This window comes from Melanerpes formicivorus, unplaced genomic scaffold (assembly GCF_026170545.1).
Source record: "Melanerpes formicivorus ecotype bairdi unplaced genomic scaffold, bMelFor1.0.p_v2 SCAF_54, whole genome shotgun sequence".
Taxonomy (NCBI): domain Eukaryota; kingdom Metazoa; phylum Chordata; class Aves; order Piciformes; family Picidae; genus Melanerpes; species Melanerpes formicivorus.
In genome coordinates this window covers 1,323,207-1,467,385 of record NW_027142406.1, presented here as the reverse complement: position 1 = coordinate 1,467,385, position 144,179 = coordinate 1,323,207, and the positions used below count along the sequence as shown (strand labels likewise).

General features: G+C 46.3%; 1 protein-coding gene across 2 annotated transcripts; it reads left to right on the top strand.

Moving 5' to 3' along the window:
- The first annotated feature begins 46,076 nt into the window (after positions 1-46,076).
- NTF3 (neurotrophin 3) lies at positions 46,077-126,760 on the top strand. Of its 2 annotated transcripts, none has more exons than XM_068160863.1 (2): positions 46,077-46,421; positions 125,585-126,760. In XM_068160863.1, the coding sequence occupies exons 1-2, from the start codon at positions 46,404-46,406 to the stop codon at positions 126,377-126,379; spliced, it is 813 nt and encodes a 270-aa protein (XP_068016964.1). In that variant the 5' UTR covers positions 46,077-46,403; the 3' UTR covers positions 126,380-126,760. The 2 variants fall into 2 exon arrangements, with proteins under 2 accessions (XP_068016964.1, XP_068016965.1); XM_068160864.1 differs by lacking the exon at positions 46,077-46,421 and adding an exon at positions 115,020-115,049.
- The last annotated feature ends 17,419 nt before the right edge of the window (positions 126,761-144,179 follow it).

Genomic DNA, 144,179 nt, shown 5'->3' with positions numbered 1-144,179 from the left:
TGTCCAATCCCCTCTTGAACATCTCCAGGGACGGTGACTCCACCACCTCCCTGGGGAGCACATTCCAATGATCAATGAGTCTCTCAGTGATGAACTTTCTCCTCACCTCCAGCCTAAACTTCCCCTGGCACAGATTGAAACTGTGTCCTCTTGTTCTGGTGCTGGTTGCCTGGGAGAAGAGACCAGCCCCTTCCTGGCTACAACCTCCCTTCAGGTAGTTGTAGAGAGCAAGAAGGTCTCCCCTGAGCCTCCTCTTCTCCAGGCTAAACAATCCCAGCTCCCTCAGCCTCTCTTCACAGGGCTGTGTTCAAGGCCTCTCCCCAGCCTTGTTGCCCTTCTCTGGACATGTTCAAGTGTTTCGATGTCCTTCCTAAACTGAGGGGCCCAGAACTGGACACAGGACTCAAGGTGTGACCTAGCCAATGCAGAGTACAGGGCAGAATGACCTCCCTGCTCCTGCTGGCCACACTATTCCTAATGCAGGCCAGGATGCCCTTGGCCTTCTTGGCCACCTGGGCACACTGCTGGCTCATGTTCAGGAAGCTGTCGATCAGCACCCCCAGGTCCCTCTCTGTTTGGCAGCTCTCAGCCACTCCGACCCCAGCCTGTAGCTCTGCATGAGGTTGCTGTGGCCAAAGTGCAGCCCCTGGCACTTGGATTTGTTTAGCATTCAATTAGGCCCCATACACTTAAAATACATAGATATATATAGTTAAAATATTGAAAATTATGATTTTAAACAGTGTGGGGGAAACAAAAATATAAATGGATCACTCACTCCCTAAAGTAATTGAGATAAACAAGGAGGTTGCCATAGACTTCAGGAGGTCACCCAGTCCATTCTCCTACCTCAGGGAGGGCTACGTATAAGCAAACTTCGGTCTCATAACTCACCTGGCGAATGTTAGTCTAAACTGCTCTTTACATCTGCAGTGAAAGCCTCCAAGCTTCCTGAAGCAAGCTAATCCAGCATTTCACTATCTTGCCATTAAAAGGCCTTTTTTCTATTTTTTTTTGTCTCCCTTTTTCATTTTTTTTTTTGCTAATGCCCACCCTAATTCTGTGGAGGCAGTTCAAACACATCATGTCTTGTCCTGTTCCTGGTGGCTATTATCGTGTCTCTCCACATTCCTCCCTTCCCTAGACTAAACAAAGTCAACTCCTTTCAATCTCTTCTCTCAAGCTGTGTTTGCTGGACCTCTAATAATTCTTCCTGTTCACCTCTGGATACTTGCCAGGCTGCACAGACATTTCTCCTAATGTTCTTTGCCCTTAGCTGGACAAAATAACCCAGACAAGGTTGAGAAGTCTTGCTTCCCATACCTCATATAATACACTCTCAGTGATCCTGTAAGAGGATTGCTTGGTGGTTTTTTGCAGCAGAAGGGTAAATCTGCTGACTCACGTTCCGAGTCTCTTTTGTAGCTCCGCCACCTACTCAGTTGTTCCACACCTTGTGTTGATTCCCTCCACTGCTCTTACCGAGGCTCAGCACTTATATTTTTCCCCCTCAATTTTTTTTTCCCCCCTTCTGATTGGGGGCATTTCTTTAGACTCTGGAGCTGAAATAAAGAGCAGTTTCTGAGTTCAAAAGATGAGATGCTCCAAACTCCCCCCCCCCCCCCCCGAAAAAAAAAAAGGGAATTCTGCATAGCTTTCTTCATAGTGATGGGAAGAAAGAGAAAAAAGCCCACCAAAATGGTGCCACGTAAAATTAGATGCAGCTTCACACAATCACAGAATTTCAGGGGATGGAAATGACCTCATCTAGTCCAAGCCCCCTGCCAGAGCAGGAGGTGTTCAGGAGGAGACTTGGTAGGGTGCTTGGTGCCATGGTTTAGTTGATTAGGTGGTGTTGGGTGATAGGTTGGATGCAATGATCTTGAAGGTCTCTTCCAACCTGGTCTATTCTATTCTATTCTATTCTATTCTATTCTATTCTATTCTATTCTACACCAGATTACACAGAAAAGCATCCAGGTGATTTTTGAGTATCTCCAGAGAGGGAGACTCCACAACCCCCCCGGGAAGCTTGTTCCAGTTTCATTGATTCACTAATTTACAGCAGTTTCACTAATCAACACTTAGCACTAACACAGTCTCTAATCTCTTATAATAAATCATAGAATTGTTAGGGTTGGAAGGGACCTCAAGGATCAGCCAGTTCCAACCCCCGTGCCCTGGGTATGGACACCTCACACTAGATCAGGTTGCTCAGAGTCACATCCAGCCTGGCCTTAAAAACACCAAAGGATGAGGCTTCTACGAATAGAATAGAATAGAATAGAATAGAATAGAATAGAATAGAATAGAATAGAATAGAATAGAATAGAATAGAATAGACCAGGTTGGAAGAGACCTTTGAGATCATCGAGCCCAACCTATCATCCAACACCATCTAATCAACTAAACCATGGCACCAAGCACCCCATACAATCTCCTCCTAAACACCTCCAGTGATGGTGACTCCACCACCTCCCTGGGCAGCACATTCCAATGCCCAATCTCTCTTTCTGTGAAGGACTTCCTAACATCCAGCCTAAACCTCCCCTTCTGCAGCCTGAGACTGTGTCCTCTTGTTCTGGTGCTGGTTGCCTGGGAGAAGAGACCGACCCCCACCTGGCTACAACCTCCCTTCAGGTAGTTGTAGAGAGCAAGAAGGTCTCCCCTGAGCCTCCTGTTCTTCAGATTAAACCACCCCCAGCTCCCTCAGCCTCTCCTCACAGGGCTGTGCTCCAAACCTCTCCCCAGGTTTGTTGCCCGTCTCTGGACACTTTCCAGCCACTCAACATCTTTTCTTACCTCCCTGGGCAACCTGTTCCAGTGTCTCACCACCCTCATGGGGAAGAAATTCTTCCTAACATCCAATCTGAATGTACCCATTTCTAGTTTTTGTTCTATTTCCCCTAGTCCTATCCCTACCTGACACCCTGGATGGTGGCAGTAAAGTGATCTCTGGTACAAATGACATCGTTCTGGCAACATTTGAATTTTGAGTTAATAAAAAAGGGTCAAAACCTTCTTACTCATCACTTGCAAATAAAAAGAGAATAAAAAGCATGTGATCATTAAGCACATGAATAAGACTTCAGAGAAAGGTGAATGGCTGTTTGGGATAACCAGTCTTGTCCCAGGTCATCTTCTTTCTCAGGACGAAGAATCACTCTATGATTAGTAGAACATCTGAAGCCTGGCTCCTTGGCAGTCCAGGTTTTGTGAGAGAGCTGCTCTCTCGCACCAAAGCTTATTTCATAAGTACAGCACTAACATTCCCTTGCTGCTATGTTGCCACTCTGGTTTCTGATACGACATTTGAGCTTCCCTCCAGCTTTTCTCCCAGAGAGAACTGCTTGGGATCTTCTGCTTTCCCAACCATCAATGTCTTGACATTTGCATTTCAGTATCTTTGAAGTTCTCTGTCCTATCTAGCTGAAACTGGAAAAGGGTTCCAAGAGCATCAAGAGAGAGGACAGTAACTGGTTGTTAACATCAATCTTAGTTCTATAGGAAATCATGCTAGAAAGCAGACTGCTGTCTGTGCTCTGACAATTTCCCTCCAAAATACAAACTGCTTTCTTCAGGCTTTATAGATATAAATAGGACCAAAAAAGAAGGTAACACTCTAAACCAAACTTTTTGTTGGGGATCTGAATGTGAGATGCCACCAAGGAAAAGGCTCTTGGTGGCCAAAGGGTGTTTGTGTAAAAGTTGTACAAACATTGAGACAAGGGGGAAAAGGAAAACTGAAATTTCATGCTTAATTGCAGCTGGCATCAGTGAAATCCTCTCTCTTAATTCACTCTGCACCAACAGCAAAGACATCATAAAGACACTATCCTTCAAATGGCAGTGATAGTAGTGCAGAACAGTGAGATGTTAGAATTGGATCCTGCCAAAACTTTTCCATTTTGAACAACCTGTACATTTCTGATGCTCTCCCCTCCTCCTTTACATCTGTTGGGAACTCTCAGGTGCCAAAATCAAAGTGTGGAGGAACTATGGAACGTGCTATAAAATGTTATTGGAGACACCAGTCTAGATGTTCTCTATGGTCATGTACATGAAAAGTGAAGCATTCAGCCAGCTTGTCAGTTTTCATTTTTCATGCATTTTCTTTTTCAAAAGGTAAATGAAATCCACTCCTCCTCTCCTCCTTTCCAAACCAAAGAGCTGACAGGGTTGTAACTGCACATATTTCCACCTGAGCATTTATTTCTGGAGGAAAGGATTTTTAGAGGAGAGAGGGAGAGAGAGGAGAGAGGAAATAAAGTAAAAAGAAAAAAGTATCCTTGATCTGCTTTGAACTTGATCATTCAGTTGGCAATTTTTCCTACCTTCTTGCTTTTCCAAGGTCCCTGCTGTCTTCCCTTCGGAAATTCCTTGCATTGTTTCAACAGCAGTTACAAGTTCATTAATTCAGGCTTAGGCATCCAGATCTCTTAAAACGGGGCTCCCTCAATCATTTTCTGGTCATGCAAGTAACTTTCTTCTCAAATAGTGATTTCCCCACTCCCCACCCCCCACCCCCCTTCCTCACAAAAGCAAATCCACCGGTATTATGTTTCCCTATCAGAGAACAAATACATGAATTACAGATTCTTCCTTCTTCTCCCCCCACCCCTACAACAGCCCATTGATTTCATGCACACTTTCCCAGAAAATCCAGCAGCTTCACATTCTCCCTGCCCCCAAATCCATTAGGTTTCCCATTCCCACAGTCTACTCTGGCCCCTCGGAACACATCACGCTTCTTATTCCCAAGGACTCATCGAACAGCCCAGACGTGGGGTGTCTTCTCTGGCAGCTCTTCCATGCAACAGCAGCAGCAGGACAGTGGCAGCAGATGGGCTGCCTTGCAAGCCTCTGCTAACAGCAAGACAAACCAGTCTTCCCGTGGGGCTCACATTTTTGGCTGGTTGGCAGCCTAGGAAGTGGGAGAATCCGACCTCCCCTCGCTCCTGTATGTTACACAGGAAACAAAAGCCTTCCCCTCCCTCACTGATTTCAGAGAGAGACAGGCTTAAACCCTTCCCATTGTGCAAGCAACACAGACCATCCCATCATCCTTTACTGAACTAGAGAAGGTAAATTCTTCCCTCAGCTACACCACCTGCCTTGCCATGCATACTGGAAGGATGACTCCCACTGTATACACCTGCCTCTCTTGCTACCAAACCACAGGAAAAGGGAGAGACTGCTGTTCCTTTGCCTCAGTAATGAGCAAACTATACTCTCTCTGTGTGTGTGCACATGTGTGACAAAGCTCCCCAAACATTTTGGAGATACTCTGTTTGAAAATAAGAGTAACTTGTAGTTACCATTACATGGCACTGTACAAGTATAAGACAGCTGGGAAGGGAATTTTAGGGTGTCAGGGAGTGATAGGCCTAGGGGAAACGGAACAAAACTAGAAATAGGGAGATTCAGATTGGATGTTAGGGAGAAGTTCTTCCCCATGAGGGTGGTGAGCCAGGTTGGATGTGACTTTGGGCACCCTGATGTAGTGTGAGGTGTCCCTGCCCATGGCAGGGGGGTTTGGAACTAGATGATGCTTGAGGTCCCTCCCAACCCTAACAATTCTATGATTCTGTGATTCTGTAGTACCATGAAACCTCCAGCTCACTCTGTAATTTGTGAATTGCCCTGTATTCTATTTCTTTAAGTTGTTTGCTTGTTGGATTTATTTGGTTCAGCCCTCTAAACATTTCTGTTACAAATATTGTTGGATGGAAATCAGCACAGGCAAGTCAAAGAGAACAGGAGATAGGAAATCTGACTGCAAAGATCAAGGGCATTACACTGAAAGAAAAACTTAGCCTTTTACCCACACAGCAGACACAAACCAAAGATCATAATTTGCAGTCTTATTTTTGGGAAACAACTCCCCAAAGCTGCCCTTTAACACACGCTCAAAGTAATTACTTCATATTTAAACATCTAAATATGGCATAGAGAGCTGCACATCAACCCCAGGGTGCTGTGTTGTCTTAATAAGCACAACTTAATCAGCAGTTTCATCAGAGTAGCACTGAGTACTTGCAACACAAGAAATTATTTTACTTAGAGTGATAGAACAGAACAGAACAGAACAGAACAGAACAGAATAGAATAGAATAGAATAGAATAGAATAGAATAGAATAGAATAGAATAGAATAGAATAGAATAGAATAGAATAGAATAGACCAGGTTGGAAAAGACCTTTGAGATCATCAAGTCCAACCTGTCATCCAATACCATCTGATCAACTAAACCATGGCACCAAGCACCCCATCCAGGCTCTTTCTAAACACCTCCAGGGATGGTGACTCCACCACCTCCCTGGGCAGCACATTCCAGTGGCCAATCTCTCTTTCTGGGAAGAACTTCTTTCTAACATCCAGCCTAAACCTCTCCTGGCACAGCTTGAGACTGTGTCCTCTTGTTCTGGTGCTGGTTGCCTGGGAGAAGAGACCAACCCCCACCTGGCCACAACCTCCCTTCAGGGAGTTGTAGAGAGCAAGAAGGTCTCCCCTGAGCCTCCTCTTCTCAAGGCTAAGCAACCCCAGCTCCCTCAGTCTCTCCTCACAGGGCTGTGCTCCAGACCCCTCCCCAGCTTTGTTGCCCTTCTCTGGACACCTTCCAGCAACTCAACATCCTCTGGGAAGCCTGCTCCAGGGCTCTATCACCCTCACAACTAAAAAGTTTTTCCTTATGTCCATGTGGAAGACCTCCAAGATCATCAAGTCCGACCTAACACCACCATAGCCGTTAAACTGTGTCCCAAAGTACCATCTCCAAGAGGCCTACAGAACCGCAGGCCTTGCTCCAAGCATTGTCAAATCAGTAAGGGCTTGCATGGAGGAGGATCAGGCCACTGTTGCAAAGTGGTGCAGAGATGAGGAGCTCATAACCTAAAGATATAATTCAGAAAATATTTACAGCTGTGCTTCATTTTACACGTGTAGGCAGTCTCAAAGAAATCAATGGGATTGTTCATGCACATAAAGCTAAATGCACACATAAATCTCTGGGAAAATGTGCCTCCGGGGTCCAGTTGTGCACTTATCTTCAATATGGATTTTAGCACTGGTGGTAATTTCATCAGTGACTTAAATATCTTCATGCACAGTAGTATCTCAGATTCATGGCTGCGTGTGTCTAGTTGATCAGAGGTAATTTCACTGATGACTTAAATATCCTGGAGCATGTGCCCTGTGAGGAGAGGCTGAGAGACCTGGGGCTGTTCAATCTGGAGAAGAATGAGAAGGGATGTAATAAATGTTTATAAATATCTGAGGGCTGGGGATCAAGAGGGAGAGGACAGGCTCTGCTCAGTTGCACCCTCTGATAGGACAAGGGGCAATGGATATAAACTACAGCACAGGAGGTTCCACCTCAAAATGAGGAGCACTGGAATAGGCTGCCAGAGGGGTTGTGGAGTCTTCTTCTCTGGAGACTTTCCAGACCTATCTGGATGCATTCCTGAGAGACATGTACTAGATTCTATGGTCCTACTCTGGCAGGGGACTTGGACTCAAAGACCTTTGGGGGTCCCTTCAAACCCCTAACATAGCCAGCAGGAGCAGGGAGGTCATTCTGCCCCTGTACTCAGCACTGGTTAGGCCACACCTTGAGTCCTGTGTCCAGTTCTGGGCCCCTCAGTTTAGGAAAGATGTTGAGATGCTGGAACGAGTCCAGAGAAGGGCAACGAAGTTGATGAGGGGTTTGGAGCACAGCCCTGTGAGGAGAGGCTGAGGGAGCTGGGGTTGCTTAGCCTGGAGAAGAGGAGGCTCAGGGGAGACCTTCTTGCTCTCTACAGCTACCTGAAGGGAGGTTGTAGCCAGCTGGGGATTGGTCACTTCTCCCAGGCAACCAGCACCAGAACAAAAGGACACAGTCCCAAGCTGCACCAGGACAGGTTTAGACTGGATGTTAGGAAGAAATTCTACAAAAAGAGTGATTGGCCATTGGAATGTGCTGCCCAGGGAGGTGGTGGAGTCTCCATGACTGGAGGTGTTTAGGAGGAGACTGGATAGGGTGCTTAGTTGCATGGTTTAGTTGATTTGGTGGTGTTGGATGATAGGTTGGACACGATGATCTTGAAGGTCTCTTCCAACCTGGTCTATTCTATTCTATTCTATTCTATTCTATTCTATTCTATTCTATTCTATTCTATTCTATGCTCTTCAGAAACAGTAATATCTCAGATTCATGGCTGCATGTATTTGGTTGATCCTTAGATAATATGTAAAGAGAACTGTTCACCTTTAATATTGCAACCCTAACCAGCTTTAAATATTTCTTTCCTTGCATTCTAATCATGAAATTGTTCCTTGATACTGAATTAATATTTTTCTCCAGCCTTCATCAGGACTTCTAATTGCACCACCCATGGTTCTTAATTTTGTGATTTGCTTATTAGTGATAAATTGGTCTTCACAGGATCAAAGGATCACAGGATGTCAGGGGTTGGAAAGGATCCAAAGAGATCATCAAGTCCAACTCCCCTGCCAGAGTAGGACCATACAATCTAGCTCAGGTCACAGAGGAATGCACCAAGACAGGCCTTGAAAGACTCCAGAGAAGGAGACTCCACAACCTGTCTGGGGAGCTTGCTCCAGTGGTCTGTGACCCTCACAGTGAAGAAGTTCCCCCTTGTGTTAAGGTGGAACCTCCTGTGCTGCAGCTTAAATCCACTGTTTCTTGTCCTATCCCAGGGCACATGTGAGAAGAGCCTGTCCCCTCCCTCCTGACTCCCAGCCCTCAGATATTCTTCCCCTCAGATAGTCTTCCCCTTACCCATCTTTGGGCTAGGTCATATTTGATTCTTTTGTTATGGTGTTAGCTTTCCTGCAGGAATTTCCTTTCCTTTTACCTCTACAAATATGATCAACCCTTATTTAACTGCTTTATTTTCAGCCCTTTCTCACTCACTGGAGTGGTACCCATGCACCTGTTGCTTTTCATTCAGTAGCAGTGAAGGGTTGCTAGACATGACCCTGAATAACCTTCCCTCACAATCCAAGCTCTGTTAAGGTTTTGCAGCTCATTCTTCCCAGCACCATCAGCCCCTTTACACCAAACTCAATGGGTGCAGCATGATTCTGTGTGGGGTTTTAGTAACAACTGATAGCTTCCAGGTTGAAAGGACACAGATGTGGTTCATGGAATGGTTCAGGGATATAACATTGCAGTGCCCTGTCATCAGCAACCCTAATTTGAAGTATTTTACCTGTTAAGTCATGAAATTAGTATGAAAGGACAGAGGGAGGGAGTTCATTTACTTCTCAGGAGAAAAAGCTTCTTAGGAGAAAGGCTGTGGGAAAATCATTAGGGTTCAGGAGAAGACACCAAGATTTAGAAGATAAATATCCGAGGGGTGGGTGTCAAGGGGAGGGGGGGGGCAAGACCATTTTAGTGGTGCACAGTAATGAGACAAGAAACAACAGCTACAAACTTGAACACAGAAGATTTCACCTCAACACCAGGAGAAACTTCTTTACAGTGAGGGTGACAGAGCACTGGAGCAGGCTGCCCAGAAAGGTTGTGGAGTCTCCTTCTCTGGAGACTTTCCAAACCCACCTGGATGCATTCCTGTGTGGACTCCCCTTGATGATCCTGCTTTGGCAGGGGGGTTGGACTTGATGATCTCTGGAGGTCCCTTCCAACCTCTAATGTACTGGAACACTGTGGTACCTTAATGCTTGATTCTGCTGTAGTGTTTCTGTGCTTTGCATCATTTACCTTCATCAAGCCACTTCAGGGTCTCCATGGCCTGTCTCCTGCCTGTTTGTTAGGACTGCTGCTGTAAAAATATCATTTCCATCCCTAAAAAGTCATCCATTGTTCAAAGTGTGTTTCAGAATCTTAGCAAACTTTCAATCTGACAGAATAGAATAGAATAGAATAGGAATAAGAATAAGAATACAATTAACCAGGTTGGAAGAGAACTTTGAGATTGAGTCCAACCTATCACCCAACACCATCTAATCAGCTAAACCATGGCACCACGCACCCCATACAGTCTCTTTCTAATCTCTGAAAACTGTCAAGTAAGGAACAGCCCAAAGTTCCTCTCTGTTAATGCCAGCTGCTCCTTCCCCTAAATAATCAGTAGTATCACATTAAGAACTGCATTCATCTCACACAAGTTCAGATATATGGCTGTGGCATTTGGGGCACACTGGCTGCCAAGACTTGTTTCAATACATTCATAGAATTATTTAGGTTGGAAGGGACCTTCAAGATCATCTATTCTAATGCCACTGCCATGGGCAGGGAGACCTTCCACTAAACCAAGCTGCTCAAGGACTCATCCAGTTTGGCCTTGAACATCTCAATCAATAAGGTTGGAAAAGACCTCAAAGATCATCAAGTCCAACCTGTCACCCAACACCTCATGACTACTAAACCATGGCACCGAGTGCCACATCCAATCCCTTTTGAAACACCTCCAGGGATGGTGACAAATGCTGCATCTTCTTCAATCAGGCTGTCAAAAATGCAGATTTTTGGCCAGTTCTAGCAACAGCCACATGTGTTGGCTCAATAAATATCTGGGTCTTTTCATTCTCAGTGTTTGAATGGTGCCCAGTCCCAATATAGTTGTATCCATGCTATTTTCACCCTCTCTTTCTCTCCAAGCATCTAACAGCATTTAGTGCTCCTCAGTGAGAGGCAAAGTTTACTTCTTAATTTGCCAATAAATCTCAGAAAGTGTCTTCCATTTATCAGGCGAAAGAACAAACAAAGTTCTGTGGCTTTAAAATGCTACTAAATTTTAGGTCATTGCTTCTTTAAGCAACATTTTGGCTGCTGTTATAAGTTGGGGAGGCAGATGCCTAGAAAACTGAGGGGGGGGAAAGAAAAAGCACACATTGTGTGAACTTTTCTGATTCCCTGGCTTATTAGATTTACTGTGGTCTGCTTCTCTCTCTGATGCCAGCTGTATTATGGTTTTAAACAGCCATTTCATAAAACTCTCTAGCACCACTGTCCCATAAAACATGACCAATGTTTTTTGCAAGGCGGCTTTCATCTCCCTCACGTTTTGCTGCAGTGAATTTCCACTTGGTTGCAAGCCACAACTACATCCTTAAGAGTGGAGATACCTACCAACAGAGCTTAGCTTTTGCACTTGTTAACCATTAACTCTTGGTGGGTTCTGACAATATGTTCAGCCAAGTGTAACACAAAACTCAAGACACCCCTTTGACTCAGGGATTAAAACCCAAAGTGTGTCAATTCAGACACAAGTACCTGGGGATTTTATTCAGGTACTGACTCTGTAGGTGACAGGATCCTGCCAGAAGCACAGACAATAAAACCCCTGCAGATCACCACTTCTGTGATAACTTTTTCATAGCTTCATAGCTATAGTGTGGTCACAACAACCCCATGCAGTGCTACAGGATGGGGACAGACTAGTAGGAGAGCAGCCAGGCAGAAAGGGACTTGGGGGTGCTGGTTGACAGTAGGTTGAACATGAGGCAGCAGTGTGCCCACATGGCCAAGAAGGCAAATGGCATCAAAAATAGTGTGGCCAGCAAAAGCCGGGAGGTCCTTCTGCCCCTGTACTCAGCACTGGTTAGGCCACACCTTGAGTCCTGTGTCCAGTTCTGCATCCCTCAATTTAAGCAGGACATTGAGACACTTGAATTGCCCCAGAGAAGGCAATGAGGCTGGGGAGAGATCTGGAGCACAGCTCTGTGAGGAGAGGCTGAGGGAGCTGGGGTTACTTAGCCTGGAGAAGAGGAGGCTCAGGGGAGACCTTCTTGCTGTCTACAACTACCTGAAGGGAGGCTGTAGCCAGGTGGGGATTAGTCTCTTCTCCCAGGCAACCAACACCAGAACAAGAGGACACAGTCTCAAACTGTGCCAGGGGAAGTTTAGGCTGGATGTTAGGAAGAAATTCTTCATAGAAAGAGAGATTGGCCATTGGAATGTGCTGCCCAGGGAGGTGGTGGAGTCACCATCACTGGAGGTGTTTAGAAAGAGCCTGGATGGGGTGCTTGGTTCCATGGTTTAGTTGATGAGATGGTGTTGGGTGATAGGTTGGACTTGATGGTCTCAAAGGTAATTTCCAATCTGGTTTATTCTATTCTATTCTATTCTATTCTATTCTATTCTATTCTATTCTATTCTATTCTATTCTATGCCTCCTCTTCTCCAGGCTAAGCAACCCCAGCTCCCTCCACCTCTCCTCACAGGGCTGTGCTCCAGACCCCTCCCCAGCCTCATTGCCCTTCTCTGGACACCTTCCAGCAACTCAACATCTTTCTTGAATTGAGGATCCCAGAACTGTACACAGGACCCAAAATGTGGCCTAATCAGTGCTGAGTACAGGGCAGAATGACCTCCATGCTCCTTCTGGCTACACTATTCCTGATGCAGGCCAGGATGCCATTGGCCTTCTTGGCCACTTGGGCACACTGCTGGCTCATGTTCAGCCTACTATCAACCAGTACCCCCAGGCTGACAGCTTTATAAACTCAGTTGACTTAAATCAGCACAGCCTTACTGAACTCCAAACAACCAAGTTGATTTATATGAACCGAGGTGCCTGCCTAGAAGACTTTTTAAACGTGCTCACATAACTTCACTCCTTCCCATCTCCAGTTTTTGACTGCCTGTACATGTTAGGTACACAACAGCTTTGCACACCCCCCACCCCCAAATAAAAGTTTACTGAGAGTACCACAGGAAGGTTTATTACCTTGGAGCTTACATTTGAAAATGCTAACCATAGGCTACCCAAACAAAATCAGGGGGAAGTGCATCAATTTAGGGCAGTAAAACATCTGATAAGCACTGACCTTTTTAAATATATATATATAGTTAATTTTGTTTTGGCCATTTGGTCTCTTTGGTTTCTGTTTCTATTTCTTCTATGGAATACACATTCTCTGAGGATTTCACAGAAGAAAGTTCTGTTCTATTCCAGAGGCTGACTCTCTTTTTCCCCCCCCCCTTTCTAGTGTGGTTTTTATTTTGCTGTAATTCAAACTACAAAGCCCAAAGTGCAAAACTTTATGAGGTCTATAACATGTCCTTGGCCTGAAAAGTAATAAGGAATAAAAATAATTAATAATCATCCAATACCCAGCACTTATGCCGTGCCTTTCATCTGAGGAAGTCAAACCACTTTATAAACAGCAATGAATTAATAGAGGAATGTTTTGCCACAGGCAAAAAAGAGAGAGAGAGAAACAAGAAACCATCTCTCTCTTGCCTGCCGTCTCCTGAACTCCACAAAGCAATAATTCTGTGACTGAAAATTATACTTCTTTTTAGTGCTTGTTTCTTAGCTCTTCTGGAAACTTGGATTGTGCCATTCCTCCACACAAAGTCTCTCAGTATGCAAGGGGCCACGTGGTAGGACCAGTTCAAGCGAATGTCAGGCCTCTGCAATTTTGTTTTCCTAGTTTGCCTGCTACGGTGTTGAATACCAGGGGAGGAGACACCGAGCACTGATGCATGGATTTGTCTAGCAGTTTTAGGCTATGCCTTTAAAATTTTGCTACATATTTCAAGCAGAAGAAGTTGGAAAATGTAAATAAATCACCATTGGTTGTGAAAGAGAAAAGAGAGACAATTCTAAACAATTTCGTTGGAGACAGATCTACCATGGGACTGCTTGTACCAAAATACTCTGGTGGTGTGGCTTCGCTTCTCTTCTCTTCTCTTCTCTTCTCTTCTCTTCTCTTCTCTTCTCTTCTCTTCTCTTCTCTTCTCTTCTCTTCTCTTCTCTTCTCTTCTCTTCTCGTCTCGTCTCGTCTCGTCTCGTCTCGTCTCGTCTCGTCTCGTCTCGTCTCTTCTCCTCGAGTCTCCTTTCTTCTCCTCGAGTCTCCTCTCCTTTCTTGTAGGGTAGATCATAGAATCAATAAGATTGGAAAAGACCTTAAACATCATCAAGTCCAACCTGTCACCCAACACCTCATGACTACTATACCATGGCACAAAGTGCCACATCCAATCCCTTTTTAAACACCTCCAGGGATGGTGATTCCACCACCTCCCTGGGCAGCACATGCCAATAGCCAACAGCTCTCTCTGCGAAGACCTTTCCCCTCACCTCAAGGCCAGACTTCCCTCTGCACAGCTTGAGACTGTGTCCTCTTGTTCTGGTGCTGCTTGCCTGGGAGAAGAGACCAACCCCCTCCTGGCTACAACCTCCCTTCAGGGAGCTGTAGAGAGCAAGAAGGTCTCCCCTGAGCCTCCTCTTCTCTAGGCTAAGCAACCCCAGCTCCCTCAGCCTCTCCTCATAAGGCTAAGAGAAAAGTATCACAGAAAGCTGGGGGCTGTAAGGGGCCTCTGGAGATCATCAAGTCCAACCCCCCGCTAGAGCAGGACCATAGAAGCTGTAACACTCTCACTAGATTCCTTACTTTTAAAGCTGCCTTGGCTCTTGCAGAAGAAAATGATGCTGAGCATCACCCACATCGCTTATCAAAGCACAGTGACGCAGAATACAGAATTCCTGTTCAATCTAAACCACAACTATTGGGAGGTGTTTTTTCAAAGATAATTCTATGCGGTTTCTTCTGAACTGCCCTCAGGTCATTCTGTTTTGGACTTAATGATATTTTAAACATAATTTAATGATTTTATCAATGTTACAGGCAGTGAGATAGAGTGCATCAGCAGCAGGTTTGCAGATGACACCAAGCTGAGCAGTGCAGTCGATATGCCAGAGGGACAGGATGGTAGCCAGAAGGACCCAGAGAAACTGGAGACATGAACGCAGTGAACCTCATGAGGTTCAGCACATGAAGGTTTAGGCCCCAACACATGGAGGCAGGCCAGGACCATGTGGCAGGCCCAACCACATGGTCAGCAGCTTGGTGCCATGGTTTAGTTGATTAGATGGTGTTAGGTGATAGGCTGGACTTGATGATCTCAAAGGTCTTTTCCAACCTGGTTGTTTCTATTCCATTCCATTCCATTCCATTCCATTCCATTCCATTCCATTCCATTCCATTCCATTCCATTCTATTCTATTCTATTCTATTCTATTCTATTCTATTCTATTCTATTCTATTCTATACTCAGGCAGGGAGATGAAGAGAAAGACAGAATCACAGAATCACAGAATGCTAGAGGCTGGAAGAGACCTTGAAAGATCATCCAGTCTGACCTCCATGCCAGGAATAGAATAGAATAGAATAGAATAGAATAGAATAGAATAGAATAGAATAGAATAGAATAGAATAGAATAGACCAGGTTGGAAGAGACCTTCAAGATCATTGTGTCCAACCTATCATCCAACACCACCTAATCAACTAAACCATGCAACCAAGCACCCTGTCAAGTCTCCTCCTGAACACCTCCAGTGATGGCGACTCTACCACCTCCCCGGGCAGCCCATTCCAATGGGCAATCACTCTCTCTGTGTAAAACTTCCTCCTAACCTCCAGCCTAAACCTCCCCTGACGCAGCCTGAAACTGTGTCCTCTTGTTCTGGTGCTGGCTGCCTGGGAGAAGAGACCAACCTCTGCCTGTCTACAACCTCCCTTCAGGTAGTTGTAGAGAGCAATAAGGTCATCCCTGAGTCTCCTCCTCTCCAGGCTAAGCAACCCCAGCTCCCTCAGCCTCTCCTCATAGGGCTGTGTTCCAAACCCCTCACCAACTTTGTTGCCCTTCTCTGGACTCGTTCCAGCAAGTCAACCTCCTTCCTAAACTGAGGGGCCCAGAACTGGACACAGGACTCGAGGTGTGGCCTAACCAGTGCAGTGTACAGGGGCAGAATGACCTTCCTGCAGGATCACCTAGAGTAGATCACACAGGAACTCATTCCAATATCTCCAGAGAGGGAGGCTCCACAGCCCTGGCGGGCAGCATTCCTCCCGCTTATATAGAGGGTAGGCAGGAAATTAGGAGGGAATAGTATAACCCAGGGACCCCTCCCCTGGAGGGTCAGGTTTCCCATCCACCTGGGGGTCTGTTTCCCACCCAGCTAGGGGCTTCAGGTTTCCACCTGCCCACCTGCTAGCTCTGAAACCACACCAAGTGATTTTAGGGAAGAGGGGGAAAATTTTATGTAACCATTTGAATCGCAGAATTATTTGGGTTGGAAGGGACCCCCAATGGTCATCCAGTCCAACCCCCAGTTGAGGTGGAGTGCAATAGAATTGAATTGTGTATTCTTCCTCTTTCAGCAAAAGCCCAGGAAATCCTCTCCTTGCACAGGACCATTTATAGAGCATGAAACATCATTTGGAGAAATCACTCAAGGACACCATGATTTGCTTAGGAAGGTTTGTACTTTTGCTATCATGGAAAAGCTGGCATTTGTACACTTGATTCCCTGCAAGTACAGAACATAGCTGTGTGAGTTCATGAAATGCTTAAGAAGAACTTAGTGTCAATCCAGCAACAGCACCCACCACGTGAATAGGGTTAAGCACCCGAACAATCCCAGCGAAGTCAGCAGGATCAAGTGAAACCCTGAGTTTGCTGTCATGCTTCAGTTGTTTGCTGAGTAAGACCCTTCAAGAAGCTTTGGAGAGATGGTAAAATGCCTTTTTATCTTTAGCCAGTTCGGGATCTTGGCTGCCAGGGTGATGTTAAAGCTGTCTTCCTGTGACAGTTTGAGGCAGATCCTCCCTTGCCTCCCACCGGGGCAGAAAAATGAGACTCAGACAAATGGATTGCAGAAGTGATGGAAAGTTTAAATGGGAAAGCAGTGAGTGTTGTACAGACAGCTACAAGCACAGTGACAAAAGAGATCCCAAGGCATACAGAGTCCCTCATAGCATACCCAGAAGCCTCCCAGAATTTCCCTTCTCTCTACCTGAGGGTACACACAAAACTCCAAGGGCTCTTTCTTTCTTCCCCTCCTCCACTGTTACGCTAATCTCAGCTGGCCAGATCTGAGATTGCCCTTCCCCCTTCTCCTCCTGGCATTGGCCTTGAGATAACTCCCCTGCCATTACCAGATAGGGAGCATCTGCCACGGGAGCAGCAAGGGAAGAAAGAGGAAGTGTGAGGCCTTGCAGATGGATTTATAGGGAGCAGGACATTATGGGTATGAAATACACAGCTTCCTGTGTCCTCCCACTGGACTGGAGACCTGGGGCACCAGAGGTGCACCCTGTATGGCAGCAGCAGGAAGCACCCAGCCCAAACTGCCACACTTCCTAAGACAGATATCTTGTACTCGGAGGCTCTCAGTGTTTACCTCTCTCTCTCTCCTTGAGTCTTGTGTCTAGTTCTGGGCCCCTCAGTTTAGGAAAGATGTTGAGGTGCTGGAAGGTGTCCAGAGAAGGGCAACAAAGCTGGGGAGGGGTTTGGAGCACAGCCCTGTGAGGAGAGGCTGAAGGAGCTGGGGTTGCTTAGCCTGGAGAAGAGGAGGCTCAGAGGAGACCTTGCTCTCTACAACTACCTGAAGGGAGATTGTAGCCTCCCTACAGAGAGAGTGATTGACCATTGGGACATGCTGCCCAGGGAGGTGGTGGAGTCACCACCACTGGAGGTGTTTAGGAAGAGACTGGATGGGGTGCTTGGTGCCATGGTTTAATTGATTAGGTGGTGTTGGATGATAGGTTGGACGTGATGATGTTGAAGGTCTCTTCCAACCTGCTCTGCTCTATTCTATGTTATGCTATGCTATGCTATGCTATGCTATGCTATGCTATGCTATGCTATGCTATGCTATGCTATGCTGTGCTATGCTATGCTATGTTATGCTATGCTATGCTCTGCTCTGCTCTGCTATTCTATGCTATTCTATGCTATGTTTCTGCATTGAAGATACTTTGGGTTGCTCCCCATGAATTGCATTTTAAAGAAGAGGTTTTACATGCTTCCAAACAGTAAAATCACTTTGAAAACTGCCATTCTAAGCATAAGCCAGACACCTTTGCTAAGGTATTTGGGGGATTTTAGGCTTAATTTATGTTTTCCTGCTTTTAATTTTGTGGTGTATGATGTTGTCTGAGTTCTTGCTTGACCATGTGCCTTTCAAGGAACAAACTGCTTCCCAAGGTATTGAAGAGTGTGAACTGGTCTGATACACTTGTACCTTGTATCAGAACCAAATCATAGAACCATAGAATCAGCAAGGTTGGAAAAGACCTCAGAGATCATCAAGTCCAACCTATTACCTAATACCTAACACCTCATGACAACTAAACCACGGCTCCAAGTGCCATGTCCAAACCCTTTTTGAGCACCTCCAGGGACTGTGACTCCATCATGGACTCCTATTGACAGACTGGGTCACTCTGCTTGCTGGTGTTGCAGCTCCTGCTGATGGTCAGGAGCAAATACAGCACTGGGCTGCGTAATCCAAGTCAGATATAAATATCAGACACACTCTGAATGTAGTGCCTTGGAAGGGACCTCAAGGATCATCCAGTTCCAATCCCCCTGCCATGGGCAGGGACACCTCACACTACAGCAGGTTGCTCACAGCCACATCCAGCCTGGTCTTAAAAACTTCCAGGGATGAGGCTTCTACCACCTCCCTGGGCACTACTACCTCCCTGTATACTGAGATTCCAGCAACCAACAAAGGAACCTAGCTGTGGCTACATCTCAACCCTGCACAGCTGGAATACTTCAAGAGAAAAAAGAGTGAAAGGAGATTTGCAAGGACTGCTCTAAGGAACGGTATCTTACCTCTCCCATCCAAACACCCAGGGCTTAACTTTACTCCCTAAAGTAATTCCCTCAGACTCCTGAGGATTACATGAATGAGGGAAGATAAATCACTCTGGCTTGGCATGTGTGAAATGGACATATCTGCTCTGTTTAGCATAGTGGGTTTTTACATGGCTTCCATAAACTGAAGGAATAAATGTTAATGGAGGTGGCATTCCAAGAGCCTGGGAAAGAGTTTATAACAGCAGATATATTAAAATCATTTTATTTTCCAGTGACTTCCAATAACATGTTAAGCATGCTACAAAGGGGCATGGTTTAGCTTGAAATCCAAATCTGTTTTGGCTTGGCTTGGTTTGGGGTTCTTGTTTCATTTGTAAGTTTCTTTTTAGAATGGAACAGAATTAACCAGGTTGGAAAAGACCTTTGAGATCTTCGAGTCCAACCTATCATCCAACACCATCTGATCAACTAAACCATGGCACCAAGTGCCTCATCCAGTCTCTTACTAAACACCCCCAGTGATGGTGACTCCACCACCTCCCTGGGCAGCACATTCCAAAGGCCCGACTCTCGTTCTGTGAAGAATTTCTTCCTAACATCCAGCCTAAACCTCCCCTGGCACAGCTTGAGACTGTGTCCTCTTGTTCTGGTGCTGCTTGCCTGGGAGAAGAGACCAACCCCCGCCTGACTACAACCTCCCTTCAGGTAGTTGTAGACAGCAGTAAGGTCTCCCCTGAGCCTCCTCTTCTCCAGGCTAAGCAACCCCAGCTCCCTCAGCCTCTCTTCATAGAGCTTGTATTCTCAGCCTCTCCCCCACCCCCAGGGCTAATTGTGTCTTTAGAGCTCTAGAGGAACTTTTATTGTTGTGTAGTAGGTGGGAAGGTTAAGGGGAAAATCAAATCCTGATACATGCCCAGAGGGTGCAAGAGCAATGCTGGCCAAGAATTTCCTCCAGCTGCAGACAAGCAATCCAAGCCAGCAGGGATTCCTCTCCGTGGCTGAGTGTCAGGATTGAAGCCTTCACAGGTAGCACCTCCCTCAAGGCACCAGCTCCTTGCTACAGCAGTTCCACTATAGCTTTGCAGCATTTCCAGAGCATTTAATTGCTTTCCTGTGCCCTGTTTCTGTTCTGATGTTTGTTTGATTGTTTCTGTTTCCCTCTCTAATGGGGATTTGGGTTACAAAATGGGCTTGAAGCCAAAGATGCAAATGGTGGGCCCAACATATTGCTTCCTGCAAGGTGACATGGAGTAGGGGGAGGAGGAGAACACAGAAGAAGAAGGGAGGAGGGGTAACGTGTGGGGAAAAAAAATGTGTCCTTAAGAATCAGGCTAATTGAACACACGAACAGAAAGAAGATAGATGATCCTCCTGGGCAATTAGCAGACTAAGCAATATTAATAAAAAGAGTCTCTTAGAGGAGACCTTCAACAGAGCTAAAATAGCTCAGATGGAGGAGCTGAAAGAAGGGCTGTGGAGAGCGATGTGGGAGGGAAGTGAGCTGCACAGAGCAGCCATTAAATCAAAAGTGCCTATATTTGCAGCATTAGAGCTAAGTAAAGGGACAGGGGATGCTTGACAGACAGAGTGGCCCTTCTGAGCACTAAATGGATGAAGCCCAGCAGGGTTTAGCCTTCCTAGAGATGAGCAGTGTCCAACACTCTGGGCCAAGATGCAATGATAATGGTAAGTTCAGTTAGAATTGTATCCCTTTACTAAGCTGTTCTTCTGTACCATACATGCCTGCCTGCAGCCTGCTGCCTGATGGCACAAATGACCTGATTGTGGCCTTCCAGTATCTGAAGGGGGCTACAAGAAAGACGAGGAGGGACTTTTTAGGGTGTCAGGGAGTGATAGGACTGGGGGGAATGGAACAAAACTAGAAATGGGTAGATTCAGCTTGGATGTTAGGAAGAAGTTCTTCCCCATGAGGGTGGTGAGAGACTGGCACAGGTTGCCCAGGGAGGTGGTGGAAGCCTCATCCCTGGAGGTTTTGAAGGCCAGGCTGGATGTGGCTGTGAGCAACCTGCTGTAGTGTGAGGAGTCCCTGCCCATGGCAGGGGGTCTGGAACTGGCTGATCCTTGAGGTCCCTTCCAAATCTGACAGTTCTGTGATTCTATACTAAAAAATAAATAAATAGATGGAAAAGGTCAGAGATTGGCAGCTAACCTGTGGGCTAGTTTCTGTCTGGGGTTTGTTGGGTGGTTGCTTTTCTGGCAAGGTCTTGGTTTGGTTTGGTTTGGTTTGGGTTGGGTTGGGTTGAGTTGATTTGGGTTGGGTTGGGTTGGGTTGGGTTTTTGTTTTGTTTTGTCTTGTTTTGATTTCATTTTGGTTTGTCTTGTTTTGTTTTGTTTTTTGTCTTGTTTTGTCTTGTTTTGTTTTGTCTTGTCTTGTTTTGTTGTGTTGTGTTTTGTTTAACTCTGAATTCCCTTTCCATAGGAAAGTGAATAGAAAGGCACTTTCCAGGGCAATCGAGACCCTGCTGCAGTCTCAGGGAACATCATACAGTCTCAGTAACAAAGTCAGGAAGCTTACCTTAAAAACCAGCTTGGATTGTTGCCTCACTTCCCCTGTGCTCCTGCTGAACAGCTGTTGCAAGAACCTGTGTCCTTGAAAACTTAGAACTGCTTATCAAGTTTCCAGCTTAGATGTATTCCTGTCTAGGTTATCCTCATTTGTTCTTGTGCCAATGTTTTCCTTTAGTTTAATCACACTTCTTCCTCCCTGGTGTTTACTTAATTGCTTTTATCTGCTTGATTTAAGAGCTTGTTACGAAGTAGTTTTAACTAGCTTTTAGTTTGTTTCCAACTTGACTGTACAATGCCTCAAGGGGTTTGGCAGGGGCTTTCTGTTGTCATAATTCTGATTGTTCTTAATGCCATGAGCCATTCCTCTATCTGGAAGGGTTCTGAGGTAATTAGTAACAGCACTGTCGTGGTGTCACTGCTTGGACCAGGCTGCTAAGCCGAGAATATTCTGTTAACCAAACTCCAGTACAGTTTCCAGCTGTGAAAATACAGAATACAGAATAAACCAGGTTGGAAAAGGCCTTTGAGATCATCAAGTCCAACCTATCACCCAACACCATCTAATCAACTAAACCATGGCACTAACGGCCTCATCCAGTCTCTTTTTCAACACCTTCAGTGATGGTGACTCCACCACCTCCCTGGGCAGCACATGCCAATGGCCAATGCAGAATGCAGACTCACTGAGGTCTACACGGTGACACTAAAATCATGCCAAGGCATTATTTTTTGCAACTTAGAGCAACTAAACTGCTTTTTGGTCTGAGGAATAAGTAGACACTCTTCAAATGGCTAGGGGTATGCAATCATAGAATCATAGAATCAACCTGCTTGGAAAAGACCTCAGAGATCAAGTCCAACCTAATACCTAAGACCTCAGGACAGCTAAACCATGGCTCCAAGTGCCACATCCAATCCCTTTTTGAACACCTCCAGGGATGGTGACTCTACCACCTCCCTGGGCAGCACATTCTATTCTATTCTATTCTATTCTATTCTATTCTATTCTATTCTATTCTATTCTATTCTATTCTATTCTATTCTATTCTATTCTATTCTATTCTACTCTACTCTACTCTATTCTATTCTATTCTATTCTATTCTATTCTATTCTATTCTATTCTATTCTATAGTGGCCAAGAGGGCCAATGGCATCCTGGAATGCATTAGGAACAGTGTGGCCAGCAGGAGCAGGGAAGTCATTGTGCCCTGTACTCTGCATTGGTTAGGCCACACCTTGAGTCCTGTGTCCAGTTCTGGGCCCCTCAGTTTAGAAAGGACATCGAAACACTTGAATGTGTCCAGAGAAGGGCAACGAGGCTGGGGAGAGGCCTTGAGCACAGCCCTGTGAGGAGAGGCTGAGGGAGCTGGGGTTGCTTAGCCTGGAGAAGAGGAGGCTCAGGGGTGACCTCATTGCCCTCTACAACTACCTGAAAGTTGGTTGTAGCCAGGAGGGGGTTGGTCTCTTCTCCCAGGCAATCAGCACCAGAACAAGAGGACACAGTCTCAAGCTGCACCAGGGGAGGTTTAGGTTGGAGGCGAGGAGAAAGTTCTTCACAGAGACATTCATTCATCATTGGAATGTGCTGCCCGGGGAGGTGGTGGAGTCCCCATCCCTGGAGGTGTTCAAGAGGGGATTGGATGTGGCACTTGGTGCCATGGTCTAGTCATGAGGTCTGTGTTGATAGGTTGGACTTGATGATCTTTGAGGTCTCTTCCAACCTTAGTGATACTGTGATGTTCTATTCTATTCTATTCTATTCTATTCTATTCTATTCTATTCTATTCTATTCTATTCTATTCTGTTCTGTTCCGTTCCGTTCCGTTCCGTTCCGTTACATTATGTTACGTTCCGTTCTGTTCCTTTCCAATGGCAAATTACTCTTTTTGTGAAGAACTTATCATAGCTCAATGTGCACAAGGACCCCCTGCTCTTTACCCTCTCCCATATATTATCATTCCTTTACCAAACAGGTTTTGTACCAGAAAATACTGCCCCTCCTTCTCACCAGTGTTTTTAGATGCAATTCCTACAGCCAGACAGTGATAATTATGTCTTTTATGGTGTGGATGGCTAAACCAACAGCAGTCCAGTGAAAGTGTTTCACATGTAGAAAGCACCACACCAGTGACACATCTGTAAGACTGGTATTTTGCATTGAAATGTTAGAGCAGTTCCCCACACACTAAGTCCCTGGTTGCCTTTCCCTTTGCTGCAGCTTAACTGAGCTTGGCTAGAAAGCACAAGCATGAGAGAGATCACAGGATCACAGGGTGTCAGGGGTTGGAAGGGACCTCTGGAGATCATCCAGTCCAACTTCCCTGCCAGAGCAGAATCCAGCACAGGTCACACAGGAACACATCCAGACAGGGCTGGAAAGTCTTCAGAGAAGGAGACTCCACAACCCCTTTGGGGAACCTCTTCCAGGTCTCTGTCACCCTCACAGTAAAGAAGTTCTTCCTCGTGTTGATGTGGAACCTGCTGTGCTGGAGTTTCCATCCATTGTCCCTTGTCCTATCCCAGGGCACAAGTAAGCAGAGGCTGTCCCTTCCTTCCTGACACCCAGTCCTCATCTGTTTATAGACATTGATTAGATCCCCTCTCAGTCTTCTCCTCTCCAGAGTGAGCAGCCCCAGGTCTCTCAGCCTCTCCTCATCAGGCAGTGCTCCAGTCCCTTCATCACCCTTGCAGCCCTCTGTTGGACTCTCTCCAGTAGATCTCTGTCCCACTTGAACTGGGGAGCCCAGAACTGGATGCAATATTCCAGGTGCAGTCTCACCAGGGGAGATTAGATGGGGAGGAGAACCTCCCTGGATCTGCTGAACACACTCTTCTTAATGCACCCCAGGATCTCACTGGCTTTCTTTGCTACCAGGGCACATTGCTCTCCCATGGATCACTTGTTATCCACCAGGACTTCCAGGTCCTTCTCCACAGGGCTGCTCTCTAGCAGATCACCTCCTAACCTGTACTGGTGCAGTTTATTATTCCTCCCTAGGTTCAAGACTCTGCCCTTATCCCATCTGTGAGCTTCCCATGTATCCATTTTGCTACTTCCAAGCCAGCAAACAGCATATGTATTTCATTTATTAAATGAACAGAAGCTTAATTACAAAGCAGAATAAATCACCAGAGAATGATTTTTATGGGGCACCTGAGATCACCTCACATGGTGACAGGAATTACTGGTGGGAGTTAATGTTGTGGCAGAAGATGTGTACTTGCAGGCTTCCCATGACTCAGGTGGAGAGGGAACAGGACTGAGGTTGTGCCAGCAACAGAAGAAGCTCAGTTGGCAATGGCTTGCAAGCATCTCCTTGAGTCCAGGATGTTATGACAAGTGAAATATGGAGGCTTGGATAAAAAGTCCAGCATGTTCTGACAGCAGCTTGTCCCAGTGTTTGGATATAACATGAACAATTGAGTCATGAGGACCAAAGCTCTACAGTGCATTTTCGTGCCCATTTTTGGCTGTATCTTGAATTACCAAAACTACAATGGCCTTCTTAGAAAGGAAGGCCTTGCCTTTCTACCAGCATGCTTTCACAGTTCTGGAAGGTAGCCAATGTGTCAGCTTGAGTACCCTCTCAAAGTGTGAGGGACTGTGATGGTTCCAAGCCACGATCCCAGCTCAAGCCTTTCAGGAATGTGTGCAATAAAAGAATCACAGAATCACCAAGGTTGGAAGAGACCTCAAAGATCATCAAGTCCAACCTGTCACCACAGACTTCATGACTAAATCATAGCACCAAGTGCCACATCCAATCCCCTCTTGAACACCTCCAGGGATGGTGACTCCACCACCTCCCTGGGCAGAACATTCCAATGGCTAACAACTCTCTCTGGGAAGAACTTTCTCCTCACATCCAGCCTAAACTTGCCCTGGCACAGCTTGAGACTGTGTCCTCTTATTAGAATAAACCTTTATTAGAATAAACCAAACAAGGTTGGAAGAGACCTTCAAGATCATCGTGTCCAACCCATCAACCAATCCAACCCACCCAAACAGCTAACCCATGGCACCATTCTGGTGCTGGTTGCCTGGGAGAAGAGACCAACCCCCTCCTGGCTACAACCTCCCTTCAGGTAGTTGTAGAGAGCAAGAAGGTCTCCCCTGAGCCTCCTCTTCTCCAGGCTAAGCAACCCCAGCTCCCTCAGCCTCTCCTCACAGGTCTGGGCTTGTGGCCTCTCCCCAGCCTCGTTGCCCTTCTCTGGACACATTCAAGTGTCTCAATGTCCTTCCTAAACTGAGGGGCCCAGAACTGGACACAAGACTCAAGGTGTGACCTAACCAATGCAGAGTCCAGGGCCACAATGACTTCCCTGCTCCTGCTGGCCACACTAGTCCTGATGCAGGCCAGGATGCCATTGGCCTTCTTGGCCATCTGGGCACACTGCTGGCTCATGTTTAGGCAGCTGTCAACCAGTACCCCCAGGTCCCTTTCTGCCTGGCTGCTCTCCAGCCACTCTGACCCCAGCCTGTAGCACTGCATGGGGTTGTTGTGGCCAAAGTGCAGCACCTGGCACTTGGACTTGTTACATGTTATCTTGTTGGACTCTGACCATCTGTCTGTCCTCCCTGGACAGGCCCTGACCTCCTTCCCTGGCCTAGGAGTCTCAACTTTAACCATTCTTTCCTGTATTCCATTGCTCAGCCTCATGGAGAAAAATATAATGCCATAGAAACATCCTCTACCCTCCTTGAAGAGATTAATGTGAAGGGAAAATTTCTCATGGCTGGAGGGTGACCAAGAAGGCAGCGAGCACAGAATGACACAGGATAACAAAATGTTACAGCTTAGAGAGGACCTCAAAAGTTCAGCCAGTCCAACCCCCCTGCCAGAGCAGGATCACCTAGAGTAGGACACACAGGAACACATCCAGGTGGTTTTGGAATGACTGCGCAGAAGGAGACTCCACAGCCTCTCTGGGCAGCCTGCTCCAGGGCTCTTGCACCCTCACAGGGAAAAAGTTTTCCCTTCTGTTCCCATGGCACTTCCTCTGCCCTAGCTTGCACCCATTGCCCCTTGTTCTGTCACTGAACATCCCTGAGCAGAGCCTGGTTCTGTTCTCCCAGCACTGCCCTGCACATCTTTATCAACAGGAATGAGGTCACCCCTCAGGCTCCTCTGCTCCAAGCTGAAGAGCCCCAGGTCCCTCAGCCTGTCCTCAGCAGGGAAATGGTCCACTGACTTCAGCAGCTTTGTGGCTCTGCTCTGGACTCTTTCAAGCAGTTCCCTGAGGACCTTCTTGAACTGGGGGGGCCAAAAGTGTCATGATCTAGTTGACTGGATAGGGTTGGGTGATGGGTTGGACTTGATGACCTTGAGATCTCTTCCAACCTGGTTGATCCTGTGAGAACTGGACACATCCTGTGTGGGAAAATTCAATGTCACTTCTTTTATTTTCATAACCTGCATGCTGCTAGATGTAAGCAGACTCTGCTTACAAATGCAGCTTAATTTTTAAGTGTCCAAGGACCCATCCCTGCTGAGGCATTCACAACGATGCAAAGGTCCAGTTTTGGGCTGCCCTGATGGAAAGCAGTAGAAGTTTGGTCTCGCCACAACTTATTGCAGAAAGGCTTTCTGAGACAAGATGTCTCTGTCCACAGCAGCAGCTCCAGGCTTGTGTTACTTCCATTGCTACATCAGGTATTGAGAAATCCAGCTAACCATCATGCACTTGTGCTTTAATATAAGCAAAAGGACAGTCTAATTTAAGGCATAAATGACTGAAAACCAAGCTCTTAGAAGAATGTAATTAGACATATTTAAGGGCAATGAGGCTGATGAGAGGTCTGGAGCATAAGCCCTATGAGGAGAGGCTGAGGGAGCTGGGGTTTCTTAGCCTGGAGAAGAGGAGGCTCAGGGGAGACCTTCTTGCTCTCTCCAACTCCCTGAAGGGAGGTTGTAGCCAGGTGGGGGTTGGTCTCTTCTCCCAGGCAACCAGCACCAGAACAAGAGGACACAGTCTCAAACTGTGCCAGGGGAAGTTTAGGCTGGATGTGAGGAGAAAGTCCTTCCCAGAAAGAGGAATTGGCCATTGGAATGTGCTGCCCAGGGAGGTGGTGGAGTCACTGTCACTGGAGGTGCTCAAAAAAGGATTGTATGTGGCACTTGGAGCCATGGAGCACCAGAACAAGGGGACACAGTCTCAAGCTGTGCCAGGGGAGGTTCAGACTCGAGGTGAGGAGGAAGTCCTTCACCGAGCGAGTCATTCATCATTGGAACGGGTTGCCCAGGGAGGTGGTGGAGTCATCAACCCTGGAGGCGTTCAAGGGGAGATTGGACGTGGCACTTGGTGCCATGGTCTAGTCATGGGGTCTGCGGTGATAGGTTGGACTCGATGATCCTCGAGGTCCTTTCCAACCTAAGTGATACTGTGAAAAAAAAAATACTGTGTCATGGTTTGAGTCATGAGGTTTTTGGTTTTAGGTGATAGGTTGGACTTGATGATCTCTGAGGTCTTTTCCAGCCTGGTTGATTCTATGATTCTATTGTATGATTCTGTATTTCTCACACTGGAACCAAAATGTGTGCTTGTGATAGAACAAAATGAGATAAATCACCAAAGAGGGAGCTCTTTGCAAGTACACAGCAAGGAGATGTTGGACTTATTCTGTAAAAGGGGGGGTGTGTTTTCATTGTATTCTTATTATAGCCTTAAAGATAGCCACCAGGAAAGTGCTTTTTTCACCCTAACATTATGCATTATCAATAAATTACGTGGATAATTCAGGCTGCCATGACCATACCTCACTTTTATGGTTGGAGAAGAACCATTGATCACTTCTCTTAATCTTGGCTTGCCTGGCATTATTTCTTCCCCTTTTTGCAGGGTTTGTTGAAAAACTCTAGTGGCATAATTCTACTGGTCCAAGTTCCTTTTTATCCTAGCGTGAAGAGTCACTATACTCTGCTCTGGTGAGATCTCACCTGGAGTACTGCATCCTTGCATTTCTCTAGGGATGGAGCCACAACTGCCTCCCTGAACAACCTGTTGCAGTGTTCCACCACCTTCATGCTAAAGAATTTGTTCCTAACATCCAATCTAAATCTGCTCATCTCTCATTTCAAACCATTTTCCCTCATCCTGTCACTGCAGACCTTTGCAAACAGTCCCTCTGCAGCCTTCTTGGAGCCCCCTTCAGGTACTGTAAGGCCACTATTAGATTTCCTTGGAGCCTTCTCTTCTCTAGGCTGAACAGTGCCAGCTCCCTCAGCCTGTCCTCCTAGCAGAGCTGTTCCAGCCTCTTAATATCTGTTTGGTTCTGGCTACACTGGGACCTGATCCCTTAAGATGCTGAGTCCTGTTATCTAAATGAAGGAATTAAGGATTTTGACTGTGTTTTCACACATGCCACTTTTTCACTGCCACAAACCAGCTGCTTAAATTTGGCTTGTTGCTGATTTTCAGCCGCAAAGGACTTTTACACAGCCAGAGTGGCAGTCGAATGAAGTGACCTCCACTGAGGACTGGGCCTGTGGTTTGTTTATTAGAAACTGATACAGGGCTGAAAAGCTGGAGTGGAGATTATACAAACCACTCACCAGCTTCAGCTCCATCTCTTGTGCCAACAACAACAGTGTAACACACGGGCTGGAATCAAAAGTGCTTATGAATGCTGGGGATGAAGGGAGACAGCAGTCAATGAGCAGGACTCCTGCCAGCTCCCAGCCAGCATGGCTATTCTATTCCTTCTTAATTCACACAGGATGCACATTACACTTGTCTCTGCCTCTGACTGCAATTCAAGGTGTTGTTGCAAACCAACAGGAATATTTTTGAGAGCTTTGGCACTGTCCTTACTGACAGCAGAAATCATCCACTTGGTCCTCTACTCCGCTCTGGTGAGACCCCACCTGGAGTACTACGTCCAGTTCTGGAGCCCTTGTTACAGGAAGGATCTGGAGGTGCTGGAGCATGTCCAGAGAAGGGCCACGAGGGTGATGAGAGGGCTGGAGCTCCACTCCTATGAGGACAGATTGAGGGAGTTGGGGTTGTTCAATCTGGAGAAGAGAAGGGTCCAGGGAGACCTTTGTGTGGCCTTCCAGTATCTGAAGGGGGCTACAAGAAAGCTGGGGAGGGACATTTTAGGGTGTAAAGGAGTGATATTACTGGGGGGAATGGAACAAAATAGAAATCAGTAGATTTAAATTGGATGTCAGGGAGAAGTTGTTCCCCATGAGGGTGGTGAGACACTGGCACAGGTTGCCCAGGGAGGTGGTGGAAGCCTCATCCCTGAAGGTTTCTAAGGCCAGGCTGGATGTGGCTGTGAGCAACCTGCTGTAGTGTGAGGTGTCCCTGCCCATGGCAGGGGAGTTGACACTGGCTGATCCTTGAGGTCCCTTCCAACCCTGACCATTCTATGATTCTATGATCCTATATCTCCTTCCTTTGTTCATCTCCATGACATTTCCAATTTCCTCCCACATCCTAGTTTAATTTTGTCACTGAGAAACATGCTGCAGCTTACTCAGCCATGTCTCTTAAAATCTTGTCTGCTTTCATTTCCTTACCTATATTGATGAATGAATTGGAGACACAGTTGGTGTTGGGGGAAGATTCAAGAATATAGCAAGTATAGATACAGTTAGACATACCTCAAGCTGTGCCAGGGGAGGTTTAGGCTGGATGTTAAGAAGAAGTTCTTCCCAGAAAGGGAGATTGGCAATTGGAGTGTGCTGTCCAGGGAGGTGGTGGAGTCACCATCCCTGGAGGTGTTTAGAAAGAGACTGGATGGGGTGCTTGGTGCCATGGGTTAGTTGATTAGATGGTGTTGGGTGATAGATTGGACTTGATGATCTCAAATGTCTTTTCCTACCTGGTTAATTCTATCCTATTCTATTCCATTTCATTCCATTCCATTCCATTCCATTCCATTCCATTCCATTCCATTCCATTCCATTCCATTCCATTCCATTTTATAGCTACCTTTAATATTATATATATGTAATATATATATTTGCCTTAATACTGACAAAGATTAGCTGCCTGTAAGTACTGCCCAGAGAGCTGAATGGTTTAAAAGACACAAATGCTTGTCGAGTGTCCATATACCATGGATAGCATGAGAGCTGTGATAAAAATGGAAATGAGCATTTGAAAACTACTGGGTAATTTATATGCTATCCTGCTCCCCACTAAAAGAAGACAGAACTCATTACACTAACAATGAAGAGGAGTTCAGAGGCCAGCATGTTGGCAAAGCAGAGGCGTTAAAAGCCGGATTTTCACCTGCCATAAATCAATACCGCCCTAGGGCTGAGTCAACAGAGCTCCTTTAATTCCATGCTCTTCCCACAAAGTAATTAGATGTTTCTTCCCAGGGTGTTTAGGGAGGAAAAAGGGTAGACAGTTGTAAAGTTAGAAAATGCAAACAAACAGGAAGAAGTGTGAATTTGGATGCTAGAAATTCCACTAGCTCCACTGAAGTAAAACAAACAGCTGCTTACACCTTGTGCTGCTCTCACACATCGTAGCACCTTTCTAAGACATCTTCTAATGTCTCCAAGCACTCACTTGAGGTTTTATCTTTTTGTTTTAATTAGATAAAGAATAAAAACCAACCCAACCCTATCTTTACAATGGTAAAAGGAAAGGCTAGAATAGAATAGAATAGAATAGAATAGAATAGAATAGAATAGAATAGAATAGAATAGAATAGACCAGATCAGACCAGACCAGGTTGGAAGAGACATTCAAGATCATCAAGCCCAACCCATCACCCAACACCATCTAATCAACTAAACCATGGCACCAAGCACCCCATCAAGTTTCCTCCTAAACACATGCAGGGATGGGGACTCAATCATCTCCCTGAGCAGCACATTCCAATGGGCAACCACTTTCTCTATGAAGAACTTTTTCCTAACATCCAGCCTAAACCTCCCCTGGTGCAGCTTGAGACTGTGTCCTCTTGTTCTGGTGCTGAATGCCTGGGAGAAGAGACCAACCCCCACCTGGCTACAACCTCCCTTCAGGGAGTTGTAGACAACAAGAAGGTCTCCCCTGAGCCTCCTCTCTCCAGGCTAAGCAACCCCAGCTCCCTCAGCCTCTCCTCACAGGGCTGTGCTCCAGACCCCTCCCCAGCTTTGTTGCCCTTCTCTGGACACATTCAAGAGTCTCAATATCCTTCTTAAACTGAGGAACTCAGAACTGGACACAGGACCCAAGGAGTGGCCTAACCAGTGCTGAGTTCAGGGGCACAATGACGTCCCTGCTCCTGCTGGCCACACTGTTACTGATGCAGGCCAGGATGCCATTGGCCTTCTTGGCCACCTGGGCACACTGCTGCCTCATGTTCAGCCTTCTATCAACCAGCACCCCCAGGTCCCTCTCTGCCTGGCCTCTCTCCAGCCACTCTGACCCCAGCCTGTAGCACTGCATGGGGTTGTTGTAGCCAATGTGTAGAACCTGGCTCTTAGATGTATTAAATCTCATGCCCTTGGACTCTGCCCATCTGTCCAGCCTGTCGAGGTCCCTCTGCACAGCTCTCCTACCCTCTGACAGATCAACTCCTGCCCTCAGCTTGGTGTCATCTGCAAATTTACTCATGATGGACTCAATCCCCTCATCCAGATCATCAATGAAGATATTAAAGATCATGGGGCCCAACACTGATCCCTGGGGGACACCACTAGTGCCTGGCTGCCAGCTGGATGTGGCACCATTCACCACCAGTATCTGGGCTCAGCCCTCCAGCCAGTTCCTAACCCAGCACAGAGTGCTGCTGTCTAAGTTTCTGAACTGCCTAATACCTGACTGTTTTACCTCTCTTCTGGTCACAATGCAGTTAGAGGATAAGTGTACATACTTACAACGATCACAAAGCTGACAGGCTTTGCTAAGGACCACTAGTGGAAAAGAAGGCCTTTTTCTTCATGTCTTTCATCCAACAACCCAGACTAAGATCAAGGACCATTTCTCAGCAGAACAGGCACCTCCCAGCAAGAGATCACAGTGTTTATCCATGGCCCTGAGGGCTGAAGTGTACTTTTCCACTCTTGTTATGTTAACCCCTCATAGTGAATGTTACTCTAGCCTGTCTTGAGTATGACATTGCCAGGCACAGGGGAGTTAAAAACAAGACAAATATTATTTTGCCTTTTCACATCAAAACAACAAAGACAACCCATTTGTGCATATTTTCAGAAGCTGTGATGTAATCACTGAATACTTTCTGGCTGTGTTGTCTCATTCTTGTGCTTCTACAGCACAGGGGGTCCAGCATGTAATCAGTTTGCCAAGATGTGGGCATTAACATTTGAATGTTAGACACTGGGTGCCCAGGAGCAGAATTGCCATTTCCATTCTGCTCTCTTACAAGGAAGCAAGATCAGGAAAAATCATTGTGTAAGTCAGCAAATTACAGGCTCACAAGATGTTAGGGGTTGGAAGGGACCTCTGGAGACCTTTCAGCCTGAGCCCCTACCAGAGCAGGGCCATACAATCTAGCACAGGTCACACAGGAATGCAGCCAGACAAGGCTTGAATGTCTCCAGAGAAGGAGATGCCACAACTTCTCTTGGGAGCCTGTTCTAGTACTCGGTAACCCGCACAGTAAAGAAGTTTCTCCTCATGCTGAGATAGAACTTCCTATGCTGTAGTTTCCATCCATTGCCCCTTGTCCTATCACAGGGTGCAACTGAGCAGAGGCTTTAACTTCCTTCCTGACACCCAACCCTCATCTGTTTATAGACATGCTTGGTTACATGGGTTAGTTGATTAGGTAGTGTTGGATGATAGGTTGGACGCGATGATCTTGAAGGTGTCTTCCAACCTGGTCTATTCTATTCTATTCTATTCTATTCTATTCTATTCTATTCTATTCTATTCTATTCTATTCTATTCTATTCTATTCCATTCCATTCCATTCCATTCCATTCTATTCTATTCTATTCTATTCCATTCCATTCCATTCCATTCCATTCCATTCCATTCTATTCTATTCTATTCTATTCTATTCTATTCTATTCTATTCTATTCTATTCTATTCTATTCTATTCTATTCTATTCCATTCCATTCTATTCTATTCTATTCTATTCTATTCCATTCCATTCCATTCCATTCCATTCCATTCCATTCCATTCCATTCTATTCTATTCTATTCTATTCTATTCTATTCTATTCTATTCTATTCTATTCTATTCTATTCTATATAATTAAATTCCCTCTCAGTCTTCTCCTCTCCAGACTGAGCAGCCCCAGGTCTCTTAGCCTTTCCTCATCACACAGTGCTCCAGTCCCTTCAACATCCTGGTGGCCCTCCCTTGGACTGTCTCAAGTAGATCCCTGTCCCTCTTGAACTGGGGAGCCCAAAACTGGACACAACATTCCAAGTGAGGTCTCACAAGTGAGGGCAGAGCAGAGGGGGAGGAGAACCTCCTTCACTCTGCTGGACACACTCCTAACTCTGGTAGAAGTCATTAACAAAATATTCAGGCTCAGATTTCCTGCATCATTTCTACTGCACTGTGTCAGGAGAATCATCAGAGAGTGCTACTGTTTTAATGCAAGCTGGGTGGACATCTATTACAAATCTATCAAAATACAATAATATTGGTTTTTGCAATAAATAAATAAATACAAGTTAAGTATTGAAGTGAATGTAATAAAAATGTATAATTTTATATCTTTTATAGTTAATATTTCCTGTCTTCAAGCACCACTGTAACTTACTCGTGTATTCAGAGGTTCAGGTATTTGGTTGTGGGTTTCACACTGCCCATATAAAGATAGTTAAATGATTTAAGCACAGATCTAACAGATCTGATGGATGCCTGGTGGATGTGGGGCAGGCTGTGGATGTGGTCTACCTGGACTTCAGCAGGGCCTCTGACGCTGTCCCCCACAGCAAACTCCTGACCAAGCTGTCAGCCCGTGGCTTGGACAGCAGCACTCTGTGCTGTGCTGTAGACAGCAAGAAGGTCTCCCCTGAGCCTCCTCTTCTGCAGGCTAAGCAACCCCAGCTCCCTCAGCCTCTCCTCACAGGGCTGTGCTCAAGGCCTCTCCCCAGCCTTGTTGCCCTTCTCAGGACACGTTCAAGTCTCTCAATGTCTTTCCTAAACTGAGGGGCCCAGAACTGGACACAGGACTCAAGGTGTGGCCTAACCAGTGCAGAGTCCAGCAGCACAATGACTTCCCTGCTCCTGCTGGCCACACTATTCCTAATGCAGGCCAGGATGCCACTGGCCTTCTTGGTCACCTGGGCACACTGCTGGCTCATGTTTAGGTGGCTGTCAATTAGCACCCCCAGGTCCCTCTGCACAGCACTCTGAGCTGTGTTGCAGACAGCAATAAGGTCTCCTCTGAGCCTTCTCTTCTCCAGGCTCAGCAACCCCAAGAACTATGTTTTCCTCATAGAGCTAGAATCTGGGTACATTTTTTGAGTATAAAGGATAACTATTCAGTTGTAGCTTTTAATAACTGGCCTGAGTAGGTTGTAGTGTGAAATAGCTAAGAAAGTGATTGTGCCTCAGGCCACTGTAAAAGAAGCAAAGTCATGTCTTATCACCTTCCCCTGCCTGTTAACGTGATTTTGTAGGCTCAGTGTGCACAAACAAAGTGTTATCTTTGTTTCAGTACTATTTACTTCTCCAACAAGCAATTCCATTAATTTGTTTGCCTCCCACTTCCTACACAGTATCGCTGCACTTCACTCTTTTTCTCCACAGGAAGTCAGAATCGGTCTCATGAAAGGGTAGGTGACACATTAAGTGCTTGGCCAGGATCACACCATGTGTGTTATGCACACAATCCTACACGGAGAGTCACAGAACCAGAGAATCATAGAAATTGTTTCCTTTGGAAGTCACCTCTAAGGTCATCAAGTCAACTGTCAACCTAACACCACCCTGGCCATCAAACCACGTCCTGAAGTGCCATTTCACCATGCTTTGTGGACTCCACCACCACCCTGGGCAGCCTATTGCAATGCCTGGCCACTCTTTCAGTAAGGACCTTTTCTGTAATGTGAAATCTAAACCTCCCCTGGTGCAATCTGAGGCCATTTCAGACAGCAGGGAGGTCTCATCTCAGTCCCCTCTCAGTGTCCTCAGTCCCCCCTCAGTTCCCTCACAGACCCCTCTCAGTCCCCTCTCAGTCTCTTCTTCTCCAGACCAAAGTTCCCTCAGCCACTCCTCGTAAAACTTGTTATCTAGACCCTTCACCATCTTTGCTGCTCTTCTCTGGACACACTCCAGCACCTCAACACTTTTCTTGTGGCGAGGAGCCCAAAAGTGAACCCAGTACTCAAGGTGTTGTCTCACTTCCCTACTCCTGCTGGCCACACTCTTCCTGATACAGGACAGGATGCTCTTGGCCTTCTTGGCCACCTGAGCACACTGATGGCTCATGTTCAGATATCTCTCAACCAGCACTCCCAGGTCCTTTTCTGATGAGCAGCTTTCCTGCTATGGAAAGTATATGCAGAGCACAAGGAGGTGACATTGTCTATACATAGGAGTCAGTGGTAACAGCCTGCACACTGATGGCATGTACCATACAGGCACCCTAAAAAGACAGACCATTCCATCCCACCAGGCATCTGGGCAGTGAGGAACTCTCTGTTGGCATGCAGTAATACAACTTCTTAACCAATTCACACATAAATGCAAAGCCCAGCCTTTGAACAGTTCTTTTTTCCTGGTCCCTCCCTCCCCCACCCCCCACCCCATAAATCTCTGCATCCCTCACAGCAACACACAAGACTGTGATCCAAGCATGAATTGCTAACCAAGCAAGCTCCACAGCAGTAGGAGGCATTTTAACAGCAGAAGGCATTTATGTGTGAGCAGGGACATGACTACTCCCTTTTAACAAGTAACCCAGGGATAATTCCATAGAAGTTTTGCAAGTTCTTCAGTTTATTAAGCTCTTTCAGAAGATTATCTTGGGAAAAAAACACAGTGAAGCATGGAAATTGCCTGAAAGAACTTGAGATGTGTCTACCAGAGAAGTGACATGTGGCTTTTCTTTCAGTGTAGAGTAAGACACGTTGCATGGTTATTCTTTTTGTCCTTCCAAGGGAAGCAATTACAACTTGCTGCAGGCATCACATCACAGGATGAAAGGCTGTGTGTGAAGGTGGTAGTTAGAAGTGTATTGCATAATAGGAAATGTGTTCATTCCAGCTGGGCATTTTAAGGAGGATTTCCTGAAATGGAATTGGTTCAGTCAGAACCCAGAGCTGTCACTTTCCTAGATACACCACAGCATCCACTCCCTTCCCTGACCTATTTCAGTGAAGAGAAGTCTTGCACAGAAGAAGGGAGAAGGCTACAGAAAGTTAAGTCAAGACACTGTTTCAGTGTCTCCCCACTCTCATGGGGAAGAACTTCTTCCTAACATCCAGTTGAAATCTCCCCTCCTCCAGCTTGGATCCATTCCTCCTAGTCCTACCACTACCTGACACCCTAAAAAGTCCCTTCTCAACTTTCTTGCAGGCCCCCTTCAGATACTGGAAGGCCATAATCAGGTCATTTGTGCCATCAGCCAGCAGGCTGCAGGCAAGCATGTACGGTACAGAAGCACAAGCTTGTGTTTTTAGAGAGAATGTCCATGCAATATACATGCAACAGTTGTAAAGCTCCATAAATGTTCCTCCTGTTGCTTGTGTGGCCCAGCTGCCATGACTCATGCACTAGTCTTTGCCAGTCATGGGCAATCTCGTGACCATGCCCAACTTGCTATAGTAAACACTCTCTATTGTCCTCTACTTAACATGTGATTTCTTCATTTTCCTTCCTTGCAGGGCATTGACCTCACTTGCTGTTCTGGTCCTCATGGTGCTCATCTGCAGAGCTGGGATGAGACAAGTGTCAGACACCAAAATGTGTGTGGAGGAATCTTTTATAAAACCAAAGGCATACAGAGGGACCTTGTCAGGCTGGGTAGATGGGCAGAGTCCCGGGGCATAAGATTTAACAAGTCTAAGTGCTGTTTTCTGCACAGTGGCCACAGCAACCCCATGCAGTACTACAGGCTGGAGACAGAGTGGCTGAGAGCAGCCAGGCAGAAAAGGACCTGGGGGTACTGGTTGACAGTAGGCTGAACATGAGCCAGCAGTGTGCCCAGGTGGCCAAGAAGGCCAAGGGCATCCTGGCATGCACCACAAATAGTGTGGCCAGCAGGAGCAGGGAAGTCATTGTGCCCCTGTACTCAGCACTGGTTAGGCCACACCTTGAGTCCTGTGTCCAGTTCTGGGATCCTCAATTCAAGAAAAATGTTGAGTTGCTGGAAGGTGTCCAGACAAGGGCAATGAAGCTGGGGAGGGGTCTGGAGCACAGCCCTGTGAGGAGAGGCTGAGGGAGCTGGGGTTGCTTAGCCTGGAGAAGAGGAGGCTCAGGGGAGACCTTCTTGCTCTCTCCAACTCCCTGAAGGGAGGTTGTAGCCAGGTGGGGGTTGGTCTCTTCTCCCAGGCAACCAGCACCAGAACAAGAGGACACAGTCTCAAACTGTGCCAGGGGAGGTTTAGGCTGGATGTTAGGAAAAAGTTCTTCCCAGAAAGAGAGATTGGCCATTGGAATGTGCTGCCCAGGGAGGTGGTGGAGTCACCATCACTAGAAGTGTTTAAAATGAGACTGGATGAGGCACTTGGTGCCATGGTTTAGCTGCTTAGATGGTGTTGGGTGATAGGTTGGACTTGCTGATCTCGTGGTTAATTCTGTGCTTCTGTGCAGCGCCATGCTAGACGTTACAACACATGTGCGGGGTTTAGCTGAGGCTGTATCTGCACATGAATATTGACACTGGTAGTTGATAAAACCTGTCTATCCACACATCTTATTCATCCTTCATCAGCCATCTTCATGCTGTATGCAGACCACTAGCATATACTTGCCTGATTTCAATGATGCTTCATGCCTGCAGCCCCTTGCAGCCCTTCTAGGGCATGTCCTAGGAGGCAGTCTGTGGCTCTACTAGAAGCTGCCTTTTCAAGCTTGCTTTCCACACAGATATTCAATTGGAGCTTGTGATCAGGCTCTGTACTGGAGTGTTTCCACTTAAGCCCATGCCACGTGCTCATATGGTCTCTTCTGCCAGGCAGCCAGTACCAGAACAAGAGGACACAGTCTCAGGCTGCGCCAGGGGAAGTTTAGGTTGGATGTTAGGAAGAAGTTCTATACAGAGAGAGTGATTGCCCATTGGAATGGGCTGTCTGGGGAGGTGTTGGAGTCACCATCACTGGAGGTGTTCAGGAGGAGACTTGATGGGGTGCTTGGTGCCATGGTTTAGTTGTTTAGGTGGTGTTGGATTGGTTGATGGGTTGGACGCAATGATCTTGAAGGTCTCTTCCAACCTGATCTATTCTACTATTCTATCTATTTATTCTACTCTACTCTACTCTACTCTACTCTACTCTACTCTACTCTACTCTACTCTACTCTACTCTACTCTACTCTACTCTACTCTACTCTACTCTACTCTACTCTATTCTATTCTATAGAATAGGGACTCTTCCAGCAATGCACCTTTAGGAATTCACAATGGGCTACTGCTTCTGCTGTGCATGGAAGACTGTTTAAATCACTGCTTACTTAGAGTAGAGTAGAGTAGAGTAGAGTAGAGTAGAGTAGAGTAGAGTAGAGTAGAGTAGAGTAGAATTGAATTGAATTGAATTGAATTGAATTGAATTGAATTGAATTGAATTGAATTGAATTGAATTGAATTGAATTGAATTGAATTAACCAGGTTGGAAAAGACCTTTGAGATCATCGAGTCCAACCTATCACCCAACACCATCTAATCAACTAAACCATGGCACCAAACACCCCATCCAGGCTCTTCCTAAACACTTCCAGTCATGGTAACTCCACCACCTCCCTGGGCAGCACATTCCAATGGCCAATCTCTCTTTCTGGGAAGAACTTCTTCCTAACATCCAGCCTAAACTTCCCCTGGTGCAGTCTGAGACTGTGTCCTCTTGTTGTGGTGCTGGTTGCCTGGGAGAAGAGACCAACCCCCACCTGGATACAACCTCCCTTCAGGGAGTTGTAGAGAGCAAGAAGGTCTCCCCTGAGCCTCCTCTTCTCCAGGCTAAACAACCCCAGCTCCCTCAGCCAATGAGCATATGCCATAAGTTTGGGAAATAGCCTATTTTTTAAACCAGATAGGCCAGGACTGACAGAGAGCATAGTTTAGCCCAGAATTGTTTCAAGCCCCTTGCCTGTACATCTGTATTATCTCAAACAGGACCTTCGGCTTGAGGCTGCCTGAAAGCTGATCCACACCACGCTGGCTGTCCTGCCCCTCCTCCAGCAGATGTGATTTCACACTAAGCCTTTAGAGAATTAAAGTGTTCAGGCTCAGCCAAATGGGCATCAGCATCCATCAGATAAAAAACAACAACAAAAATGTTTGAATAAAAATGGTTTGGATGGAATCAGAAGTGCCTTGTGAGGTCAGAGCATATAAATACTAACCAGCATCCAAGCTAGTGCTGAGAAATGTCTCCCTGACTTCACAAACCCATTTTTCCTCTGAAACACGTCTTGTACTTTGAACCATGACTTTTCTTTCTTTCTGTCCTAGCAAACCTAATCTCAGAATAAAAAGAAGAATCTTAACTAAATTAATTCAGGGACAGTGTCACTGCCCAGTTGTGTTCCTGCTGATTGACACCTCAGTTGAATGGACAACAGTCAGCTCCTCCTGTAAGAGAGCCTCTTAGTGACCCAAACCAAGGCACACAAGGTAATCTAAACCAAATTTACTGCCATTGGGGAGTTGTCTTCAAAAGCCAGGTCAGAGCACTAAGTATGTGATGCTCCAGAGAGTATTTGGTTTTAAAGATGATGTAAGCCATGCAGTCACGGGACTGAGGGAGAGACAAGATAGATCTTCCCTTTCCCCAGCCTAGGATCACTCACAGCCTTGTGGGTCCTGACAGGTTTCCTTATCCTGTTTGCATGGACTAGATTTATCTTCCCTTGCCCCAGCATAGGATCAGTCACAGTCTTATGGGTCCTGACAGGTTTCTTACCCTGTTTGTATGGACTGGATAGATCTTCCCTTGCCCCAGCATAGGATCAATCACAGCCTTGTGTGTCCTGACAGGTTTCTTACTCTGGTTTTGTGGACTAGATGGATCTTCCCTTGCCCCAGCATGGGATCAATCACAGTCTTGTGGGTCCTGACAGGTTTCTTTACCCTGTTTGCGTGGACTGGATAGATCTTCCCTTGCCCCAGCATAGGATCAATCACAGCCTTGCGGGTCCTGACAGGTTTCTTTACCCTGTTTGCATGGACTAGATAGATTTTCTCTTGCCCCAGCATAGGATCAGTCACAGCCTTGTGGGTCCTGACAGGTTTTTTCACCCTGTTTGCATGGACTAGACAGATCTTCCCTTGCCCCAGCACAGGATCAATCACAGCCTTGGGGGCCTGACAGGTTTCTTTACCCTGTTGATATGGACCTTCAGTGAGATGTCAGATGTCAGGGACCTGTCTTAGAGCTTGAGCTCTTCACTCTTCTGCATGTCTACCTTGCACCTGTCTGGCTGCAGCTTATCAGTTTTTCTCCCACCCATTCAGGATGTGAGCTGGTCTTTCCTATAGGGAAATTTTGTTCATGGCTTGAAGTATTCAGTCATAACATCTCCCAGGTTCTCTCTTCTTTGGTATATCATTCCAATCTTTCTTCATCTGTTACGTTTAAACAGCTATTATTCCTTCTGTCCTTTTCCAGGTCTTCTCTGACTTAAAGAAGTCCAGTTGGTCAGAAGTGGATCCTACATTCCAGATGACATCTTACCAGAGCACTTTCTGTACCTTACAGGCTAGACACCTCTTATATGTGCCAGTGTGGAATTTAAATTCCTTGCAAATGGACAGTGCTCTGACTCCAAGTGACTTCTGGGCAGTGAGTGGCTTGAGAGCAGCCCTGAAGAAAAGGACTTGGGGGTGCTGGTGGATGAGAAGCTCAACATGAGCCAGCAGTGAGCACTTGCAGCCCAGAAAGCCAATCCCATCCTGGGCTGCATCAAGAGAAGTGTGGCCAGCAGGGCAAGGGAGGTGATTCTCCCCCTCTGCTCCACTCTGGTGAGATCCCATCTGGAGTATTGTGTCCAGTTCTGGAGCCCCTAGTACAAGAAAGATCTGGAGGTGCTGGAACATGTCCTGAGAAGGGCCAGGAGGATGGTCAGAGGGCTGGAGCTCCTCTCCTATGAGGACAGACTGAGAGAGCAGGGGCTCTTCAGTCTGGAGAAGAGAAGGCTCTGAGGAGACCTAATTGTGGACTTCCAGTGTCTGAAGGGGGCTACAAGAAAACTGGGGAGGGACTTTTCAGGATGTCAAGCAATAGGTTGAACTCAATGACACAAGTCATAGGTTGGACTCCATAATCTCAAAAGGTCTCTTCCAACCTGGTTAATTCTATTCTATTCTATTCTATTCTATTCTATTCTATTCTATTCTATTCTATTCTATTCTATTCTATTCTATTCTATTCTATTCTATTCTATTCTATTCTATTCTATTCTATTCTATTCTATTCTATTCTATTCCGTTCCATTCCATTCCATTCCATTCCATGGTAGGGATAGGACTGGGAGGAATGGAACAAAACTAGAAATGGGTAGATTCAGATTGGATGTTAGGAAGAAGTTCTTCCCCATGAGGGTGGTGAGACACTGGCACAGGTTGCCCAGGGAGGTGGTGGAAGCCTCATCCCTGGAGGTTTTGAAGGCCAGGCTGGATGTGGCTGTGAGCAACCTGCTGTAGTGTGAGGTGTCCCTGCCCATGGCAGGGAGATTGGAACTGGCTGATCCTTGAGGTCCCTTCCAACCCTAACAATTCTATGATTCTAATCGGAACAAAAGAGTGGTGGCTAAAAATAACCCTAGGGTTAGAAGGAAGATTGGGTTGTTTTTTTTTTTGCTTTCCTGAAATGTTGCCTATGCTCCACCAACCTCTCTGTGCTGCAACAGCCACCAATTATTTGTGCAATTCAAAGTGTCTCTGACAAAATTCAGACAGCGTCAGACAAAAAAAAAGAGGCAAATATTACCCAAGCCCAAAATCTGTGCTAAAAGGAGAAGTGATGCAACACATCAGGAGAGGAGAGAGGCTTGTAATGATCCACAACCCTATTGCCAAAGCAAAACCATACATTGGCAAGTCCTCTCTTACTTAATATTACTTAATATATTACTTAATATATTGCTTTATTTAGATGCAGGAGTACAGGTCCATTAAAAAGAAAAAAAGAAAAAAGAAAAGGAAGGGAAAAAATAAAAGAGAAACCTTACAATGAAAAATCACTGTGAGACACTTAAAAGCCTTGGCTGGGTGCTGCTGTATTGTGTCTTCCACATTTCACACCAGCAAATGGGAGGAGTTGTAATTAGCAGGTACCAAAAAGTCTGTTGCTTATTGTTTTCATGAATACTATATCTGTAATCTCATTTAATTTCATGTGGCTGACTCTGTCAGGGAAAAAAATGACTCTGCAAAGTGTATTGTGTCCAGTTCTGGGACCCTCAATTTAAGAAGGACATTGAGACTCTTGAACGTGTCCAGAGAAGGGCAACGAGGCTGGGGAGAGGCCTTGAGCACAGCCCTGTGAGGAGAGGCTGAGGGAGCTGGGGTTGTTTAGCCTGGAAACATTCAGAGCTAATCTTCTGCTTCCAGTTCTTCTTCTTCTTCTTTGCCGTTCCTTCAAAACTACTATCTCATAAATGGAAGACTTTATGTCTGGAGCATAACATGATGCAGTTAAAGATGCCCAGGGAGGTGGTGGAGTCATCATCCCTGGAGGTGTTCAAGAGGGGATTGGATGTGGCACTTGCTGCCATGGTTTACTCAAGGGGTCTGTGGTGACAGGTTGGACTTGATGATATCTGAGGCCTCTTCCAACCTTGGTGATTCTGTAATTCTCTGATATTTCCATTGCGGGTAAGTTCTGCTGGTCAAAACAGGTCAAAGCCGCTATGGGAACAGCACAAAGTTGATTGATCACATGTGGCAGCCCTACAGACATTCCTCCTTTCCCTATCTGTTCGGGACTTCAACCACAAAGTGGTGCTGTTGCAAAAGCTAACGGGGAGCACAAGCTCCCTGCTTTGCTTAAATGACTCGAGGCATGCGTTAAGCCCCATAAAAAGGTCCTCAATTTCCATACTTCCATGCAGATCTTCTCCGTAAATATTCAGGGTGAGTTTTTTTTAACATCAAAAGAAGTTACAGTGGTAACTGTTAATATGGAGAGAGAGAGAGAGAAAAAATACACATCTTCAAAGTGTATAGAAATGGTGCACAATTTGAAGTCTGATCAAGTGCCTAATTAATCAGATCAATGCCTAGTAATTATTCCAATTAAATTAAAACAAAATAATGAGGATTTCTACAGCGCTCTGGGAATAATATTTCAGGTTCCTCAAGGCAGAACAGAGGCTTGTTCAAAGTGAGAGGCTTGTAGAGCCATGTCAGGACCTCAGATCCAGCAACACGAATAATTAGGTGACCGTTTGGTAGCTTTATTGTTTCTCATTAAAAACATAATAATCCAGAAACATCTTTTAAGTGTTAAATATATATATATATATAAAAATCCATTTGTGCGCAGGGTTAGCATTAAAAAAACCACCACCTCCCAAACCAACCCCCCCAAAATAATAGATGAAGAGGCAAAAAAAAAGGCCGAGAAAGAAAAGCGGCTTTGAGAACAGCAGAACTGTCTTGGGGGGGGGGGGAAGGATTGCAAGACTGCAAGGACCAAACCTGCCTCCATTTTCCATCGCTGTGAAAAAAACCCACCACCCTGGCTACAATGCTTTTTGCAGTGCACACATATTTGGCAAGATTAAGGTGTCACAGCTCATGTTTCAAGGCGTCTGATTGCCCACAGACCCAGACGCAAGTCTTAGGGCAAACCCCTGGACTTGTGCGAACTGCCCAGCTCTGGGAGGTTTGCCTCCCATCAGAAGCAGGCAAGCCCTCTGCCTAGGACATTCACTTGTAGCCTACTTATTTTCTGCCCCCCCTACACTTCTTTTTTATTCTTTCCTTTCCTTTTCTTTCCTTTTCTTTTCTTTTTTTTTTTTTTTTTCCCTGGGTTAACAACAAATGTGAAATTCCCGGGTTAGGGCTGCCTTCAGATGCTTAACCCTTTGCCTGCCTCTGCAGGAACATTCAGTGAACTACAGAATTGTCAGGGTTGGAAGAGACCTCGAAGATCCTCCAGTTCCAAGCCCCCCTGCCAGGGGCAGGGACACCTCACACACACAGGCTCACAGGATTGATCAGCAACAGCTATTCCTAGCCCTGTTTGTCTACTTCAGGAGAATCGAAGCAGTGTGACATTGTAGGCATTTCTCAGGTCTGACTAGAGTGCTGGGGCTGGGGGAGACTCAGAGGATTTCATTCAGATCCTTTCTTCTTAGCTGTAAAAGATCTCAAAAGGATGGAAACAGCACTCAGCCAAATGGGGGAGATAAAAAGGCTCTAGATTTATCCAAGGTTTGAGCAGTTTTTTTGATTGGCAGAGCAGCAGGTTTTAGTAAGGCATTCTTAGGAGGCAACGATGGAAGATGACTCCTTCTCTGTTGGAGAAGTTAGAGGGAATACAAAGCTCAGGCAGAATTTGTGAGACAGATAGAATTTGGAGAGTTCAGAGTTCTCTAAATAGAATTATTTTATGGTTGAATAAAAAAGAAGAAGAAAAAAAAAATCAGCTAAAGAGCAACCACAACAAACAACACCGATCCTGTTTCGATCCGGAGTGGAAAATGCTGTGCCAACAATCTAGGCAGAATAAAATATCACGGAGTTGAGGGCACAAGGTTTTCATCCTTAAACAGGGAGCGGGAAAGAGGAGGGAGGGGGGAATAAATAACAAAAGGGGAGAAAATAAAAACCACCACCTTCATGAGCTAGCAAAGGAAGTATTCTTTAAGGAACAATCTGGTGACTCTTAAGGTCTGGAGTGCCGTATCCTGTGTCACACGAGCAGCGCTCCCGCGATTCCGACCTGCTCGATTATGCGTGAATCAAACAGAAAAGAAAGATGACTTAAGCATGTAAATTTAGAGGGAGACTTGGAGGCATGCAGCTAAATTTATCAGCCCTCTCTGTGAGCCATCCCTCTAAATAAAAAAAGTTTGGAAACCAGTCGCTGCTGGTCGCTGATGAACTTTCCATGTTTTTGGCGCTCGCCATCCCCCTTCACTTTAATGGACTAATCTGCAAATCAAAACAGGAGGAATAGGCTGGACACGAACCCATCCTAAGGTCTGTTCTTATTTCTCTCAGCACTCCTTGGTTGGGTTTTTTTTGGTTATAGAGGGTGATTTGGTTGGCACAAATGTTAAGCGAAACAAACAGAAAAAAAAAATGGTCTAAGATTTGGAAGTAATTAGGGAAAAAGAAGAGAAAAAGCTATTCAAAAAGAGGAGCCAGAGGGAGAGAGCAGAGGTTGAAGGCTTTCTGGTTCCCTTCCCTGCCTCTATTTCACCTGTTTTACATGTCCTGAAGACGGGTAAGAATAGCAGCACAATGCTGGGGGTTTGACCACAGGGTGTGCGTGTACATGTGTGTGAGCATGCATGTGGGAGACAGAGGGAGTAGGAGGGAAAGGGGGGGGAGGAGGGGGGGCTGGGGAGGGGGTAGTGGATGAACCATTAGAGTGCAAACACAGAGGCATGCCTGCAAGAAAGGACTTTTGCCTTCTGAGAACTGCAGCCCAGAAGAGATGGCTAGGATTTAACAAAAGAATTCTCTGAACCGGTCCCTGGTGCTAAGACTCTTCTTAAGGATATGAAAAGATTTTGCCAGGAAGAGGAATAAATCCCTCAATAGAAGTAAAAAGGGGGGAAAAAAGAAGAAGAAAATAGGCACATGGTGGTTTGTTTGGGGGTGTTTAGTTTGGGGCTGTATTTTTTAGAGCACACAGCGGGGGGAGGGGTGGGGTGTGGAATGTAACTTTTATGACAGCTTTTGTCATTTAAAAAAGAAACAAACCACCAAAAAAGAAAAAACAACCACCCAAAAAATTTCTTCATTCTTGGAAATTCCCCAACCAGGCAAGGTTATTCTAAATGGTAGGTAGGGGAGAGGAGAGCGTGGCAATAAAGGGGTTAATCCGCAGAGCACAGAGCCATCTGGCTGAGCTGGTTTGTTATAATCGAGCAGATTATGTTCACGGGACTCAGAGTTTAAGGCTCCTCTCCCATAGAGCAACTCTGCACAGCCCAAGCAGACCAACTTTGGGACTTTGAATGACCAGATTTATATCCACCTTTCTCTTCATGTCGACTTTTCTGGAAACATTCACACGGATGCCATGGTTACTCCTACCACGGTAAGGGAAATTCGACGTTTTCTAATAGGGTCCTAAGAGGGCGGGGAGGGAAGCGGGGGGGGGGGGGGGGGGGGGGGGAGAGGGGTCCTTTAAAGAAGTATAATGGGGAGTGGATGGGGGGTGTGTTTGGGTGAGGGTGGGGGGTGGGGGGGGGTGTCGGTATTGTAAGTAGTAGATCTGTCCCAAATGTTGCCTTTCCCGTTGTGCCTCCTCCTTCCCCCACTCGTACTTGCCCTCTAAATTCAGTCCTGAGGTTGCTCTCTCCTCTTGCTCCGCATGCTGCTGTTCAGGTTCCCGGGCAGGAAAACAACCTGGGAGAAATACGAGGTGGTAAAGGAATTTGATTTGAGGGACAACCAATCAATAATAAATCAAAGGAAACCCTCGGGTTTATTTTGAGAGGGGAAACCAGCCACTTCAGGTATAACAAAAGGGGTTGCAAATCTTGAGGGAGGATTGCAAGAAGCAGCCTCAGCACACGTAGCATTCTTGCCCTCAGGGGAAGTTAGAGCCCATGACAAGCAAAGTCAAAATTCCCAATTCCTAGACCTTGCCTGTCTCAGGTAACTAACTTCATTGAAGCTTGCTTTTCTTTTCTCCTCTTCTTCTTCTTTTTTGTTTTTTTTTTGTGTGTGTGTGTACACCAGACCCTGGAAACCCTATTCCTGACCTTTGAATCCATCCCTCTTCTCCTCAAATCCAAACACTAAATTCTCTGGAAGGAACTGGAGATCAAAGGTTTTCCTTGCACATCTGTCTCTAGGTGAAAAAGATACACTCTCTGTGTGCTGGGGACGGCAGGAGAACTATTCTCACGCCGCAGTTCCCAACGTTTGCCTTCTAGGAACGCGGCACACAACTAATCAACACGGGCTCGCATATAAGAGAGCAAAATAGAAAGCTGTTTCTCATCTAAACAGCTGAAATGCAGCTTAAAGCGCCAGTTACTGGCGAGTCCTTATGGAGACACGAAACTGCTACTAGCCAAGAGGGGGAAAAGTCCTTGAATGGTTTAGATAGTTCCTCTGATCAGTTCTTAATCCTTCATTAAAATAAACGGGAAAGCTCTGCCTTGGTCCTATCTCTTGAACTATAAATATGCAGGATCTGGAGAGATGGATATTTTGGATTGAATGGGGCTGCTATGCACGCATTCTCTGGTTCCCATCTTGCAAAACCAGTTATTTAGAGATGACTCTGTGAGTATGAGGGGGGGTTTGCTTCCCCCTGCCTCTCCCCCCTTCCCCCCCTCCCCCCCTTTTAAACAGACAGGGATGTGTGCGCCATGGTCCAGTCAATTCTTATGAGCTACAGCCTTTCAGAGAGCACTCCTTGCTCTCAGACTCCTGTGATTTGTTGCATGAGAAGTGCAAATGGTATGCAAAGTTTGCCTTTATGTTGTGCCTTCAGGAAAATACTCAGACAAATAGGAGAGACATTCTCAGGCACAGAAATACCTGAGCTGTGCAAGCCTGCAAGTGGTGGAGGAGCGGTGCAAGAAATATTTATTAGTAAGGTATGAGAGGAAGGGAAGAACGAAAAACAACGGCAACAACAACAAAAGGAAAACAAAACACCTCAATTTGTGGCAAGGCAGCCAAAAGCAGTCAAGAATGGGAGAGTTCAGTGTGGTTCCAAGGTGCTGGCAGGAAAAAGCCCTGGTCTGAGACACACATGCAAATCCCAGAAGCTCTGTGTGTGAGCATGACAGGGGGAGGAAAACTGGACAGCATTGCAGGTGGTGTACCCAAAAGGAGGGGAGGAGAGGGTGCATGAGCAGAGCCAGGAGGGGAGTGCTTTGTGTGGAAGGGTGTCATGTGGTGAGTTATGCAATACATGAAGGTTTAGGATTATTATTAGTAGTAGCAGTAGTATTACTACCATTACTATTAGGGTTGGACTAGATGACCTTTAGAGGTCCCTTCAAACTGTTCTATGATTCTGTTTTCTCTTCCAGGAAAGTGGAACTAGGTGGTATATAGGAAGAGACAAGGAATTTGGAGGAGAATTAGCATTAGAATTAGAATTAGAATTAGAATTAGAATTAACCAGGTTGAAAGAGACCTTTGAGATCATCAAGTCCAACCTATCATCCAACACCATCTAAACAAAATTAAAGTCCTATGTGTTAAAATGTCTTGTGTTGGGGTAAGAAGGGCAGGTGAGCAGTGCAAAGGTGGTCAGCTTAAAAGGGAGAACTGCTCCAGGTCAGTTGAGAAAAGGAGGATCTTTGTGGGCAGGAAAAAAGTTTAGAAGCTCAAAAGGGGAAGCTACATTTGAGAGGGATGGCAAAAGGTGCAGGGTGGAGGCCGGGTGAGGATATGAAAGGGACATATGAGGATGCTAGGATCTGCAAGGGGGAGGTTGGGTATGGAGTGGGAGTGCAGGGAGAAAGGTGAAAGCACAGGGCACAAAGGATGTTTGGAGGAGGAAGGAAAATGTGAGCTATTGTCTATTTGGAGAAAGGTATGGAAAATAATCACCTACATAATGTTTGTGGGGGGTGTCTACAGGAGACACCTTTGATTCTGTCAGGAAATAGATACGAAGATGTATGTGAGAGGAAGGTGTTAGAGTATGAAAGGGAAGGCTTGCATGGTGATGGAAACACATGCCAAGATGAGGAATGCAGAGGGAAAAGTGAGCTGGAGCTAGGGTGTGGTGATGGAGAAAGGGTGTAGGTACCCATTAAGGTTTGTGAGGGGATAATAGTTGCTTAAGGAAGTCCCAAAAGAGGTTGGAAACCTGATGGATTTTGCTGCCTGGTAGCAAATAAGAGAGAACTGGGGAAAAGCTGTGTGGAGGTGCTGTGAGAAAATGCAAGAGAGTGGAAATCATGAGGGAAGGGTGCACTGTCAGAGGGATATAAAGATGGGGCAGCTCTTGAAAAGCATGAGAATGGGGGAACACTGAGGAAGGTAGGAGGCGTAAGGGTGAAATGAAGAGCTCGGTTTTCTGAAAAGATGCCAGGGCAAAAGGGGGCTTAGAGAGGGCAGAGAGCAAGAGAGCACAGGGTGAGAAGAAATCTGTAGTTGTGTTTCTTCATAGGCAAGCAGAGGAAGCAATGCCAAAGCGCAGGAGTGGCTTGGGGAGCAGGAACAGACGATGCCTCCTTCCTGGGTAGTTGGGATAACATAAGGGAAGAATAGGTAATATATTACAGTGGAAACAATGGAGGAAAACAATGGCAAGTAAGGAATAATGTGAGGAGTGAGTGTGGGAGGGGAAGAATACATACATAAACAGAAAGGACTGGTTTTCTGGTAAGAGAAATGTTACAAGTGTGCTTATAGCTCTGTGGTAGGTACTAGCTAAGTGTGTGGTAGGTGCTAGCTAAGTGAAGCAGCAAGGGGGAACAGAACAAATGTGCTAGCAGAGAAATGACTAAAGATATAAAGGGTGGGAGGAGAAGGAATGGGAGGGATAACTACCTGGAGGGCTGTATAAGCCATGTGGCTGTGCTAAGGTCAAATATAAAGTGTGAAGTGTGTGGAGAGGCGAGCGAAGTTAAGAGCTGTAGGGCATGAAGTGGAAGTGAATGGGGATGACAGTTTGTGTTACCAGGGGTGAGAAACTTAACGTGTGTTGACACACAATGGTGTGTAAGCAAGAAAGGTACCTGCCAGTATGTGCCTGCTTGTAAGGGCTGTGAAAGGGAAGGGGAAGCATAGCCAGCAGGTCAAGGGAGGTGATTCTCCCCCTCTACTCCACTCACGTGAGACCCCACTTGGAGTACTGTGTCCAGTTATGGAGCCCCTGTTGCAAGGATGTGCTGGAACGTGTCCAGAGGAGGGCCACAAGGATGAGCAGAGGGCTGGAGCTCCTCTCCTATGGAGACAGCCTGAGAGAGTTGGGGTTGTTCAGTCTGGGGAAGAGAAGGCTCCAAGGAGACCTTATTGTGGCCTTCTAGTAGCTGAAGGAGGCTACAGAAAAGCTGAGGAGGGACTCTTTAGGCTGTCAGGGAGTGAAAGGACTGGGGGCATGGAGCAAAACTAGAAATGGGTAGATTCAGATTGGATGTTAGGAAGAAGTCCTTCCCCGTGAGGGTGATGAGACACTGGCACAGTTTGCCCAGGGAGGTGGTGGAAGCCTCATCCCTGGAGGTTTTGAAGGCCAGGCTGGATGTGACTGTGAGCAACCTGCTGTAGTGTGAGGTGTCCCTGCCCATGGCAGGGGGGTTGGAACTGGCTGATCCTTGAGATTCCTTCCAACCCCAACAATTCTATGATTCTATGAGAAGAGAGATTTGTGCACACAAGATGCTTTAAGTAAATGAGGGAAATGCAGGTAAGGATTGCAGACCTGGGTGTGGGGCCTGAGAGAAGAAAAACAGCTTATGGGGGAGGGATGAGTGATGAGGAGTGAGAAAAAGTTTATGACGGCTTAAGCCAGCTGTAGTTATCTGCCTTTTAGTTTGAGGGAGGCTTTCTAAGCATGCAAGAGGTTGTGCATGCATGAATAGAAGCCTGAAAGCAGGTTGGGAGTTAAGTGGAAGGGAAGGGCAAGTAGGAGGCACAGGTAAATGCACATAGCTGCATGGCTATGTGAGGTGCTGGTGTTGTGTGCGGATCAGGGAGAGATGGCTTCAGCGTTGTGCAGAGTGAGGCGTGTGATGAGAATGATCCAGCTGGTCTACAGCGAGAAGCTGAAATCCTTGAGGGGCATGCAAGAGTCCTGGGCTGCTGCAAGGGCCATATGTCTGGGTGGGAGCTCCAAACACCCCCCCAGGAACGCTGGGTTGATGTGTGAGGTGGCTAGGGGAGGCCGGCGGGAGGCTCACGTGTCCACTGCAATTGTGGCACAACTCTCCGTGTCGAAATGAGTTATGTAAGGCAGGCAGCATAGGTGAGTTTCGTGAGTGCTAAGAGGCGATGTTTACATTGAGAAGGAGGGGAGGGAAAGATGACTAACTGAGAAAATGGCTTGCTGCGTGGGTAGCTGTAGGGCCAAGCGTGCGCTGGATGTGCTTGCCTCCTGCGTGATGTGCACAGCAGGCAGACTTCCCTTTAGAGGTTCTTTTGCAGGCTTTCCCTAAGGAGGTACTGAATAATCCTGAGACAATCCCAGGATGTCTAGCTAAAATATTTACAGCAGCTGTATTTGGGCAAATGCCATTCTACCTTAGTGTCATGCCTTAAAGCTTCAGTGTGTTAGGCTAGCCACAAAGCAGCAGAGAGCCACAGAAATGATGAATGGGGTGGAACATCTTCCTTACAGGGAGAGACTGAGTGAGCTGAGGCTTTGTAGCTTGGAGAGGAGGAGACCAAGGGGTGACCTGAAGAGGAGACTCAGGGGTGACCCTATTCATGTTTATAAAGATGTAAAAGCTGAGTGCCAAGAGGATGGAGCCAGGCCCTTCTTGGTGATGCCCAATGACAGGACAAGGGGCAATGGGTGGAAGTGGAGTCATAGGAACTTCCACAGAAACATGAGGGAAAAACTGTTTTGCTGTGAGAGTGACAGAACACTGGAACAGGCTGCCCAGGGGGGTTGTGGAGGTTCTCTCTCTGGAGACATTCAAAACCTACCTGGATGTGTTCCTGTGTGATCTGGTATATGTCATCCTGCTCTGGCAGCAGGGTTGGACTGGATGATCTTTCAAGGTCACTTCCAGCCCTTAACACTCTGTCGTTCTGCAGTTTTTCTAGGACCTCTTAGCAGGGCTGCTTAGGTAGTTAACAGGGCTGTTGGATGAACAACCATTAGGTTGAAATACACATAAGGAGTACAGATGTCAATCAAACAGAACAAGAAAATACTAGCTTTCTTCATGGCTTGGAGCAGAAGTGTGCAGCTGGCTGAAGGCTGAAAACGTAGGATACATCTTGGGTGTAAGAGAGAAACATTAAGAGCAGCTTTCTGTTCAAAGCAATCACATACATTGAGAGCACCTCTCCTTCAAATCTCTTCTACAAGCATTTTCAAGTTGTCCAACTTGCCTTAGGCCTTGGTGTCTTCTTAAGCACTGTCCTGCACTGCACAGTGCTTATTTCCATCCAGAGCTGATCAGAAGACTGTGAGTAATCCAGGGAAACTTGCACTGGGGGAAGACAGTCTGACCACGCTGAATCACAGAAGTTAAAGGTTGGAAGGGACCCCCAGAGATCATTGAGTCCAAAAAAGCACCCTGCCAAAAGCAGGATCACCTAGGGTAGTCTGCACAGGAATGCATCCAGGTGGGTTTTGAAAGTCTCCAGAGAAGGAGACTCCACAACCTCTCTGGGCAGCCTGCTCCAGTGCTACATCACCCTGAACTGGTAGGCTTGAAGGCTGAAGCTTCTGGGCATCAGTCAAGTGAAATTCATGGTTCCCTTTCTGGTGTATTCCAGGGATCAATTCCTTCCAAAAAAAAAAAAGTAGAAAAAAAGAAAAGACTTAAAAAAGAAGAAATCTCTAAACCATTAATCTGAGAGGCTTGAGCAGCCATAGGCTGCTTTGGGAATCTGCTGTCTTATTTGTGACCTGTGTGGCATCCAGTTCGAGCGCTCCAGGTGGATAATGTTTCCTGATGGTGCTTGGAGCTGGCTGTAGTCTATAGAAAGCCTCTTTCTTGTCTGGTAGAGGTGACCCGTGGCAGGCTGTGGGCAGTGAGGATAGTGAAGTTGTTGTCCATGAGGGGGAGACGCATGACTGCAGCCGGCGGTCCCAGTCCCTGGGCTGAAACCACAGCCTGCTCAACCCACTGCCCACCAGCGCTGCCCGCCGTAATGCCCAAGCCTCTGAGTGCTCCACATCCTCCCTGCCTAACCACTGAGGGAATAAAAAGCAAACTGTGGTATCAACCTGCCAGCTGGCTAGGAAAAGAGAGAGGGCAAAATTAGTGCTTGACGACTGCGGGAATGGGATCAAAGCGTGAGTGCCCAATCTGTGCTCGAGTGCAGGGAGCATGGGGTATTTGTGCCTGCCTGGATTCCCTCACAGTCGTGACACAGCCAAAGAAATGTGTTTGCAAGGGCTGGAACATCTGGGTGTCCCTGCTTGCTGGTGAGGCACCACGTGTGATCATCTCCTCGTGGTGACTGGGAGTGGGCAGTGGAAAGAAGCGGCATGTGGGTAGAGATGACAGAGGTGGCTGGCAGCTGTTTCTCTGTGGGAAGCAGCCACCCCTGTCCTTACATCTGTCGCTGGGGGGTGTGGGCAGAAGTTGCTTTCCCGAGTGGACAGATGGGATGTGCGTGTGAAGAGAGCAGTGGTAAGGGTGGATACGGAGTAGATTCAAGGCTGTGAAATGAATGCTGGAAGGAATATAGAAAGCTACATTCCAGCTTGTATGCCCTGAAGGGGACTTGCCCATAGAAAGCCTCAAGGAAGATTATACTTCCCACAGAAGCATCCAGTTCAATTGCAGCTCTTCTTTCTCTCCTTGATATGGTGCAAGTGCTGCAGAAGCAAGGAAAGTGACTGTTTCCTTCAGGGCAGCAAGCATTTGGAAAGTTCAGAACAAGATCACACTCTCATCCCTCCTTTATCTTTCTCTACCTCTCTCTTCTCTTCTCTCCACCTCCTCACACATCTGCAAAAGGGCCTTCCCCAAATTTTCCCAATATAATTTGTCTGTGTTTGAATTTTCCCCATGTGGAAATATGCAAATAGATAGATAAATAAATGTGCTGGTATCGCAGTATCACACAGAATCACACAGACGTTGGAAGGGACTGCCAAAGATCATCGAGTCCAACCCCCCGGCCAAAGCAGGATCACCCAGGGTAGTCCACATAGGAATGCATCCAGGTGGGTTTGGAAAGGCTCCAGAGAAGGAGACTCCACAACCTCTCTGGACAGCCTGCTCCAGTGCTCTGTCACCCTCACTGTAAAGATGTTTCTCCTCATGTTGAGCTGAAACCTTCTGTGTTCCAGTTTGTATCCATTGTTCCTTGTCTTATTACTGTGCACCACTGAAAAGAGCTTGCCCCCCTCCACTGGACACCCACCCCTCAGATATTGATAGACATCAATCAGATCCCCCCTCAGTCTTCTTCAGACTGAAAAGCCCCCGGGCTCTCAGTCTCTCTTCACAGGGGAGATGCTCAAGTCCCCTAAGCATCCTTGTAGCTCTCTGTTGGATTCTCTCCAGCAGGTCTCTGTCTCTCTTGAACTGGGGAGCCCAAAACTGGACAGAGTATTGCAGGTGTGGTCTCAGCAGGGCAGAGCAGAAGGGGAGAAGAATCTCCCTAGACCTGCTGGTGCGCAGGAGAAGGTAGTGTATCTGTCTAGGTTGAAACAAATTTATTTGGTAGTCATCTTCAGCTCAAGAGAGTTAAGTGCTGGTGCTGGTTGCATTTCAGTGCAGCTGGAAAGGACAGCAGGTAATCCCATGTCACCATCAGGCAGTGCCAGAAACCGACCATGCATGACTCATTGCCACTCTGTACCATAGAAGGAGTCACTGCCTGCCTAGCTATGGAAATATACAGAATCCATAGAACTGGCTCCCCAGAGAGGTTGTGGAGCCTCCTTCTCTGGAGACATTCAAGACACATCTGGGTATGTTCCTGTGAGACCTGTGCTAGATTCTATGGTCCTGATCTGTCAGGGGGGTTGGACTCTATGATCTTCAGAGGTCCCTTTCAACCCCTAACATCATGTGAGCCTGTGGACAAGCTCCTTTTGGGTTATGTGTTAGAAACCTTGACCAGAGGTAAAACACAAAATGCCTGAGGGTAAGGTTTGCAGCACACCTCCAACATGTTCTGTGCTTCACTTACATGAGTTACACATAATAGAACCACAGCAAGAAATGTTCTTCTTCTCAATTGCTCTTTCCCACCTTTCAGCTATCAGTTCCTTTATTTGGTGTTGAGGGTTAGAATCATAGAATCACAGAATTGTCAGGGTTGGAAGGCACCTCAAGGATCAGCCAGTTCCAACCCCCCTGCCATGGGCAGGGACACCTCACACTACAGCAGGTTGCTCACAGCCACATCCAGCCTGGCCTTAGAAACCTCCAGGGATGAGGCTTCCACCACCTCCCTGGGCAACCTGTGCCAGTGTCTCACCACCCTCATGGGGAAGAACTTCTTCCTAACATCCAAGCTGAATCTACCCATTTCTAGTTTTGTTCCATTCCCCCTAGTCCTATCACTCCCTGACACCCTAAAGAGTCCCTTCTCAGCTTTCTTGTAGCCCCCTTCAGCTACTGGAAGGCCACAACTAGGTCTCCTCAGAGCCTTTAACATGTTGTAGCTTACGTTAGCTGAGTTAGCACATGAGGAAGTTAATAGAGTTAACTCAGAAATATATATAAATATATATATATATATCTCAAATAAAGAAAAAAAAACATATATAACAGAAGGTTAGCCACATTTATCAGAAGTCTAAATTAGTATCATCAAAGGTAACTGGCTCGACTGGAGGATTACAGAAGGAGAAAGGACATTCTATTCTATGTGGAAGTTACAGTATCACAGTATCACAGTATAACCAAGGTTGGAAGAGACCTCAAAGATCATCAAGTCCAACCTGTCAGCACAGACCTCATGACTAGACCATGGCACCAAGTGCCACATCCAGTCCTCTCTTGAACACCTCCAGGGTTGGTGACTCCACCACTTCCCTGGGCAGCACATTCCAATGGCTAACAACTCTCTCAGTGAAGAACTTTCTCCTCACCTCCAGCCTAAACTTCCCCTGGCACAGCTTGAGACTGTGTCCTCTTGTTCTGGTGCTGGTTGCTAGAGAGAAGAGACCGACTCCTTCCTGGCTACAACCTCCCTTCAGGTAGTTGGAGAGAGCAAGAAGGTCTCCCCTGAGCCTCCTCTTCTCCAGGCTAAGCAACCCCAGCTCCCTCAGCCTCTCCTCACAGGGCTGTGCTCAAGGCCTCTCCCCAGCCTTGTTGCCCTTCTCTGGACACGTTCAAGTGTCTCAATGTCCTTCCTAAACTGAGGGGCCCAGAACTGGACACAGTAAAGGTATACTTAAAGGCTCCTGTCCACTCAGTAGTGAATTCAGGTTGTGAGTGAAATTTCAGTCCAACAGCTGCTTCTGAATAGCTCTGTGATTAGGCAAGTTCTAAGCTACCATCCTCTCCTGTGGCTTCTGCCTCAGCCAGGAGGTGCACAAGCACAGCCCCGGGACAAAAGCAGCTTTTGTCCCCTCGAGAGATGGGATTTGCGCAGTTTTTGGTTTCTGTTCCAAGCCAAGATCAGATGTTAGGGGGTTTTAGCTATCAAATATAGATGTCATAAATCTGATGGGGGCATTTAACCAGTTTTCCCAGGGTGCAGGATGTGAGATAAATCTCTTGTACCGCTAGCTGCTGAGATCTGCACTGAGCTTGGGTTCCGCAATACTGAATGATAATGAATAAAACTGATCCCTGAAGGGAATAAAGCAGATAGTGTGCAGCCAGATGAGGGAAAATAAACATAAAAATAATTGTTCCTTAGATGCAGAGACAGTGGAAATACTGAGGCAGTGCTTTGGAAGAATGGGGGAACATGTGTGGTAGTTTTACACCGATCCAAGGAAATTTTCCACAGGTTGAGCAGGAAGTGGTAGAATGTAAACAAATTACCATTGGGTGTAAAGGGAAAGTTTATCATAAGGTCTAAATAATCCCTTTGGTCTGATAACTGACATAAAGGCAGTTGTATAAATGACAGAACAAGAGGACACAGTCTCAAGCTGTGCCAGGGGAGGTTTAGGCTGGAAGTTAGGAACAAATTCTTCCCAGAAAGAGAGATTGGCCATTGGAATGTGCTGCCCAGGGAGGTGGTGGAGTCACCATCACTGGAGGTGTTTAGGAGGAGGCTGGGTGGGGTGCTTGGTGCCATGGTTTAGTTGATTAGATGGTCTTGGGTGATAGGTTGGACTCGATCTCAAAGGCATTTTCCAACTTGATCTATTCTATTCTATTCTATTCCATTCCATTCCATTCCATTCCATTCCATTCCATTCCATTCCATTCCATTCCATTCTGATGTCTCATCTCATCTTATGTTTTCCTTACAAAGTCACACTAAGGTTTTTTTTTCCAGCTCATCATACTATCCAGTTACCTAGAACACTGGAACAGGTTGCTCAGGGAGGTGGTTGAGGCCCCTTCCCTGGAGATATTCAAGGTGAGGCTCAATGAGGCCCTGGGCAACCTGATCTAGTTGGGATGTCCCTGCTGACTGCAGGGAGGTCAGACTGGATGACCTTTAGAGGTCCCTTCTGGCCTGGACCATTCTATGATTCTATGATTCAATGATTCAATGATGCTATGATTCAGTGATTCAATGATTCTATGATGCTATGATTCTATGATTCAATGATGCTATGATTCAGTGATTCAATGATGCTATGATTCAGTGATTCAATGATTCTACGATGCTATGATTCTAGGATTCAATGATTCTAAAACCAATTTTGTATTCCACATGTAAGTGCTACACAGAAGAACTGAGGGATATGTTTGGCAGAAGGAAGTGCCCAAGCAGAATGTGTGACTCTTGTTGTACACATGGGCTTATAAAGCATTCCTCTCCCTGTTTACAGGGCCAAAAATATGAGGTTGTTTTCAAGCTCCAATGTGTAGGACTTTCAGGTCCTCACAGCATCAGATTAATTTTGCTTCTATTATTTTCAATGCTGAAAGTTCCATCAGTGTCTGAAGGGCCACCTCTCTGCATGAAAATCTTGCTTTTTGAGCCTTAGGGTCATCAGGTTATAAAATTGGATGGCCCTTACTAATGTCAAAGACTTTTTATCTACAGCTGTTTTCAACTTCCTATATGTCTGAAGAAGCTACAAGCTACTAACTCCGAGCAGGAGATGTTTTAGTCATAGAATCATAGAATGGCTTATGCTGGAAGGGACCTTAGAGATCATCTCTTCCAACCTCCCTGCCATGGGCAGGGACACCTCTCAACTAGACTCTCAATTGAAGGCCTCATCCAAACTGGCCTTAAACACCCCCAGGGTGGAGGCAGCCACAACCTCCCTGAGCAACCTATTCCAGAGTCTCACCACCCTTATACTGAAGAACTTCTTCCTAAGATCCAGTCTAAACCTACTCTCCCTCAGCTTCAAACCATCCCCCTTCTTCAGTCCTAGACACCCTGATGAAAAGTCCCTCCGCAGCCTTCCTGGAGGATCCCTTCAGGTACTGGAAGGCAGCTCTAAGGTCGCCACAGAGTCTTTTGAGGCCGGACACCCCCAGCTCCCTCAGCCTATCCTCATAGCAGAGGGTTCCAGTCCCTGGATCATCATTGTGACCCTAATGACACACATTGCTCAAATGAAAATGTTTTACTTCTTTTCTTTACTTTTAATAAGTTTATGTTGTCCAATATCTTGAGGGATCTCACTTCTTCTAGCCTAAGGCAGCTATTTTCCCTGTGTTGCAAAATAAATCTGTGATAAAAGGGAAATGAAAGTAGAGGGCAAGTGTGGGGGGTCCATGGTAGTCAGGAAGGATGGGGTGGGAGCACCATGATGGTGTGAACACTTGTAGGGCTGGAGTAGAGAAGGAGTTATTCAGTATAGCAAAGACTACAACAGGCCTGACTCCCTGACAGGGAAAGGAGCACAAGTTTGTAGAAAAATTCCAGGAAGGGTAATGAGTTGTTCAGTACAACAAAAAACTATGATGGACAGTCTTATATGACTTGGGCTGCCCAGGGAGGAGACTGGATGAAGCGCTTGGGGCCATGGTTTAGTTGATTAGATGGTGTTGGGTGATAGGTTGGACTTGATGATCTCAAAGGTCTCTTCTAACCTGGTTAATTCTATTCTATTCTATTCTATTCTATTCTATTCTATTCTATTCTATTCTATTCTATTCTATTCTATTCTATTCCATTCCATTCCATTCCATTCCATTCCATTCCATTCCATTCCATTCTAAAGGGAGGGCAAGGGCAGTCCTATGAAGGTCAGAAAGAGGAAGGCAAAGATATAAGACGCAGTGCTCCTGCAGAGAAGTCGCGTACTGACCCCTTGTCTACAATTCTCACACACATCTGCATGCAACATCACGGTCCATATGGACATTTGGTTTATAGATGTCTCCAAGGAGACTTTAATGTGGCCTTTCAGCAGCTGAAGGGGCCTACAAGAAAGCTGGGGAGGGACTTTTTAGGGTGTCAGGCAGAGATAGGGCTAGGGGGAATGGAACAAAACTAGAAATGGGTAGATTCAGATTGGATGTTAGGAAGAAGTTCTTCCCCATGAGGGTGGTGAGACACTGGCACAGGTTGCCCAGGGAGGTGCTGGAAGCCTCATCCCTGGAGGTTTCTAAGGCCAGGCTGGATGTGGCTCTGAGCAATCTGCTCTAGTATGAAGTGTCTCTGCCCGTGGCAGGGGGTTGGAATTAGATGATCCGTGAGGTCCCTTCCAACCCTAACAATTCTATGATTCTACCCACTCTACAAAACAAACCTGCCATGAACACTAGACATAGCCCATAAACCAAGGTGCTGGTAAAACGATGACTACCAAGGCTGGGGGTAGTGTCTAGTGACCTCCCACTCCTTTCAGTTTTGTCATTTGAGCTGTCTGAAAGCATTAAGGGCTAAAACTGTGGAAAATATAGAACAATAGAGAAAGACTGGGCTGCAAATAGACAGAAAGGCTGAAAAGGGTAGAAAAGAAATTGTTATATACAAAGACAGGGAGTGGTTAAAAAAAAAGTGAGGAAAGGAAAAGAACTGGCGTGGGAAAGCCTAAGGTTAAGAGGTCTAGGGAAAATCAGTTCAAAATACCTATATTAGATGTCAGGGAGGAAGTTCTTTTATAGTAGAAGAGAGAAAGAGAAGAAACAGTTAGAGAGGGCAAAAACATCAGTGTAACTACAGGAGGCAGACAAAGAGATAAAAGAGGTCTTCTGGGTTTACAACAGCACCTTTATTGCTGGACTTTCTAGAGACCCCAAGATGTGGATGAAGCTCAGAGAAGTCAGAAAACTTAAAGAAGTCTTAATAAAAAAATGGAAGAAAAATCCTCAAGAAGATATGAAAAAGAAAAATAAATCATATGCACTCTGTAAAACAAAGAGTTGGGAATAACCAAAGGATAGCTCACAGCAGATCTCTGAGGGCTGCGTTTAGCAAACAGTAACTAGGAAGGAAAGTTGCTCAGGATGTTGGGGGATCTAAGTGCAAAACATGGAAGTATCAATAAATAACAAAGAAAACCTATCCTGTCAGCAACATTTTGGGGCTTTTATTTTTATGTCATGAAGTTATCTGCATCATTCATTTGGAAGTTTGGTCAGATGAAAGAACGGAACGGAACGGAACGGAACGGAACGGAACGGAACGGAACAGAATGGAACGGAATGGAATGGAATGGAATGGAATGGAATGGAATGGAATGGAATGGAATGGAATGGAATGAACCAGGTTGGAAGAGACCTTTGAGATCATCTAGTCAAACCTATCATCCACTATGTAATCAAATAAACCATGGCACCAAGCATCCCATCCAGTCTCTTCCTAAACACCTCCAGGGATGGTGACTCCACCACCTCCCTGGGCAGCACATTCCAATGGCCAATCTCTCTTTCTGTGGAGAACTTCTTCCTAACATTCTGCCTAAACCTCCCCTGGCACAGCTTGAGACTGTGTCCTCTTGTTGTGATGCTGGTTGTCTGGGTGAAGAGACCAACCCCCATCTGGCTACAACCTCCCTTCAGGGAGCCTCCTCTTCTCCAGGCTAAGCAACCCCATCTCCCTCAGCCTCTCCTCACAGGGCTGTGCTCCAAACCCCTCTCCATCTTTGTTGCCCTTCTCTGGTCATGTTCCAGCAAGTCTACATCTTTCTTAAACTGGGGAGCCCAGAACCACCCTCATAGTGAAGAACTTCTTCCTGACATCCAATCTAAATCTGCCCTTCTCTAGTGTGAAGCCATTGCCCCTTGTCCTGTCATCACAGGCCCTTTAGAGTGCCAATTCTTGACACCATATCCTGGCTCTGCTTTCTTTGTTAACCTAGGTGCCACCTGAGCTTCAGCTCTGGAGAGACTGCATCCTGGTGATATAGAGTGGCTGGCACAGTCTGGCTGCTTCTCTTACCAGGCATGGTTTGCAACAGAACATTTGATGTAATAAAACTCTTTCTAAAACATGTGGCAAACATCTCACCACATTGCAATAGCATTAGAAAGTTTTTCCTCTTGGATTGTCTTTGTATATATGCAGGGGGGAAAAAACCAAGCCTGAATCAATTTCTTAACACAAAAGCTGTTTGGGAAGTAAATTTGTGCAGAAGCTTCATTTTCTTGCACCCACCACTTGCATTTCCTAGATTCAAAGTCAGTTTGGGCAGAGGCTTCCTTTTCTTGCATCCCCCACTTGCATTTCCTAGATCCAAAGTACATTTGGGCACAGGCTTCATTCTCTTGAATCCCCCACTTGCATTTCCTAGATCCAAAGTACATTTGGGCACAGGCTTCATTCTCTTGCATCCCCCACTTGCATTTCCTAGATCCAAAGTACATTTGGGCACAGGCTTCATTCTCTTGCATCCGCCACTTGCATTTCCTAGATCCAAAGTACATTTGGGCACAGGCTTCATTCTCTTGCATCCCCCACTTGCATTTCCTAGATCCAAAGTACATTTGGGCACAGGCTTCATTCTCTTGCATCCCCCACTTGCATTTCCTAGATTCAAAGTACATTTGGGCAGAGGCTTCCTTTTCTTGCATCCCCCACTTGCATTTCCTAGATTCAAAGTACATTTGGGCACAGGCTTCATTCTCTTGCATCCCCCACTTGCATTTCCTAGATCCAAAGTACATTTGGGCACAGGCTTCATTCTCTTGCATCCCCCACTTGCATTTCCTAGATCCAAAGTACATTTGGGCACAGGCTTCATTCTCTTGCATCCCCCACTTGCATTTCCTAGATTCAAAGTACATTTGGGCTGAGGCTTCATTCTCTTGCATCCCCCACTTGCATTTCCTAGATTCAAAGTACATTTGGGCAGAAGCTTCATTCTCTTGCATCCCCCACTTGCATTTCCTAGATTCAAATTTCCTTTGTAAGCTTGGAACACTCAAGAGCAACGTTTGGCTTTTGTCTTAGAAGGATAACAACTGCAGGCTGTGAGAGAAGCAAAACACTCTAAATATTATGAAATGATGAATTTTTTTGGGAGGTTATTTTGATCTGATTTGGTTATGGTTTCTGTTGTTGTGGTGGTGTTTTTTTGTTTTCAACTAAACAAAGGAAAAACAAACTAAAGCTTTGTGCAATTAAACCTTGCCCTGGGAAATTAAAGCTGCTCTCCACATCTGCTAGGCTAGGGAGTGGTCTCCCTTGGAAGAGTTTGCAGTTGGGGTCAAAATAGGTTTGTTTTTCAAATGCAGTGAAATATTCTGGGGGTTCCTCATTTCTCCTGTTTTCTGTCCGAGGAAATCTTCCCATTCATTTTTCTTCTTTTATTTTCTTTCCTCATAGTCTTTTTGGTTTGTGTTGGAGGTGTTCTCTTTGTTATTTCTTTTTAATTTTCCCAGAGTTTCCTCATTTGCTTTATTTCTCTAATAAATAAATAAATAAATAAATAAAACGCTGGGGACCTTTCAGGGTTTGCTGTCTTTTGAACCACCGTTAAGCAAATCTGATTGGTTTAGCTGCTTTTTCGGTGAGTTCATTTGTATGGAATGGAATGGAATGGAATAGGATAGGATAGGATAGGATAGGATAGGATAGGATAGGATAGGATAGGATAGGATAGGATAGGATAGGATAGGATAGGATAGAATAAATCAGGTTGGAAGAGACCCTCAAGATCATCGAGTCCAACCTATCACCCATCACCATCTAATCAACTAAACCATGGCACCAAGCATCCCATCCAGTCTAAACACCTCCAGTCATGGTGACTCCACCACCTCCCTGGGCAGCACATTCCAATGGCCAATCTCTCTTTCTATGGAGAACTTCTTTCTAACATCCAGCCTAAACCTCCCCTGGTGCAGCTTGAGACTGTGTCCTCTTGTTCTGGTGCTGCTTGCCTGGGAGAAGAGACCAACCCCCACCTGGCTACAACCTCCCTTCAGGTAGTTGTAGAGCGCAAGAAGGTCTCCCCTGAGCCTCCTCTTCTCCAGGCTAAACAGCCCCAGCTCCCTCAGCCTCTCCTCATAGGCCTTGTGTTCCAAACCCCTCACCAACTTTGTTGCCCTTGTAATCTTAATCTAACCTTAATCTTCTCTGCAGCAGATTGTGCCTTTACAGGCTGTTCTGATGACAGGTTTGACAGCAGCACCTCCACTGACCTCAATCCATTCATTTCTGATTTAAAGAATCCCAGAATTATCAGAGTTAGAAGGGACATCAAGGATCATCCAGTTCCAACACCCCTGACAGAGGAAGGGACACTTTCCAATAGATCAGGGTGACCAGAGTCAGATTCAGCCTGGCCTTCAAAACCTCCAGGGATGGGGCTTCTATTACCTCTTTGGTATTCTGTTCCAGTGTCTCACCACCCTCATGAGGAAGAACTTCTTCCTAACATCCAACCTGAATCTACCCATTTCTGGTTTTGTTCCATTCCCCCTAGCCCTATCACTCCCTGACACCCTAAAAAGTCCCTCCCCAGCTTTTTTTTAGCCCCCTTCACATACTGGAAGGCCACAATTAGGTCTCCTCAGAGCCTTCTCTTCAGACTGAACAGCCCTAACTCTCAGTCTGTCCTCACAGGAGAGGTGCTCCAGCCCTCTGATCATCCTCCTGGCCCTTCTCCGGACACATTCCAGCACCTCCAGATCTTTCTTGTACTAGGGGCTCCAGAACTGGAGGCAGTACTCCAGGTGAGGGTCTCACAGGTGCAGTATAGATTGGGAGAATCACCTCTCTTGACCTGCTGGCCACAGAAGTCCGAGTCTCCCTCTGAGAAAACATGGAACTTAACCTGATTACAGGCCAAATCCTAACCTCAGCTGCATCCAGGGATCTAACTAAAATTAGTGAGACTGTAACCAAGCCTTAAATTGGAGTCTAGGTGTTTGTTGGGTTTTTTTTTAGACCACCATTGCATATACAAAGCATTTTATTATGATGAAAGACAGAAATCAGAGAGAGAAAGAGAATAGCCCTATATTAGATCCTTGGTTGGGAAAATGGCAGAAAACTCATCTCTTTGCTGGGTTTTGCCAGCTCCTCAGACACAAACCATTCCCCTATTTGTTCTACTAAACCTCAACAATTCTTCACAGAGAGAGATTGGGCATTGGAATGTGCTGCCCAGGGAGTGGTGGAGTCATCATCACTGGAGGTGTTTAGGAGAGTTGATAGGGTGTTTGGTTGCATGGATTAGTTGATTAGGTGGTGGTGGATGATGGGTTGGACTCGATGATCTTGAAGGTCTCTTCCAACCTGGTTAATTCTATTCTATTATTACTAAGTTCCCTTGGCCATCAAACTTTTAAAGCCTGACAGGCTTTTCCCTTGTTCACAACCCTGTCCCCTTGTTCATACATCTGTTGGCTGCTAGAGTCATGAACCCTCCACCTACCAAGTGCAGGAACAAAGCCAGTCAAGTCTGTTGGCCTGGAGCAACCCAGGGCATGGTACTGCCCCCTCACATGGGACTCTGAAAGCTGCTGGGCTTGAGGGGTCAAGTGAAATTCATCAGAAGAGAAGAATTAAACCCAACAAAATCAAGCTCCTGGTACAGTCTAATATCTCCTAATATGGTCTGTGGCCCTGAGAGCCCAGCAAGAGAGCTCTCATACCCTTCAGAGCTTGACCATGTCTAATTTTATATTCATCAAGTGGCCAGGCTTCCATCATTCCACTTAAAACCTTCTTACCATCCAACTTGAGTGCCAGCCATTATTTGAGCTTTAAGTATTTTTCCCTGTAAAAGTCCTTAGGAGCAGCAGAGTCCTGGGATGGCAGTGGGACAGCTAGCAGGAGATGTTTATAGAGCAGAGATTTGGTTTGCATTTTGGTTTTTTCCTTTAGCTAACTTCTAGAGGAATGTTTTATTATTTCATTTTTTTAATGATGGCATTCTTTAAGGAAGAAGGGAAAATATGGATAACATGGCTGAAAATAACAGAAACATTTTAACACATTTTAACACATTTTAACTGCAAGAGCAGTTCTTTTTTTAACCCTAAAGTTTAGGAACATTTCCTAAAGGTAACTGCTGTATGTCTAGCAGCCTGACAGCAAAGTGGACACTGATCCTGAAAGTGACTTCATGCAAATGTATACACTTACAAACATGGACACTTCCAGCCCCAAAAGAGAAAGGGATCCTGGGCTGCATCAAGAGGAGCATAACCAGCAGGGCAAGGGAGGTGATTCTCCCCCTCTACTCTGCTCCGGTGAGACCCCACCTGGAGTACTACATCCAGTTCTGGAGCCCCTAGTACAAGAAGGATCTGGAGGTGCTGGAAGGTGTCCAGAGAAGGGCCACGAGGATGAGCAGAGGGCTGGAGCACCTCTCCTGTGAAGACAGATTGAGGGAGTTGGAGCTGCTCAGTGTGGAGAAGAGAAGGCTCTGAGGAGATCTTCTTGTGGCCTTCCAGTATCTGAAGGGGGCCTACAAGAAGGCTGGGGAGGGAATTTTTAGGGTGTCAGGGAGTGATAGGACTGGGAGGAATGGAACAGAACTAGAAATGGGTAGATTCAGATTGGATGTTAGAAAGAAGTTCTTCCCCATGAGGGTGGTGAGACACTGGCACAGGTTGCCCAGGGAGGTGGTGGAAGCCTCATCCCTGGAGGTTTTAGAGGCCAGGCTGGATGTGGCTGTGAGCAACCTGCTGTAGTGTGAGGTGTCCCTGCCCATGGCAGGGGTTTTGCAACTGGATGATCCTTGAGGTCCCTTCCAACCCTGAATAATCTGTGATGCTGTAAAACTGGCATGCCTACCCAGCACTGCATCCTGCTGCAGAGGAATCTCCTCATTCTCCAAACAATTAGCACAGCTGCTCCAGGATAAGTAGCTTTAGTTTGCAAAGTTCTCCAGAAACAAATTACCCAAAGACACTCTGTAGCCTGGGAGGGGGGGTCAAGACATCCCCATCTGTAAAAAGGCTCAGGTGGAGTGGAAAGAGCCAGTGCTTCCTAAGCCAATACCCTGCATGTGCCCTCAGCCAGGTTCACAAGCTTGGTCATTTTAATGTTGGTTTGCAAGCATCCCTGGAGCCTTGTTTGTTCTAATTGCTTTCTGAATCTTCTCCAGTTTAGCTGACATTTTATTTTATTTTTTGGTAACACATGGAAACTTAAAGAGTACAAAGCAGTATCCAAAGTGATTTCCTGGTTACCTGGCAGATTTCCATTAATGGATTCCACTTTGGGTTTTATTCTCTTTTCCCATCCATCAGCTTCCATCATCCTCCTGCTGAATTTTCTTGAGTAGTCTGTTACTAGCTCTGGAGATAAGTGGCCTGATTCTGACCCCACTTACATGGAAGAAGCCTAATGGAGCCCCAGGGAATAAGTTCATCTTAAGGCAATGAAAATTTAGCCCAGAGTCAAGACCAGAGAACTCAACGGCGAAACTATTGTGAATAGCCAGGGGAAGAAGAGTGATTGTTTCTGCATAAAAGCTTTTCCTAATGCAGTACCAGTTCCCCAAATCTAAACTAGCAAAATTTCAGATGAAATTCTACTCTAATCACAAGTCTGAATCCACTCTTGGTTGTTTGCCTGCTGGCCTATTTGTTGTTTTGTTTACTCTTTTTGCAAGTGTGTGCTGATGTGATGACTTGGCCTGGAGAAGAGGAGGCTCAGCAGAGACATTATTGCTGTCTACAACTACCTGAAGGGAGGTTGTAGCCAGGTGGGGGTTGGTCTCTTCTCCCAGGCAACCAGCACCAGAACAAGAGGACACAGTCTCAAGCTGCACCAGGGGAGGTTCAGGCTGGATGTTAGGAGGAAGTTCTTCATAGAAAGAGAGATTGGCCATTGGAATGTGCTGCCCAGGGAGGTGGTGGAGTCACCATCACCGGAGGTGTTTGTGAAGAGACTGGATGGGGTGCTTGGTACCATGGTTTAGTTGGTTAGATGGTGTTGGGTGATAGGTTGGAGTTGGTGATCTCAAAGGTCTCTTCCAACCTGGTTAATTCTATTCTATTCTATTCTATTCTATTCTATTCTATTCTATTCTATTCTATTCTATTCTATTCTATTCTATTCTATGCTATGCTATTCCATTCCATTCCATTCCATTCCATTCCATTCCATTCCATTCCATTCCATTCCATTCCATTCCATTCTTACCACTACTACTACTACTATTACTATTATTATTATTACCTTCCTCCATGAATTTCATCCAGATGAATTATCTCAGGGGAAGAAAAAAAAAGGCCTAAACCAAAACACCCAGACTCAAACCTGAAAACTGAAACCTGGCATCTTACCATTGATCTGAGACAAATAATCACCCGTGCCATCACCAGCCTTCCACAGAAGGCTCCAGAAGAAAGGGCTTGAAAAGAATCTCAAAGATCCTTCCAAAAGGCATGAAATGTTTTAGTGGTTTTAGTTATTTTTTTCCCCCCTTCCTTTTCTTTTTTTCCTTGCTGAAAAGGAACAGATGGGACCAGAAGTAAACTCTGCCATCTGGAATGGCTGGGAAAAAAAAAAAATCAGTGCGAAAAGGGACAGGTGTCAAGTTTGTTCAGCACCAGCCAATCATTGCCAATTATCAACATCAAACCCTAGTCTCAACAAGGGCTAAATTGCATTAAAGGTAAATCAGCTTGCAGAGCCACTGCTTTTTCTCCCAGTGTTTGTTCTTTTTACCTTCCAATTGTTTCACTGTATTGGAAACTGCACAGTCATGCACAAAACCAGAAGAGATTCATTTGAAGCTTCACCTCTTCCATTACAGGAAGTTCTTTGCCTTGTTCTTTTCCTCTACCATGTTTAACAGCCTGGACTCCAGCTGAAGTCCATTAGCTGGGTCATAATCTTGCAGTGTTATGCTAATTACAATCTATTAAGGGGTAGTTTGGACCTAGATCTTACAGCAGCCTGAAATGAAATTCTAGCACCTGTAAATCTTCTCTGAATGGGAAACCAAAAGCCTAAAATCGATCAAGGCTCTGCTCAATATCTGTGTAGTGTCTGAGCCACTGACTCTTCTGCTTTACATATTGGGAACTATATTTAGATATTGGAAATCATAGAATGGTTTTGGTTGGAAGGGAGCTCCAAAGGTCATCAGCACCAGAACAAGAGGTTACAGTCTCAAGCTGTGCCAGGGGAGGTTTAAACTGGATGTAAGGAGAAACTCTTCCTACAGAGAGAGATTGGCCATTGGAATGTGCTGCCCAGGGAGGTGGTGGAGTCACCGTCCCTGGAGGTGTTTAGGAAGAGACTGGATGGGGTGCTTGGTGCCATGGTTGAGTTGATTAGATGGTGTTGGGTGATGGGTTGGACTTGATCTCGAAGGTGTTTTCCAACCTGGTCTGGTCTATTCTGCTCTATTCTATGAAATTCTATTCTATGAAATTCCTTCTTTGACTCAGATGTGTAAATAACTTTGAGTTTTTATTTTCTCCTTTTCTTTATAAAGTTCTGATACTTTTCAAAACTTCTTTATTCCAGACAGGTAACTGCCTTACTCTTCTCTTCTTAATGAGCTCTGTAATGATGAAGGGAGTTGAGCATCTTCCTCACAAGGAGAGACTGAGGGAGCTGGGGTTCTTTAGCTTGGGGAAGGAGAGACTGAGAGGTGCCCTCACTGATTCTTGTAAATGCATAAAGTGTGAGTGCCAAGAGGATGGAGCCAGGCTCTTCTTGGTGATGTCCAATGACAGGAGAAGGGGCAAGGGTTGGAAGGTGAGGCATAGGAAGTTCCATGGAAACAAGAGGAAAAATTTTTTTCCAATGAGGGTGACAGAACACTGGAACAGGCTGCCCAGAGGGGTTGTGGAGTCTCCTTCACTGGAGATATTCAAACCCCACCTGGATGTGTTCCTGTGTGATCTGCCCTAGATGATCCTGCTCTGCAGGGGGGTTGGACTGGATGATCTTTTGAGGTCCCTTCCAACCCCTAACATTGTGTGATTCTATAAGGCCATGGTATGAAGAAAATCTAGGCTATCCCATCAAGCCCCAAAGACACAGAAGCCACAATTGTTGTTGTTCATGTTCTTATTCAATAGTTTTCCATATATTAGTGAGAAAGCAAATTCTTGTTTTAATCTCTTCTGTTTGAGTTGAACATTTAGGCTCTTTGAGAACCTTTGGCATCTCTATTTTGTCATAGTCTTTTGACTCCTGATATTCCACCAGCACTCTTCTTTTTCTCATTTTTCTCCTGCTATAAAGCACTGTACCTTGATGGTGGTTACAGAATCACAGAGTCACAGCAACATTCAGGTTGGAAAAGATCCTCAGAATCACTAAGTTCAACCAATAACCCTACTCTACAAGGTTCACCCCCAAACCATATCCCCAGGCACCACATCCAAACCAACTTTAAACACATCCAGGATTGGTGACTCCACCACCTCCCTGGGCAGCACATTCCAATGCCTGACCACTCTTGCCCTGAAAAAATGTTTCCTAATGTCCAGTCTAAACCTACCCAGTGGCAGCTTGAGGCCATTCCCTCTTGTTCTATCACTAATCACCAGTGAGAAAAGACCAGCACCAACCTTTCCTCAATGTCCTTTCAGGTAGTTGTAGACAGCAATTAGGTCTCCACTCAGCCTCCTCCTTTTCAAGCTAAACTGCCTCAGCTTCTTCAGTTGCTCTTCATCAGATTTATTCTCCAGGCCCTTCCCCAGCTTCCTTGCCCTCCTCTGCACTGGCTCCAGCATCTCCACATCTCTCCTGTATTGAGGTGCCCCAAAACTACACACAATACTCGAGGTGTGGCCTCAGCAGAGCTGAGTACTCATGAAAGAGAACTCCTGCAGAAAAAAGGAAAAAAAGAATAAAGGGAAGAGGCATCCCTGCAGCCATCTCTCAGAAAGTGACACTCTCTTTTCATGGTTAAACTGCCCAAGCAGTGCATGGCTGTGACATGCTTCCAAACTACATCTCCAGTAATGCACCACATGAGCCTACATCCGTGATTCACCACAGCCGTTTGATCTGAGAGCTGTTAATAAATCAGCTGCTGGAGATGTTATCCTTATGTGGCTCAGCACAGAAGGAAGAGCCATGCCTCTGCATAAAATCACAACAGAACAGCGTACACTGAGAATTTCTCTAGTCATTTGCTATTGCAGCATCACGGGGGGTTAGGGGTTGGAAGGGACCTTCGAAGATCATCAAGTCCAACCTCTCCCTCCCGAGCAAGACCATGGAATCCTTTATTAGAATAAACCTTTATTAGAATAAACCAAACCAGCTTGGAAGAGACCTTCAAGATCATCGTGTCCAACCCATCAACCAATCCAACCCACTCAAACAGCTAACCCATGGCACCAAGCACCCCATCAAGTCTCCTCCTGAACACCTCCAATGACGGCGACTCCACCACCTCCCCGGGCAGCCCATTCCAATGGGCAATCACTCTCTCTGCGTAGAACTTCTTCCTAACATCCAACCTGAACCTCCCCTGGCGCAGCCTGAGACTGTGTCCTCTTGTTCTGGTGCTGGCTGCCTGGGAGAAGAGACCATCATCCGCCTGTCTTCAACCTCCCTTCAGGTAGTTGTAGAGAGTGATAAGGTCACCCCTGAGTCTCCTCTTCTCCAGGCTGAGCACCCCCAGCTCCCTCAGTCTTTCCTCATAGGGTTATGTTCCAAACCCCTCACCAACTTTGTTGCCCTTCTCTGGACTCGTTCCAGCAAGTCAACCTCCTTCCTAAACTGAGGGGCCCTGAACTGGACACAGTACTCGAGGTGTGGCCTAACCAGTGCAGTGTACAGGGGCAGAATGACCTCCCTGCTCCTGCTGGCCACACTGTTCCTGATGCAGGCCAGGATGCCATTGGCCCTCTTGGCTGCCTGCGCACACTGCAGGCTCATGTTCAGCCTACCATCGACCAGTACCCCCCAGGTCCCTCTCTGCCTGGCTGCTCTCCAGCCACTCTGACCCCAGCCTGTAGCACTGCATGGGGTTGCTGTGGCCAATGTGCAGAACCCGGCACTTGGGTGTGTTAAATCTCCCGCACAAGGCACACAGGAATGCATCTAGACAAGTCTTGAATACCTCCAGAGAAGGAGACTCCACAACCTCTCTGGGGAGCCTGTTCCAGTGCTCTGTGACCCTTACTGTATAGAAGTTCTTCCCCATGTTCAGCTGGAACCTCCTGTGCTGTAGTATCCATCCATTGCCCCTTGTCCTATACCAGGGTACAAGTGAGAAGAGAAGCAAAATGCGTAGAGTTTGTTAAGAAAACATCAAGGCAATATAAAGGAAGCATCTCATTTGATGCAAATCACATGGAGTGAAACCTTTGCTGTTACAGTATCACAGTATCACTAAGGTTGGAAGAGACCTCGAGGATCATCGAGTCCAACCTGTCACCACAGACCTCATGACTAGACCATGGCACCAAGTGCCACATCCAATCCCCTCTTGAACACCTTAAGTGCACTTAAGGGCTTAATGGTGAAAATGAGAAAAATACTGCCAAATCATCAATGTCTGAGAACATAAATTGTCCAGAAAGTGAGTTTTGCATGAGCACAAGGAGCTCAGTCAGTCCCAGTTTGAGTATTGCTGATTGCTCCTGACTACCAGCACCAGAACAAAAGGACACAGTCTCAAGATGCACCAGGGGAGGTTTAAGCTGGAGGTGAAGAGAAAGTTCTTCACAGAGAGAGTTGTTAGCCATTGGAATGTGCTGCCCAGGGAGGTGGTGGAGTCACCATCCCTGGAGTTGTTTAGGAAGAGACTGGCTGGGGTGCTTGGTGCCCTGGTTTAGTTGATCAGATGGTGTTGGGTGATAGGTTTGACTCGATGATCTCAAAGGTCTCTTCCAACCTGGTTAATTCTATTCTATTCTACCAAGCCTTAAACTTTAGTGCATAGTTTTCAGTCTGCATTGATCCACCATTTGATTTGAGAGAAAAAAGGCAAACCCACACCACATCAGCCCCTGTGCATACCACAGGTTAGACCACACCTTGAGCCCTGTGTCCAGCTCTGGGACTCTCAGTTTAGGAAAGATGTGTCCAGAGGAGGACAATAAAGCTGGTGAGGGGTCTGGAGCCCTGTGAGGAGAGGCTGAGGGAGCTGGGGTTGTTCAGCCTGGAGAAGAGGAGGCTCAGGGCAGACCTTCTTGCTGTCTGCAACTACCTGAAGGGAGGTTGTAGCCAGGTGGGGGTTGGTCTCTTCTCCCAGGCAAGCAGCACCAGAACAAGAGGACACAGTTTCAAGCTGTGCAGGGCAAAGTTTAGGATTGATCTTAGAAAGAAATTCTTCCCAGCAAGAGAGGTTGGCCATTGGAATGTGCTGCCCAGGGAGGTGGTGGGGTAGATATCCCTAGAGGTGTTTAAGAAAGGCCTGGATGAAGCATTTACTTCCATAGTCTAGTTGATTAGTTAGGGTTAGGTGATCTGTTGGACTTGATGATCTTGGAGGTCTCTTCCAGCCTGGCTGATTCTGTGATTCTGTGATCATTGCCACACAGTGTGGTTGTGTCTTTGCTCTTGCTGGGCAGGGGAGTAAAGGAGCCTCTCAAAGTCAGGCATAAACTCATCTCCTGTAAATGTCACCTGTGCCAATTTCTTTGATGATGAGTGACAGAAAGTAGAAGGGCTGGAAAATTCTCCCCTCTCATTGCTCTTGCATTAAAGAACACTTTAGCTGATGGTGGCATCAGACATATCATAACTTATCTCGCTGTATTTCTAACACATGGAGACAATCTGGTGGTGAAAACAGGAGTGACTGGTCTCCATTAGTGTTTCACTCATTGTTGGCACTGCTAGAATCACTTGTCCTCTCCCCTGTTAGAAGCCTTTTGTGCCTTTCAAGCATATCAGCTTCTTTCTGAATGATTTAAGTGTCTCTGGAATCACTGATGCCACTTCAATACGAGGGGAGAAGAGCAAAGCCAGAGGAAACGCCTTCCAGTTTTGACTCTGAGGAGCAGCCTCCAGTTAAAAATACCTCAGTGAACAGGAAGCATCCCTTCATTTTCTTCTTCTTTTTGAAATAAAGCCTGTGAAGACTGCAATGAAATTAATGGTTCAGAGCAACAGCACACTCATGCAACGTCACCATTTTTATCAGAAATCCCAAAAGTTCTAACCAGGAAGATAAAAAACGCCTCTTGAAAACACCATGCCTCTTCCCTAATCCCTCTCCAACTCAGTGGATGTTCCCAATTATGATTCTTTCTTTAACTCATTTACAACTTCCTGGACTTCTTGGCAGAACCAAATTTTAAAGGAACTATCCCCCCACCCCCTTTTCTAAGGGTGATTGTAATCAGGTTTTGATGGCAGATGCACTTTCTGATGGCACTCCCATCTTTGTCTGCTTCTCAGCCACTCCCACATTTCATTTAGGTCACTCATTTCCCATTTCATAGAATCACAGAATCAACCAGGTTGGAAAATATCTCAGAGATTCTCAAGTCCAGATAATACCTATCACCTCATGACAACTAAACTGTGGCTTCAGGTGCCACATCCAACCCTTTTTTGAACACCTCCAGGGTTTTTTTGAACACCTCCCTGGGCAGCACATCCCAATGGCCAATCACTCTCTCTGTATAGAACTTCCTCCTAACCTCCAGCCTAAACCTCCCCTGATGCTGCTTGAGACTGTGTCCTCTTGATCTGGTGCTGGTTGCCTGGGAGAAGAGACCAACCCCCACCTGGCTACAACCTCCCTTCAGGTAGTTGTAGAGAGCAAGAAGGTCTCCCCCGAGCTTCCTCTTCTCCAGGCTGAACAACCCCAGCTCCCTCAGCCTCTCCTTGTAGGGCTTGTCCTCCAAACCCCTCCCCAGCCTCATTGCCCTTCTCTGGACACGTTCAAGAGTCTCAGTGTCCTTCTTAAATTGAGAGGCCCAGAAGTGGGCACAGGACTCAAGGTGTGGCCTAACCAGTGCTGAGTACAGGGCACAATGACTTCCTTGTTCCTGCTGGCTTTCATCCTATCAGCCACCATCCACATTTTTGTTTAAGTTTATGTCCAGTTAAAATTCTTGTTTGATTCTCTTGCCAACACCTGCTTGGCCACACACGATTCTGTTCTCAGGGGTGTTCCCTTCCTGTTATCATGGTCTCAAGACACTCCTGTTATGGTTGCTTAATTTTCATAGATTCATAGAATGCTTCAGGGTGGAAGGGACCTTGAAGGTCATCTAGTTCCAACTCCCCTGCCATGTATGCAGCTAAAGCAAGGGATAGGGTGAGTAGGAGTTGTCACTTCAGAAAGGCACCAGAAGAGAGGAATAGAATCATAGAATCATGGAATCAATAACATTGGAAAAGACCTCAAAGATCATCAAGTCCAACCTGTCACCCAACACCTCATGACTCCTAAACCATGGCAGAACAGAACAGAACAGAACAGAACAGAATAGAATAGAATAGAATAGAATAGAATAGAATAGAATAGAATACAATAGAATACAATAGAAATAAGAATAGAAATAAGAATGGAATGGAATGGAATGGAATGGAATGGAATGGAATGGAATGGAATGGAATGGAATGGAATAGAATTAACCAGGTTGGAAAAGACCTTTGAGATCGTCGAGTTAGAGCTGTTGCCCTTTTCCAAAAGCAGGACCCCTAGTCCCCTGGGGATGCAGAATCTTTGCTGCCAGCAGCTGGAAGGAGCTGAAAATTCAGGGAACGCAGGGCAAAGGGTTGCCAGAACAGGCTCCAAAGTGTCTTGCTGTGACTCTGCCCAAGTGCTTACAACAAACTGTCCAGGAATGAGTTCCAGCTTGAAAAACCCTGTCCCTCAGTGGAGGTTATTTGGCATGCCTACCTGAATAATAAACACACTGGGGTGGGAGCAGGGATGTTTGACTTCAAAAGAGTTTTCAAGAGCTGAAGCTCATCCTTCACAGAGAGCCACAGATACTTCCACCACATTGAGTGCACTTAGTCTGTTAGAATAGAATAGAATAGAATAGAATAGACCAGATTGGAAATGACCTTTGAGATCATCAAGTCCAACCTATCATCCAACACCATCTAATCAACTAAACCATGGCACCAAGCACCTCATCCAGTCTCTTCCTAAACACCTCCAATGATGGTGAGTCCACCACCACCCTGGGCAGCACATTCCTTGTTGTTACAAGAGCTTAGCCTGAGCCCAGATTCCTTACTAGTGTACTAATAAGTTTCAGACAGAGGAGGAAGGGAAATTTGTTGATTGTTGAACATATTCCTTTTTCAGACATATTCATTCATTCCTCCACACCTTAACATTCCTCACTGATGCAGTGATATCTGGGACATGTGTGGTGGTGTCAGCAGTGTCTGAATTTGTGCAAGCACCCAAGAAACATGGCTCCTTATGCATAGTTTTGCAACTGATGTAGGTAGTCTGCCAAAAGGAGACAGGAGCCTTATCAGAAGGAGACAGGAAATTCTCAAGCAAATTTGGGAGTTGACTTTTGAGTAAGGAGTGTTGACAGGCATAGATACCTCTGTCTGGCAATTATCAATTCTTCCCCTTATAGCTGCAGAACAAATCCAAGTCTCTTCAAATTTTGGCTGGGTGGGATTACGTTCCACACTTGGTTCTTCAGAGCCATTCCAGTCCAACAGTTCTGGTTCTGATCCAGTCCAACAGTTCTGGTTCTGACTTTGGCCAAAGGTCCAAGGGTCACATTCCCATGCTCCAGGAATCTCAGAGCAGCATCTGTTGCTCAGAAAAGACTTTGACCCAACACAGTAGAGATTTCATAGAATCACAGAATGTTAGGAGTTGGAAGGGACCTCAAAAGATCACCCAGTCCAACCAGAGCAGGATCACCTAGAGCAGATCACACAGGAACACATCCAGGCAGGTCTTGAATATCTCCAGAGAAGAAGACTCCACAGCTCCCCTGGGCAGCCTCTGCCATTGCTCTGTCACTCTCACAGGGGGAAAAAGTTTCCACCTGTTTCCATGGAACTTCCTATGCCTCAGCTGCCACCCATTGCCCCTTGTCCTGCCACTGGGCATCACCCAGCAGAGCCTGGCTCCAGCCTCTTGGCACTCACCCTGCACATCTTTATAAACAGGAATAAGGTCACCTCTCAGTCTCCTCCTCTCCAAGCTACAGAGTCCTCAGCTCCCTCAGTCTCTCCTCATAAGGAAGATGTTCCACTCCCTTCATCATTTTCGTGGCTCTGTGCTGGGCTCTTTCAAGCAGTTCCCTGAGGTCCTTCTTGAACTGAGGGGCTCAGAACTGGAGACAATATTCCAGATGCAGTCTCAGCAGGGCAGAGTAGAGAGGGAGGACCTACTAGCCACAGCCTTTCTAATCCACCCCAGGACGCCATTGGCCTTCTTGGCCACAAGAGCACATTGCTGGCTCATGGTCTATTAAATAGCTGTAACCAGTTCTAGTCATGAGGACACTCATGTCTTTGTATGATTGCTTCAGCACCAGACAACGCATCCAGATGCTAGTAGGAGTATGATTGGACACAAGGTGAATGGCAGTTTGGTTTGGCTTTTTTTCTTGCAGTGGAAAACTTACTCAATTTTCTGCTAAATTATTCTGTCCCTATAGGCAGTTTGCTATTTCCACAGCCTTGGCTCATAAATATTGGATGCCTGCCTAGCTGGGAAATTGCATTTCCATTTTCAACACCTGCTATGTGCTAGACTTCTATGGGAGGGCTAGCTAGTCTTCTGCAAGGATGGGATGCTTACAATTGCTACCCATGTTAAAAAGTTATTAGTACCTTTCCTGCAAGCTAATTCAGTGTGCTATTGATTTGGAACTAGGTTTGGGGTTCTTACTTGATTTCTGGTTCTTTTGATGTAGCCCTATCCCATGCAGACATAAAAGATTCTGTGCTCTTCCCTATTAACCCAAATTCTGATTTTCTTAACCCAGATCTCCTTCCACACCCAGATTTCCACAGTGTGTGCTAGCTGCTGCTTTTGCTGTATGCAGAGAGGCTGCAGGGAACTCAGCAGGTCTGCTGAGGTGTTATGTAAACAGAAGGCATTTTTTAGAGCCATAATTACACACTATTTGACATAGTTATTCACGAAAGCTCTAAAACTATCATTGTGGGCTTTGTTTACTAGATCTCAAGACTGATTCAGGTCTGAGCCTATTCTCTGTCAGGCTGCCCACAGACAGCCTGAGTATAGCTTCAGGACAATCTCTTCTGATTTTCTTACACAATGATGCATAAACCAGAGTCATAGAATCATTAAAGTTGGAAAAGACCTCTAAGATCATCCAGATCAACCATCTACCCAAAGCTACCATGACCACTAAACCACGTCTACACATTATTTGAACACCTCTAGGGACGGTTTCAGCCTGTTCCAATGCTTGGCCACTCTCAGAATCACAGAATCACCAAGGTTGGAAGAGACCTCAAAGATCATCGAGTCCAACCTGTCACCACTGACCTCATGACTAAACCATGGCACTAAGTGCCATGTCAAATCCCCTCTTGAACATCTCCAGGGATGGTGACTCCACCACCTCCCTGGGCAGCGCATTCCAACAGCTAACAACACTCTCCGTGAAGAGCTTTCTCCTCACCTTGAGCCTAAACTTCCCCTGGCACAGCTTGAGACTGTGTCCTCTTGTTCTGTGTCCTCTCAGCAAAGAAAGTTTCCCTGCTGTCCAATCTAAACAATCAGAGGTCATTTCCTCTTGGCCTGTTGTTAGTGACTTGAGAGACCAACACCCACATCACCACAACCTCTTTTCAGGTAGTGGCAGAGAACAATGAATTCTCCCCTCAGCCTCCTCTTCTCCAGACTGAACAATCTGAGTTCCCTCAGCAGATCATCATAAGGCTTGTTCTCCAGATTCCTCACCAGCTTTGTTGCCCTTCTCTGGATATGCTCCAGCACCTCTATGTCTCTTATACTGTAGTGCCCAAATCTGGTCTCTCCCCAGCTTTCTTGTAGGCCCCCTTCAGATACTGGAAGGCCACAATAAGGTCTCCTCAGAGCCTTCTTTTCTCCAGACTGAATAGCCCCAACTCTTTCCACCAAGCAAAATGACAGTTATGGAAGGATTTCATTGTGTCAGGCAAAGCAAACCATCAGCTGCAGTTCTGCATTAGGAAAGGTTCATGGAAAATAGAAGTTATTTAAATCCCCTTCATTCACCACCCCCTCCCCTTTCCCACCATATCTGACCCTTTTCCACCCCATTTCCCCCATTTTTCCCCTCAAATGCCACAGCACCTGGGCTCTGTTGGAGTCTCCTCCCACCCCAGGTGAGGCTGCTTTGCCCTCCCCACCCATTCCCCTATTTAATCACCTCCAGGAGGGGCAGCAGCCCCCCCCCAAGCTGAGCCCATCTGGGCTGAGGATCCTCCTCTGGTCACAGGTGAGTGACCCTGGTGCACACTGGGTGGTGGTGACAACAAAGGCTGGGGGTCCTAGTGGCCCCCTGGTTGTTAGGGCCATGATTGATGACTCCTCCAATATCAACCACAGGTGCTGGCTGGGGCTCCTCACTGGGGCTGAGCTCCTCTGGGTGGTGTCTTGGCTGGTGAGGGTCTTGCTCCTGGCTCTGGGAGGGCTGCAAAAATGGTGGTGGTGGAGCAGGAGCTGTTTAGGCAGGGGGGAGGATGGGGTTGGAGGGAGCAGGGGCCGTTTAGGCAGGGGGGAGGATGGGGTTGGAGGGAGCAGGGGCCGTTTAGGCAGGGGGGAGGATGGGGTTGGAGGGAGCAGGGGCCGTTTAGGCAGGGGGGGAGGATGGGGTTGGAGGGAGCAGGGGCCGTTTAGGCAGGGGGGAGGATGGGGTTGGAGGGAGCAGGGGCTGATCTGGGGAGATGAAGGGGCAAGGGGTGGAATGCAGAGTTAAACTAGGGGTTTAAACTAGATGACCTGTAGACATCACTTCCAACTCTGGTGATTCTATGACTCTATGATCTAGTTTCAACCACTGGAAGCCCACAATAAGGTCTCCTCGGAGCCTTCTCTTCTCCAGACTTAAAGAACCAGCTCCCTCAGTCTGTCCTCCTGGGAGAGGAAATCCAGCCCTCTGCTCATCCTTGTGGTCCTTCTCTGGACACATTCCAGCATGTCCATATCATCATTAAACCTCATACGCTTGACATCAGCCTGTCCAGGTCTCTTTGCAGAGCCTTCCTACCTTTGAGCAGGTCAACACTGCAGCTCAATTTAGTGTCCTCTGCAAACTTACTGAGAGTGCATTTGATTCCCCTCATCCAGATCACTGATAGATATATTAAGCAAGCCTGGCCCCAAAACTGAACCCTGAGCAGCACCACTTGTGTTATAAGTATCATAGAATCAATAAGGTTGGAAAAGACCTCAAAGATCATCAAGTCCAACCTGTCACCCAGCACCTCATGACTGCTAAACCATGGCACCAAGTGCTACATCCAATCCCCTCTTGAAGACCTCCAGGCACAATGACTCCAGTAAGTGTAAGCACTGAGCTGTTTATCCCAGCCTTATCAGAGCACACTGAAGTGCAGCATCCCCTTAGTGCTCTGCACCATGGACATAAAACTTCCTGCTTCCTACTTAGCTTCAGCCTGAGGGTAACAGGCATTTCTTCACAGGCTCAGTAGCCTCACCTCAAAGAGATGCACGCAGGTTTGTGTTATATACTTAACATGGCAGATCAGTGCAGGCCTTGGAACCCAATACACCCTTAAGATGCTCTTTGCATTCCCTGTAGTTTAGGAAGCCCAGGAAACATTATTTGTTCTGGGGTTTAAGGTGTTGGGGTTTTTATTTAAGGATCTGTTATCAGATCCTTAAAGACAATCAATTCACAGTATATTAGATGTTGGAAGGGACCTCAAGAGGTCTTTGGATCCAACCCCCCTGCCAAAGCAGGATCACCCAGGGTGGTCTGCACAGGAACGCATCCAGGTGGGGTTTGAAAGTCTCCAGAGAAGGAGATTCCACAGCCTCTCTGGGCAGCCTGCTCCAGGGCTCTGTCACCCTCACTGGAGAGAAGTTTCTCCTGGTGTTGAGGCGAAATCTTCTGTGTTCAAGTTTGTAGCTGTTGTTTCTTGTCTTATTACTGTGCACACCACCAAAAAGAGCTTGGCCCCCTCAGAAAGAGACACTTCTGCATAACTGGGAATAAGATATTGCAGCCTCTCAGCTATTAGCTGTAAATTTGCAGACAGATCCTCACGTGTGAGACATGATTTCTCTCTCCTCTTAAAGCAGCCCTAGGGTTCTCAGAAGATGATCCAGTCAAGAAAATCACACAGACTCATACATGGCCATGAAGAGGTCACCATTCTTTAGGTCACAGACTCTTCCCAGTAAATAAATGTCTCTTGGATATCTATCCTCAGGGGCCTCCAGTGAGGAACATTGGACATGCTTTCTAAGTAATCTGTTGCTGTGTTTTAGCATCCATAGCTTGTTGAAGGACTTCTTGTGCCTGCCTGATCCTTCAGCCAAGTTACTGCTTGATCTTGCTTCACTATCACATCAGAGAGTCAAAAAACTGTTCTGCCAATTTGAGCTCTTTGCCATTAGGGGGAAAATTCCATGGCAAGAGCTGCAAAACATGAGCTAGCTTCTGTAAAATACCTTACTGATACCATATACCTATGCCACTGAACCACAAACCATAGTCTAGAGTCAGGTCATATTAGAAACAGGATTTGGGTGGAAAAAGCTCACAAATTTGCTGCACAGGTCTTTATCTGTTTTCCTTGCACCGGGGGAAGTGTAGATCGGATGTTAGGAAGCACTTCCTGATGGAAAGGGGAATTGGACACTGGAATGGACTGCCCAGGGAGGTGGTGGAGTTGCTGTCCCTGGGGGTGTTGAAGGCAAGATTAGATAGAATAGAATAAACCAGGTTGGAAGAGACCTTCAAGATCATCGTGTCCGACCTATCATCCAACACCACCTAATCAACTAACCCATGTAACCAAGCACCCTGTCAAGTCTCCTCCTGAACACCTCCAGTGATGGTGACTCCACCACCTCCCCAGGCAGCCCATTCCAATGGGCAATCACTCTCTCTGTATAAAACTTCCTCCTGACCTCCAGCCTGAGCCTCCCCTGGTGCAGCCTGAGACTGTGTCCTCTTGTTCTGGTACTGACTGCCTGGGAGAAGAGACCAACCTCTGCCTGTCTACAACCCCCCTTCAGGTAGTTGTAGACAGCAATGAGGTCACCCCTGAGTCTCCTCTTCTCCAGGCTGAGCAGCCCCAGCTCCCTCAGCCTCTCCTCACAGGGCTGTGTTCCAAGCCCCTCACCAACTTTGTTGCCCTTCTCTGGACACGCTCCAGCAAGTCAACCTCCTTCCTAAACTGAGGGGCCCAGATGTGGCACTTAGTGCCATGGTCTGGTCAATGTGGGGGTGTTGGGTCATAGGCTGGACTTGATGATCTCAGAGGTCTATTCCAGGCTCTGTAACTGTGATTCTGCAAATTGTGAGTTCTTACTCTCAATTGCAATGCTCAGCTTCAACCATGGGTAGACACTTGAGCTGCTTCTGCATTTCTTAATGCATTCAGTAACCGCTTTGGTAGTTGTAGAATCAAAAGCCTTGTGCAAAACCTCACCTGCTTGACTCTCCCAGCTGCATCATCGAGGCAAGGCTCCCCATCCATATGGTACAACTGTAGAGAACAGAGGCACAGAGTTAAAAATGATTGATGGGGCAGGAGATACCAGTACTTAATAGATTTGTTGCTACAGCCTTCAAGTATGGATTTAGCTTACAGCTGGCAGTAGAATAAAGATGAAAATGTAATTTCCTGCCTCTCAGACTGAACAAAACACACCTGGGAATGAGCAGGACTAAGGAACACAAGTGTCTGGACTCTTTCAAATAGAGGGTGGCTGGCATCTGAGGGTCTTTTCCCCCTGGGGCACTTTCCGTGGGCGCAGGTTATCTGCTGCCTCCGTTCTTCCGCGCTGTGCTGCAGGTTATCACCCTCCCAGCTTTCAAACATTGGCACCTCAATCAGCAGAGATATGGCACTAACTCCTCCTTGGAAGCTGTGCATATTTACTGCCTTGCATGACATATGTGTATATCATTACTGGATGTTGATAAGAGCAGCCGAGAAGGAAATATTTAACAGACGCAAACAGGCACTATACTTAGCAATATGATTTATAAGTTTGACATGGAGTCCAAGTGCTAGTGGTGGGAGCCTTGTAAACTCCATATGCAGTATTATGCCCTGCATCACCCCTTCAAAAATGACCAAATTAAACAGTACTTCCATTTTATGTGGGCTGCAAGGGATGCCTTCGGTGCTCTATGAGTTATCGAGATGCGCTGTTTGTGCTGATGCTAAGAGCACAGATCAAAAATAAGAGTGAGTGCAGGGTCCTGCATCTGGGTCGAGGCAATCCCAGGCACAAATACAGGCTGGGCAGTGACTGGCTGGAAAGTAGCCCTGAGGAGAGAGACTTGGGGGTGCTGGTGGACAAAAAGCTCAACATGAGCTCTCAATGTGCACTTGCAGCCTGCAAAGCCAATCAGATCCTGGGCTGCATCAGGAGAAGTGTGGCCAGAAGGTCGAGGGAGGTGATCCTCCCCCTCTACTCAGCCCTGGTGAGACCCCACCTGGAGTACTGTGTCCAGTTCTGGAGCCCCTATTACAAGAGGGATGTGGAGGTGCTGGAAGGTGTCCAGAGAAGGGCCAGGAGGATGATCAGAGGGCTGGAGCACCTCTCCTATGAGGACAGAATGAAGGAGTTGGGGCTGTTCAGTCTGCAGAAGAGAAGGCTCCGAGGTGGTTTTTTTTTTTGAGTCAGAGACCAGCATGTGCTTATGCCATCAAAGCCTAATCTGGCCCGAGAAAAGACAAAACAAATCGTGGCAGAGTGCGTGAAGCAAACTCATTCACGGGGAAATTCCTTTGAAGGTCACACATGGAAGGCGAAGAAAGTGATCTCCACTTTTAAGCAGCTCCAAAGTAATCACTTAGAAGCATTTCAGAAGATCAAGTGATCCCAGGAAGAGATGGAACCCGTGGAAATGCTTCCCAGGGTCAGACTTCCTTCAACAGCAGCTTAAAAAGGGGGAGTTGAGACAGAATAAGAGGTAAGGGAATGGAAAAAGGAAAGGAATGGAAAAAGGAAAGGGAGTTTTCATACAAAAGGAAAACATAAACAGAGAGCATACCCTCTCAAAGAAAGCAGAGTAAATTCATCTCTCTTTTAATGCTCCTAAATTGAAGATATTAGAACCCCATAGACCAATCCAAATGAAGCTAATAGAAAGATTCTTAAGGACTATGGTGGAGTTCAGAGTTACAGTGGTGTTTCATCGGCAGGCTGCTGTCATGTGGACTGCAAGGATCCAGTCCTGTCCACCTTCTGCCAGAAAGGAGGCAGTAGCTGATCACACACCTATGAACTCACAAGCAGACTGTCCCCATGGAAGAATCGGATCAGGCTTTTGTGGTGGGGACAGTTTGATTCCTCTTTCCCCTTCACAAGGAGTGTGAACTGAGAAGTAGGCATACAAAGAAAGACAGCAGAGAATGGTAGAATCACAGAATGTTAGGGGTTGGAAGGGACCATGAAAGATTATCCAGTCCTGCCAGAGCAGGATCACCTAGGGCAGATCCCACAGGAACACATCCAAGCAGGTTTGGAATATCTCCAGAGAGGGAGACTCCACACCCCCCCTGGGCAGCCTGCTCCAGGGTTGTGTCGCCCTCACAGCGATAACCCTTTTTTCTCTTGTTTCCATGGAACTTCCAATGCTTCACCTTCCGCCCATTGCCCCTTGTCCTGTCACTGGGCATCACCCAGCAGAGCCTGGCTCCATCCTCTTGGCACTCACCCTTTATGTATTTATAAAGATGAATGAGGGCACCCCTCAGTCTCCTCCTCTCCAAGCTAAGGAGCCCCAGCTCCCTCTGTCTCTCCTCATAAGGAAGATGCTCCACTCCATCACCAACCACTGTTGAAGCAGATAGAAATCAAGAGGTAGAAAAAAAGCTGCACTAGGTGGTGAAGCTATGGTGCCTGGGGAGACATGAAGCATTGCTGAGATGGAGTGTTTACAGAAAAAAAAACATCCCAGAGCTCATATTTGTATTATGTATTTAGAAATTCCTGGAACTCAATTTTATAGGATATGTGATTAATGGCTGCACTGCAGTTCAGCTCCAAGCCTTGATTGAACTTACTGTACTGGAACTGAGAAAGGCATACACTAGCCAAATAGGAACACTACTACTGGGCTGTGATTTAAATGTGGCTCATTGCTCAAAGGCATTGCTGGGGAGGCTCTGCTTATTGTACACGTAGAGATCAAAGCTAAAAGAGTGCTTGCTTAAAACAAGAGTCAGGCTGAGGGAGCTGGGGTTGTTCGGCCTGGAGAAGGGAAAGCTCCAGGGAGACCTAAGGGCAGCCTTCCAGTACCTGAAGGGGGCCTCCAAGAAGGCTGCAGAGGGACTGTTTGCAAAAGCCTGTAGTGAGAGGATGAGGGGCAATGGTTTGAAATGAGAGAAGAGCAGATTGAGATTGGATGTTAGGAACAAGTTCTTTAGCATGAGGGTGGTGGAACACTGGAACAGGTTGCCCAGGGAGGGGGTTGAGGCCCTCCCATCCCTGAAGATATTCAAGAGGAGGCTCAGCAGAACTCTGGGCAAACTGATCTAGTTGAGGATGCCCCTGCTTTCTGCAGAGGGGGTTGATGTAGCTGACCTTTGGAGGTCCCTTCTAACCCAAACCATTCTATGAGACTATAATTCTGTGAATGTTTGTCCTGAATTCTTAAAGGCAAAAGAGGTGAGGAACAACCCCACCTTTTACCAATAAAGCTCTTGCTGATGTACAGATTCTCCTAATCATGTATTAGTGTCCCTTCAGTCATAGTATCTTCAAGGAGCATGGCCAAATGCTCAGTTTTCTTCTGCTGGTGGTGCATGCCAAGTGTTCCCTCACTGTGGTATTTGACATCAGTCCTGTTTCTCCCACGCTTCGAAGCAGACATCTGTGGCTATGGCTGGCAAATGCCAATTTGAGTTTTGATTCTCACAATACTAAAAGCAACAGCAGCCTCATTCTGCTGGGGTGAGAGTCACTTCACTAAATGCAGTTCTTATGGCTCTTGTGGCTTGTGAGGTGAAACTTGGTGCTGTCATTTCTTGGTGTGCCAACTGCAGTCAGATAAAGGCAATGGTAAACAGCAACAAAACAAACCCAAATAAACAAACAACCCTTCCCATCCCCCAGAAAAACCCCAACAAACAAAAGAACCCAAAAACCCTTTCTGTGCTTGGGTTGCTCCAGCTTCCTCCAGGGAATAGAATAAAATTAAACAGGTTGGAAAAGACCTATCACCCAAAACCCTCTAATCAACTAAACCATGGCACCAAGCACCCCATCCAGTCTCTTTCTAAACACCTCCAATGATGGGGACTCCACCACCTCCCTGGGCAGCACATTCCAGTGGAGGCTCAGGGGAGACCTTCTTGCTCTCTACAACTCCCTGAAGGGAGGTTGTAGCCAGGTGGGGGTTGGTCTCTTCTCCCAGGCAACCAGCACCAGAACAAGAGGACACAGTCCCAAGCTGCACGAGGGGAGGTTTAGGCTGGAGGTGAGGAAGAAATTCTTCCCAGCAAGAGAGATTGGGCATTGGAATGTGCTGCCCAGGGAGGTGGTGGAGTCACCATCCCTGGAGTTGTTCAAGAGGGGATTGGACGTGGCACTTGGTGCCATGGTTTAGCAGTCATGAGGACTTGGGTGACAGGTTGGAGTTGCTGATTTTTGAGGTCTTTTCCAACCTTATTGATTCTATGATTCTATGGAATTTGGAGATGCTCACACTCTCTCTGTTAGGAGATCAGTTCCTTCTTCCCTGTATTGTTTAACAACAATAGCAAAAAATTACCACCCAGCCCTTTATGCACAGAGTAAATCCTGGGAAACTGAATCTGCAGGAGAAATTAATATTGAAGAATGGTTTCTCAGAAAGGTTTTCTCCTTCAGTAGTTTTGCTTTGTGTGTTTGAAACCATGTGGCAGTTACAATGACGCTGCCTTGTTAAATAGCTCCGGTTAAAAACAAACAACAGCAACAACAAAACCGAAGAGGTATAGGGTTGCAGAAATCCATTTAATGACACTTGTGCAGCATAAAGGGCTTGACATGAAGACAAGGCTTAGTCTGGTTTTAATGAAAATGTTACTAGCTGGTATAAATGACTGTGTGTGTTTGGATGAATGTCCTTTATTAAGACTACACTCAAAAAAAATTTAGGGTTGGAAGGGACCTCAAGGATCATCTGGTCCCAACCCCCCTGCCCTGGGCAGGGACACCTCACACTACAGCAGGTTGGTCACAGCCACATCCAGCCTGGCCTTAAAAACCTCCAGGGATGAGGCTTCCACCACCTCCCTGGGCCACCTGTGCCAGTGTCTCACCAACCTTAGGGTGAAGAATTTCTTCCTGACATCCGAACTGAATCTGCCCATTTGTGGGTTTGCTCCATTCCCCCCAGTCCTATCACTCCCTGACACCCTAACAAGTCCCTCCCCAGCTTTTCTGTAGGCATCTTCAGATACTGGAAGGCCACATGAAGGTCTTCCTGGAGCCTTCTCTTCTCCTGACTGAACAACTCCAACTCCCTCAGCCTGTCCTCATAGGAGAGCAGCTCCAACCCTTTGATCATCCTCCTGGCCCTTCTCTGGACACGTTCCAGCACATCCAGATCTTTCTTGCAATAGGGGCTCCAGAACTGGATGCAGTACTCCAGGTGGGGTCTCACCAGAGCAGTGTAGAAGGGGAGAATCACCTCCCTTGACCATTACATAGGTAAAGAACAGAATTGCATCTTTCTGGTTTGCTTTGTTTTGTTTTGCTTCTACTGTGTGGGTTTGTGTTTCTTTATTCACTATTCATCTTTGATTAACTTCATTTGTGCTTAACTCTTCTTAGCTCCTTTGAGCTTTGTGAGGCACAGTGGCTGCCTTTGCTTACTCAGGGTGCTATTTTGAAAGGTATCTGCTTGCAGTGACTTGCATGTTGCTTTTGAAAGAAAACTTTCATCTGTGCCTGCGAAAGTCTTCAGCTTCCAGATGGTTCAAATATGAAGCAGCATTTTTCTTGCTGTGCCACACCGCCTCTTGCGCTGCTGCGATGCTTTACTCACAGCTAATGGCTGTCAAACAAATGAGACTCTGATTTGTTATTTCAGAAGTCTCTGCTGCATGATTTAAGGGTGTGAAGTGGGTCAGCCACCAGTCAGACATTGTAGCAGACAGTCAAGCTCCAACAGGAGTGACAGACAGTCAGAGAGTTGCCATTTTAATGGGAGGATACTGGGGGGTGGGGGGGAGGGGGAAGTACAGTTGGAGCATGTTAACTCTGGAAGAAAAAAAGTTGTGTTTTAAAGACATCAAGAGTGCCTTCATGAAAAGTCATTGTGCCCCTGAACTCAGCACTGGTTAGGCCACACCTTGAGTCCTGTGTCCAGTTCTGGGCCCCTCAGTTTAGGAAAGATGTTGAGCTGCTGGAAGGTGTCCAGAGAAGGGCAACAAAGATGGGGAGGGGTTTGGAGCACAGCCCTGTGAGGAGAGGCTGAGGGAGCTGGGGTTGCTTAGCCTGGAGAAGAGGAGGCTCAGGGGAGACCTTCTTGCTTTCTACAACTACCTGAAGGGAGGTTGTAGCCAGGTGGAGGTTGGTCTCTTCTCCCAGGCAACCAGCACCAGAACAAGAGGACACAGTCTCAAGCTGCACCATGGGAGGTTTAGGCTGGATGTTAGGAAGAAATTCTTCATAGAAAGAGAGATTGGCCATTGGGATGTGCTGCCCAGGGAGGTGGTGGAGTCACAATCCCTGGAGGTGTTTAGGATGAGCCTGGATGAGGCACTTGGTGCCATGGTTTAGTTGATTAGATGGTGTTGGGTGATAGGTTGGACATGATGATCTCAAAGGTCTTTTCCAACCTGGTCTGGTCTGGTCTGGTCTGGTCTATTCTATTCTATTCTATTCTATTCTATTCTATTCTATTCTATTCTATTCTATTCTGCTCTGCTCTGCTCTGCTCTGCTCTGCTCTGCTCTGCTCTGTTCCATTCTAACTGAATCTATAGATTCACATACATTCTCAGGCTTCCCATGTTTCAAAGTAGGGATGATGTGTCAGGAGGACAGATCAATGATTTCTCTCAGTGATGTCCAATGATAGGACAAAGGGCAAGGGGTGCAAGCTGCGGTAAAGGAGGCTCCACATCAACATGAGGAGAAACGTTTTCACTGTGAAGGTGAGAAAAGACTGGAACAGGCTGCACAGAGGTTGTGGAGTCTCCTTCTCTGAAGGCATTCCAAATCTGCCTGCATGTGTTCCTCTTGATGATCCTGCTCTGGCATGGGAGTTGGACTGGATGATCTTTTCAGGTCCCTTCCAAGCCCTAACATTCTGTGATGCTGTGATTCTGTGTAATGTGAGTGCATTTGAAAGTACCAAGAGTTAGAACTGAGCCTAAGAATTCGGATGAAACCAGTATGTGGAAGACCATTCACAGCTGATATTTAAGTTGCTCACAAACGAGTGATCTGTGCCACCTTGGATGTAACCATGTTTGAGAGTATCAGGGACCAAGAAGGTGGAGGAGCCATGAGCAACCTCACTCTTCAGCTCCCAGAACTGACATCTCTTCAACAGAGTGCTTAGAGGATAACAGGGCTGGAGCCCATACATGAATAAATCCAGGGAGCCTTGGGTACAAGAGTTATCTTCATCTCCCACAGCAGCTCCCACAACAAATACAGTCCCTCAATTTTTTTTTGGCACTGCATTCAACATTATCATTGAGACAAAATTAATTAGTGCTATCATTCCCATTTCACAGCCAGGAAAGGAGCTTTAGAAATCTTCATTCTTCTTTCACTGAATAATGGGTCTGGAGCATCCCTCCCATGAGGACAGGCTGAGAGAGTTGGGGTTGTTCAGTTTGGAGAAGAGAAGGCTCTGAGGAGACCTAATTGTTGCCTTCCAGTATCTGAAGGGGGCTACAAGAAAGCTGGGGAGGGAATTTTTAGGGTGTCAGGTAGGGATAGGACTTGGGGGAATGGAACAAAACTAGAAGTGGGTAGATTCAGATTGGATGTTAGGAAGAAGTTCTTCCCTATGAGGGTGGTGAGACCCTGGCACAGGTTGCCCAGGGAGGTGGTGGAAGCCTCATCCCTGGAGGTTTTGAAGGCCAGGCTGGATGTGGCTCTGGACAATCAAATCAAGACTCAGGTGTCCCTGCTCATGCTAGAGGGTTTAGAACTGGCTGATCCTTGAGGTCCCTTCCAACCCTGACAATTCAATGATTCTGTGAATGGTATAAAGAGATGACAGCCCCCAGTGTTTAGGATAGCTGTGGGTAGAGTGGATCTGGAGGATAAACTCTGATCTTCAGTATCCTGACATACTCTATTACTGAAAACACAAATGATTAGGGAATACCAGAGGGATCATCTGTTTTCATCCTGGGTCATTTAGCAATCTTGAGTAAGTATTCCCAAATGTTTCCCCAGTGTTTCTCACAGCTTTATCAGCATGATTCTGTCTCACCAAAAGGAGACAGACTGACTCCCACTGACTTCTTTTGGAGATGGTTAGCTCCCAAAATGTGCTACATGCACACAGCTATTTGCTTAGAATCTCAAAGCCAGCGCATGAGCAAAGTGCCTGGATGCTCCTTAATTGGAATCCTTTTGCACATATCTATTTTATGGTTCATGTTCCTGGTTCTTGGATCACATTCCAAATCAAAACATCCACAGGAACTTAGAAGAGTACAGGATAACAGTCCCAGATAATGTCATGTATCCTGCATGAAAGGCAAACAGGGACACTCTGCCTTTGAAACCAGGGAACTAGAGCACTTAACACTACTATTAATTGCAATTCTCTTCTCTATGTCGATTTCTAAGGGAGCAGTCAACATGGTTTTACCAGGGGGAAGTCATGTTTGACCAAAGTTACAGCCTTTTATGAGGACATGACCTGGTTGATGAATGATGGTAGAGCAGTAAGGATAGGATAGGATAGGATAGGATAGGATAGGATAGGATAGGATAGGATAGGATAGGATAGGATAGGATAGGATAGGATAGGATAGGATAGGATAGGATAGGATAGGATAGGATAGGATAGGATAGGATAGGATAGGATAGGATAGGATAGGATAGGATTAACCCAGTTGGAAAAAGTTGAAATAACTTTTGGGTTGGTTTAGAAACTGAAAATTTCCTCTTCCATTTGTTTTAATGCTTCCCATTTCTGTGTTTCTTTTGTGAGGAATGGGAGGCAGTGAAATCAAGCAAGCAAACAGAAGAAAGGGCAACCCCATGGACCAGTAGAGGCTGGGAAGTAAATTGTGGGAAAGCAGCACAGATGAGAGGGACCTGTTGGATAGGAGGATGATCATGAGCCAGCAATGTGCCCTTGTGACCAGGAAGGCCACTGGCATCCTGGGGTGGATTAGAAAAGCTGTGGTTAGTAGGTTTAGAGAGATTTTCTTCCCCCTCTACTGTGCCCTGCTGAGGCTACATCTGGAATATTGTGTCCAGATCTGAGCCCCTCAGTTCAAGCAGGATCTCAGGGAACTGCTTGAAAGAGTCCAGCTCAGAGCCACAAAGCTGCTGAAGGCAGTGGACCATCTCCCTGCTGAGGACGGGCTGAGGGACCTGGGGCTTTACAGCTTGGACCAGAGGAGCCTGAGGGGTGACCTCATTCCTGTTGATAAAGATGTGCAGGGCAGTGTTGGGAGAACAGAGCCAGGCTCTGCTCAGGGATGTTCAGTGACAGAACAAGGGGCAATGGGGGCAAACTGGGACAGAGGAGGTGCCATGGGAACAGAAGGAAAAGTTTTTTCCCTGTGAGGGTGCCAGAGCCCTTGAGCAGGCTGCCCAGAGAGGTTTTGGAAGCTCCTTCTCTGGAGACATTCAAAACTCACCTGGATGTGTTCCTGTGTGATCTGCTCTAGGTGATCCTGCTCTGGCAGGGGGGGTGGACTGGCTGAACTTTTGAGGTCTCTTCCAACCCCTAACATTCTGTGACTCTGTATGATTCTGTGAAAGGACTTTTCTGAGGCATTGCAGTGATTCTGCAGACTATCTGAAAAACATTTGTTAGTTGCAGAGCAAAACTGTCAGCAGAAGGCAGCCCTACACAATCTTCATGTGCTAAATCCCATGTTGCTGTGGCTTATCGGTGTGGGGAATAGCACACTGGATTCCAGGTGATATCATTTCCGGATTCCAGGCAAATTGTATCTTTGTCAGTACCAGGATCTTGTTCAGATGGTAGTTTCAGACCCTAAAAGCAGAGCACTCATTAATCATAGGATTGTTAGGGTTGGAAGGGACCTCAAGGATCATCTAGCTCCAATTAATACAAATGGAATGGAATGGAATGGAATGGAATGGAATAGAATAGAATAGACCAGGTTGGAAAAGACCTTTGAGATCAGCTCCAGGCTGAACAACCTCAATTTTCCCAGTTTCACAGAAGAGGTGTTCCAACCTCTCTCTGATCATCATTGTGTCTTTCCTCTGTACCTGTTCCAACAGCTCTGTGTCCTTCTCATCACAGAATCACATGGAATTAACCAGGTTGGAAAAGACCTTCAAGATCATCAGGTCCAACCTATCACTCAACACCATCTAATCAACTAAACCATGGCACCAAGTGCCTCATCCAGTCTCTTCCTAAACACCACCAGGGATGGTGACTCCACCACCTCCCTGGGCAGCACATTCCACTGATCAATCTCTCTTTCTGGGAAGAACTTCTTCCTAACATCCAGCCTAAACCTCCCCTGGCTCAGCTTGAGAGTATGTCTTCTTGCTGTGGTGCTGGTTGCCTGGGAGAAGAGACCAACCCCCACCTGGCTACAACCTCCCTTGTAGATGTCAATAAGGTCTCCCCTGAGCCTCCTCTTCTCCAGGCTAAACACCCCCAGCTTCCCCAGCTTCTCCTCATCGGGCTTGTGCTCCAGAGCCCTCCCCTGCCTTGTTGCCCTTCTCTGGACACGTTTGAGCAACTCCACATCCTTCTTGATTTATGCTGGGGACACCAGAATTAGATACAGTATTCAAGGTGGGGTCTCAGCAGAACAGAGTCAAGGGGCTTAATCCCCTCTCTTGCCCTGCTGGCCACACTCCTCTGGTTGCAGCCCAGCACACAGCTGTCTTTTGGGCTGTAGGATGCCACTGCCAGCTCATGGTGAACTTCTCATCAGTACACCCAAGTCTCTTCTCTCTTTATTTAGCTGAAGTTGTATGTAGAGAGAGCCTTACATAAACCCAAATAAGGATCTGTGATCTAAAAGTAGAGGCAGAATGACTTTTATTAGCAAAATCAGTCTCACAGCCTACATTAATAGTTTCATAGTTTCATAGTTTCATTCAGGGTTGGAAGGGACCACAAGGATCATCTAGTTCCAACCCCCCTGCCATGGGCAGGGACACCCCACACTAGATCAGGCTGGACAGAGCCTCATCCAGCCTGCTCTTAAACACCCCCAGGGACGGGGCCTCGACCACCTCCCTGGACAACCCATTCCAGGGTTTCACCACTCTCATGGTGAAGAACCTCCTCCTCACATCCAGCCTGAATCTCCCCACCTCCAGCTTCATTCCATTCCCCCTAGTCCTATCACTACCTGATATCCTGAGAGGTCCTTCCCCAGCCTTCCTGTAGGCCCCCTTCAGATACTGGAAGGCGACAATTAGGTCTCCTCGGAGCCTTCTCTTCTGCAGACTGAACAGCCCCAACTCCTTCAGTCTGTCCTCACAGGAGAGGTGCTCCAGCCCTCTGATCATCCTCGTGGCCCTTCTCTGGACACGCTCCAGCACCTCCACATCCCTCTTGTAATAGGGGCTCCAGAACTGGACACAGTACTCCAGGTGGGGTCTCACCAGGGCTGAGTAGAGGGGGAGGATCACCTCCCTCGACCTGCTAGCCACACTTCTCCTGATGCAGCCCAGGATCTGATTGGCTTTGCGGGCTGCAAGTGCAATTAACAAGCCACACACCTGATCTACCATACCATCAGCAAAAAAACTCTCTTGGTATCCCTTTGGTGGTAAGGGTTGAGTGGGTTCACACCTTTCCCAGGAACTGCTCAGGCTACCCACAGACCTCTTGATCATCGTCTGCATCCATCATGAGCCTACCAGGCCTGTGCCTAGCAATATAATTTACAGCTCTATTTATGCAAACCTTTATTACAGATATTCTGCTGCTAGGAAAACAGTGACAAGAAAAAGAAAAACAAAAACCCCAACAGCTAGCTTTCCCTAGCTTTTATTTTTAGTTTTTGTGACACAGATGAGGGAAATGTGGGTTGAGACCAAATGTCTAAATATATTTTTGCCCATACATGAATAAATCTAGGGAGCCTTGGGTACAAGAGTTATCTTCATCTCCCACAGCAGCTCCCACAACAAATACAGTCCCTCAATTTTGTTTTTGGCAGTGCATCCAACGTTATCATTGAGACAAAATTAATTAGTGCTATCTTTCCCATTTCACAGGCAGGAAAGGAGCTTTAGATAGGTTCATTCTTCTTTTACTAAAGAATGGGCCTGGAGCACCTCTCCCACAAGGACAGGCAGAGGGAGCTGGGGTTGTTCAGCCTGGAGAAGAAAAGGCTCCAGGCAGACCTAAGAGCAGCATTCCAGTACCTGAAGGGGATTGTAAGAAGGCTGCAGGGGAACTGTTTGCAAAGGCCTGCAGTGAGAGGACAAGGGGCAATGGTTTGAAATGAAAGAAGAGCAGATTTAGATTGGATGTGAGAAAGAAGTTATTTAGAATGAGGGTAGTGAAACACTGCAACAGGTTGCCCAGGGAGGTAGCTGATGCCCCATCCCTGGAGATACTCAAGATCAGCTTGGAGAAGGCTCTGAGCAACCTGATCTAGAGGAGGATGTCCCTGCTGACTGTAGGGTGGTTGCAATAGATAACCTTTGGAGGTCCCTTCCAAGGCAAACCTTTCTACGATTCTGTGATACCCAAGGTCAAAATTACAATGAAAGTGGCTCAGGGGAGACCTTATTGCTCTCTACAGATACCTGAAGGGAGGTTGTAGCCATGCGGGGGCTGCTCTCTTCTCCCAGGCAACCACCAACAGAAGAAGAGGACACAGTCTCAAGCTGCACCAGGGGAGGTTTAGACTGGGAGACTGGGTGTTAAGGAGAAATTCTTCGTAGACAGAGTGATTGGCCATTGGAATGTGCTGCCCAGGGAGGTGGTGGAGTCACCATCATTGGAGGTGTTCAGGAAGAGACTGGATGGAGCACTTGGTGCCATGGCTTAGTTGATTAGATGGTGTTGGATGATAGGTTGGTCCTGATGATCTTGAAGGTTTCTTTCAGCATGGCTTATGCTATGCTATGCTATGCTATTCTATTCTACTCTATTCTATTCTATTCTACTTTGCTTCTAAGAGTCAGCTTCAACAAATACATCTCGGATTAAAACCTGCATGATTTAGTTGTTAGGAGGTGTTAGGTATTAGGTAGGACTAGATGATCTCTGAGGTCTTTTCCACCCTGGTTGATTCTATGATTCTGTGTGTTGCCTTTGCTGGTCTCACATCATGGCAGTTCCATGTTCATCAGTAGTGCTATAATAAAATTTAAAAAATGCAGTAAAAAAAAGAAGAAGAAAAGTTAATTTTGGCAGCATAAACAAGTCCTTAATGCCTTTCCCAATAGTTTAAATGCAGATCCTGAGGGAATTAGGAATCCAAACACAGGTTAGTGACCTTAACCACTGGACACTCCTTTCTGACTAGTTGGACACTTAACAAGAAGTCCTGCAAAACTTCTGGGAAGTGTCAGCTTTCAGCTGGCCTCATTAGGACTTAAAGTCCTGAGTGCTTGCAAAGCCACAAGCGTGGTGTGCATGATGCTGAAGTCGAGTTCTGATAAGGGGCACACAAGTTTGTGCCCCTGTACTCTGCAGTGGCCAGGACACACCTTGAGTCTTGTGTCCAGTTCTGGGCCTCTCAGTTTAAGAAGGATATTGAGACACTTGAACGTGTCCAGAGAAGGGCAATGAGGCTGGGGAGGGGTCTGGAGCACAGCCCTGTGAGGAGAGGCTGAGGGAGCTGGGGTTGCTTAGCCTGGAGAAGAGAAGGCTCAGGGGAGACCTTCTTGCTGTCTACAACTCCCTGAAGGGTGGTTGTAGCCAGGAGGGAGTTGGTCTCTTCTCTCAAGCAACCAGCACCAGAACAAGAGGACACAGTCTCAAGCTGTGCCAGGGGAAGTGGCAGGCTTGAGGTGAGGAGAAAGTTTCACTGAGAGAGTTGTTAGACATTGGAATGTGCTGCCCAGGGAGGTGGTGGAGTCCCTATCCCTGGAGGTGTTCAAGAGGGGATTTGACGTGGCACTTGGTGCCATGGTCTAGTCATGAGGTCTGTAGTAACAGGTTGGACTTGATGATCTTTGAGGTCTCTTTCAACCTTGGTTATTCTGTGTTTCTGTGATTCTGTGATTAAAACAAACCAAACAAACAAACAAAAAACTGCATGAAAAGCCTTGGTTTCGATTTGTTGTGCATTATTCAGTTAGTTATGGTAGCTTTCTAATTGTTGCTGCTATTGCAATAACATCTGGAGGCCTTCATCAAGATCTGGCCTTGCTGCCCCGAGACTCTGCAAGACACAACTTTTCTGAGTTGCAGGGAATGAGACCCTGCAGACTTCATCATGTAAGGGGAGAGGAAGTGGGGACATGCTTCTGGCATCTGGGGCTGGCAGGCAACCAATAGGCTCTGGGATTGTCCGATGGGCACATGTCCAGTCAGGAGAAGGGCCACGGCACAAGGCTGCAGCTGAAAACAAAACCTTCTCGCAAGGCTGCTTTCACACGCGAGCCCAGGAGGTGAAACACTCAGCTGCAGCACAGGCACATGACGTTTGTCATGCTCTGTGACCTCAGTTAATCCAGCCTGTAGGTTTGCAGAGCAGGAAAGGGGCCACAACAGCGCTTGGTTAAAAGCAGGAGGTTTGGCCTCCCCTGCTCGGGAGTGATAGGAGCCTCCTGCTTAGCGCTCAAGGTCTGACGGAGCGCATGCAGAGGCACGAAGATGTCAGTCCTCACCTCACAGAGCTCAGAATGAGACAGAAAGGATTTAAAATGTGTCTGGAGAACACAAGGGAGGAGAGGGGGAAGGCTGACACGAGAAAGGGGGGGGGGGATTGTATTTGTGTGCATAGCTGGGTGTTCAACTCACAGACATGCCCTCAGGCAGTCTATACCAGGAAACAAAGCAGTGAGCAGTACTTGTAAATATATATTTTTTGCTAACTTAAACTGTAAACAGTGCTGACAGCTGGGAGAAGAGCAAAGATGGGGGAGGGGGGAAAGAGAAGAGAGATTTATTTATTTATTTAAATGTCTCATGAAGAAACCAATTTGTCAGTCTCTGAACCGGCGAAAAAATGCGCTGGCATCAGGCCACAAAACAGTTTCTGCATGACACATGCTGACAATCAAGGTTTGTTGTTTGGGTTTGTTCTTTTTTGGTGATTTTTTGGTTGGGTTTTGTGTGGGTTTTTTTTTGTCACTGAATGACACCATTTCACAAAGCAGTGAAAGATCTTCAGTTAAGGGGAAGAGCCTTGCAGTGGTTCAAACCAGAGTAATGACAGTAGTCAGTGATGCAGTGATGGAATCATAGAACTGTTAGAGTTGGAAGACACCTCAAGGATCAGCCAGTTCCAAACCCCCTGCCATGGGCAGGGACACCTCACACTACAGCAGGTTGCTCACAGCCACATCCAGCCTGGCCTCCAAAACCTCCAGGGATGAGGCTTCCACCACCTCCCTGGGCAACCTGTGCCAGTGTCTCACCACCCTCATGGGGAAGAACTTTGTCCTGACATCCAATCTGAATCGACCCATTTCTAGTTTTGTTCCATTCCCCCCAGTCCTATCACTCCCTGACAACCTAAAAAGTCCCTCCCCAGCTTTCTTGTAGCCCTTTTCATTTACTGGAAGGCCATAATAAGATCTCCTCGGAACCTTCTCTTCTCCAGACTGAACAGTCCCAATAAGATAGAATGATAGAAGCATAGAAGCATAGAATCATAGAAGGGTTTGTTTGGAAAGGACCTGTAAAGATCATCTAGCCCAACAACTCCTGCAGTAAGCAGGGACGTCCTCAAACAGATCAGGTTGCCCAGAGCCCTGTCAAGCCTCTTTTATACTGTAGAAGGTTTGCCCATCTAGGCAGCCTTTATGGTCAGACACAAAATCTTTCATCCAAGACTTTTAAATATTGATCCCTTACATCCTTTGGAAAATACTGTTTGTTCTTATGATTCCACTGCAAGGATATTATCCTTTAGCTCCTTGTCTTTCTACTACCTAATAACCAGATGAGACTCTTGCATTGTGGCAACCACACGGTCCCAAATCACTCAAAAAAGGTTTTGAATCAGAAAAGTCTGATGAAAAGTCTGGATGAGGCTCTGGCCAGGCTGATCTAGTGTGAGGTGTCCCTGCCCATGGCAGTGGGAGGTTGGAACTAGATGATCCTTGTGGTCCCTTCCAACCCTGACTGATACTATGATACTGTGAATCAGATCTGAGCTGTGTGGAAGGAAAGCCTAGTCACTTCAAGCAATTAAACAGTTTGTGCTTCTAAACATCTTTTTCTGTTTGTTTATTTCTTATAAAGTTCAAGTCAAGCAAGCTGTTTTGATCTGTTGAACCCAGAATATTTTCAGATGGTCAAACTGTAAACTTTTTGACATTGACTCATGGGGGCTTTTTTCTTTCCCCCCCCAGATTCATGGCTTTTAACTCTTTGTGACTCCCTCATCATTTGGGATTCCTCTTCTCAGTTTTTAAAGAGGGCTTCCTGTTACAGGTTAAGCACTAAGTGTCTCATCATAGAGAAGAAGACCTCCAGAAGGACCAGAGAGTACAAGGGGGTGGAGACAGGGTAACCTTTGCTATTTCATTCCCGGCATGCTGCATCTCCCTGTATAAAGGGTGTTTACAATCTGTTCTTTCTCTTTTCCTCTCTTCCTACTCTGCTGTGATGAGGCCACTTCTGGAATATTGTGTCCCATGCTGGGCCCCTTGATTCAAGAAGAACCTCAGGGAACTGCTTGAATCAATCCAGTGCAGAGCCACAAAGATGTTGAAGGGAGTAGAACATCTTGATGATCTCTGAGGTGTTTTCCAGCTCTATTGATTCTATGATTCTATGATTTTATCTTCCTTATGAGGAGAGAGTGAGGGAGCTGGGGCTCTTTAGCTTGGAGAGACTAAGGGGTGAACTGATTCATCTTTATAAACATGTAAAGGGTGATTGCCAAGAGACTGGAGCCCGGCTCTGCTGGGTGACGCCCAGTGACGGCACAAGGGGCAATGGGTGGAAGCTGAGGCAGAGGAAGTTCAATGGAAACAGGACGAAGATTTATTTCCCTGTGAGGGTGACAGAACACTGGAACAGGCTGCCCAGGGGGGTTGTGGAGTCTTCTTCTCTGGAGATACTCAAGACCTGCCTGGATGTGTTCCTGTGTGACAGGCTCTGGGTGAAACTGCTCTGGCAGGGGGATCAGATTGGATTGTCTTTTGAGGTCCCTTCCAACCCCTCACACTCTGTGATTCTATGACTCTCTCTGCTCTAGCAGTGGTGACTTCTGTTATGTCTGTGGCAGCATGGGGGAGTCCAACCAACACCAGAACAAGAGGACACAGTCTCAAGCTGCACCAGGGGAGGTTTAGGCTGGATCTTAGGAAGAGGTTCTTCACAGAAAGAGAGATTGGCCATTGGAATGTGCTGCCCAGGGAGGTGGTGGAGTCACTATCAGTGGAGGTGTTTAGGAGAGACTGGATGGGGTGCTTGGTGCCATGGTTTAGTGGATTAGATGGTGTTGTTGACAGGTTGGACTTGATGATCCTCAAAGGTATTTTCCATCCTGATTAATTCTATTCTATTCCTATATCTTCCTTCTCTGTGTACAGTTCTGTTCAATATAGGTTCCTTCACTCAGTGAACAGAATATTTGACTGCACTTTAATTTGGTGTTTAAAATGCATATTCTGTTCTTCTTTACCTTAAAGTCCAGTCAGTGAAGTAAGCTTTTTTTTTTGGCTTAAATAGGCTGACAGGGTCTTGAAGTCTACACAGAGAAGTTAAGCATTGCAACAGACATTTCTGTTGAGTGAAAAGAGAGAAGGCTCTGAGGTGACCTCATTGTGGCCTTCCAGTATCTGAAGGGGGCTACAAGAAGGCTGGGGAGGGACTGCTCAGGATCTCAGGGAGTGATAGGACTAGGGGGAATGGAATGAAGCTGGAGGTGGGGACATTCAGCCTGGAGGTGAGGAGGAAGTTCTTCCCCATGAGAGTGGTGAAGCCCTGGAATGGGTTGTCCAGGGAGGTGGTTGAGGCCCTGTCCCTGGAGGTGTTTAAGCGCAGGCTGGATGAGGCTCTGGCCAGCCTGATCTGGTGTGGGGTGTCCCTGCCCATGGCAGGGGGGTTGGAACTGGATGATCCTTGTGGTCCCTTCCAACCCTGACTGATACTGTGATGCTATGATTCTATGAATCCAACTTCATGTTTGAAGGGATGTCAGGCTGATGTTATCTCATAGCCATAAAATTTCCAATACAGTAACAAAGATCCTAAACATGAATTTCTTCTATACCACTTAAATAACATCATCTCAGCTTTACAGAGCCCTGAGGAACTACATCAGCTCCAGAACTAGAGTAGAGGCATAAATCTCTCCTAATCTGCATAATTTTCTGCATTCAAAGCCTGGCCTCTTTTGTCCACCTGGGTTAAAGCTTTCTTTGGAGCTTTTTGAAGCCAGGAAGCACCTGCTTGACAACATGAGAAGAGGGCTCCATGGTTCTCAGCTCCTGTCACTTCCTCTGGAAGCTGTTCTGCAGAGACTGCAGAGGGAAACATTTTATACCTAATGGTTGAGTAGACATCAGGAGGAACTGGGTCTGTGAGAGAGACAATGAACTAATGGTTGTGTCCTACAGAGACCCAGAGGCTACAAGAGTGATGATGGGGCAAAATCCAGAAGTTTTTCTCCATGTCTTATAATACATATAACAACACATTTATATATGATATAAATAATAACATGTAGCTCATCTTGCCCAGTTGCTGCCAATCTTTGTAACACATGAGGCTTCTGCAGTGATGCAGTCTGTTTATCTGTTCATAAGAACCTCCCAACAAGTTTTGCACTTGGCCAATGTTGAGAGAGGATGTTAAGGAGTTTGGCTTTTACAAAGGTAGTGGAAACAGATGGTCAAAGAGAAAAAAAAATGGGTGTGCTGTGTTTGTGCTCTCACTGAGGGGAGTCCAGCCAAGAGAGAGAAACTTGGAGACTCCAATACCAGAAGATCCAGATCCAAACTACTTCAGGAGCTTCAGATGCAGTTTGACTGTTTAGGAGACCAAAGAAATTAACCACAAATCAACAAGCCACGGTAAAACCAACTTCATTATTGGTACTACTCAAGGAAGCACACCATGAATTTATGTGGTGTAGTGGGTTGAGAACAGAACCGGTTGCCCAGGGAGGTAGTTAAGGCCCCATCCCTGAGGAGATTCAGGGTGAAGCTCAACAGTGCTCTGGGCAGCCTGATCTAGTGGAGGATGTCCCTGCTGACTGCAGAAGACTAAATGACCTTTGGAGGTCCCTTCCAATTCAAACCATTCTCTGATTCTATGATACTACTGCAGACTGGTTTTTGCCATTGAGAGTTCAATGTGCAACCTCTCAAGAGATCCAGACCCAGGACCTGCTATGGCTGCTGCTTCCAGCTCTTTGTTAGGGAATCATAGAATCGTAGAATCAGTTAGGGTTGGAAGGGACCACAAGGATCATCTAGTTCCAACCCCCCTGCCATGGGCAGGGACACCCCACACTAGATCAGGCTGCCCAGAGCCTCATCCAACCTGGGCTTAAACACCTCCAGGGGCAGGGCCTCAACCACCTCCCTGGACAACCCATTCCATGGCTTCACCACTCTCATGGGGAAGAACTTCCTCCTCACCTCCAGCCTGAATCTCCCCACCTCCAGCTTCATTCCATTCCCCCTAGTCCTATCACTCCCTGAGATCCTGAGCAATCCCTCCCCAGCCTTCTTGTAGCCCTCTTCAGATACTGGAAGGCCACAATGAGGTCACCTCAGAGCCTTCTCTTCTGCAGACTGAACAGCCCCAACTCCTTCAGTCTGTCCTCACAGCAGAGCAGCTCCAGCCCTCTGACCATCCTCCTGGCCTTTCTCTGGACACCTTCCAGCACCTCCAGATCCTTCTTGTAGTAGGGGCTCCAGAGCTGGAGGCAGTACTCCAGGTGGGGTCTCAGCAGAGCTGAGCAGAGGGGGAGAATCACCTCCCTTGCCCTGCTGGCCACACTTCTCCTGATGCAGCCCAGGATCTGATTGGCTTTGCAGGCTGCAAGTGCACACTGAGAGCTCCTGGTGAGCTTCTCCTCCCCCAGCACCTCCAAGCCTCTCTCCTCAGGGCTGCTTTCCAGCCAGTCCCTGCCCAGCCTGGATTTGTGCCTGGAATTGCCTCGACCCAGATGCAGGACCCTGCACTTGCTCTGGTTGAACCTCATGAAGGCCTTGTGCAGCTGAGTCTGAGAGGTGTCCCTGCCCATGGCGGGAAGGTTGGAGTAGGTGATCTCAGAGGTCGTTTCCAACCTGAGCCTTCTATGATTCATAACTGAGCTGGTACAAATTTTCTATGTGTTCCATTTAAAAATTGTTTCTTTGATCATTTTTCCATCAGTAGACCAAGCACAAGCTGAACTAGAGGAGGAACATCTTCACTATGAGTAGAATAGCATAGCACAGCACAGCACAGCATAGCATAGCGTAGCGTAGCATAGCATAACATAGCATGGAATTAACCAGGTTGGAAAAGACCTCAGAGATCATCAAGTCCAACCTATCACCCAACACCATCTAATCAACTAAACCATGGCACCAAGCACCCCATCCAGTCTCTTCCTAAACACCTCCAGTGATGGTGACTCCACCACCTCCCTGGGCAGCACATCCCAATGGGCAATCTCTCTTTCTGGGAAGAATTTCTTTCTAACATTCAGCCTAAACCTTCCCTGGTGCAGCTTGAGACTGTGTCCTCTTGTTCTGGTGCTGGTTGCCTGGGGGAAGTGACCCACCCCCACCTGGCTACAACCTCCCTTCAGGCAGTTGTAGAGAGCAAGACGGTCTCCCCTGAGCCTCCTCTTCTCCAGGCTAAGCAACCCCAGCTCCCTCAGCCTCTCCTCACAGGGCTGTGCTCCAAACCCCTCCCCAGCTTTGTTGCCCTTCACAGAGCATTAGAACAGGCTTCCTGGAGAGGTTGTGGAGTCTCCTTCTTTGGAGACTTTAAAGACCTGTGCTAGATTCTGTGATCCTGCTCTGGCAGGGGGATTGGATTTGATCATCTCCAGAGGTCCCTTCCAGCCTCTGACATCCTGTGATCCTGTGATCTCCCACGACAAGCATGTTAACCCTGTGAAAAGACAGTGCATCAGGATTATTCACCTGAATATTTGAAGAATGTGAATATTGGCAGGGGAGCATCAACAAGAGAAAGAAAGGAAGCCCCTGCTTTTGTTACTCATGCTGGGTTTGCTGAAGTTTAACTGTATCAGCTGCATGGAGTTTCCTCCAGTAGAAAATAGCTTTTGAGAAAGAAGCAAAGGAGAGGGAACCTCAAGAGCCCACAGTAAGAATTTTTTGAATTAGCTACTGGGCTGAAAGTATCAAAGGAAATATTTGCCCAGGAAGTAATTTATCCTTGAGAAGCCACTGTTAACTGAAAAATACAATCCTCTTTGGCAACTGTTCCAGAGAATAGCAACCAAGGAAAAAAAGAATCTCCTGTGTTGAATTACTTTTAAAATTCCCTTGAATGAAAGCAAATAGTATAGCTATGAACTGAGCCAGAGGCTGCTGTTCAGTTAGATACAGAATTTAAGGGAGTTTGTAGTAGGTTCAACAAGACCAAGTGCAAGGTCCTGCATGTGGGTCGGGGCAATCCCAAGCACTGATATAGGCTGGGCAGGGACTGGCTTGAGAGCAGCCCTGAAGAAAAGGACTTGGGGGTGCTGGGGGAGGAGAAGCTCAACATGAGCCAGCAGTGAGCACTTGCAGCCCAGAAAGCCAATCCCATCCTGGGCTGCATCAAGAGAAGCAGAGCCAGCAAGTCAAGGGAGGTGATTCTCCCCCTCTGCTCCACTCTGGTGAGACCACACCTGGAGTACTGTGTCCAGTTCTGGAGCCCCTGTTACAGGAAGTATCTGGAAGTGCTGGAACATGTCCAGAGAAGGGCCAGGAGGATGATCAGAAGGCTGGAGCTCCTCTCCTATGAGGACAAAATGAGGGAATTGGGGCTGTTCAGTTTGGAGAAGAGAAGTATGTGAAGGGGGCTACAAAAAGCTGGGGAGGGACTTTTTAGGGTGTCAGGGAGTGATAGGACTGGGGGGAAATGGAACAAAACTAGAAATGGGTAGACTCAGACTGGATGTTATGAAGAAGTTCTTCCCCGTGAGGGTGGTGAGACACTGGCACAGGTTGCCCAGGGAGGTGGTGGGAGCCTCATCCCTGAAGGTTTTGAAGGCCAGGCTGGATGTGGCTGTGAGCAACCTGCTGTAGTGTGAGGTGTCCCTGCCCATGGCAGGGGGGTTGGAACTGGCTGATCCTTGAGGTCCCTTCCAACCCTAACAATTCTATGATTCCATGAGTCCTGTAGTGATGTTATTTTCTCCCTTTCACATATATTTATACCATCTGAACCAGCCATACAGATCATAAAATCACGGCATGGTCTGGCTTAGAATAGAATAGAATAGAATAGAATAGAATAGAATAGAATAGAATAGAATAGAATAGAATAGAATAGAATAGAATAGAATAGAATAGAATAGAATAGAATAGAATAGAATAGACCAGGTTGGAAGAGACCTTCAAGATCATCCAACACCACCCAACCAACTAACCCATGGCACCAAGCACCCTGTCAAGTCTCCTCCTGAACACCTCCAGTGATGGCGACTCCACCACCTCCTCAGGCAGCCCATTCCAATGGCCAATCTCTCTCTCACCTCCAACCTAAACCTCCCCTGGCGCAGCCTGAGACTGTGTCCCCTTGTTCTGGTACTGGCTGCCTGGGAGAAGAGACCAACCTCTGCCTGTCTACAACCTCCTTTCAGGTAGTTGTAGACAGCAAGAAGGCCTCCCCTGAGCCTCCTCTTCTCCAGGCTAAGCAATCCCAGCTCCCTCAGCCTCTTCTCACAGGGCTGTGTTCCAAACCCCTCACGAACTTCGTTGTCCTTCTCTGGACACGCTCCAGCAAGTCAACCTCCTTCCTAAACTGAGGAGCGCAGAACTGGACACAGGACTCAAGGTGTGGCCTAACTGGTGCAGAGCACAGGACAGAATGACCTCCCTGCTCTTGCTTGCTACACTGTTCCTAATGCAGGCCAGGATGCCATTGGCCCTCCTGGCCACCTAGGCACACTGCAGGCTCATGTTCAGCCAGCTGTCAATCAGTACCCCCAGGTCCCTCTCTGCCTGGCTGCTCTCCAGCCACTCTGACCCCAGCCTGTAGCACTGCCTGGGGTTGTTGTGGCCAATGTGCAGAACCCGGCACTTGGATGTGTTCAATCTCCTGCACTTGAACTCTGCCCATCTGTCCAGCCTGTCAAAGTCTCTCTGCAGAGCCTCTCTACCCTCCAGCAGATCAACCCCTTGCCCTGGCTTGGTGTCATCAGCAAATTTACTGATTTACTCAATGCCCTCATCCAGATCGTCAATAAAGATGTTAAAGAACACAGGGCCCAGCACTGATCCCTGGGGGACTCCACTACTGACTGGCTGCCAGCTGGATGTGGCACCATTCACCACCACTCTTTGGGAAGGGACCTCCAAAGTCCTCATCCAGTCCAACCCCCTCTGCAGTAAGCAGGGGCATCTTCAACTAGATCAGGTTGCTCAGAACCTTGTCAAGCATGACCTTGAATATGTCCAGGGGTGGGGCCCAAATCCCCTGGGCAATCTGTTCCACTACCCTTATGGTGCAGAACATCCAATGTTCCTAACATCCAATCTAAATTTGCCCTCCTCTATCTACTGATAGTTTGGGGTCAGAATGGGAAAGGATGATGCCAGCTGTTATGCTATGACTGCTGTCTTCATTGTCTTAGGAAATCATGCCTCAAGAGTTTTCTGGCTCATTCTGTACACACAGATAACTCCATCAAGAAGGGTAAAAGTTCACTCACTATAAAGAACTTGAGTCCAAGTTTCACAGCAGAGATTCACATTTCCCTCAAATTTAAGAGAAAGATTGTTGAGAAATGAAGATCTTAGTTTCAGCTTCTTCACACAAAGCACAGACAAAAGGGCAAGAAGATAGTTTGGGTTTGCCTCCTTTTTTGTTCAGAAATGTCCATATTCTTCCTTCATTTTTTTCCTGTTTCTTTCCATCTGAGATGGAATGATCTTCTAAATACTGAGTCATATTTTATTCTAACTTGTACCAAGGAAAGTCTGAAGTAGCTCCACTCAAGTCAATAGAAACTATTTTAAGGCTAAACAAGCAACTTAATCAGAAGACACAGCATTGTTTCTTACATTTCCCCCCCCCCCCCCCCCATCTCTTTGGAATCCTGTTGATTGTGAGCATTAGCACCTGACTCATTCCCTAGTGGATTCCCTCATAACAACTTACCAGGACTGACATTAGCTTAACAGAAAACTCAGCCAGCTCAGACTCTATGCCAGATTATGACCTCAGTTAGATGCAACTCAGGTCCACAGTCGCCTGCTGTCTGCATGACCAAAAGCAGAATTTGGCCCTGGGCTTTAATTTTTGAGCTCCATATTAGCAAATTGTTTCCAAACATGATACCATTCAAGAAATTTAAAGGGGAATAAATGTTCTTTGCAATTTTCCTTTGTTTCTAGCAGTCCCAAAATATGTGTTTGATCTTTTCTAAACAAGTCTGGCACAGTACTCTGCTTATAAATCCAACCTTGACACATGCATCTGAATCCAACAGTTTGATGATCAGAACCGCTGACTTGACCTCCATCAGGAATAGTGTGGCCAGCAGGAGCAGGGAAGTCATTGTGCCCCTGGACTCAGCACTGGTTAGGCTACACCTTGAGTCCTGTGTCCAGTTCTGGGCCCCTCAATTTAAGAAGGACATTGAGACTCTTGAACGTGTCCAGAGAAGGGCAACAAGGCTGGGGAGAGATCTGGAGCACAGCCCTGTGAGGAGAGGCTGAGGGAGATGGGGGTGTTTAGCTTAGAGAAGAGGAGGTTCAGGGGAGACCTTCTTGCTGTCTACAAGTACCTGAAAGGTGGGGGATTGGTCTCTTCTCCCAGGCAACCAGTGATAGAACAAGAGGACACAGTCTCAAGCTGTGCCAGGGGAAGTTTAGGCTTGAGGTGAGGAGAAAGTTCTTCACAGAGAGAGTTGTTGGCCATTGGAATGTGCTGCCCAGGGAGGTGGTGGAGTCACCATCACCGGAGGTGTTCAAGAGGGGATTGGACGTGGCACTTCAAGCCATGGTTTAGCAGTCATGAGGTGTTGGGTGACAGGTTGGACTTGCTGATCTCTGAGGTCTTTTCCAACCTGGTTGATTCTATGATTCTATGACCTGACAAGTTCCCTTCTGCTTTCCATTCACCTGTATCTTATCTGAAGCCACACTGTGAGCTCGAAATCACAAACTGTGCCTCTGCATGTATGCAGACAGGAAAGTGGCCTTCATGACATGGTCAGAGAAGTCAGTTCTGAGGTTTGACATGCTTTCATCCCAGAAATGTAGGTTTAGGGTTAGATAAAGGGAGCATGGGACAGAGAAGAGGCACATGTCTGATTTTGCCTTTTTCTAGGAGAGCATCTAATTAGGTGCAGGCTTCCCATCAGTGGCAGTGGTAGGAAAGCTCACCTTCTACTGAACAAGTCCTTTACTCCTGCTTGTAACTCAGCAAAGCTCTTTATGTTCCCATTGTCAGAGAGGCCTGAGAACTTATTGTCCCCACGTGTTCACCTCCCAAAAGCTCCTAAGGATGTGATTGTTTTCTTTTGTTTGGTTTTTGCAGTGGGCTGCCTTCCATATTTTCTAGCAACAGCTTGAGATCAGGTTAGGAAGATGCTGGGCTTTCACAGGTTAAAGTGAACGTGCTCCTCTATTTTGCTAAACCTGACAATATCCTGTGTGAAAATTTTGACACAAAACCTTCACTTGGAATCTGTCCAGAATCTGTACTTGATAACTTAAACTCACCACAGATTGCCAGGGCCAGTACCTAGTCAGGCAAGAATATGAGAGGAAAGGAGGAGCGTCCCTCTTTCCCCTCAGCTTTGCTCCCACGACTCTCCAGGTTCAGCTCGTTCAGCACAGCTCTGCCTGCAGCAAGGGGAGCAGGGGCTGCTCACCCAATACTCCCTGCTGAGAGGAAGTGGGTGGAGAGCAAATGTTAAGATGACAAAAGTGCAGAGAGCCCAAGCTTCACCCCACTCTGCTTCCTGGCGAGCCAAAGGAGCTGGCTGGGAGCATGGGAGAGTAAACTGCTCCACGAAGAAAAAAATACAGAAAGGATGAAATAATTGAGTCTTGTAGCAGAGCAAAGGGAGTGCATGTGATGGTGGAGGGAAAAGAGGGAGGAATTGTGACTCTTGACTCGCAATATATTCTCTACTCTGTTCCTGGGGAGATGCAGCTGTGCATCTCCCCTTGTATAGGCTATGCTGTAAAGTTACACCGCTGTCCAAAGTAAGCATCCCTAATTCTCCCACTTCCTGAAGCACAAGAGCATTTGGTTCCTTGTTAGTCAGGGATTTCTACTGTGCAAATTGAAATCTAGGACCAGGCTTTTCCTATGTGCAGAATTAAAAGCCTCTCCCTTGATTGTTTTGCTTGTTCCTGGGGAAAACTACTGAACTGTTACAGCTGATTTGCATTGGCCTGTTCCTCTTTTAAGGCTGATTCCAAGTTACTCTGAATTCCTCAAGGCACCTGAGATCTTCTGCAACAGCCATCCATGGATACCTTTGGCAACGCTTTCCACATCCTTTTCCTTCCCTCTGCTTGCTTCTCAGATCCTTCTGACTTCACTAGAGCAAGGACTCTTTCCCTGTCCTGCCACTTCAACAGGAATAAATATGGCATGGAAGTTCTTCTGATTTTGGCCAGATGACTCACTGGACTTTGGTCAGGGCCAGCAGAATGTTGGGAAGAACCTGAAGGAAGAAGTTGTTCCAGTGGGTGGAACTAACCGCAGCCTAAACCTCATGAGAGGAAGGTCTAAACGTTCACTCCCCCCTTTCTCTACACATGACTTTGGGCTTTCATAACCTTGGAAAAATCATATAATCTGCCTAGGCTTTAGTTGCCAAACTCTTAGTAGGATTCTTTCATGAAATACAGAGGGTGTCTATGACAAGAGGTGAACAAATGTCTGTTAAAAAAAAATCACAGTTTCTATCCCCACACCCTGACAGGTATGTTAATCCAGTCCCTTTTAGAGGTAGAATCAGAATTTCTTCAGCAAGAGCTTTCCTAAAAGGACATGCCAGGTCCTGACTGAGTAGGAAGAAGCAAGGCCAGCTGTTGGACACCTCCTGCTCATGCCCAGTTTAAAGCCTTGCTTTTCTCTCCACTATCTGGGTATCATATACCTAGCCAGAGACAGCCTGTGCTAAAGTACTCCCAATCCTCAATGTTTTGCTTTAAAGTATTTTTTGCTTTAAAGTTGATAGAAAGATGAACATGAGCCAGCAGTGTGCTCAGGTGGCCAAGACGGCCAATGGCATCCTGGCCTCGATCAGGAACAGTGTGGCCAGCAGGAGCAGGGAAGTCATTCTGGCACTGTACTCAGCACTGGCCAGGACACACCTTGTGTCCAGTTCTGGGCCCCTCAATTTAAGAAGAACATTGAGACACTTGAATGTGTCCAGAGAAGGGCAACAAGGCTGGGGAGGGGTCTGGAGCAGAGCCCTGTGAGGAAAGGCTGAGGGAGCTGGGGTTGCTTAGCCTGGAGAAGAGGAGGCTCAGGGGAGACCTTCTTGCTGTCTACAACTCCCTGAAGGAAGGTTGTAGCCAGCTGGGGGTTGGTCTCTTCTCCCAGGCAACCAGCACCAGAACAAGAGAACACAGTCTCAAGCAGCACCATGGGAGGTTTAGGCTGGGTGTTAGGAAGAAGTTCTATACAGAGAGAGAGATTGGCCATTGGAATGTGCTGCCCAGGGAGGTGGTGGAGTCAGCATCCCTGGAGGTGTTTAGGAAGAGCCTGGATGGGGTGTTTGGTGCCATGGTTTAGTTGATTAGATGGTGTTGGGTGATAGGTTGGACTTGGTGATATGAAATGTATTTTCTAACCTGGTTAATTCTATTCTATTCTATTCTATTCTATTCTATTCTATTCTATTCTATTCTATTCTATTCTATTCTATTCTAAGTTCCCCTTCAGGCAATCATTCCATGATTCTATGAAGGTGCAACCTTCACAGACGTCTTCTATTTGCTTGCTCCATTTCACTGCTTTCCATTCCTCACAAAAGAAAGACAGAAATGGGAAGCATTAAAACAAATGGAAGAGGAAATTTTCACTTTCTAAACTGACCCAACAGTTATTTGAATGTAAAATTGAGCAAAATGATTTATTTTTGACAGTTTTTCTCTTGAGTTTCCTGACATCAGAAAACCTAAACCCCTATCATTATATATATATATATATTTATATATATATTACATATATATGTAAACAAATAAATTATATATATATGTGTATATATATATATATAATATTTTTCCCCTAAAGGATATATTTGGAATGTGAATGTGAATAGGCATCAGACCATTCTACATCACAGGCTCTCTACAAGAGTGCACTTTCATAGCCCTTCTCCAAGCAGAGGGAGCTAGGAGAGGGACAAAATTCTGATAATCTGAGAGGGGTTTCCCTTTCTCCTCCTGGCATCAGGTTAGACAAAATCCACCTCAGGCATTTAAAAACAGACCAAGAGTATCTATTATAAATCATAGAATCATAGAATTGTCAGGGTTGAAAGGGACCTCAAGGATCAGCCAGTTCCAACCCCCCTGCCATGGGCAGGGACACCTCACACTACAGCAGGTTGCTCACAGCCATATCCAGCCTGGCCTTCAAAACCTCCAGGGATGAGGCTTCCACCACCTCCCTGGGCAACCTGTGCCAGTGTCTCACCACCCTCATGGGGAAGAACTTCTTCCTAACATCCAATCTGAATCTACCCACTTCTACTTTTTTTCCATTCCCCCCAGTCCTATCACTCCCTGACACCCTAAAATGTCCCTCCCCAGCTTTTCTTGTAGCCCCCTTCAGGTACTGGAAGGCCGCAACTAGGTCTCCTCAGAGCCTTCTCTTCTCCAGACTGAACAACCCCAGCTCTCTCAGTCTGTCCTCATAGGAGAGCAGCTCCAACCCTCTGATCATCCTTGTAGCCCTTCTTTGGACACATTCCAGCACCTCCAGATCCTTCCTGTACTAGGGGCTTCAGAACTGGACACAGTGCTCCAGAAAGGGTCTCATCAGAGCACTGTAGATGGAGAGAATCACCTCTCTTGACCTGCTGGCTATGCTTCTCCTGATGCAGCCCAGGATACAACTGGCCTTTTGGGCTGCAAGTGCTCACTGCTGGCTCCTGTTGAGCTTCTCATCCACCAGCACCCCCAGGTCCTCTTCTTCAGGGCTGCACTCAAGCTAATCACTGCTCAGGCTATGTCAATGCTTGGGATTGCTCTGACCCAGATGTAGAATCCTGCACTTCACCTTAACACATTCCATGGCCTCGCTTGCTCTTTCCTTAAGGATACACCAAATACAGTCATGCCTTTGATGTGTCCAAAGGCCAGGTTTCAACCTACACAGAACTGTGAGGAGGTGAAAGAAGTGAGTTTCATCTGGAGAGCTGCTCTTAACTTTAATTATGGAGAGCTTAAGCCCTCAAAGCATCTCTCTGACGAAAGCAAGAGGAACTGCAACTATTGCCTGATTTTCATACCAAACCATTAATCAGCCCTGCTTGAGCCAAAGTAGGTCCAGGTTGACTTGAAAGGTTAATGGATCTTCAAACTGTTTAAAAAAAAATAAATACTCAGATGTTCTTTCAGGACTGGCAGGAAACACGAAACCAGGCCTCTTTGGTGTGGCTTGGGCTCATTACAAACATCTTGCAGGCTTTGAAAACTGCTTTTGATGATCAGCCTGACTTCCCTTCCTTTCCTTTAAGCCCATTTCTCCTGATTGTTCTCCTTCACTCCACCCTGGAGTGAATGCTCTCTTTCACCAGTGCTTATGCTTTCAAGGCCTTTGCACTAGGTTTTCTGTCATGCCCCTTCTGTCAGCACATAGCAAAGCCTTCATGTTCAAGGCAGTTAAACAAGCCTTCTAGGCATTTCTGCTGCTCCTTCATAATCCCATTTTCATTTGACAATGCCTTCCAGCTTTCAAGCACCTTTCCCAGTTTTTCTGCTGTGTTCCCAATTTTTCTGCCATGTTAGGAAAGATTCCTTCCTCCCTCTGCAATGAAATTCCTCAGTATTTGCATTGATTATCTGGCCAACATCTTCATCAATGACATTGATGAGGGGACAAAGTGTCTGCTTAGCAAGTTTGCTGATGATACCAAGCTGGGAGGTTTGGCTGATACACCTGAAGTCTGTGCAGCCATTCAGTGAGACCTGGACGGACTGAGAGCTGGGCAGAGAGGGACTTGATGAGGTTCAACAAGGACAAGTGCAGAGTCCTGCACCTGGGAAGGAAGAATAAACTGCAGCAGTACAGGCTGGGAGGTGAACTCCTGGAGAGCAGCCCTGTGGAGAAGGATCTGGGAGTCCTGGTGGACAATAAGCTCTCCATGGGTCATCAATGTGCCCTGGTGGCCAAGATGGCCAATGGGATCCTGGGGGGCATTAAGAGGAGTGTGTCCAGCAGGTCCAGGGATCTTCTCCTCCCCCTCTACTCTGCCCTGGTGAGACCACACCTGGAATATTGCATCCAGTTCTGAGCTCCCCAGTTCAAGAGGGACAGACACCTACTCAAGAAAGTCTAATGGAGGGCTGCAAGGATGCTGAAGGGACTGGAGCACTGCCTGATGAGGAGAGCCTGAGAAACCTGGGGCTGTTTAGGCTGGAGAAGACTGGGAGGGGATTTAATAAGTGTTTATAAATATCTGAGAGTTGGGGGTCAAGAGGGAGGGGACAAACTCTTCTCAATTGCACCCTGTGACAGGACAAGAGATAATGGATATAAACTACAGCACAGGAGGTTCCACCTCAACATGAGGAGGAACTTCTTCACTGTGAGGGTCACAGAGCACTGGAACAGGCTCCCCAGAGAGGTTGTGGAGTCTCCTTCTCTGGAAACATTCCAGACCCATCTGGGTGTGTTCCTGTGTGACCTTCATGTTAGAGTCTATGGTCCTGCTCTGGCAGGGGGGGTTGGACTTGATGATCTCAGGTGATCCCTTGCAACCCTTAACATCCTGTGATCCTGCGGTTAAATACTGTTCCTTTCAAGATCTTAGATCATTCCTGGGTCTGATCAGGTGTTTCTCCTTTCTACATTTCTTTTCCCCTCTATAACATTGCTCAATGTCAATACTCCCCCAGCACACTATCTTTTAATTTTCTACTTTGACTCGTGTTTTGCAATTTTCTGCCAAGGTTTTATGCCTCCATCTCCCCAGCAGTGCCTGTATTCCTCTTTGCTCACTGCTGGTTGCATCCCTCCCAAATTCAGCTGCAAAGTTAATTTGTTTGCCACTTGCCCTTCCTGCTATTAGCAAGCAGTAATGGAAAGATTAACTAACCCACAAACAGTTGATCAGTTTCAATCAGCCACTACCATGATTTAATTCTGGTCTTTTCCATTCCTCTGTTTGCAAATGACTGGCACACAGGTCTGGTCAAGTCATTGGAATTTATTGATTTAGCTATGGATATGTCCTTTAGAATTACTGTTGCTTTGGACAGTGTGCAGGGCTGCACAGCAAATAATATGTTGAAATGCTTCAGCTTTTGTGGAAATTGTTTGCCCAGTTGTGGCTGAAATTCTGTGTCATGACTCAGATGTGGCTGAGTGCTCATCTCAGATGGCAACTCTTTCATTTCCTTGCATTTCATGCTTGTCATTGATCAATCAAACTTCCATACAGCATTACAGAAGGTCTTTCCTGGCACAGCCAGTGCAGCACAAAACCCCCAGCTGGCAGCAGGATACCTGTATGACCTTGCAAACATCATCACTGCAAACCATGCAAACCATCACTGGAGGTGTTTAGGAAGAGACTGGATGGGGTGCTTGGTGCCATGGTTGAGTTGATTAGAGGGTGTTGGGTGATAGGTTGGACTCGATGATCTCGAAGGTCTCTTCCAACCTGGTCTGGTCCATTCCATTCCATTCCATTCCATTCCATTCCATTCCAGTCCATTCCATTCCATTCCATTCCATTCCATTCCATTCCTCTTCTGTGTATTCCAGCTTCTGCTTGTCAAAACAATGGCAGCCTTCCTGCCACATCAATATTAACCAAGATGAATGCTTATGGAGTGCTCAGATATCACTTACAGGAGAATCACAGAATTGTTAGAGTTGGAAGGGACCTCAAGGATCATCTATTTCCAATTCCCTTGCCTTGGGCAGGGACACCTCACACTAGGTCAGGTTGCCCAGAGCCACAACTGGCTTGGCCTTCAAAACCTCCAGGGATGAGGCTTTCACCACCTCCCTGGGCAACCTGTGCAGTCTCTCACCACCCTCATGGGGAAGAACTTCTTCCTAACATCCAATCTGAATCTACCCATTTGTAGCTATATTCCATTCCCTCCCAGTCCTATCACTCCCTGACACCCTAAAAATTCCCTCCCCAGTTTTCTTGTAGCCCTCTTCACATACTGGAAGGCCACAGTAAGGTCTCCTCAGAGCCTTCTCTTCTCCAGACTGAACAACCCCAGCTCTCTCAGTCTGTCTCCCTAGGAGAGCAGCTCCAACCCTCTGATCATTCTTGTGGCCCTTCTCTGGACATGTTCCAGCACCTCATCAGAGCACTGTAGATGGAGAGAATCACCTCCCTTGACCTGCTGGTTATGCTTCTCAGGATGCAGCCCAGGATGGGATTGGCTTTCTGGACTGCAAGTGCACCATGGTAAAAGAAAGTAGGATGATTTGCACTGAGAACCTTTATGGAAATACAGTTGTTGAGATGTCTCTAAAACAGACAGGCATCTCCCATGTATCACAGGGAGTATCACACTGCAATACTGTTGTGCCTTGTGTGGAGAGAGGAAATCTTTGCTTTTGTTCTCTTAGAAGGGCAAAACCAGGCAGATCTTTGATGGAGAAAGCAAGAGATGTCAGGGTGTGTATCTAAGGTAATAAAACCCCAATGGCTTTCTGTAGAATTCCTTATTATGTAGATGTAGAAAGGAATTGGTCTCTTCTCCCAGGCAACCAGCACCAGAACAAGAGGACACAGTCTCAAGCTGCACCAGGGGAAGTTTAGGCTCGAGGTGAGAAGAAAGTTCTTCACTGAGAGAGTCATTCGCCATTGGAATGTGCTGCCCAGGGAGGCGGTGGAGGTGTTCAAGAGGGGATTGGACGTGACACTTGGTGCCATGGTTTAGTCATGAGGTCTGTGGTGACAGGTTGGACTTGATGATCTTTGAGGTCTCTTCCAACCTTGGTGATTCTGTGAATGTATGATTCTGTGAATGAACAGCAATTTTGACTTGACCAAGCTCCTGCAAATCAGAGAACTCAGGATGCCAGTCTCTCAAACCTTTGTTCTGACTTTCTCAGTAGACAGATTAATTAGTTGGTTCATACAGTTCAGCCAGGTGTAAACATAACATCACAAAAGTGACAGTGAGGAAAGGAATGGAAAGAGACAATGGCCTAGCTGTGACAGAGAAAAAATTACCTACTTCAGTTGATTATGGACCTGGGGATGTAGATTGATATTGTACCAGATATTATTATTATCTGCCTGGAGAAGAGGAAGCTCCAGAGAGACCTAATAGCAGCCTTCCAGTGCCTAAGTGGGCCTACAGGAAAGATGGAGAGAGACTGTTTACAAAGGTTTGCAGTGAGAGGACAAGGGGCAATGGCTTCAAACTAGAGAAGGGCAGATTCAGATTGGGTATCAGGAAGAAGTTCTTAGCTATGAGGGTGGTGGAACACTGGAACAGGTTGCGCAGGGAGGTGGTTGAGGCCCCATTCCTGGACATAAGGGATCAAAGGTCTCTTCCAACCTGGTTAATTCTTCTTTTCTTTTCTTTTCTTTTCTTTTCTTTTCTTTTCTTTTCTTTTCTTTTCTTTTCTTTTCTTTTCTTTTCTTTTCTTTTCTTTTCTTTTCTTTTCTTTTCTTTTCTTTTCTTTTCTTTTCTTTTCTTTTCTTTTCTTTTCTTTTCTTTTCTTTTCTTTTCTTTTCTTTTCTTTTTTTTCTTTTCTTTTCTTTTCTTTTCTTTTCTTTTCTTTTCTTTTCTTTTCTTTTCTTTTCTTTTCTTTTCTTTTCTTTTCTTTCCTTTTCTTTCCTTTTCTTTCCTTTTCTTTCCTTTTCTTTCCTTTTCTTTCCTTTTCTCTTCTTTTCTCTTCTTTTCTCTTCTTTTCTCTTCTTTTCTCTTCTTTTCTCTTCTTTTCTCTTCTTTTCTCTTCTTTTCTCTTCTCTTCCCTTCTCTTCCCTTCTCTTCTCTTCTCTTCTCTTCTCTTCTCTTCTCTTCTCTTCTCTTCTCTTCTCTTCTCTTCTCTTCTCTTCTCTTCTCTTCTCTTCTTTTCTCTTCTCTTCTTTTCTCTTCTTTTCTCTTTTCTTTTCTTTTCTTTTCTTTTCTTTTCTTTTCTTTTCTTTTCTTTTCTTTTCTTTTCTTTTCTTTTCTTTTCTTTTCTTTTCTTTTCTTTTCTTTTCTTTTCTTTTCTTTTCTTTTCTTTTCTTTTCTTTTCTTTTCTTTCTTAAGTCTTGGATGATTTTCCTTTTGTCTGACAATAGAGGCTGTCTAGATGGGCAAATCTTCTATAGAATAGAAGAGCCTTGACAGGGCTCTGGGCAACCTGATCTGTTTGAGGATGTCCCTGCTTACTGCAGAAGGGGTTGAACTAGGTGACCTTTGGAGGTCCCTTCCAGGCTGGACCATTCTATGATTCCATGATTCTAATAGTTGGGTCTCTCAGTGGGATTGCTGGAGGATCCTGGCGACAGTCAACTGCCTCTAGGGGGGCTGTCAAGTGCCCTGAACTCCAGACAAAATGGGTGGCAGGGGAAGAAAGTGCAGGGCCAGAACCTAAGAGAATTCACTTTGCACAAGGTGTGAGAAGCAGCTCCTCTTCCAAGAGTGAGGTAAGCACCAAGGAACTGCACCTGACCTTTCTCTTGGAAACAGGCAGGGATGTGTAAGGTGATCACATTTTGACCTCTGAGAAGGGAAAGACCAAATGTAGACACACATGCGATTGCAATCAGCTGCCTCCAAAGTGAAGCCATGGCTCTACACAAAAGGTTTAACTCTTCAGAAAACAGATTGCTCCTCATGCCAGATGTGTTAGCACAGAATTGTCCTTCAGAAAGGGGGTCACTGGTCAGGAAAGCTTGTCCTCAGTGACTTAGTAGGGTCACAGACACAAAGGTAGTCATGAATAGTGCTGTAGATTGGTTGGAAATGGAATACTGTGCCTAGTACTAGGCTCATCAATTTAAGAAGGACATTGAGATGTTTGAATGGGTCCAGGGAAAGGCAATGATGCTGGGGAGGGATCTGGAGCACAGGCCTATGAGGAGAGGCTGAGGGAGCTGGGGGGTTGTTTAGCCTGGAGAAGAGGAGGCTCAGGGGAGACCTTCTTGCTGTCTACAACTACCTGAAGGGAGGTTGTAGCCAGGAGGGGGTTGATCTCTTCTCCCAGGCAACCAGCACCAGAACAAGAGGACACAGTCTCATGGTGTGCCAGGGGAGGTTTAGGCTTGAGGTGAGGAGAAAGTTGTTCACAGAGAGATTGGCCATTGGAATGTGCTGCCCAGGGAGACAGTGGAGTCACTATCCCTAGAGGTGTTCAAAAAAGTTTTGGATGTGGCACTTGGAACCACGGTTTAGTAGTCCTGAGGTGTTAGGTATTAGGTAATAGGTTGGACTTGATGATCTCTGAGGTCTTTTCCAACCTTACTGATTCTATGATTCTGTGATTCTATGAAATGTAGATGGATTTTTCATACTGGAGTGAGCAGCTGTCTTGCTGTGCTTTGCTCAGCCAGTCCATTTAAAAGCAAAAGGAAATGTCAGTGGCTCAGTAGGCTGAGCTCCATCTCCATAAGAGATTAGCCGGATACCATTCACTGGGGCTCAGTGCTCAGGTGTGTCATTTCATCTAGAAACGACCTTGCATGATTAAAAGCAGCTGACCTGCTGCAAAGATTCTGAAGCTCTTGGTGGCCTTATCCTCAGCTCTGATTGTAGCTGCAGTCCCCAGCCCATCTGCAAGAAGAATGCTTTCGTTTCAAATTCCTTCACTCTTACAGTCCGGTTGGCCCTGAGGATGGGAGGGTTAACACTTAAAGCTGCCATAACTCAGTCCCACTTGATTTTGTCTCTGAATTCTTCAGCTTCCTAGTGGATCTGGCTCTTGTGAAAGCTTTAGCTTCAATCCATATGTGTTGAAATTTCCGTATCTTGAGAAGTGGAAATGTTCAGGAGGTCACAAAGTCTCTGGGGGGATTCAGCACTCTGAAACAATCTACCTTCATAACTTCCTCCACAGGCACACATTGCACAAATAATCAATTGCTTTCCTGAAACACAGTGCAAATTTTCATACATAACAACCTCATACTCCCATCCTTCAGGATGCAGTGATGTTTATTTTAGTTTCTTTTTCTTGGTCTGTACTCAACAGAGAGCAAGGAAGGTGGGGAAGGGCCTGCAGAATAAATCTGATGAAGACCAGTGTAGTGCTACAGGCTGGGGTCAGAGTGGCTGAAGAGCAGCCAAGCAGAAAGGGACCTGGGGGTGCTGGTTGATAGTAGGCTGAACATGAGCCAACACTGTGCCCAGGGGGACAAGAAGGCCAATGGCATCCTGACCTCGATCAGGAACAGTGTCACAAGCGGGAGCAGCACTCTGCCCCTGTACACTGCACTGGTTAGGCCACACCTTGAGTCCTGTGTCCAGTTCTGGGCCCCTCAGTTTAGGAAAGATGTGGAGCTGCTGGAAGGTGTCCAGAGAAGGGCAACAAAGCTGGGGAGGGGTCTGGAGCACAGCCCTGTGAGGAGAGGCTGAGGGAGCTGGGGTTGCTTAGCCTGGAGAAGAGGAGACTCAGGGGAGACCTTACTGCTGTCTACAACTCCCTGAAGGGAGGTTGTAGCCAGGTGGGGGGTGGTCTCTTCTCCCAGGCAACCAGCACCAGAACAAGAGGACACAGTCTCAAGCTGCACCAGGGGAGGTTCAGGCTGGGTTGTAGGAAGAAGTTCTTCCCAGCAAGAGAGATTGGCCATTGGAATGTGCTGCCCAGGGAGGTGGTGGAGTCACCGTGACTGGAGGTGTTTAGGAAGAGCCTGTCTGGGGTGCTTGGTGCCATGGTTTAGTTGATTAGATGGTGTTGGGTGATAGGTTGGACTTGATGATCTCAAAGGTCTTTTCCAACCTGGTTAATTCTATTCTATGCTATTCTATTCTATTCTATTCTATTCTATTCTATTCTATTCTATTCTATTCTATTCTATTCTATTCTATTCTATTCTAAACTGGAGGAGCTGGGGCTGCTTAGTTTGGAAAAAGAGGAGGTTGAGGGGAGACCTCATTGTTCTCTACACCTACCTGAAAGGACATTGTAGACAGACTGGTGCTGGTCTCTTCTCACAGGTAATTAGTGATAGAACAAGAGGGAATGGCCTCAAGCTTTGACTGGGTAGGTTTAGATTGGACATTAGGAAACATTTTCTCATGGCAAGAGTTGTCAGGCATTGGAATTTGCTGCCCATGGAGGTGGTTGAGTCCCCACGCCTGGATGTGTGTAAATGTGGTTTGGATGTGGTGCTTGGGGCTATGGCTTAGGGGTGAGCCTTGCAGAGTAGGATTCTGGGTTGGACTTGGTGATCCTGAGGGTCTTTTCCAGCCTGAATGTTTCTGTGATTTCTGTGGGTCTTTGCTGTTCCCCTGAGCACAGAAGGGCTACATTGCGTCTCAGCTTAGCAGGATGAGGGAATCAACAGGGCATTCTGCTACTAGTTGCTTTCTGTGAGTTTGTGAAAGCTGTGCTTAACAAGCAAGAAGGGTAACTGCTTTGTAGTCTTTGGCAAAAGCCTGAAGAAGCTGTCAGCCACCACAAGCAACCAGGAGTTGCTCAAGCTGAGAAACGAAAGCTGCTTTTAAATAGTTCAGTAAGCATCGAACGCTTCGAGCTGATTTCCATAAATCATGTCGGGTATTACAAAGCCGAATGCAGAACTCATGACTCACTTTTCCTTCCATTCCAGTTCCTCTTAGCAATGAGGGGAAATATAAATACTTAGGCAGCATCTCACAGTCCTGGGGTTTAATTATTTCCACCAAACATATTAAATGACACTTTGCTCTTCAGCTGTGTAGACTGCTCAGCGACTGATCAAAAGCAAGCAGCTCAGATTTAGATCTGAATCACCACAAACAAAGCTAAACAAAGCTTTCCAGCACTACATAAAGTGTTGAGTCTGAAAAGAGCAGAAAGTGGTTTGCCAGAATCTTCTGGGGATTTACTTTATTGATGGAAGCAATAGGTAAGCTTACTTAATTCCCCTAAAATTAGGTCATCCCTGAGACCTCTAGGTTGGACAGCACAGTGATAAGCAGGAATACAAACCATTACATTGAGTAAAACTTAACTACAGCTGGAAGATCAAACAACTTTGTAATGCAGGAGCTTCTCTTTTCCATGGTGTTTGTTTTTCCCCACTGTGGCACAGATGTCAGCAATCCTGAAGTCAAACTTCCTTAGTGCAAACTAACAGCCAACTATATTACCAAGACAGACTGTTGTTCCTGCCATGCCGTGATATGTTCTCCCACAAATTCTCTGGACCATTTACAAAGCCTCATAGTCACTTACTTCTACTCCTTGCTCCTGGATCTTCTTTGCTCTTGTTGCCATGTTTCCAATCACAGAATCACAGAATCACAGAATCAGTCAGGTTGGAAGAGACCTCCAAGATCATCAAGTCCAACAGATCACCCAGCCCTTACTAATGAACCAGACCATGGTACTAAGTTCCTCAACACCTTCAGGAACATCAACCCCACCACCTCCCTGGGCAGCACATTCCAATGGCAAATCACTCTTTCTGTGAAGTTCTTCTTTGTAAAATCAAGCCTAAACTTCCCCTGGCACAGCTTGAGACTGTGTCCTCTTGTTCTGTTACTGGTTGTCTGGGAGAAGATACCAACCTCCCCCTGGCTACAACCTCCCTTCAGGGAGTTGTAGAGAGCAAGAAGGTCTGCCCTGAGCCTTCTCTTCTCCAGGCTAAGCAACCCCAGCTCCCTCAGCCTCTCCTCACAGGGCTGTGCTCCAAACCCGTCCCCAGCTTTGTTGCCCTTCTCTGGACACATTCCAGCAACTCAAAATCTTTCTTGAACTGAGTAAGAAGGCACTGCAACCATTCAGAGGGACCAACTCAAAGAAATTAATATCTTCCTACCTTAATTAATATGTCTTCCTACCTTAATATGTCTTCCTACCTTAATATGTCTTCCAGTGCTTTTCCACGCAACAGAGTGCTTTTTAAGCTGATCTGAGAGCTCTGTGCCCTCTGCCCAATGTTAAATTACCTCTAGGAAGAGCTCAAATCATCAAAGGTGCATCCCAACATCTGTAATGGCACACGGAATAGCATAATACAATAGCAGTGCTGGTCCAAATCTTCTTAGTGGTTCAGGGAATAAACAGGTTTCTGGCATACATCCCAAGATGTGGAATGGCAAAAGAATTGGGTGATAGAGGAGGAGAGAAAGAGAAAACACAGTTGGTATCCCAGAAGCCTGACCAAATCATGGTGCTAATACCTACCCTAGGTAGCTGTCTACTCTCTTTGTGGCACAGGCTCTAAATGTGATGAGTAGCCTACATTTACATCCAGCCACTATTGAGTTCTGAGTCAAATGATGAGCCTTCCATAAGCTGATAGGTCAACAAGGGATACATTTTGGTGTGAATCCAGAGAAGGTGGTGGATAGTATTTTCTGGTTTCACTCTGTCTAAACTCTTCTAAAGCTCCATGGCTTCTAGGATAGGTATGTAGTAGGTCCTGCACAGTAAGATAATTATATTGTTCAGATGGATGTGTCATTATATCTAATATATCACAGAATCACAGAGTGGTTTGGGTTGAAAGGAATCTGTTGAAATCTTGCCTTGGAATGCAAGTCTCCTCTAGTAGAGGTAACTTACTCACTGGGCTGTATTGAGTAAGCACATTTTCCTGCTTTGTGAATTACCCTGTGAATTACACTGTGCAACTTTTGAAACATGTCCAGAAACATCAGGATGATTTGCTTTGAAAACATTGAGACATAAACATTTGAAAGCTTTACATTTTCCTCTCCTTTTTTATCAATTTAACAACACACACACAGAGTACAAATATCAAATTCTCTTCAATATAGATGGGCAAGAAATTCCATTTGGGGCAAGAAGGTATTTATCAAAAGCATTATGACCCAACCCTACGCAGGAGGTTCCACCTCAACACGACGAGAAACTTCTTTATCGTGAGGGTGATGGAGCACTGGAGCAGGCTGCCCAGAGAGGTTGTGGAATCTCCTCTGATGGCTTTCAAAACTCACTTGGACGTCTTCCTGTGTGGTCTGCCTTAAGTGATCCTGCTTTGGCAGGGGGGTTGGACTGCATGATCTCTGGAGGTCTTTTCCAATCCCTGATGTTCTGTGATTCTGCAATTCTGTGATTCTGAGATGCTATGTCTTATACTCAAAACAGAGCCAAAGCCATAACCAACTGCAGGTTCTAGGTAATGTCCATTCCTTCTAGCTAAAATAGTGTCTTAGGTATATCCTGAGGTGCTTGACTTCATGAACAGCCTGACAATTTTGATTCATGTACTGGAATTTCTGAACATGAACTCCAACAAGGCTGAGTTCCAGGTCCTGCACTTGGGTCACAACAACAACTCCATGGCAAGCCACAGGTTTAGGGATGTGTGATTGGAGAGGGACCTGGGGATACTGGTTAATTGTTGACTGAATATGAGTGATCAGAGTGCCCTGATGGCCAAGATAGCCAATGGCATCCTGGCTTGGATTAGGAACACTGTGGCCAGCAGGGACAGGGAGGTGATCATCCACCTGTGCGCAACTCTGGTGAGGTCACACCTTGAGTGTTGTGTTCAGTTCTGGGCCCCTCAACATAGAAAGAACATTGGGGACTGGAGCATGTCCAGAGAAGGGCAACAAGGCTGCAGAAGAGCCTGGAGCACATGGCCAACAAGGAGTGTCTGAGGGAGCTGGGGGTGTTCAGTCTGGAGAAGTGGAGGCTGAGGAGAGACCTCATTGCTCTGTACAACTACCTGAGGGGAGGTTGGAGTGAGGAGGGGGCAGCCTCCTCTCCTTGGTGTCAAGCAACAGGAGCAGAGGAAATGGTTCCAAGCTGCACCAGGGGAGGTTCAGGCTGGATGCTAGGAAATGTTTCTTCACTGAAAGGCTTTTCAAACATTGGAATGGTCAGCCCAGGGCAGTGCTGGAATCACCATCCCTGGAGGTGTTAAAGCAGCTTGTGGACCTGGCACTGTGGAACATGGCTTAGTGTTGACCTTTCAGTGCTGGGTCGAGGGTTGGACTGGCTGAGCTTGGACATCTCACCCAACCAGAGATATTCTGTAGTTCTGTGAATTCTATGAACATGGTACTGAAGAACCTACTAGGTTCTTCATCATTTTAGTTTTGCACCAAACAATTTGCCCGGCACAAATGAAATTGCAAGTCAGATTTAGGAGCAGTTTAACACCCTTCCCACTAAATCCACAAGACATTTCACTTTAGGTTCAGTGAAATATTTAACAGCATCTTTGCCACTAATGAGATTCCTCCATGGACAAGAAAATTAGCTGCTCTGAATTGCTGGAATTCTGAGATCCCTGTCCCTTGGGGAGACTTTTTTTCTCTGGGTGTGTGAGCAGCATGACATTAAAGAGAGTCTGCAGAAACTCCAGCCTTACTTTTCCCACCTCATCACCTCCTCCAACTTGTGTATTTTGCCAGTGCCACTTAGTTTTGAAACTAAGCAGAGCAGGGATTACATGCAGCCACACGTTGGCATGAATAATGCCTTCAGCTTTTGAGCTGAGCATTGTCAGGGCTTTGCTCACCACCGTCCTGCGGACTTGTGTGTGTCAGACCTCGAGTGGCTTAGCTCTTCTCAGCACTGTAAGAAATCTGCTGAATGGCATCTGTTTCATAATATATTATTATTGTTATTATTATTTTGGACTGGTTTTTAAAAGAAGAAAATAATTTATGGAGGGAAGACCAAACTGCACAGGAAAAGGTCTTTTTACACAGCACAGGCTGGGCTGTGAAGGTACTACAGGAAGTAAGTTGCTCTTTGTTTAGCTATGGGAGCAACTTGAAAATCATAGACATTTAAAATGCATTTTATTGTCATTTTTCCGCTCCAAAGCAGAACATTGCTGCAAGCAATGGTCTAGATTTAGGTGAACTCATACTGTGACAAACTGAGAATGGAGAAAACACATTTCTTGTCCATAAAAGGACAGATCACACATCCACAGAGGGTAGCTCTGATTTTGCTGCAGTTCCGAGCCATGAAGTAGGGACTCACTGTTGCTGAAAAGAAAGTTTTCTGAGGATGGAGGATCCTCCAGTAAATTTATTTTGTTTGAGTGGGGGTTTTTGTATTGCCTTCATAAAAAGAAAACGATTGCCCTATTTAAACAGAAAATAATGATATTTTTCATTGATTTTGTAAGCAGATTATTTTTTTTAATTCAAGAGGTCTGATATTTCTGCAGTTTCTTCTGGGAAAACCACAGAGTACCCAGAGTGCCACAGCAAGCCAAGGGCAGTAATCTTTGTCCTCAGCTCAACATTGGTGAGGTCACATCTGGATCGCAGGATCACAGGATGTTTGGGGTTGGAAGGGACCTCTGGGGATCTTCGAGTCCATCCCTCCTGCCAGAGCAGGACCATAGAATCTAGCACAGGTCACAGAGGAATGCAGCCAGACGGGGCTGGAAAGTCTCCAGTAAAAGGAGGCTCCACAACCTCTTTGGGGAGCCTGTTCCATTCCTCCCTTACAAGAAAGAAGTTCTTCCTCATGTTGAGGTGAAACTTCCAGTGCTGTAGTTTCCATCCATTGCCCCTTGTCCCTGTTGCAGGGTGGGAGTGAAAATTCTGAAAGGTGCTTGAAATATAGGTGATACACAAGAATAAAAAGTCAGAAAGCAGTTGCACTCATCATAAGGTGTAAAACCCGAGTAACTTCAAAGAAACAAAGAGCCTGTATATTCTTACCCTGAGAGGTAGGACTAGATGATCCTTGAGGTGCCTTCCAACCTGGCATTCCATGAGCCTACCAATCTGTCCCTATAAAGTGTAGAAGTTCCAAACCAGAATAGAATAGAATAGAATAGAATAGAATAGAATAGAATAGAATAGAATAGAATAGAATAGAATAGAATAGAATAGAATAGAATAGAATAGAATAGAATAGAATAGAATTAACCAGGTTGGAAAAGACCGTTGAGATCATTGAGTCCAACCTATCATCCAACACCATCTAATCAACTAAACCATGGCACCAAGCACCCTATCCAGTCTCTTCCTGAGCACCTCCAAGGATGGTGACTCCACCACCTTCCTGGGCAGCACATTCCAATGGCCAATCTCTCTTTCTGGGAAGAATTTCTTCCTAACATCCAGTCTAAACCTCCCTTGCTGCAGCTTGAGACTGTGTCCTCTTGTTCTGGTGCTGCCTGCCTGGGAAAAGCGATCAACCCCCACCTGGCTACAACCTCCCTTCAGGGAGTTGTAGACAGCAAGAAGGTCTCCCCTGAGCCTCCTCTTCTCCAGGCTAAGCAACCCCAGCTCCCTCAGCCTCTCCTCATAGGGCTGTACTCCAAATCTTTACAGCCTCTAGCAAGCTTCTCTAGTTAATTGTTTTCCTCTTGACTCTCTCCTCCTTTGCAGATCTTACAGGTGAACAAGGTGATGTCCATCTTGTTTTATGTGATATTTCTCGCTTATCTTCGCGGCATCCAGTCTGCCAACATGGACCAGAGGAGCTTGCCAGAAGAGTCGATCAATTCTCTTATCATCAAACTCATCCAGGCGGACATTTTGAAGAACAAGCTTTCCAAGCAGATGGTGGACATTAAGGAAAGCTACCCCACCACAGCGCCAAGGGCGGACAGCCAGCAGGAGACGAATGGGGAGGAAAATGTGAAATCAGACTTCCAGCCAGTTATCTCAGTGGACACAGACCTCTTAAGGCAGCAGAGACGCTACAACTCTCCCCGCGTCCTCCTGAGCGGCATCACCCCCCTGGAACCACCGCCGCTGTACCTCACCGAGGATTACATCGGGAGCTCTGTGGTGGTGAACAGAACCTCCCGGCGGAGAAGGTACGCAGAGCACAAGAGCCACCGAGGGGAATATTCCGTTTGTGACAGTGAGAGCTTGTGGGTGACGGACAAATCGTCTGCCATCGACATCAGAGGACACCAGGTGACTGTGCTGGGAGAGATTAAAACGGGCAGCTCGCCGGTGAAGCAGTACTTTTACGAGACGAGGTGCAAAGAGGCCAAGCCGGTGAAAAACGGTTGCCGGGGCATTGACGACAAGCACTGGAACTCCCAATGCAAGACCTCCCAGACTTACGTCCGAGCACTGACTTCTGAAAACAACAAACTGGTAGGCTGGCGATGGATAAGGATAGACACCTCCTGCGTCTGCGCCTTGTCCAGGAAAACAGGGAGAACATAGACCTGCATCTCTTTGACATATATAAGTTATTACTTTAAATTATATGATATGCATGTAGCATATAAAAATGTTTATATTGTTTTATATATTATAAGTTGACCTTATTTATTAAACTTCAGCAAATCTACAGTATATAAGCTTTCTCTCTCGGTAAACAAGAGCAAAGGGTGTGTGCCTCTGCTGGGGGGGTGCAACTCCAGGGTTTTTTTTGGGGGTTTTATGTTGGGGTGGGTTTTTTTTAATTGTTTTTATTTTAATTTCCATTTTTTGTTTTAATTTTAGACTATGTTTGTAACACTGCTTGTCAGCAGCATACAGGACCCTTACTGTAAAATTCTCTGTAAAATCAGTATTTTTCATTCAGTATTGTCAAGCCAGTGACTGTCATTTAGTAAACTTGTTAAAAATCAGATCAGTGGCAAGAGTTGTGTACATATTTATAACCCCCCTCCCCACACCCACACATGCACCCCCACCCCACTCCTCAGAGCTCTACACATTCAAGTTTAATTGGGTGCAGTGTTGAAGCCTGGCCGCCAAAAAGGACCAAAATCCATGTCGTAGCCTCAAGGTTACGTTGACGTCACAGGCATCAAGCAGCCACAAAATACAATGTGTCTGTATTATGCCAGTTCTGCAGTGAAACGAGTGCTTCCCCTGTGTTGGCTTTTCAAAGTGACTGCTAATAATCCAGTAGCTTTAGTTGGTGGTTTTGAACCGCATTTTAACAGCTGCCGGTGCGATGTCATAAAACCGCGATGCCGTTTTCTGTGTCATAGAGAAAGCAAAATCTCAAATCCCTGTAGCAGAAAGTTATTGAACCCAAGATGCAATCCGAATGGATCTTTGATGCAATGCATAAATGGTGATTTCTTCAGGATTTAGCATTTATTGTGATCATCCTCTTCCTCTTCACATGAATCAGTTGTTTTCTGCTTGCATTGTTGGATCATTCTCCCTGTCTGCATTTTTGCATTATAAACAAAGCTGGTGGTGTCTTAGCCTTGGAAGAGCCCTTGGCTTGTACATTGTAGTCAAGAGATATCACAGTGGCATGGATACCAAAGCCACACACTCACATGAAGCTGTTCTGCTGTCCTCCTTAGCCATCCATTCTCCATTTTGCATGGGGGTAATAAATGTGTAGAACTGCTCAGCAACCCCGGTACCCTTTTACAGGGACATGAAACAACAGATCTGTTTTGAACAACGCGGTGACTAAACTCCAGGTAGTCCACAGCTAAAAAGAAGTCCTTCAGTTCCACAAGGTGAGTTGTTCCTTAGGACAGACATGTGTACTAGCATATATACCTCAAACTCTTTGTTGTATTGTCGTGTAGCTCCACTGGGGACATTAATAGTTTACACCACTTGAAAAGATGATCTATCACACATTAGCTACAAATTGACCTGGATGAGATCCTGCTGCCACAGAAGTAAATGACAGTCTTGTCATGGCTATCAGCAGAAGGAAGATTGGGACATGTGTGTCAGCTAGAGCTTAACCCACAGCCAGGGCTGAAGAAAATCCAGCTAGCCAAAAAGCGCTTCAACTGTAGTGCTCTTAGAATTTTACATTGTGGCTTTCTCTGTTGTGAGGTGTTCAGCTTCCCAAATGAAAAAGAGATCAGAGTACTCCAAAACAAGCCTACAGGATGCCTTTGTTCATGTGGTTTTCACTCCTAGAGAACCAACTCCAACTTAGAGGACACAGTCTCAAGCTGCACCAGGGGAAGTTTAGGCTGGAGGTGAGGAGAAAGTTCTTCACAGAGAGAGTTGTTGGCCATTGGAATGTGCTGCCCAGGGAGGTGGTGGAGTCACCATCCCTGGAGGTGTTCAAGAGGAGATTGGACGTGGCGCTTGGTGCCATGGTTTAGTAGTCATGAGGTCTTGGGTAACAGGTTGCACTTGATGATCTTTGAGGTATTTTCCCACTTTATTTATTCTATGATTCTAAATCTGCAACAGGTCATCAATAGCAGCAAATTGTGTGGTCTCCCTAGTCCCTTACAGAGTGCATTACACATCATAAAACCCACACAACAACTGGACAAGAAGCTCATGAGGCCAAGCACTGGAAAGGCAGTGCCTCTGAAAGTCAAGTTGGAGCATGCAGGTATAATGCTACAATAGAGTCCATAAACAAAGGTTTTGGGAACCATCTAAATGTTCAGCATGAGGCCAGGGTATGTACCTCACGGGAAATGTCATCACCTCACAGGACTAAATCCTAACTTTGCTTCAAGCAATAATAACTTTGGGTTGAATGCTAAGGCAATTGTTAAAAGAGATGATGTAATGTAAGAAGGAACTCAGTATCTCACAGATCTGACTAAAATTTTTCCAGCATTCTCCTTCCTTAGCAAACATTTAAAAACTCAAACATCCTCTACAGATTGTTTTTTCTTCTTTCTTTTTTCTTTTTTTTTTTTTTTTCTGGTTTTACTAGTATGAAAGTTTCAGTTTCAACTAAAGTTTGCTGCTTTGGGGGGAGACACAAACAATTTTTTCAGAACCCAGTTCCTAACATTTTGGCAAGTTTAAAAGTCTAGTTTTAGAACAGAATAGAATAGAATAGAATAGAATAGAGTAGAGTAGAGTAGAGTAGAGTAGAGTAGAGTAGAGTAGAGTAGAGTAGAGTAGAGTAGAGTAGAGTAGGATTGACCAGACCAGGTGGGAAAAGACCTCAGAGACCATCGAGTCCAACCTATCACCCAATACCACCTCATCAACTAAACCATGGCACCAACTACCTCATCCAGTCTCTTCCTAAACACCTCCAGGGATGGTGACTCCACCACCTCTCTGGGCAGCACATTCCAATCGCCAATCTCTCTCCCTGTGAAGAATTTCTTCCTAACATCCAGCCTAAACCTCCCCTGGCACAGCTTGAGACTGTGTCCTCTTGTTCTGGTGCTGCTTGCCTGGCAGAAGAGACCAACCCCCACCTGGCTGCAACCTCCCTTCAGGGAGTTGGAGAGAGCAAGAAGGTCTCCCCTGAGCCTCCTTTTCTCCAGGCTAAGCAACCCCAGCTCCCTCAGCCTCTCCTCACAGGGCTGTGCTCCAGACCCCTCCCCAGCTTTGTTGCCCTTCTCTGGACACATTCCAGCAAGTCAACATCTTTCCTAAACTGAGGGGCCCAGAACTGGACACAGGACTCAAGGTGTGGCCTGACTAGTGTTGAGTACAGGGCAGAATGACCTCCCTGCTCCTGCTGGCCACACTGTTCCTGATGCAGGCCAGGATGCCATTGGCCTTCTTGGCTCCCAGGGCACACTGCTGGCTCATGTTCAGCTTACTATCACCCTGAATTCACAAATAAAGATAGTTTTCAGATGCTAGGAGTAACTGAAAGCAGATCTCATTATGAATCATTAACTGTAGAAATCTCCATGCTTCAGAATGGCAAATAGGTCTATCTTCATAGGAGAGGAAGAAGTAAGACTAAATTAGCTTGACTGAGGGAATGGATGTAAACTACATCACAGGAGGTTCCACCTCAACATGAGGAGGTACTTCTTCATCATGAGGGTCACAGAGCACTGGAAGAGGCTCCCCAGAGAGGTTGTGGAATCTCCTTCTCCTTCAAGACCCATCTGGATGTCTTGCTGTGTGACCTGTGCTAGATTCTATGGTCCTGCTCTGGAACCAGGAGTTGGACTTGATGATCTTCTGAGGTCCCTTCCAACCCCTAACATCCTGTGATCCTGTGATTAAATCCCATTAATCAGAAACTGCTTTGTTCCTGCAGAATGGCTGCCACAATTTTTTACAGCACTGTAAATCCAGAGAAATAGGCTGGGTGTTAGGAAGAGGTTCTTCACGGAAAGAGAGATTGGCCATTGGAATGTGCTGCCCAGGGAGGTGGTAGAGTCACCATCACTGGAGGTGTTTAGGATGAGACTGGGTGGGGTGCTTGCTGCCATGGTTTACTTGATTAGACGGTCTTGGATGACAAGGTTGGAATCAATGATCTCAAAGGTCATTTCCAACCTCATTAATTCAATTCACTTCAATTCACTTCACTTCACTTCAATTCAATTCAATTCAATTCAATTCAATTCAATTCAATTCAATTCAATTCAATTCAATTCAACTCAATCCAATTCAATTCAATTCAATTCAATTCAATCCAGTTCAAATCAATTCAATTCCATTTGATTCGATTCAAATCGATTACATTAGATTCTAAATTCTGTTGAAAGATGGGCAAGAAAACGTAGCTTTATAGCAACACAAACAAATAACAGGATTGATCCCAATGCCTTTATTTCTTCTGTAAAACTAGCAACAGGAACTGGCCTTTGACTTTAAGCTGGACCAATGCACCGAGTACTTTCCAAGCGACTAACAAAACCGCAGCGGAGTAAATACCAGCACCTGTCATCTGAAACACATTAAACGAGAAGGAAGCATGGTGAGTAAGGTTATTAGATCGCCTGCCTCTTTCCCACCCTGCTCTAACAATGAATGTAAGTGTTACCCTCTGGATCTGATCCAGTTTGCACTAAAGTCAATGGAAAAAAACAAACCCCAAACAACCCAACAAATCCTCACCTTCTCCAGTGGAAGCTTGATCAGGCCCCAAGCAAAAGCAAATCTGCAGATCTCGGCCCGAGAGCGGAGCGTTCGCACACATTGGTTATGCCTTCCTGTAAATCCTGTGTACACATAAGATGCTGTATAATTTTGTGACGAGTTTGTAAACAAAGCCTGCAATAATAAATTTACTAAGGTCTAATTCTCTTTTCGCTGTAGTAGCTGGGGGTGGTTTGGTTGTCAGCTTCGGTCACGGCTCAACGAGTTCAAAGTTCCTATCCTATTTTCCCTTGATTTTCCTCTTTACGTCCGTGTGTTGAGCAATCAAGTGAAATACCCAGCTTCTCAGCTCTAGTTTAATTTAAGCATTTCTAAAACTCACTCCCATTAGGCAGCTCAGAGGCTCTGTCAGTGCTCTTTTGCCAATAGATCATTATAAACACACATTTTACTTCGCTTTTCTCCCAAGTGGCTGGAGGCTATTCTGAAATTGCTGGTCTGCGTCAAACTGTGTTTTACTCCATTTTGTTCCCTAGGTTTTTTGGGTTGGGTTTTGGGGTTTTTTTTTCCAGTCCATTTAGTAACACTAAAAAAAAGAAAAAAAAAGAAAGAAACCCCACCAAGCTCCACTGAGATTTTGGGAAACCATCTGCATTTATTTTATCACCTTTGAACATGTGTTCAGGAATGAAGTCTGTGCAGCGAGTTTACTGCTACCAAGAGATTTGTGCGGCTGCACCAGGAAGAAACTTTGACTGGACTTGTACAGAGCCTGTGTTCAAAACCACTCTGCTCCATACTCTGCTGTCCCAGTGCTTTAGCAGTCACAGTCCACCACTCAGCTACACGTTGTGTGTATCTGCAGAAGACCTCCAAACAGGAAACAAAGCCTGATTGGGAGTCCCCCAGAATGAAACATTTCGTGATAACGCTCTGCTGCTTTTTGAGCTTTCCAGCAAAGGCTTTTGTGCACCAAAGTCAAAGCTCAGAATTGTTTGTTGCACTTAGTAGAAAGGCTGTGGCAAAAAGAAATAAGTCATTGGGATTCTCTGTTCTCCACTCTTGGTATGTGTATGTAATTCATCATGCATGGGGGAGGAGGGTGAGGAAGGAGGAAGAAGAGAAGGAGGAGAGGATAAGCTCTACAGCTCGTGAGAAGTAAAAGGTTGTGCTCCGGTTTGGAAGCGTTTGAAAGTGTGGAGGGGTTGCTTTCCGAAATGCTTTCCCCTGTATTCTGTTACAGCAGATGGCAAAATGACGAAGCAAGCACAGATGTGGTGTAAAAAAAGTCAAGCAATATAAAGATAACAAAAGGTTTCCTGGGAAAGTCAGCCATTTACTGCTGCTGTAGGTCCGTGCAGCTCTGTGCAGGTTGTTGCAGAGCTCAGTAATGATGGTTCCCACTTAAATTATCTAATTAACATCTGTGATAAAAAAAATCCTTTTTTTTTTTTTGCTTCCTCAAACTCTTTGTATTTGCAAGCTGGATTATTTTTTATATAATTTTTTAAATCTTTAGCTGCTGTAGTACCTCTGATGAACAGCAAACGGCTGGAGCACCTCTCCTATGAGGACAGACTGAAGGACTTGGGGCTACTCAGTCTGCAGAAGAGAAGGCTCCGAGGTGACCTAATTGTGGCCTTCCAGTATCTGAAGGGGGCTACAAGAAGGCTGGGGAGGGACTCTTTAGGGTGTCAGGGAGTGATAGGACTAGGGGGAATGGAATTAAGCTGGAGGTAGAGAGATTCAGGCTGGGTGTGAGGAGGAAGTTCTTCCCCATGAGAGTGGTGAAGCCCTGGAATGGGTTGTCCAGGAAGGTGGTTGAAGCCCCATCCCTGGAGGTGTTTAAGCCCAGGCTGGATGAGGCTCTGGCCAGCCTGATCTAGTGTGGGGTGTCCCTGCCCATGGCAGGGGAGTTGGAACTGGATGACCCTTGTGGACCCTTCCAACCCTGACTGATATGATAAGGTCTCCAAATAAATATTTCTCTTTTACTGCTGAGCTTTGAAGCCAAAAGCACCTGAAAGAGAGACTCTCACTACAGAGCTGACCTTTTGATGCCATGACCTTATGTTGCCAGACACTTTGAGCATAGGCTCCTAGTGTTACAGAACACAGAATTCACCAGGTCGGAAAAGAACTTTGAGACCATCAAGTCCAGCCTATCACCCAACACCAGCTAATCAACTAAACCATGGCACCAAGTGCCTCATCCAGTCTCTTCCTAAACACCTCCAGGGATGGTGACTCCACCACCTCCCTGGACAGCACATTCCAATGGCCAATCCCTCTTTCTATGAAGGATTTCTTCCTCACATCCAGCCTAAACCTCCCCTGGCGCAGCTTGAGACTGCATCCTCTTGTTCTGTAACTGGTTCCCTGGGAGAAGAGACCAAGCCCCACCTGGCTAAAACGTCCCTTCAGGTAATTGCAGACAACAATAAGGTCTCCTCTGAGCCTCTTCTCCAGGCTAAGCAACCCCAGCTCCCTCAGCCTCTCCTCACAGGGCTGTGCTCCAAGCCCCTCCCCAGCTTTGTTGCCCTTCTCTGGACACCTTTCAGCATCTCAACATCTTTCCTAAACTGAGGGGCCCAGAACTGGACACAGGACTCAAGGTATGTCCTAACCAGTGCTGAGTACAGGGGCACAATGACTTCCCTGCTTCTCTGCTTAGTTTGGAGCCCTTAGCTACACAATTAAGTGAGATCATGACCAGGCTGTTCTAAATTGTACTTGAGATGTGTCTGTGTACACAGCAGTCAAGGAGCAAAGAGAAGGTGAGGCAGAGCTGCACCACCTTGCCAAGCCTTCTGTTCTGCTTTCAGTCTTGAGCTGCAATTTACATGATCAAGACCTCTGTCATCAAGGGCTGTTTCCTGCATGCCCAAGGGTTGAGATGACTTGTAAATCTTTGATAGGACATTTTCTCAGCTCAGATTTTTTGCCTGCCCAGAAATGTGCCTTTTGTGACTCCGGTCTGCCCAGATGTGTTTAAGTAGTGAGTGAACCTGGAGATTATGCATGTGGTTCAGTGCTGACCCTTCAGTGCTGTGTCAAAGGTTGATCTTTGAGGTCTCTTCCAACCAGATATTTATCTGTGATTCTGTGGATTGATAGGATAGGATAGGATAGGATAAGATAGGATAGGATAGGATAGGATAGAAATAACCAGGTTGAAAACACCTTTGAGATCATCGAGTCCAACCTATCATCCAATGCCATCTAATCAACTAAACCATGGCACCAAGCCCCCCACCCAGGCTCTACCTAAACACCCCCAGTGATGGCGACTCCACCAACTCCCTGGGCAGCACATTCCAATGGCCAATCTCTCTTTCTGGGAAGAACTTCTTACTAACATCCAGCCTAAAACTCCCCTGGTGCTGCTTGAGACTGTGTCCTCTTGTTCTGGTGCTGGTTGCCTGGGAGAAGAGACCTACTCCTACCTGTCTACAGCCTCCCTTCAGGTAGTTGTAGAGAGCAAGAAGGTCTCCCCTGAGTCTCCTCTTCTCCAGGCTAAGCAACCCCAGCTCCCTCAGCCACTGTATGGATCTTACGTAAGAGGTTGCTGTGAATTCATCATGGCAGTTGTCCCCTCTTTAAAACACAGAATGTTGTTGCTGTGGAGCTGTGTTCCAGGGAGGAGAGTGCATCATTGATAGGCCAGCTCCATTATTTGTAAATTACATTGGGACACTTAAAAGAGAGCACTAATATGTCCCGGGCAGGCTGCCAAGGAAGAAAGTAAGGCTCTCCTTTTTTGCTAAGCAAAAATATTTCCATAGAGAATGGGAGAAAAGGAAAATAAGTGCTGAAAAAGACAGAGAGTCTGAACTGTTGAGTGGCAAATATCTTGTTGAGATTGCAAAGGAGAGGCGTTGTTCAATTATGATCAGCTAAAAGACTCTTTCCTGCCATGGTAAAGGTTAAGGAATTGCCATTAGATCATCTGAAACATAAATTCAAAAGGAAAATGAGCCTCTATTAATTGAGGCCAACCCCACTGCATTGATTAGGAATGAACAATGCTCACAGAGCACAGCTGATGAAGTCTTGCTCTGGGTTAGCCTTATGCAGCCCTTGCTGTCAGCACTTCACAGTATCACAGTATCACAGTATAACTTAGGTTGGAAAGGACCTCGAGGATCATCGAGTCCAACCTATCAACGCAGACCCCATGACTAGACCATGGCACCAAGTGCCACGTCCAATCTCCTCTTGAACGCCTCCAGGGTCGATGACTCAACCACCTCCCTGGGCAACCCGTTCCAATGACCAATGACTCGCTCGGTGAAGAACTTCCTCCTCACCTCGAGTCTAAACCTCCCCTGGCGCAGCTTGAGACTGTGTCCTCTTGTTCTGGTGCTGCTTGCCTGGGAGAAGAGACCAACCCCTTCCTGGCTACAACCTCCCTTCAGGTAGTTGTAGAGAGCAATGAGGTCACCCCTGAGCCTCCTCTTCTCCAAGCTAAACAATCCCAGCTCCCTCAGCCTCTCCTCATAGGGCTTGTGTTCAAGGCCTCTCCCCAGCCTTGTTGCCCTTCTCTGGACACCTTCAAGTCTCTCAATGTCCTTCTTAAACTGAGGGGCCCAGAACTGGACACAGGACTCAAGGTGCGGCCTAATCAAAGCAGAGTACAGGGGCACAATGACTTCCCTTGTCCTGCTGGCCACACTATTCCTAATGCAGGCCAGGATGCCATTGGCCCTCTTGGCCACTTGGGCACCCTGCTGGCTCATATTCAGGTGGCTGTCGATCAGCACCCCCAGGTCCCTCTCTGTTTGGGAGCTCTCAGCCACTCCGACCCCAGCCTGTAGCTCTGCATGGGGTTGCCGTAGCCAAAGTGCAGCACTCGGCACTTGGACTTGTTGAATGCCATCCCATTGGACTCTGCCCATCTGTCCAGTCGGTCGAGGTCCCTCTGCAGAGCCTTTCTACCCTCTAACTGACTAACATCTGCCCCTAACTTGGTGGCTAGAGATCTCATAAGTGGGGGCAGAATTCAGCTCAGAAGGTATTAAATCCAAATTGAACACATGAGGGGGAGCCTAAACTGAAAGCATGATCCACCACACAAGCTGAGCCAAGGTTTTAACATTAATGTCATGAAAAAAAACCAACGCTGTTCATTGTTTCATCAGGTCCCAGAGATTACAATTTCAAGATACATTTTGCACTCTGATGTGACCAGTACAGTTAGCAGCAATTTATAGATAAAAAGGAAGGCCTGAAAATGGAAGTATGCAGTAAAATAGAAGAGAAGAAGGGGCTCAGGGGAGACCTTCTTGCTCTCTACAACTACCTGAAGGGAGGTTGTATCCAGGACGGGGTTAGTCTCTTCTCCCAGGCAACCAGCACCAGAACAAGAGGACACAGGCTCAAGCTGCACCAGGGGAAGTTTAGGCTCGAGGTGAGGAGAAAGTTGTTCACAGAAAGAGTTGCTAGCTGTTGGGATGGGATGCCCAGGGAAGTGGTGGAGTCCCCATCCCTGGAGGTGTTCAAGAGGGGATTGGATGTGGCACTTGGTGCCATGGCTTAGTAGTCATGAGGTGTTGGGTGACAGGTTGGACTTGATCATTGAGGTCTTTTCCAACCTTATTCTATCCTTCTATGAATACTGCCTGGCACTGTAAATAACTTCTGTGGATTCCCATTTATATTCTCAGGGTCTGAGAAAGGAATCTGAATGCAAATCTGGGTTTGTTTTGCACATAGTACTATATATTATATTATAATATATATAATATCTAATAATCCTATATATGTATACAATATATATTATATGTATTATACATTATATAATTGACATAATACATTACACATTCTACATAACTGGCACAATGGTCTTGAAGGTCTCTTCCAACCTGGTCTATTCTATTCTATTCTATTCTATTCTATTCTATTCTATTCTACCCTATTCTATTCTATTCTACCCTATTCTATATATATAATATATAATGTATATATTATATGATACATTGTACTATAGTGTATAATAAGCATCTCAACTTACTGCTTGGAGATGTTTGTGGTGTGCTGCCCTCGTGGATAGCGGAGCCAAAAACCTGGCTCTGAAGCTGGCTGGGCAATGTGAGAATTTTCAGTCCCACGTTTGTACAGTGGATAGTTACACCAAACCTGTGAAAGAGAGAACACCTGCTTCTCAGGCTCAGAGATTAGATATCTAGTTTCTGAAATACTGACTGCAATATTCAGCATCTTCATCTATGGCATGGGAGTCCTGGTAGATAACAAATTCTCCATTGAAGTGCAATTTGCCCTGGTGGTCAAGAAGACCAATGGGATCCTGGAGTGTATTAAGAAGAGTGTGTCCAGCAGGTTCAGGGAGGTTCTCCTCCCTCTCTACTCTGCCCTGCTGAGACCTCATCTTGAGTACTGCCTTCAGTTTTGGGCTCCCCAGTTCAAGACAGACAGGGATCTGCTGGAGAGGGTCCAGCAGAGGTCTATGAGGATGTTTAGGGGACTGGAGCACTGCCTGATGAGGAGCGGATGAGAGACCTGGGGCTGTTTAGTCTGGAGAAGAGAAGACTTGGAGGGGATTTATTAAATGCTTATAAATATGTGAGGGCTGGGGGTCAGGAGGGAGGGGACAGAAGGGAGGGGACAGGCTGTGTTCACTTGCTCCCTGTGATAGGACAAGGAGCAATGGATGTAAGCTGCAGCACAGGAGGTTCCACCTCAACACAAGGGGAGACTACATTATTGTAAGGGTCACAGAGCACTGGAATAGGCTGTCTGGAGAGGTTGTGGAGTCTGCTTCTCTGGAGACTTTCAAGGCCCATCTGGACGTGTTCCTGTGTGACCTGAGCTAGACTGCATGGTCCTGCTCTAGCAGGGGGGGTTGGACTCAATGATCTCTTTGGATCCTTTCCAACCCCCGACATCCTGTGTGCCTGTGACTGGCAGCTTTTATCAAATGGTTACAAATACCTTGGGCCAGGTTCACATGTGACCCCAAAGCACTGCTCCTGGGGAATTTAATTGTTAAGTCTTTGGTACTGCACAAATGATCCAAATGTGATTCCCATTAAGTTCTGCAGGCAGAAATTTGCTCATTTCTGTGCCGCTGACAGAGTGTGCACCATAAGCCCAGTGTCTGAGCCAAATCACAGGTCAGACCATGATCCCTGAACTTATGTCCTGTGGGAAAAAATTAAAAAACAACTTCCAGGAAGGAAATGTTTTCCATTCTGCAGAGGGTAAGAGTTCAGTCACTACAGTTGTTGTGTCTATGCCATGGTGTCACAAGGCTCTTGAGCAGGTAGAATCTAGCTGACTGGAGAGTTGAAGTGACTGGCCTATGAGCAGCCCTGAAGAAAAGGACTTACAGAATTAACCAGGTTGGAAAAGAACATTGAGATCACCAAGTCCAACCTATCACCCACCACCATCTCATCAACTAAACCATTGCACCAAGCACCCCATCCAGTCTCTTCCTAAACACCTCCAGTGATGGTGACTCCACCACCTCCCTGGGCAGCACATTCCAATGGCAAATCTCTCTTTCTGACAAGACTATCTTCCTCACCTCCAGCCTAAACCTCCCCTGGCACAGCTTGATACGGTGTCCTCTTGTTCTGGTGCTGGTTGCCTGGGAGAAGAGACCAACCCCCACCTGGCTACAACCTCCCTTCAGTAGTTAGGATATCTGTAGTCTCTTCCCAAATCTGCTAGAAACTTTATATCTGGACTACCTGTATGAATTTGTGCACTAATGTAGCCCCCAAATGCTTATGGTTTAGTTTTAAGGATTTAGTAAACCATTGCACTGTAGTGATTGTGAGGTACGGTGGTCAGAAGTGTCACCAAAAATTCCTGCTTAACAAATCAGATATAAACTCTCACATTGCCTTTGTAAGCATTATACCAACAGACGTTGGGGCATTTGCTTTGGGGTTTGTTTTGGGGTTTTGCTTGGCTTTGTTTTTTCAGCAGGATCACAGGCTCACAGGATGTTAGGGGTTGAAAGGACATGGGGGTGCTGGTGGATGAGAAGCTCAACATTGAGCCAGCAGTGTGCACTTGCAGCCCAGAAAGCCAATCCCATCCTGGGCTGCATCAAGAGAAGCAGAGCCAGCAGGGTGAGGGAGGTGATTCTCCCCCTCTGCTCCACTCTGGTGAGACCCCACTTGGAGTACTGTGTCCAGTTCTGGAGCCCCTAGTACAAGAAAGATCTGGATGTGCTGGAACATGTCCAGAGAAGGGCCATGAGGATGGTCAGAGGGCTCCACTCTGGTGAGACCCCACCTGGAGTACTGCACCCAGTTCCAGAGCTACTGTTAGAAAAAAAGTTTGGAGGAGAGTCCAGAGAAGAGCCACAAGGATGATCAGAGGGCTGGAGCTCCTCTCATATGAGGACAGGCTGAGGGAGTTGAGGCTGTTCAGTCTGGAGAAGAGAAGGTTCCAAGAAGGCCTTATTGTCTCCTTCCATTATCTGAAGAGGGTTACAAGAAGGCTGAGGAGGGACTCTTCAGGGTATCAGGGAGTGATAGGACTAGGGGCAATGGAAGATAAATAGAAATGGGTCGATTCGGATTGGATATTAGCAAGAAGTTCTTCCCCATGAGGGTGGTGAGAGACTGGCACAGGTTGCCCAGGGAGGTGGTGGAAGTCTCATCCCTGAAGGTTTTGAAGGCCAGGCTGGATGTGGCTGTGAGCAACCTGATCTAGTGTGAGGTGTCCCTGCCCATGGCAGGGTGGTTGTAACTGGATGATCCTTGAGGTCCCTTCCAACCCTAACAATTCTATGATTCTATGAAATAGTAGTAATTCTTTTATTTTGTTTTTCTGTGCTAAAAATAGTAATAATCTCCCTGTCTTGATTAGAAATCACAAACAAAGCTGGGAACACATGTGTACTGTGTCCAGTTCTGGAGCTTCTATGAGAAGAAAGACCTGGAGGTGCTGGAAGGTGTCCAGAGAAGGGCCATGAGGATGAGCAGAGGGCTGGAGCACCTCTCCTGTGAGGACAGACTGAAGGAGTTGGAGCTGTTCAGTCTGGAGAACAGAAGTGTCCCTGCCCATGGCAGGGAGGTTGGAAGTAGATGATCCTCGAGGTCCCTTCCAGCCCTGACAGTTCTGTGATTGTGTCCTGTAAACAAAGCAGGATGGATGGTTACAATAATTACTAGATTGAGGGAATCAAGGCACTCAGTTCCTTGAAAATTAGACCCCTCAGGCATGGTGATCCTCCTGGTCTCAGGAGGTAAGTCAGAAGCACACGTCCCCTAGGTCACGAATCTTGTCTGTCTTGGATTCCTGAGCCTTGGCGTCAGGCATGGTTCTTGTCCAAGGCAGGGGTAAAGGTGAAAAAAAGCCCTTCTCCCACCATCATCAGATAACAGGAATTATGTACAAGGCAGTTCTCATGGGAACAGTTTGGGCTCAGAATCCCATGGGGGTTTTGTTGTTTTTTTCTTCTACAGAAATGGAAGGTAGGGGTTCCTGAGAACAGCCTGCTGCCTGTCCTTTTCTCTGAGGGATATGAGGGCATTGGAGGGTAAAAGTTATAGAGGAAAACTCTCCTTTAGCAAAGTCACTCAGATATCCATTTCCCCTTCAGGTTTCCACTTGCCACATTGGTGCATCAGTACAAGAATATATAGGAAAGTCTTTTGACATAGAGCCTGAGGAAGAGAGCATTTATATGTGAGTGGAAAAGAACACCACAGGATCATGAGAGACCCCACTTGGAGTACTGTGTCCAGTTCTGGAGTCCCTGTTACAGGAAGGATCTGGCCATGTTAGAACGTGTCCAGAGAAGGGCCACAAGGATGATCAGAGGGCTGGAACTCCTCTCCTATGAAGAGAGACTGAGAGAGGATTCCAGGTGTGGTCTCAGCAGGGGAGAGTAGAGGGTGAGAAAACCTCCCTAGACCTGCTGGCCACACTTTTCTTCACATTTAATTCCTCTATCAGGGAGATTTTTTGTACTTAAAACATTTAGTAGGTCTCTGTGGGAGATTATTGTATGTCAGGATTTAGACTAGACTTGACTTAACCAGACCAGACCAGACCAGACCAGACCAGTTTGGAAAGGACCTTTGAGGTCATTGAGTCCAACCTATCACCCAGCACCATCTAATCAACTAAACCATGGCACCAAGCACCACATCCAGTCTCTTCCTAAACACCTCCAGGGATGGTGACTCCACCACCTCCCTGGGCAGCACATCCCAACGGCCAATCTCTCTTTCTATGAAGAACTTCTTCCTAATATCCAGCCTGAACCGCTCCTGGCACAGCTTGAGACTGTGTCCTCTTGTTCTGGTGCTGGTTGCCTGGGAGAAGAGACCAACCCTCTCCTGCCTACAACGTCCCTTCAGGTAGTGGTAGACAGCAATAAGAACCACTTCCATATGACTGGCTGCATTTAAGTGGATTTAATTCACTCACCCTGCCTTGCATAGGTCTTGATCCAAAAGAGTCCTTAAGCATATATCCAGTTTTAAAGGGAAGAATAGCTGCCTTGAAGTTGGTAAGATTAAACTCATGCTTAAAGCTAAACTCATGATCAAATGGTTTTTTTTATGGACCAGGATAATAACAAAGTGCCTCAGAGGTTTGATTACTGGCAATAACAGCAGTTCACAAACCCAAAACCCAAGAGTGGAACAAGAACATGAGCAAACCTCCTAGTTCCCATCCCATAATACTCCTAAGGGAAAAAAAAAAAAAGAAAACACAACAGGTAATCTGTAAACATTTAAGACCTGCTCCAAGGTCCACGGATAGGTTGCAAAGTGGCCCAAATATTGCCCATGAATCCTGAATGCTGTGGTTAGCAATGGAACTATGGCCAATAAAAACCCATGGGTCTATAGGATAAAGAAAACCCAGCACACTAAATAGAGTTGATCATTTGGGTTTTGTTTATTATTGCCATTTATTTTTATTATTCGTTGTTTTAATCAAAGCACAATATCAGGAGATAAAGCAGTACCCAGAGGGCAGTAAAGAATTTGGCAGTACTTCACAAGCTCTTACTTCATAAAGTCTTTCAAGCAGCCATGGATATAGAATCATAGAATCAATAAGGTGGTTTGCATAGAATCCATAAGTGGTTTGCATCACAGTATCACCAAGGTTGCAAGAGACCTCAAAGATCATCAAAAACACCTGATGTCAGCCTCTTGTCTGGATGGCAGCAAATGCTATGCAAAGAATCAGTGTAGGCTTCCTGTTGCTTTCAGTTTTTGCTCAGGTGCAGCTCTTGGCTGGAAGAAGAAGGATGGACCTAGAGTTTAGGAGCAGAAAGGCATTGACTGCACCCTCAGCACCAAACTGTGTGGTGTGGGTGACAAACTGGAGGGAAGGGATCCATCCAGAGGAGCTTTTGCAGGCTGGAGAGGTGAGCCCATGACAACCTCATGAGGTTCAGCAAGACCAAATGCAAGGTCCTGCATCTCGGTCTGGGCAATCCCAAGCATCAATATAGGCTGGGCAGGGACTGAGCAGCCCTGAAGAAAAGGACCTGGGGGTGCTGGTGGATGAGAAGCTCAACATTGAGCCAGCAGTGAGCACTTGCAGCCCAGAAAGCCAATCCCATCCTGGGCTGCATCAAGAGAAGCAGAGCCAGCAGGGCAAGGGAGGTGATTCTCCCCCTCTGCTCCACTCTGGTGAGACCCCACCTGGAGTACTGGATCTAGTTCTGGAGCCCCTAGTACAGGAAAGATCTGGAGGTGCTGGAAGGTGTCCAGAGAAGGGTCATGAGGATGATCAGAGGGCTGGAATTCCTCTCCTATGAGGACAGACTGAGGGAGTTGGGGCTGTTCAGTCTGGAGAAGAGAAGGATCTGAAGAGACCTAATTGTTGCCTTCCATTATCTGAAGGGGGCTACAAGAAGGCTGGGGAGGGATTCCTTAGGGTGTCAGGGAGTGATAGGACTGGGAGGAGTGGAAAAAAAAAACAAAACTAGAAATGGGTAGATTCAGCTTGGATGTTAGGAAGAAATTCTTCCCCATGAGGGTGGTGAGACACTGGCACAGGTTGCCCAGGGAGGTGGTGGAAGCCTCATGCGTGGAGGTTTTGAAGGCCAGGCTGGATGTGGCTGTGAGCAGCCTGCTGTAGTGTGAGGTGTCCCTGCCCATGGCAGGGGGGTTGGAACTGGCTGATCCTTGAGGTGCCTTCCAACCCTAACAATGCTATGACTCTAAATACTCTGTATTGGAGCACTTTAGAGACCTTCTCTTCATCCAGTGCAAAATACTCCAGCATAGGCATTACCTCATTGGCAGCAGGTGAAAGAAAGAGGTAAAGAGACTTCAAACACTGAGAACAGATTTTAGTTAGGACCATCACAAGAGATCCTGGGAGATTCATGATTTTTATCAGCAGAGCAGACTAGATCCTGTGAAAAATGGATGAAGGTTCACCCTCTCCTGAAGTTTCACCCTCTCCTGCCTCTTGGCATCTGATTAGTACTCCAGATGTTTAAACTTCATGTGGGGTAATGCAAGTATTTGAGCTATTTCCTTTCTGCATCCTCCTGTGTGGCTCCTTCCTGCACTGCTGACTTAAAGACTGTGCGGTGTCATGTCAGGATAGGTAATCATCCTTCACTGTGGGGATCCAGAGGTGGTAAAAGGAGAGGACTAATAGCTGTCACTGAAGCTGACAAACTGCTGTTAAGACAGCAATAGCAGTTGCTTTCACATCTCACTTCCCTCTGCTGTTAATGTCTGGATCTGGATAAAAGTGTCTGTGTTTGCTGGCAGCCTTGGAGGAGCTGGTCAGCTGTCAAAACTAACACAGGTTATATGACATGTGCTTAAAGAAACCTTTACCATCCTGGACACAAGAAACAACTGATTCTCTCAAAAAAAGGTCTAACAATTCGAAATGAAAGCTGAGCTAACCCTGAGATAACCCTGGGCACCGCTCAGGGTTAACTAAAGTACAGTTCTCCACATTAGTCTCTCACCCATGTGTGAAGAGCTCTAAGGAAAGGTGACCAAAACCAAGCTGTGGTCTTCTCCAGCCTAAATGATTCTATGAAACATTTAGCCAGCTGGAAACAGCTTGTTTGTTGCAGCCTAAGCATCCATCTGTTAGAACGGAACGGAACGGAACGGAACGGAACGGAACGGAACGGAACAGGACAGGACAGGACAGGACAGGACAGGACAGGACAGGACAGAACAGAACAGAACAGAATAGAATAGAATAGAATAGAATAGAATAGAATAGAATAGAATAGAATAGAATAGAATAGAATAGAATAGAATAGAATAGAATAGAA